This window comes from Pelophylax lessonae (assembly GCF_965119305.1).
Source record: "Pelophylax lessonae genome assembly, chromosome: 13".
In the NCBI taxonomy this organism is placed as follows: domain Eukaryota; kingdom Metazoa; phylum Chordata; class Amphibia; order Anura; family Ranidae; genus Pelophylax; species Pelophylax lessonae.
The window spans coordinates 160401323-160545501 of record NC_138780.1 but is presented as its reverse complement, the minus strand read 5'-3'; the positions used below and the strand labels follow the sequence as shown (position 1 = coordinate 160545501).

Here is a 144179-nt window from a genome sequence, read left to right as displayed (position 1 = left end):
CAATTTGTACATTTTTACACAAGTGCTGGAAGGACTTTTTATTTTGGACATTTCTCACCAATATAGGTTTACAGAATATTGAGACAATTCTGATTATTAACAGCAACAGAGGCCCATTGGCTGCTGGAGCTAACTCTACCTTTTGGTCCAAGTGCAGCAGTACAGAGAAGGACATAAGGCTGATATTGAGAGACATTCAGCTACTAACTCAAGTTCTATGTAAAAATAATTATTATATGTGTAGCAATATTTCCAGGCATTGGGCCTGAGGTGGGTCTGCCATTGTTACCAGTGACACTTCCAACACATTTAAGTTGTGAACCCAAGTGTGAGATTGGAGACAATGACCATTCCGGCATCCTTGTTTTGTGTTGTTTATTTTGTAATGGGCATGGGAGAAGGGAATGAGTGGGATACTCCTCTGGCTCAACTAGGTAACTGGGACACTGTACAGAAAAATGCCTGTTAGCGCTGTCTTGACGCCAGCTGAATGCCGGCCAACGCTCCCTGGCGCTTGAAAATACTGTTCTGCTGAACTGTGCTAGAACTTCGACTTTAACACACTGGTTAACTCAGAAGATCCAGGACTGTAGGACATTTGACTCTTGACACTCTGTTTAGCTCAAAAGTCCGGTGAACAGCTCCCTCCAGCCCTTCACTGACTGAGGTAGCTCCTTGTAACTGCTTGTGCTGCTGCAACTCTTAACACTGTACACTTTCCACTGTACACATAACTCTTCAGGGCCCAACCGCTGGCGCCCTCTTTCACTGCAGGGTCCTCTGACTAGTCACCCCCTCTGACACTTCAGGGTCCTCTGACTAGGCACCCCCTCTGACACTTCAGGGTCCTCTGACTAGGCACCCATTTTACCGCTAGCTAGCCCCCTGGATCCTTTGGACCTTCACCGGAGTGGTCCCCTCACAGCTAGGCAGACCCCCAGGGTTAGTTCACAGTACTCACAAACTGGGAATGCTTTCCTGGAACTACAAGGCCCCTCTTGCTCTGCTGGTCTTCAGCACACTGGATCCCTTCTGCGGCTCAGCTCAGCTCTCTCTCTGCACTTGCAGGCAAGCAGCCCGAGACACCCGAGCCTTCTAACAGGAGGAGAGACAGCCGTACTCTCCCTCCAGGGACTCTGCTTCCCGCCAAAGATGCTGCGTCATGTGTTCCCTTCAAACTTATACCCACTCCCAGAATCCTTTGCGGCAGAATCTGCCTTCTGGGGTAGATACAAGCCTGAATGTGTCTCTGATTGGGTTTCCTCCACTGCCCTATGAGAATCCGCTCCTGGAGCCAGTGGGGAGACTCCCCCCTCAGCAGACACACCTGGGAGACATGACAGCCTAGCTGAAATCATGGCCCTGCTGTTAAGCAGCCAAGGCCCACTATACTTTACCTAGCACCTACCTTGTAGGGGGGCTACATCTGTGAATTTATTCAGGCAGAAATTGCTCTTTGCTCGAGGAACCCCTAGCAACCTTTGGAGGAACTCTAGGGTTCCATGGATCCCTGGTTGAGTAACACTGATCTAAACTGTAAAGCTGGCCCATGCATGTAATAATCTGATTGTAAATTTTTTGAGCAGTTGCAGATAGAGGAACCATCAACTACGTAATCAAAGGACCTACCTTTATACCCTATTTGATTGAATGTACAGACATGTGGGTCATTGCCTTACATAGCTGTAGGTATTTATAAAAGAGATTTCACAAGCAGATAGTAATGTGTGGGGTCAGCTTAAAACAGACTTCAGATGCAAGCAATGTACACTCCCTCTGATGTGGACAAGCATAGCTCCCAACTGTTCCTGATTTTAACCACTTTGCCACTGAGTACCGTAGTACTACTGCGGCAAAGTGGCTCGTTATCGTCTGACAACGTAGACCTACGTCGTCAGACACTCCCCCTTGTGGGCGGCGCTCGTGCGCCGCCGGAGGCTCGCTCCCACTGTATTCAGTTACAGCGGGAGTTGGGCCAGGGGAGGAGCAGCGGCGATCGCCGCTGCTCTGCCCCGATCGTCGGGGATCTAGTGTGGAGATCCGCCCACCTGTGTAAACACAAGCGGGCGGATCTCCCAAGTGACAGGGAGTGACAGATCGGAGTGTTCAGCATAGCTGAACACTCCGATCTGTCCCTGGCTCACACAGTCACCTCCCCCCCCACACGTCAGTAAGCACCAGGCATACATTAACCCCTCACTCTCCAATAAAATTAACCCCTTCCCTGCCAGTGTCATTTTTACAGTAACAGTGCATATATATAGCACTGATTACTGCAGTAATGTCACTGGTACCCCAAAAGTGTCAAAAATGTCAGTCAAGGGTCCGATCTGTCCGCCACAATGTCGCAGTCCCGCAAAAAAAAATCACAGATCGCCGCCATTACGCATTAAAAAAAAAAATGACAGAAATCTTTCCCTTTGTTAGTAAACGCAATAACTTTTGCGCAAACCAATCAAAATACGCTTATTGTGAATTTTTTTACCAAACATAGGTAGCAGAAAACAAATTGGCCAAAAATTTTAAAACATTTTGATTTTTACATTTTTTGGGGGGTAATTTCATATAAAAAAATGTGAAAAATATTGTTGTTTTTTCAAAATTTACGCTCTTTTTTTGTTTATAGCGCAAAAAGTAGAAATCGCACAGGTGATCAAATACCACCAAAAGAAAGCTCTGTTTGTGGGAAAAAAAGGATGTAAATTTTGTTTGGGTACGGCGTCGCACGACCGCGCAATTGTCAGTTAAAGTCGCACAGTGCCGAATCGCAAAAAGTGGCCTGGATGTAAGACAGCAAAATCCTCCGGTGCTAAAGTGGTTAAGGTGGCAGTGGATTCTGTATCTCAGACAAATTATAGGGACAACTTTACCAGCCCTAAAGTAAATGTTTTGCAGTATACTGTATGTAACAGAGCACTTCTTCCTTATAAATTACATTCACTATGCTAGTGTGCTATCTTAGGAATTAGACCCAAATGCACACAAGAAGAGCAAAGCAACAAGATGGCATCTAAATACAAAATAGTCAGTGTTAATATTTTACTTACTGTTCATGTTCCTCTTTAGTCCATTTATATAATAATATGCGTTCTTCGTAACCAAGCTCCCTCTCTGCTATAGAAGTGAGGTCATTCAGCAGGCAGGCTTGCAGACATTTTATGTAAGTAGAAGCAAGATCCACAGGAAAAAACATTTTCACTTTATTTATGTTCTCAGAGATTTTGGACTTGAGTCTATTCAAGTGACTTTCTAAACCCTTTTTATCCATCATTTCTTGTAGACATTTTGGGATTGACTCCTTGATTTGTCTTTCAAAAAGGTCCTTCAGTTCTTTAGTCCATCCTCGTGGACCCCAGTCATTATCCTTTTTTATTTGGGTCTCTTTAGCCCAATTTATGCACTTAGAAATGGTCTGAAGCTTGGCACTCTGACTCTGATCACCAGCAAGGGCTTTGCCCACTGCCTCCCACATCTTCTGGGATATTGTAGAATACTGGTTGGTTCCACCAACCAGTCCTTTATCTTCTACTTCGGAGAATAACTCACAGACCTCATAGCACTGGAATTTCTCCAGTAAATCTGCAATGGTTTTGTCTACAAGAAAACAGACAGTTCATTATACCATAAACTAAAAAATGTAGCCATTTTTTGTAATAACTTTTGATGTCCATTTCTCAATAATATGTTAATCATACACAGTGCATCTCAAAATGTGGGGAAAGCAATAATGGAGTTTGTTGGTCAGGGTCATTTTAACCACTTTAAGACCGGAAGGATTTTCCCCCTTAATGACCAGGCCCTATTTTGCGATTCGCAATGTGTTATTTTAACGTACAATTGCACGGTCGTGCGACGCTGTACCCAAACAAAATTTAACTCCTTATCTTCCCACAAATAGAGCTTTCTTTTGGTGCTATTTGATCACCTGTGCAATTTTTATTTTTTGTGCTATAAACAAAAAAGAGCGACAATTTTGAAAAAAAATATATATATTTTTTCACATTCTGCTATATGACATTCTCAAAAATAAAAAAAAAATTAAAAAAATAAAAATTCTTTAACATTTTAGGCCAATTTGTTTTCAGCGTATTTTGATTGGTTTGCGCAAAAATTATCGCTTCTACTAACTAGGGGAAAGATTTATGTTATTCTTATTGTTTTTTTTTTTACTAATAATGCAATTTTTTGCGGGACTGCGACATTGCAGTGGACAGATCGGACCCCTAACTGACATTTTTGACACTTTTTGGGGTACCAGTGACATTACTACAGTAATCAGTGCTACAAATATGCACTGTTAGTGTAATAATTCCATTGGCAGGGAAGGGGTTAACCCTGTGGGTAATCAAGGGGTTAAGTGTGAGCCTAGGGAAATGATTCTAACTGTGGGGGGTCTGGCTTGTGAAATGATCACAGAGACATGCAATCCTATATAGCAGGATCACATGAGCTCTGTGATCATCCCAGGGAGAAGGACGGTCAGCTGTGTTTACAACAGCCAACCGTCCTCTCTCAGCGGGGAATGATCGCGGGTGTCAGGTGGCAATCGGAGCCGCCTGACACACGCATCAGCTTCCCCGCTGAAGATCGGGGCAGGAGCGCGCCGCCGGCAGCACGCACGCTCACCCCTAGCTACCCCCAGGCGAGCGATGTAGATCTACGTCTTTTTGCCTGTACGAGCCAGCCTGCCGCAGTAAATATAACGTAAGCGGTCCGGAAGTGGTTAAAGGAGGTCAGTTATGAAAGAAATATGTGGGCTTCCATTTTTGGCCTTTGCTTCTAGTTGTCTGACTAGAATGCTGATGCTTTGGTTAAATCAGAATTTCCACTGGCTTAGATAAAGAGCTAGTCATAGGCGTGCACAGGGGGTGTGCCAGATGTGCCTGGGCACACCCTAATCCCCCCTGGCGGCGCAGATTCCCCCTGCTTCTATTTTATCAAAGCCTCCCAACCAATCTCTGCCCTACTGACACTGTCCATGTTTTAATACATTTAAACATTTTGTTTTTTACATTTATTTATGCCAGTGTGTGTGTGTGTGGGTATATTTTACCACTTTCTGTTCGCGCTATAGCCAAAAGATGGCTACAATGTGGGCTTAGTTTACTGGGAGGGTGTCAGTGGATGTCAACCCATGATCGCACTGCTCGTACACCCCCTGCGACGTGCGGGCGGCACGCTTTTTGATCGCCGAGTCCATCGGACTCGGCTGATCACTGATCGGGGTAAAGGGCCAATTACAGCAACCCTTTACCACGTGATTAGCTGTGTCCAATGACAGCTGATCACAGGATGTAAACACAAGCTGGTTATGGGCTTTTCACCCCTTATTGACCAGGCAATTTTTAGCAATTTGGCACTGCATGACTTTAACTGTCATGCAATGCTGTACCCAAATGAAATTTATATCCTTTTTTTCCCCACAAATAGAGATGTCTTTTGGTGGTATTCGATCACCTCTGCGGTTTTTATATTTTGTGATATAAACTAAAAAAGACCGAAAAGTTTGAGAAAAAATTAAAATTTTCTACTTTTCTTATGAAAATTTTCCAATAAACTAAATTTTTGTCATACATTCAGGCCAACATGTATTTAGCTACATGCTTTGTTAAAAAAAATCTCAATAAGCGTATATATTTTTTTGGGTTTGTGCAAAAGTTGTAGCGTCTACAAACTATGGTGAAAATACTGGAATTTACACTGCTTTTACTTTTTGACTGCCTATCTCATTTTTTGAAGTGCTAAAATGGTAGAGTAGTACAACCCCCCCCCCCCAAATGACCCCTTTTTTTAAAGCAGACACCCCAAGGAATTTTCTGAGAGGCTTGTTAAGCCCATTGAATATTTCATTTTTTTGGTATTTGAAAAATGACAATAAAAATAGAAAAAATATTTTTTTTTGTTTTACACAAAGTTGTCTTTGAAATTATATATTGCTCACACATGCCATGGGTATATGTGGAATTACACCCCAAAATACATTCTGCTGCTTCTCCTGAGTATGGGAATACCCCATGTGTGAAACTTTTTGGCAGTCTAGCCGCGTAGAAGACCCCGAAAACCAATCACTGCCTTCAGGCTTTCTAAGGGCATAAATTGTTAATTTCATTCCTCACTACCTATCAAGGTTTTCGGAGGCCATGAAATGCCAAGACAGCCCAACCCCCCCCAAATGTCCCCTTTTCAGAAAGAAGACACCCTAAGCTGTTTTCTGAGAGGCATGTTGAGGATTTTGCAGATCTCACTTTTTGTCGCAAAGTTTTAATAAATTAAAAAAAGAAAAAAAAAACTTTTCCTTTTCTTTCTTAATTTTCCAAAACAAATGAATGCTGAAAAATACTCACCATGCCTCTTAGCAAATACCTTGGGTCTACTTTCCGAAAAGGGGTCATTTGGGGGGGGGGGGGGAGTTGTGCTACTGTATCTTTGAATTTCATGGCCTCTGAAACTGTGATAGGTAGTGAGGAGTGAAATCAACAATTTACGCCCTTAAAAAGCCTGAAGGCAGTGATTGGTTTTCGGGGTCCTGTACGCGGTTAGACTGCCAAAAAGTCTCACACATGTGGTATCCCCTAGAGAAGCATCACAATGTATCTTGGGGTCTAATTTCACATATAGCCATGGCATCTTTGAACAATATATCATTTAAGTGACAACTTTGTGTAAAAAAAAAAAAAAAAAAAAAACATTTTTGTAATTTTCCTGAAACTTGTCGCAAAATATGAAATATTCCATGAACTCAACATGCCTCTCGGCAAATAGAGTGCCAACTTTCCAAAATGGGGTCATTTGGGGGATTTTGTGCTATCTTGACATTTCAGGGTCTCCAAAACTGCGATAGGTAGTGAGGAAGTAAAATAAGCAATTTACACCCTTAGAAAACCGGAAGGCGGTGATTGGTTTCCGAGGTCCCATACGCAGCTAGGCTCCCAAAAAGTCTCACACATGTGGTATCCCTGTACTCAAGAGAAGTAGCAGAATGTATTTTGGGTTGTCATTCCACATATACCCAGCTCATGTGTGACTAATATATCATTTAGTGACATCTTTGTGTAAAAAATAAATAAAAAATTATTCATTTTCCCAAAACTTGTGGCAAAATATAAAATATTCCGAGGACTCAACATGCCTGTCAGCAAATGGCTTGAGTGTCTACTTTCCAAAAAGGGGTCATTTGTGGGGCGTTTGTCCTGGCATTTTATGCCCAATATTAGAAGCTTAGGCCATATATCACCCACTCTTCTAACCACTTGAAGACCAAACCTTTGACACTTTTTGTTTTTTCGTCACGGAAATTGCACAAAGATTTTCCAAATGCAATTTTTAGATTTAATGCACAAATACACTAAATATTGCCCAATTGTTTGGTAAAATATAAAAGATGATCAAATGCTGAGTACATAGATACCAAACATGACATGCTTTAAAATTGCACATGCCTGTGCAGCAGCAACAAACTACGTACATTTTTAAAAGCCTTTACAGGTTACAACTTTAGATTTACAGAGGAGGTCTACTGCAAGAAATACTGCCCTCGATCTGATGTTTGCGGCGATACCTCACATGCAAACTGCAATTGCTGTTTGCATATGACACCAGACTGATGCTTGCTTTCGCCTTTGTGCACAAACAGGGGGGGGGGGGGGGCAGGGGTGCTTGCATTTTTTATTATTATTTATTTTGCTTTTTTATTTTATTTTGACACCTTCCCTTTAATTTTTCTAATTTTTTAAGGCTGCATTCACATGTCAGCGTATGATCGCGGGCAGAACCGCCGCGGTTCCGCCCGCGATTTGGAGATTTATTGCAAATCGCGGGATGCCTAGCGTTGCCCGTTGATTTGCAATAGCCCCCCAAACGCCGAGCGATGTTGCCGCGATTTACGCCCGCCGAATCGCGGCAACATCGCGCAAACAAAATCGCGGGACGCAATACGCTCCAAAGAAGCTCTTGTACTTTTTTGGAGCGTATTGCGTCCCGCGATTTTGTTTGCGCGATGTTGCCGCGATTCGGCGGGCGTAAATCGTGGCAACATCGCTCGGCGTTTGGGGGGCTATTGCAAATCAACGGGCAACGCTAGGCGTCCCGCGATTTGCAATAAATCTCCGAATCGCGGCGGTTCTGCCCGCGATCATACGCTGACATGTGAATGCAGCCTAAAATAATTTGTATTGTTATCACAAGGAATTTAGATATCCGCTATGATAGCAATAAGTAGCAACAGGTACTCTTTAAAAAAAAAAATAGGGTCTATTAGATTACATATCTCTCCTCTGTCCTTAAAGCATCTGATCACACCAAGATTGGTGTGATCAGATGCTTTCCCAGTTTCCCAATGGCGCTGTTTAAATCTGGCAAAACCGAAGTCATGAAATGCCTGTAGCTTCCGGTATCTTAGGCCATAGAGATGATTGGAGCCCTTCTGGTCTCCAATCAGCTCTATGGTTAGCTGACAGAACCACCAGCTGCAGTCTCAGAATACCCGTGGGACAGGAGTTGTGAATTTGAGCCTCAGCACCTCCTGGATACAGAAGGGCAGTGATGATCTCTTCCTGGAATTTTAGGAAGGATCCACTTCTTCCTGACACTTTGTATAGCACATAAGCGTTCAGCAGAGCCAATTGAAAAAAGTATACCGACACTTTCTTGTACCAGCATCTGGCCTTATGAGCAATTAAGTACGGCGCCATCATCTGGTCGTTGAAGCCCTCCCCTCCCATGTTAAGGTTGTATTCGTGGACACAGAGGGGCTTCTCAACAACACCAGTCGCTGTTGCAATTTGGACTGTCATATCTGCATGAATAGAGGACAGAATGAAAACATTCCGTGTGTCCCTTCACTTTACTACAAGCAATTTATTACACTTCAAGCAGGCTCTCTCTCCCCGTCTAAGTCAGGAATCTACAAGCCATTGGGGGAAGCCTCGGCGATTAGGTCGCACGGTGCCACATGCGCCGATTCCAGAATCAAAAAGGTGACTAAAAAGTGGCACGCTTGTGTAATAATTGTCCACGTATAAATGGTACCCATTTCAGAATAAGGGTGACACCAAGTCCAAAAAAATCTTGCCACTGCTCCCCATGTAGTCTGGGCAGTAGGGGGGCTCCACATTGCTATCTTTTCCCTTGTAAATCTGGAAACAACATGTATAGCCTTTTGCCCTGTCACAGAACTTATACATCTTGACCCCATATCTGGCATGCTTGCTGGGGAGAAACTGTTTGAAAGCAAGGTGGCCAGAAAAGTTAATCAGGGACTCATCAATTAGATGATTACAGTCACACACACCTACACAGGTTGAACTGGATGGACTATTGTCTTTATTCAACCTCACCTACTATGTAACTATGTAACTAATCAACACAGACTGCTTGTTGGGGCGTATACAAGGCTGCAAACTTTTGGTTGAAGTGATTTACGTGGAGCCGGTCATATCCAGGGTCACCTTGAGGATGACAGAGTTCATTGTCACTGAAGTGCATGAACCGCAAAATTTGCTCGTATCTAGTCCTGGCCATGGCAGCAGAGAATACGGGCATATGATGAATTGGGTCAGTGGGCCAATATGACCGTAACTCACTCTTTTTAGTAATGCCCATGAGGAGGGATAGACCCAGAAAGGTTTTAAATTCTGAAACAGTGATATGTTTCAATGCAAATTCTCTGGCAAGGATCAAATTAGGATTTGGGGCAATAAGTTAATTGGCATATAAGTTGCTTTGGTCCACACTAGATCTGTACAGATCTTCTGTGAAAAACAGCTCATAAAAACCAAGGGGAGTAAAATAGGCTGTTTTCACCTGAATTCAGGCTTGGCCAGTGAATAGGGGAAGTACAGGCGCTGCAGAAGTGGTGAGCTCCCAATCAGGATTTGAAAGCGCATCAGGAAGAACACTATTGGCTCTACGGGCCTGTCTTTGAATTATTGGCGGCTGCGGGACACTACTTGTGCTAGCCACCACACCAGCTTGAACTGCACTTATGGGGCTCGCCACATCACCATGTGTTACTGCAGTGCTGGTATGACAATGACCAGGAGGTACTAGGCCGCAGGTGTTTGCCAGTTCACCAGAAGGTTGAGCGGCACTAGTACCAACACTCTGCTGTATACGAGAAGCCTGCAATTGATGCAAATCAGCAAGAACAGAAGAACGGGGTCGAGCATGCCTGACCTTAGCAGGGACCAGTACTCCGTCGTCAGAGCTATCTATCAGTGTGCCGCTGCTCTCTACAGGTTCGAATACTGAGTCTGATTCTGACAGTAAGGCTTCCCCATCGTTTTCATCTGTCATGCTCAGCATCGTGTAGGCCTCGTAACTAGTGTACCTCTGTTTGGATATTTTGGCCAAAAAATGTATAGGTACTGTGAGGGATTAGCTCGGTGGTAGGCGTGGATGACCCCTTGGGGGGTGCGTTTTCCCAGAGAGGTAGCCGACAAGTGCTTGCAAACAAACAGTGTGGTTTATTAAATGGTGTTTTCTTCACCAGGCTGTATGCAGCAAAACATCCAAAATAAAATAAAACAGAAAATAAATCCTTGCCTCTGTGGGCGGCTACCTTCTCACAACTGGAACCTGCCTAAGTGTCTGTCTCCAACCTACCGTCGGGCAGACTTCCTTGTCCTCCAGCGGACACTCAATAGTCCTTTTATAATAGCTTCACAGGGCAACACAGTCCTTTGTTTCTTTCACATCAACAGTTCGTCTTCTCACCTTTGAGACGTATTCACCCTTGGTTACCGTCCCGGGCACACATCACTCCGGGGGGTCTTCTCCCAGGCCCACACATCCTGTCGGGAGGCACACGCTGACTGTCCTCCTGCTCCCAGCCCACATGGCTTCAGGATGCAGCTTCTGGAGGCAGCAAACAATAGGAATTTCTCTGAACAAATTATAGAGCCTTAACTCCCTCATTCTGAACAGGTGAAGGCCTTTCAACTTCCTGCTGGCTAGCTCTGTAGCCAACACCCTAAATTAATTAATGGACTTTCTAAATCAGGTAGAAATGTATCTCCTTCCTGTGACTACATTCCCAGATTTAGCTGACTTCCTGTTACATACCCCCCCCTCTTGTTTCAACCCTAGGGTTGGGACACAGATTTCCAGGCACGCATGTGTCAAGCACTGCTGACTCACTGATAAGCCTCCTATTATCCTCAAGCTTCCGGATGAAACTGTTTTGTCATCTTCATTGACGGATTTCTCATAAATGCCACACAGTTTGTCTCTCATCTCATATACACATTCTTCAACTGCATTTTTGGCATCATTTCGCTCCTTCTCGTTTCTGTCATCTTCATTGACAGCTTTCTCATAAATGTCAGACAGCTTGTCCCTCATAACCGTCTGTCCAATCCACCATGGAGGACCGTGATCCATAGGCAACTCAATTGGGCTAGTCTTAATGTCTTCAACATTCTTAAGACGCCTCTCTCTGCAATCCATAAATGTTTTCCACAAAACTTTGAGAACCTTTGCTTCACTAAGCTTTGTTCCAAGTAGGGACTCTTGACATCCCTCTGTGACTTGAGTTGCCTCTCCATACAGCTGTACACAATCATTGACTTTTTGTTGTAAAAGGGAATGATCTTCCTTCTTGAGCTTTGCTTGCTCTAAGATGCTGTGCAGAGGATTTTCCAATTGAGACAACAGGCTGTCACACATTTCTTCAAAGTGACCCCTGTTCCTTTTCCCAGAGATATCAATATCATTCAAACATTTCATATTCATAGGCAGATCTGAAGCATTTGCACTCATCAACTTCTTAAACTTTTCGCCCTCCTGAGCGAGTCGCAGTAAAGGCCTACTACTTGATTTGATATTCAGTTTATATTTCTTGCCAAACTCTTCACAGAAGTAGCCAACCAGAACATCATCAACTTTCCTTCCACCAACATAGGGGTCAAAGGCAACAACACAGTTGAACCCAGCGATCTGGGTGGTATCCATTATAGACCTCCTCTCTGCATCAGTGAAGAAGCATGGAACTGCAACACATTCTTTTACAGGTTTCTTCAATGCACTTTCTGCTGAACTATTTGACCGCTCAAGGTCACCTAGTTCTTTTTCTCTATCTGAATTCCACATGGAATGCATCTCAAGATCACGATCAAACTTCTGCCACCCGTCTTTCACCAGTTCCATTTTGGAAACACTCCCTGAAAGGCACTTATTCATTTGCTTCACGTTTTCACCAACAGCCTTAGTTTTCTCCACTAGGTTTTCAGCCTGAACTGAGAAATCACCACATTTCTTACTCAGCTCCTTTGTTTGCTGAAGTTCTAATGATACATTTTCCAATGCTTGAAGTTTTTGAAGGAACGGTTTATTCCAAAGGGGTGATTCAAGCCACATGTCGTCACATTTCTGAGGCTCACTCAGGACAGACCCCAAAACACTGATCCTTTTAAAAACTGCATCAGGCACACTATCCCCTCTTTGGGACAGATCCTCTGTTGCCTGGAATTCCTCTTCCAGTTCCTGCAACGGAATCTTCATCTCTTCTAGTTGCTGTTCTAAGGCTCGCTTAGACTTTTCTAGCTCCTGAACGCTTTTCACAACATCATCCTTGGAGCTGACCAATTCTTCCATTTCTGTACGCAGCTGTTTAACACTTTCTAGTTCAGCCTTACACTCTAGAGCTTCCTCCAAAGAGCGAGCCAAGAACAGGGCTTTGCTCTCGTTATCACGCACCTCCGTTTCTGCACGTGCGCGTTCTTCTGCATATTTTGCAGACACATTCTTCTCTTCACCAAGCATCTGATCAAACTTCTTTTTCACATCTTCAACACACTGTAATGAACCAACGCTTTCTTCCATGCGTTTTTTCATAACCGCTATCTGAGCTTGCAATGTTGCGACTTGCTCTGATAGGTTTTTCTTTGCTTCCGCCTCCTCTTTTAATTGTTCCAGGAAGCCATTTTTCTCATCTTCCATTTGTTTGAGCTTTGTGCTAAAACTCAGCCTTTGACAACTCTCTTCCTGTAAGAGTTCCTGCGTGTCTTGCAGCTGCGATTCCAAGATAGAAAAATCTTCCGCAATTTCTCTAGATTTGCTGTCTGCTTGAGAAAGCTGATTTGTAACATTGTCCAACTCAACCTGCAGTCGGTTTGCCTTCTCTGACAGCTTAGCACACAATCGGTCACCTTCTGACACCTTGACTTGCGATTCCAGAAGCTGTGCCTCTACTTTTTCCCTCTTATGTTCACAATCTTCTTTTCCCTGCATAAGAGCCTTCACCTCATTGGCTAGCATCTGGGAATAAGAATGTAATTCTGCCACACAGGCTTCTTTCTCCTTTAACTGCTGCTGGACACGTTGGGCTTCCCCTTTCCAACTTTCACAGTCCGCACGCCATTCATCTACCACATTGCTTAAAGTAGTGAGCTCATACACAGTACTCAGTAATTTAGCCTCTCTTTCACTTTTCTCTTTGTCGCTGAGAGACAATGTCGCTTTCAGAGCAACATTCTGTTCCTGCGACTCCTGCAGGTCTATTTTTGTAGCTCCCAAAGACTGAAGACTTTTTTCCAGCTGATTACGCAACTCCAACATATCAGCCATACTTTGCTTCTGCAAAGTCTGAATTTCACTTTCTTTTTCCATGAGGATGGTATCTTTCTCCATTATAGTCTCTCTGCGTTTTTGCAACTCGACCAAAAGAAGAGCAGTGGATTCTTCCCACTGTGACACATGAGACTTGAGTAGTTCATTTGTTTCCTGCAAGTTTCTATGCTCCATTTTAAGCAATTCCAAGGCTTGTTCCTTTTCTTCCATTTTCCGTTGCAAGGCATCCAACTCAGCCCTGCACACATACTCGGTTTCCTCCAAACCGATGGCCTCCATTGGCTGCTGGCGTCTCTGTTTCCAGCCTGCCATGCTCTCTTGATGAGCCTTTTGTTGAGCTGCAAAGCTCCGTTGTTTCAGCATCTCCCCCATTTTGAGTTTACTTTTCATCTGAGCACACTGCGTCTCCATAGCAGTTTCATCAGTGTTGCTAGGGACAACAACCTTCCTCTTTAGTAGACTCTCTTTAGGCATGGATGGGGCTGGTTCAGACGGTAACATCCCCTCCATCCATAGAATCCGGTCTCTCATTTCATCTATCTTTGCATTCTTCAGGCGTTTGGATCGCCCCATCTTCAATAACTCCACAAATTTTTCACAGTCCAGCAAAAAATTTTCAGACCACTGTCTCTTTAACACATGTAGTTTTTCTCTCTCTTGCAAGATCTCTTTTCCTGCACACACAGTTTGTGCAGTCACTTGCACCAGACACAACAAAGTTCATCAAATAATTTTGAGACCGCTGTCTCTTTAAAACACTTTTTTTTTTTTTTTTTTTTTCTGTCAGGATCTTCTCTCCTGCACACATAGATTGTGCAATCTCATGCACCAGATAAAGTTCATCAAACATTTGCACTTCCTTGCAGGGATCTCTGCTTATGCCCACTGCATACCTCCACCATATGTGAGGGATTAGCTCGGTGGTAGGCGTGGATGACCCCTTGGGGGGTGCGTTTTCCCAGAGAGGTAGCCGACAAGTGCTTGCAAACAAACAGTGTGGTTTATTAAATGGTGTTTTCTTCACCAGGCTGTATGCAGCAAAACATCCAAAATAAAATAAAACAGAAAATAAATCCTTGCCTCTGTGGGCGGCTACCTTCTCACAACTGGAACCTGCCTAAGTGTCTGTCTCCAACCTACCGTCGGGCAGACTTCCTTGTCCTCCAGCGGACACTCAATAGTCCTTTTATAATAGCTTCACAGGGCAACACAGTCCTTTGTTTCTTTCACATCAACAGTTCGTCTTCTCACCTTTGAGACGTATTCACCCTTGGTTACCGTCCCGGGCACACATCACTCCGGGGGGTCTTCTCCCAGGCCCACACATCCTGTCGGGAGGCACACGCTGACTGTCCTCCTGCTCCCAGCCCACATGGCTTCAGGATGCAGCTTCTGGAGGCAGCAAACAATAGGAATTTCTCTGAACAAATTATAGAGCCTTAACTCCCTCATTCTGAACAGGTGAAGGCCTTTCAACTTCCTGCTGGCTAGCTCTGTAGCCAACACCCTAAATTAATTAATGGACTTTCTAAATCAGGTAGAAATGTATCTCCTTCCTGTGACTACATTCCCAGATTTAGCTGACTTCCTGTTACAGTACCTAGTGTGACTCAAAGGTAAAAAAGCACCTGGTTGTCAAGGACTGTTTTAACCGCGACCACAAAATGTAACTGCTGGTGCTAGCAGAGATCGAGCCTGACTCTGCTAACGCTGCGGTTTAGTGTGCTGTGTATTGGAAGTAACTGTAATCTGTTGATACTGCACTTCTTGGGGGATGGGTGGAGGGGCTAAACGCAGGTGCTGGTATGCTTCGGGGCTGATCCTGCTAACGCTGCATTTTGGGAATACTATACTAAACTATTGAGGGTGCTAGTATAGTTCTGACCTGATCAAAGATATTGATCCGTTCAGACACTATACTAGTAATGGAGGTATTTAGTGTGTGTGTGTCACTGGCAATCAAAGGGTTAAAATGTATTACTAAATATGTGGCGGGCAATCTGATGCTGTCCGAGATTGACAATAACTAACGTTAATGCTAACTGATGTCACCTGTGACACTAATACAGTGATCAGATAAAAGATCTGTACACTATAATAGTGACACTGTGACAGGGCAAAGAAGGGGTTAACTGGGTGTGATCAGGGGGTCAAATCTTTATTAGGGGATATGGCAGGTACCCTAAACCTATCTGGGACTGCCGCTAACTACCACTAACTGCCTCTCTGTCAGGGTGCCAGGAAACAGACCACACGAAGATGCAAGTAAAATAAAGCAGTTTATTAATGCAACAATAATAAACGCACAGCAAGAGAGAGGAGCGAAATCAAGAACAGCCGGGGTCAAGTTCAGAAGCGGGTAGTCATCCAAGCTGGGATCGAGTCCAGGAGCGATTAGTCTGCCGAAGCCGGGTCTTCAACCGATGCGTTGGAGATACACATCCCAGGAGGAAGATCAAGGGCATAGGCCACCGGGTTCACCTTACGGAGGATGCGAAAGGGACCAACAAAATGAGGTGCCAGTTTAGAAGTGGGCACCCTGAGACAACCACACCCTCTCCCTGACCTGGTACAAAGGAGCAGATAAACGTCTCCGGTCTGCCTGGAGCTTCTGATGCTGTGCAGAGACCCGTAAAGACTCTTGAATCTGCACCCAAGAGGAATGGAGGACACAAAGGTGATCCCCCACAGCCGGAATGTCCTGTGGCGAGAATGACTCGGGCAACACAGCCGGTTGGAACCCACAATTGGCCATGAATGGAGACATTCTGGAAGACGAGTTGATGGCAGACTTCCTGGCAAACTCTGCCCAGGGTAGCAGATCAACCCAATTGTCCTGATAGTCAAAGATATAGCAGCGGAGAATTTGCCCCAGAGCTTGTTTGGAACGCTCAGCAGCACCATTGGACTGGGGATGGTAGGCCGAGGAGAAGGATAGTCGAATACCCAACTGGGAGCAAAAGACGCGCCAGAACCTAGAGACAAAACTGACTCCCACGGTCTGAGACAATCTCTTTAGGCAACCCGTGTAAGCAGAAAACCTCCCTGGCAAACACAGAGGCAAGCTCCTGAGCGGTAGGCAGCCGCTTAAAAGAAACACAGTGGCACATATTGGAAAACCGGTCGACAACCATGAGGATAACCGTATAACCTCTAGACTGTCTGAAAGTAGAGTAGACTGTCTCAAAGTAGAGTAGAGTAGAGTAGACTGTCTCATCAAAGTAGAGTAGACTAGAGTAGACTGTTTCATCAAAGTAGAGTAGACTAGAGTAGACTGTCTCATCAAAGTAGAGTAGTCTAGAGTAGACTGTCTCATCAAAGTAGAGTAGTCTAGAGTAGACTGTTTCATCAAAGTAGAGTAGAATAGAGTAGACTGCCTCAAAGTAGAGTAGACTGTCTCATCAAAGTAGAGTAGACTAGAGTAGACTGTCTCATCAAAGTAGAGTAGACTGTCTCATCAAAGTAGAGTAAACTGTCTCATCAAAGTAGAGTAAACTAGAGTAGACTGTCTCATCAAAGTAGAGTAGACTAGAGTAGACTGTCTCATCAAAGTACAGTAGACTAGAGTAGATGCTCTTATTAAAGTAGAGTAGACTAGAGTAGACGCTCTTATTAAAGTAGAGTAGACTACAACAAAGTGCTTAATCAAAGTTGAGTAGATTAGTAGAATGTGTGTTTAATTATATGCCAAAAACACAGCAACACCCATATAGCACTTTCACTTCTGTACTTCTCTCGTGTTTTTCAAATTCTGATTTATTTTTCTACTTTTAGTCTGCTGTATTGGAATGCCTGCAAATATGGTGTTTTAAAGTACAGTGATGACTGTATGTACCTACACTTCAAAATTACTACAGACACCCAGATAAAATTGTAATGATATTTTTCCAGCTGAATGATACAATAATATACAAGTGTATGGTAAGTTATTGCACAGTGACTATCTATAAAATGGCCAAAAAACAATTAATGTATATGTAGCCCCCTGGTACTAAATTGGGGCTATATTATAAATTTAGTTTTTGACTGGGCTGTAAGCAACTCAGACTAATTGTACAGTTTATCTGGTCTTTCCCTAATCTTAATTAGGTTGTGCGTTTCTCACTGTCACCAGTAAGTGTCACTGGTACCACAGGCTCGTATAAGATAGTACAACTAGGTTGAGCTATGAATATTTATTCTTCTTCCAGCCAGCCAAGTAGTAGGAGGTTCTTGGCCACTGGTGCATTCTGGGAGATGATGTATATTTGGGTGGGGCCATGTGCTTGCTCTTTCTTGCCTCAGGCCCTCTTGGCCCGAGGATGTGCTGCTAAAGTGAGCTCTGCAAGTAGACCCAGAAGCCTGTCTGGGGAATATGAATCCTGAGGTGGTCCTTAGGCTGTCTTGCCCAGCGTGGAAGAAGCCAAGCCAAGCTGAGAAGTTCCAGGGCAAGACCCTTTTCTCTCGAGAACCAGAATGAAGGCTGGTCTGGAGTTTTATCAGTTGTGGATTTTTTACAAATGTTCCCATTACATGTGTAATAATCTCTCTCACCCACAGGTGGTTTTAAAATGGCTTCTGCATATTTAATGAGCCATGTGGTTGTGGGGGATGTGCAGCCATGTGTTGCTGCAAAGTGACCTAGAAGTGGTCAAAAGATATGACCACATTCTGTGGGTGGTCTTTTGTATACAGGGCTATAAAAGGAGTAATTTGCATGAGAAAATGCCCTTTTTGCCTCTCTCTCTCTCCCCTTGGATGACCAGCTGTGGGACAGCCATGATGCAGCAATGCCTTGCTTGTTTTTTCCAGAAATCCATTGGAAGCTGACCAGAGCTAAGTATTTATTTGATATTCTTGGGACAAGGGTTGTATGTTTAAGAAGTGTATTTCTGCTGTTTACAGACCGTAGGCTGTTCATGTGTTAGGCATTGTTATATCTGCCAGTCTTGTGATATGTTCCTAATATTGTAATAGTTTGTATGTACAGCATGCTTTTGTTTATTAAAGGTACATTTATACCCTTCAGAGGTCTGAGCTTCCTTGTTTATACCACAAAGTAACCTTGCTAGATATATGAAAGCAAAACAGTTGGGGGCTCGTGCCAGGATTGCGCTATGGATTCAACTGAAGCAGACCTGTTTTCTGTGGTGTATTGTGTAGCTTGTGCTAGGTAAGAATGCTGTGTAAGCTGTTTAGGAAAAGCAAGGCTGCAGAGAGGTCTGGTGTCCAGAAGGGAGTGTGCAGCTTACCTATCTGGGCCAGAAACAATGAGTGGGAGCCTCTTGCTAAAGTATTTGCAAAGTATGTTTCTCCCTTGAATAAGACTTGGGGTGATAAAGTCTCAGATCATTTTGTAGATTTTAGCCTTAAGGGGTTGGATTTAAGTAAAGCAGAGAAGAGGGCAGTGTCCACAGTGGGTTGGTACTTTCTACATGCTCTCTATACAGAATCCCAGAGAAGGGAGAAGGCAGAGGCAGAACTTGAGGCATTAAAAGGCCAACTATCAGTTGCTTCAGAGTGTGTGTGTTCAACTGCTAGTCGGGCTGATGATTTGCAAGAGCGGTGTGCAGCCCTCATGACCAAATCAATTAATGCCTTAAGGGAAAGGAAGGACCGAAAACCTGTTAGTAAAGCCAGGGTAAAGCCATTGTCACATCCCAAAACTGGGATTGTGAGGATGTCTCCTCCAATGAGGATAAGGAGATAGAGTTTGATGTTTCAGATGATGACTATGTGTCCTATTCTGATGATTGTGATGAACTGAATGAAGTGGAAAAGGGGCCTAGCCAAATTGAGCCCAAGGAGCAGCTTGCAGTGGTGACCGAAGACACTGCAAGCGAGGTGAAGTATTTAGGTAAAGTTAAACCTGCAGTGGCTTTGAAGTTTGTTCAAACTTCTGTAGGCAGAGCTGAAGATTTGAATGAGCGGTGTGTACCCCTCATAAGAATTTCTAATGATGCCGCAAAGGACAAAGGCCCTAAGCCTGCAAGGAAGACAAGGCCTATGGTCTCCAGAAGAAACATGTGAAATGATTTACTTAAAGCGGGGGTTCCTAGAGAGGAAATAAATGGGCTTCCTACACCAGCTTTGTTTAAGAAGTGGGAACAAGTGAATGGGAACGGTTTATTCAGACACATTAAGTGTTTCTGCTGTCATAGAATGGGGCATTTTGCTAGATACTGCCATGCTGTGACGATTTGACAACAGCAGGCTAGTATTCGCAGGACAGCACGGAGAGACATGCAAGTTTATTCCTTTCGTTGGAAGTCAAAGCCTTTCAGTGAAAATGTAACCAGGCAACAGTGGGCACCCTATAACAGTTTTGCAGTTAAATGTGAGCAGTGAGCCATGTTTTTTGGCACAGGTGGAAGGAACATATAATCCGCTTTGTCTCTAATTCTATTAACCACTTTACCACCGGAGGATTTTGCTGTCTTCCGTCCAGGTCACTTTTTGCGATTCGGCGCTGTGCGACTTTAACTGACAATTGCGCGGTCGTGCGACGCCTTACCCAAACAAAATTTACGTCCTTTTTTTCCCACAAACAGAGCTTTCTTTTGGTGGTATTTAATCACCTGTGCGATTTTTACTTTTTGCGCTATAAACAAAAAAAGAGCGTTTATTTTGAAAAAATAACAGTATTTTTCACATTTTTTTATATGAAATTCCCCCCCCAAAAAAATGTAAAAATCAAATTTTTTTTAAATTTTTGGCCAATTTGTTTTCTGCTACCTATGTTTGGTAAAAAAAAATCACGATAAGCGTATTTTGATTGGTTTGCGCAAAAGTTATTGCGTTTACTAACTACGGGAAAGATTTGTCATTTTTGGTGTTTTTTTTTAACGAGTAATGGCGGCGATCTGCGATTTTTTTTGCGGGACTGCGACATTGCGGCGGACAGATCGGACCCTTGACTGACATTTTTGACACTTTTGGGGGTACCAGTGACATTACTGCAGTAATCAGTGCTATAAATATGCACTGTTACTGTAAAAATGACACTGGCAGTGAAGGGGTTAATTTTATTGGAGAGGGAGGGGTTAATGTATGCCTGGTGCTTACTGACGTGTGGGGGGGGAGGTGACTTTGTGAGACAGGGACAGATCGGATGTCCAGCTATGCTGAACAATCCGATCTGTCACTCCCTGTCACTATAGAGATCCGCCCGCTCTGCTTACACAGGCGGGCGGATCTCCTCACTCGATTCCCCGACGATCGGGGCAGAGCAGCGGCGATCGCCGCTGCTCCTCCCCTGGCCCGACTCCCGCTGTGACTGAAAACAGCAGGAGCGCGCCTCCGGCGGCGCGCAAGCCCTGCCTACAGGGGGAGGAGTCCAGCGACGTAGGTCTACGTCGCTGGACGGGATCGTGGCAAAGTGCCGCAGTAGCCTCCATGTGAGCGGAGGTAAAGTGGTTAAGGTACCGAGCATCGAGAGGTGGACCAGGCAGGGCAGATGATCAAACCGGATGGGATGGGACAGACCAGAAGATGAGAGCCTAAGGAAGATTCAGATGATTTCCTGATGGTGGCTTAATTGGAGTGGACTTACATCTGAGCATTTACCAGGAGGAGGACAAAGAACTTTCATCATTTAGGATTTTCTTTCCACAGACTGCCAAGGACATTGCTAACCCTGTTTAAAGTAATGTTGTAGCTGCCAGGGACTTAGTCTGACCGCTCAGATGATACGGGGGTCGAAAGGGAATTTTTTCCTCCCATTGAACGGGGGGGGGGGGGTTATTTTTGCCCTTTCCTGGCAAAGGCTTTTATTGCATACACATTGTACATGCTTAAGATAATTCGCTTGTGCATATTGTGGGCATATTTTTTTTGTAAAGAAGTAGAAATGTTTGTAATGTTGGTAATCATTGCCAATGTATGGGATCAAGAGGTGGATTGTATCAGTTGTGGATTTTTTACAAATGTTCCCATTACATGTGTAATAATCTCTCTCACCCACAGGTGGTTTTAAAATGGCTGCTGCATATTTAATGAGCCATGTGGTTGTGGGGGATGTGCAGCCATGTGTTGCTACAAAGTGACCTAGGAGTGGTCAAAAGATATGACCACATCCTGTGGGTGGTCTTTTGTATACAGGGCTATAAAAGGAGTAATTTGCATGAGAAAAGGCCCTTTTTGCCTCTCTCTCTCTCTCTCCTTGGATGACCAGCTGTGGGACAGTCATGATGCAGCAATGCCTTGCTTGTTTGTTCCAAAAATCCATTGGAAGCTGACCAGAGCTAAGTATTTATTTGCTATTCTTGGGACACGGGTTGTGTGTTTAAGAAGCATATTTCTGCTGTTTACAGACCATAGGCTGTTCATGTGTTAGGCATTGTTATATCTGCCAGTCTTATGATATGTTCCTAATATTGTAATAGTTTGTATGTACAGCATGCTTTTGTTTAGTAAAGGTACATTTATACCCTTCAGAGGTCTGAGCTTCCTTGTTTATACCGCAAAGTAACCTTGCTAGATATATGCAAGCAAAACAGGAGTATGCACCTACATCTAAAACAAGCTTACAGTGTTGCCCGGTCGGCTTAAAGGTTCAGACACTGTGTAGCTGGATCTTGTTCTACAATCTAAAACGTGTTTGCAGTATCACCGGGTTGGATTAAAGGTTCTGGTACTGTGAAGCTGTACTTTTTCTGGATCCAAGAAGTCTGTAAGTGATCTGCTACTGGTATCTGGGACCCCTAACCCTCTCTTCTACTACTTTCTTTCAAGTTCTAGATTAAAGCTTTGAAAAGATCAAAAGTGACTGGTGCCCAATTTCTGTTCCAAACTCCCCATTATAGTCGTGGATTCAGCCCTGGGGTAAATGCTAGCTCACTCTCTGCCTCTGGAGGTTACACCCTGCCTTCAGTAGACCCAGGGGGGAGCTACATATATATTCATATACACTATATTACCAAAAGTATTGGGACATCTGTCTTTACACGCACATGAACTTTATTGGCATCCCAATCTTAGTCTGTAGGGTTCAATTTTGAGTTGGCCTGCCCTTTGCAGCTATAACCGCTTCAACTCTTCTAGGAAGGCTGTCCACAAGGTTTAGGAGTGTGTCTATGGGAACGTTTGACCATTCTTTCATAAGCAAATTTGTGGGGCCATGAAAGTTAATGTGCCTGTAAAGGCAGGCATCCCAAAACTTTTGGTAATATAGTGTATGTTCATGCCCAAACTACACAATAAAGTTAATCATTTTTTTTGCAATTTTGGGAATCAGAAAGGAATTTTCTTCTTTGTTACACCGAATTCATCTATATTTAAGAAAAAACTATCAGCATGCCTGAATGCACAAAAAAATGATCCTGCACTATATTTACAATGCAATTTAATCATTATTACAATAATATGGAAAATTGTTTTCAAATACTTACCATAATTTTATTTTCCTGGCCTATCCTCACATCAGCACACAATGGGTTAACACCTCCTCTGGAGCCCACAGGACCACCTCTTCCTAGCTAAATAACACTGAAGTGTTCGATAACCTATCCTGTGACAGGCCACTAGGGAGGGAGTCCTGTGCTGACGTGAGGATAGGCCAGGAAAAGAAAATTTCGGTTAGTATTTGATAACAGTTTTCCATATTCCTGGCCCTACCTCACGTCAGCACACAATGGGATTTAACTGGCTGTGTAGTTGACCCTTAAGTATAGGAACAAAGGGGGTGCCAGGAAGGACCCCGAAGATTGTTCTGCAGTACAGTTTACCTCAGACAGATAATTTCTTACTTCGTCACTGCTACTGATAAAGTGAAGCAGAGGCCTAGCAACGTTCAGCATTATTCAGTCCCAGCTACTTGTGCATAGTTATATAAGTTGGAGTATCCCATTCATTCCCTTCTCCCATCCAAGTTCCCGAAAAAAAACAAAGCTCCTAGACTGTTTCCTGACTGAGCCAAAAACCACTTGGAAAATGTTGAACTGTTGTGCTGTTGCTAATGGTAACCCAGGTGAACCCGTAACTAGCAGCTCCCAAGGGAGTAGTGCTACAGACACAAAAGGGATCTTTGCAGTAAAGTGTTGCAATCTGTCTGAAGCAACTGCTTTCAGAGGAACTAGTTTTACCACTAGGAACCGCAATGAAAATGAAGCTATTGAAGAAAAGGGTGCCTGTACTAGTGCTTTTAGAGCCAAGCCTAAGTCCCATGAAGGGAACAAGGATTTTCTTGATGGTCTTATATGGATTAAAGCCTGCATGAAGCATTTGTTCAATGGCTCTTCCACCCATCTGCAACTTGAAAAAAAAAGGCAAAAACACTTGCACACCAGATGCTGGCAGGCCCTATCCACTCCTGGAAATGCATTGCTTAACCACCTCCCACCCGGGCCATTGTAAATATACGGCCGGGTGGGAGTCTCCTCCTTCTGATCGGACGTTCCGGAACGTCCTTCAGAAGGAGAGAGATCGCGCCGCCGCGGGCACGCGCAGCGGCGCGATCTCGATGTGCCTGTGTCCCTAGGACACAGAGCAACAAGACTCGGCAGGAGGGCCCTGTGATTGGCCCTCCTGATCACATGACGGCTGTGTCCACTCACAGCCGTCATGCAATGTAAATACAGCCGTTGTAACGGCTTCGATCTCTTCTCCTCCTGACAGATCCTGTCAGTGAGGAGAAGAGGAGAGGATCTATTCTGCAGCCGGGGTGATCAGTGAGTATTTCTAATTACTCACTGATCACAGGGGGGGTCTGTGCTGGTAATCAGATGATTGATTACCAGTGCAGCCCTGGGGGGAGGGGGTGCCACTAGAGCCACCAGGGATGCCCACCCATGACCACCAGGGATGCCCACCATGGCCACCAGGGATGGCAAACAGGGCTCAGAGAGCCTGCCAGTGGTGCCCCCCTTTCAGTGCTGCCCACCAATGCCATCTATCAGTGCTGCCCACCAGTGCCCGTTATTGCCATCTATCAGTGCCGCCCACCAGTGCCCATTATTGCCCACCAGTGCTGCCTATCAGTGCCCATCAGTGCCCCCCATCAGTGCCGATCAGTGCCGCCCATCAGTGCCACCTATCAGTGCCCATCAGTGCCGCCGATCAGTCCCCATCAGTGCTGCCTATCAGTGCCCATCAGCGCTGCCTATCAGTGCCCACCAATGCTGCATATCAGTGCTATCTATCAGTGCCACATATCAGTGCCCATCAGTGCTACCTATCAGTGCCCATCAATGCTGCATATCAGTGCCATCCAATCAGTGCCACTCCATCAGTGCCACCCCATCAGTGTCTCCTCATCAATGCCTGTCAGTGCGGCATCATCAGTGCTCATCAGTGCAGGAAAAAACATATCTATTTACAAAATTTTATAACCTAAACAAAAAAACTTTTTTTTTTTTTCAAACTTTTCGGTCTTTTTTTATTTGTGCACCAAAAAAGAAAAAACCTGGCGGTGTTCAAATACCACCAAAAGAAAGCTCTATTTGTGGGGAAAAAATTACATAAATTTGGTTTAGGTACAGTGTTGCATGACTGCGCAATTATCATTCAAAATGCAACAGCGCTAAAAGCTGAAAATTGGTCTGGGAAGGAAGGGGGTTTAAGTGCCCAGTATTGAGGTGGTTAAACATAAATCCGCCAGCTTCATTGGATTAAGCTTGGAGACCTTTACTGTAGATTGGTCTTATCAGATCTCTCCCATCCTTCAATGAGCTTTTAACTCTGTCATTATGGGAAAAGAAGGCCCTTCGTTTTTCACATTTGGAAATATCTGTGTGCTTTTCGTGATGTTGGACCTTGAATTTGGCATGGATATTTGCTGCATACTTTCCATTACAGCCTCAAGGCTTTGGAATTTGTGCATCCAATTCCTTATCCATTGTCATTTGAGGCAATCCATGCAAATTAATTTCCCATCACTGCAGACTGCATGCAGGTCTAACATGCGTCCAGAGCTGGGCAAGGTATTTTCTATTGCGCTGATTCATGTGAGCCATTGCCATGTGAGCTGCTTGAGGAGCATGAAAGTCGCCCTGTGCGGGAATCTGAGGAATGCAGATTGTGCTGGTTGGGAGATGACCAATGGCGGGTCTTATGGAGTGTTTGCATTTAGGGCCTCTGCACCTAAAATAATGCAAAACACCATACTTTGCATTCCTTAAGCATTCCTTCAGCACTCTTTAAAAAAATTGTCCCACGCTACCCCCTCCTACCTTTGCTAGTCTTCTGTGCCACTGACAGGTGTGGTGAGCTCATACAAAAAAGAAATATGGAAAATAAAATCATAATTCTCTCACCAAGAAAAAACAGGTACTCTGTCCCTTTTTAGACCCATCTGCTTTCATCTACTTACTTCAGAAGCAGCAGCAGGTGAGGCCAAGCAGCCCTTCCAGAGGCAGACAGGAGACACAGAATCTGAGACAAAAAAACAGTCAGACTGTCTAACCCCCGGGAACACAGCACATCACAGCAGGGGAGCAAACAGCAGCAAGTCTTTACCAGGACTGCAGAGAGAGGAGAGAAACCAGTTCCTCTGCCGGCTCCAAGACTGTTTAAGCTGCTGCTTGGTGACTGGTGGTCACTACCCCGCGCCGCAGCGTCTCCCCGCCCCCTGCGACATCATCCACCGCCGCTCTCAGACCAAAGCCAGGAGAGCAGTGCTGCACGCTGCATATACAAGACAGGAAAAAATCCAATGGTGACATTGCAAAGCTTACTAATACCACAACTGTAGAATATTGGTGCTATTTAAGCAACATTGCCCACGGCCCGGCACAATGAACACCCAGTTTCAGGAGGGTTTTTCCATCCAACATTCAGGGTCTTCCAACTCCATGAGAGGCTGAACATGGAGGGGTAGGTTCGGTGGGGGGGGGGGGTATCTTTGGAGCAAACAAAGTACTTACCAAACTGAAATCCACAGGTGGCCTTGAGCATGACCAAAAAAAAAAAAGAACACTTCAGTGGGGGAAGGGCTGTCTTTTATTTAGGAAGAGGTGGTCCTGTGGGCTCCAGAGGAGGTGTTAACCCATTGTGTGCTGACGTGACGTTGGGCCGGAAATATGTTGCTGCTTTCTACTACATAGAATAGATATAAAGCCAGCCTACTGGTTTCTGAGGATGCAAAGTGTTTAACCACTTGCCGTCCGTCCACCGTCAAATGACGGCGGAGCAGTGCGGCTATTGTTCTGGGATGCCGTCATATGAATGCGGCAATCATGGCTGTGCCGTGTTACTAGGACACGGCGCAACCCCGATCTTGGTAAAGAGCCAATGACATGGCTGTTTACCCATGTGATCGGCTATCCTCGCCTCGCCTCTGACACTGTCAGAGTGTGAGGCGAGGAGAGCAGATCAGCGGCTCCTCCTTACAGGGGAGACCAGGACAGGTAATCAGGGCACTGATCATCAGTGCCCTGATTACAAAAAAGTGGAAAAGTGCCAATCAGTGCCCACAATCAGTGCCCATAGTGCTGCCAGTCAGTGCCCATCAGTGCCTGCTCAACTAGACACTGACTGGCAACACTATGGGCACTGATTGTGCTGCCCATCAGTGTCCATCAGTGCCGCCCGTCAGTGCTTGTCAGTGCCCATCAGTGCCGCCCGTCAGTGCCACCTCTCAGTGCCCATCAGTGCCACCTATCAGTGCTCATCAGTGTTGCCTATCAGTGCTCATCAGTGCCGCCTATGAGCTGATGGCTCCAGGTGTGATCAGAGCAGCAGCGCTCCTACGAAATAGAGTCGGCAAGTCATCCGGGTGGCGGGGGGGCACTTGAGCTTGTGAGTGAAATACTTTTTATGTGGGTTTGAGCAATTTAAAGCATACTGCACTGTATTATGTTTATTAAACCTAAGGGCCTGGAGTACTTGTGATTCAGGGTGTATTCATCAGTTCTGGAGGATCTCAATGAGGAACTTGCTTGCTTGCAGAACCATTACCACCAGGATTCAGTTCCTGCTTTCAGTTTCAAAGGAGGGCTTACATGGTTAGTAATATCGGTTGGTTTTGGAAAGCTTTACAATTGCAAATACAGCGCAACACCTCCAAAAATGGAATTGACTTGGTTTGGCATAGTATACTGTAAAATTGGTTGAACAGTTAATACGATTTACTAATATTCTATCAAACTATATAGCCCATTAGTTAATGGCAACATGCACTTTTTGTGACAATATACGATTTTTGATGAAATTGTTCAGTCTAAAGGTTTGCGCTCAGAAATTATTTTATTTGCTCAGCACAGTAAAAAATTGGAGGGAACATTGCTCATCAGTGCCCATCAGTGCAGCCTATCAGTGTCCATCAATGCCGCTTCATCAGCGCACATCAGCGAAGGAGAAAAATTATTTATTTTCAAAATTTACTCACAGAAAATAAGAAATTTTTTAATTTTCTCTCTTTTTTTCTTTTTGTAAGAAATAAAAAACCCAGCGGTGATTAAATACCACCAGAAGAAAGCTCTATTTGTGTGAAAAAAAATTATAAAAATGTCATATGAGTACATTGTAGCATGACCGCGCAATTGGCATTCAAATTGTGACAGCGCTGAAAGCTGAAAATTGGCCTGGGCAGGAAGGGGGTGAAAGTGCACTGTATTGAAGTAGTTACCTTTTTGTGTTAAAAAAAAAAAAGAAGTAGTTAAATTGTATTTTTTTTTTTGTCTTTTTTTAAAAACTAGATGGACATAAAACTATGTAAATACATGTGGTTTAACTGATATTTGTGTCCACATGAGTGGTAAAAACATCATATAGTGCTTGTTTTGAATATTTTGATTGATAGAGTAAAACATTCTAGAATTGTTACCGAGTGGTGCACACATTCCACACTATCTGCTCTGGTCACAAATATTTGTTTAATGCATATACTATAGCACAAAAATAAATAATAATAAAAAAATTATTAATATTACGGGTACTTTGTATAGCGTCATAAATATATATATATATATATATATATACTGTATATATGGGGGGAATACTTATTTGATCCCCTGCAGAATTTGTAAGGGTCTATAATTTTTATCATAGGTGTATTTTAAAGGATAGAGACAGAATATCAACCAAAAATCCAGAAAAAACAAAAATACAAATGTTATAAATTGAATTGCAGTTCAGTGACTAAAATAAGTATTTGATCCCCCAAACAAAACATGACTTAGTACATGGTGGAGAAACCCTTGTTGGCAAGCACAGAGGTAAGACGTTTCTTGTAGTTGGTTATCAGGTTTGTACACTTCTTAGGAGGGGTTTTGGTCTACTATTTAAAAGAAGAAAAACTACCACAAGAGGACACAGTTTTAAATTAGAGGGGCAAAGGTTTAAAAGTAATATGAGGAAGTATTACTTTACTGAGAGAGTAGTGGATGCATGGAATAACCTTCCTGCAGAAGTGGTAGCTGCAAATACAGTGAAGGAGTTTAAGCATGCATGGGATAGGCATAAGGCTATCCTTCATATAAGATAGGGCCAGGGACTATTCATAGGATTCAGATATATTGGGCAGACTAGATGGGCCAAATGGTTCTTATCTGCCGACACATTCTATGTTTCTATGTTTAATATTTTTTACAGATCTTCTCTAAATTCTTAAGGTTTCTTGGCTGTCTCTTGGCAACTTGAAATTCCAGCTCCCTCCAAAAATTTTCTATAGGATTAAGGTCTGCAGACTGGCTACGGCACTCCACAACCTTAATGTTCTTCTTCAGCCACTCCTTTCTTCCCTTGGTGGTATGTTTTGGGTCATTGTAATGCTGAAAGATCCATCCATGACCCATCTTTAGTGTTCTGACTGAGGGAAGAAAGTTCTCATCCAAGATTTTACAATACATGGCCCCATCCATTGGCCGCTCAATGCGGCAAAGTCAGGCTGGTACCTTTAGCAGAGAAATAGCCCCAAAGCATAATGTTTCCACCATGGTGCTTAACTGTAGGGATGGTGTTCTTAGGGTCATAGTCAGCATTTTAATTCCTCCAAACATGGCGAGTCCCCCTCCTCAAGAAGGCACATGTACAGTCATGCCAATGAACATCTAAATGATTCAGAGAAGGATTGGGAGAAAGTGCTGAGGTCAGATTAGACCAAAATTAAGTTCTTTGGTATTAACTCGACTCGCCATGTTTGGAGGAAGAAATATGACCCTAAGAACACCATCCCTATAGACAAGCACGGAGGTAGAAACATGATGCTTTGAGGCTGTTTTTCTGCTAAAGGTACAGGTTGACTTTGCCGCATTGCCTGGCTAATAGTTTATTGATGTATTGTAAAATCTTGGATGAAAACCTTTCTTCCCTCAGCCAGAACACTGAAGATGGGTCGTAGATGGGTCTTCCAGCATGACAATGACCCAAAACATACCACCAAGGCAACAAAGAAGTGGGTCAATAAGAAGCACATTAAGGTCATGTAGTGGAGTAGCCAGTCTCCAGACCTTAATCTTATACAAAAATGTATGGAGGTAATTGAAACTTCGAGTTGCCAAGAGCCAGCCAAGAAACCTTAAGGATTTAGAGAAGATCTGTATTCTTTTGTGTTTTGTGAATTTGTGTTTTTTTCTGGATTTTTGGTTGATATTCTGTCTCTATCATTTAAAATACACCTATCATACAAATTATAGACCCTTCATTATTTTGTAGGTGGGCAAACTTACAAAATCTGTAGGGGATCAAATAATTATTTTCTCCGCTGTGTATATATATATATATATATATATATATATATATATATATATATATATATATATATATATATATATATATATATATATATATATATATAAAATAAATCTATAAATATACAAATAAAAATGTAAATGATAATATATACTGTATATCTATCTATCTATCTATCTATCTATCTATCTATCTATCTATATATATATATATATATATATATATAAATATATAAAATAAACATATATATATATATATATATATATATATATATATATAAATAAAAAAAAAGAGGGAAATAATGTATGAAAATTCTCGTATGACAAAGGTGTTGTTTTGTTGTTCATGCACAGTCTTTTGTTTCTGATTTTTCTCATATGATTTTTCACATTAAATGAAAATCAAACATTATGTTCATGTACAAGAACAATTTTGGAGTCTGTCCCTTTGGAAAATTTAGTTTGCAAAGTCTGAATCGGATGTTGAAGTTGTGTATACACTATATGAAAATTAAAAGATCGTGCTTCATACAGAATTTTTCTTCTGATTTTCTCATAGTGTGTAGTCCCCTTAACTCACATTCATACATACACATACTAGGGCTGATTTAGACAGGAGCCAATGACCCCAACCAGCATGTCTTTGGAGTGTGGGAGGAAACTGGATTTCCCAGAGGAAACCCACACTGGCACAGGGAGAACATGCAAACTTCAGGCAATTAAAAAATACTGATAAAATATGTAGAATTAAAGGGTCAGTACATACAGAAGGATTATAAGTGGAGTTCAATAGGCTGAGTCAGTCCCTGACTTATATGTGTTCGATATGGCAACAGTCTGATCTCCCTGCTTTAACTTCAGACTTTGTTCCTGTCCACCTGAGAGTTTTGGGTGCTGCCCTCCCTTGTAAGTTTCAGCTTCCACTGTTTTATTCTCAACACTATAAAATTAATTTAATATTCAGCAGGAAGAATGGAAAAACCATCATATTGGCCATATTGCAAACTTGAAAACTCACCCAAGCGATCTTCCCAATGGAATCCCTGAGAGATATAAAGAAGTTGTGAAATGTTTGAAATCTTCAGCTGCTACAAAAAACTGATACAGTGGGTACGGAAAGTATTCAGACCCCCTTAAATTTTTCACTCTTTGTTATATTGCAGCCATTTGCTAAAATCATTTAAGTTCATTCTTCTTCCTCATGAATGTACACATAGCACCCCATACTGACAGAAAAACACAGAATTGTTGACATTGTTGCAGATTTATTAAAAAAGAAAAACTGAAATATCACATGGTCCTAAGTATTCAGACCCTTTGCTCAGTATTTAGTAGAAGCCCCCTTTTGATCTAATACAGCCAGGAGTCTTTTTGGGAAAGATGCAACAAGTCTTTCACACCTGGATTTGGGGATCCTCTGCCATTCCTCCTTGCAGATCCTCTCCAGTTCTGTCAGGTTGGATGGTAAACGTTGGTGGACAGCCATTTTTAGGTCTCTCCAGAGATGCTCAATTGGGTTTAAGTCAGGGCTCTGGCTGGGCCATTCAAGAACAGTCACGGAGTTGTTGTGAAGCCACTCCTTCGTTATTTTAGCTGTGTGCTTAGGGTCATTGTCTTGTTGGAAGGTAAACCTTCGGCCCAGTCTGAGGTCCAGAGCACTCTGGAGAAGGTTTTTGTCCAGGATATCCCTGTACTTGGCCGCATTCATCTTTCCCTCGATTGCAACCAGTCGTCCTGTCCCTGCAGCTGAAAAACACCCCCACAGCATGATGCTGCCACCACCATGCTTCACTGTTGGGACTGTATTGGACAGGTGATGAGCAGTGCCTGGTTTTCTCCACACATACCGCTTAGAATTAAGGCCAAAAAGTTCTATTTTAGTCTCATCAGACCAGAGAATCTTATTTCTCACCATCTTGGAGTCCTTCAGGTGTTTTTTAGCAAACTCCATGCGGGCTTTCATGTGTCTTACACTGAGGAGAGCCTTCCGTCGGGCCACTTTGCCATAAAGCCCCGACTGGTGGAGGGCTGCAGTGATGGTTGACTTTCTACAACTTTCTCCCATCTCCTGACTGCATCTCTGGAGCTCAGCCACAGTGATCTTTGGGTTCTTCTTTACCTCTCTCACCAAGGCTCTTCTCCCCCGATAGCTCAGTTTGGCTGGACGGCCAGCTCTAGGAAAGGTTCTGGTCGTCCCAAACGTCTTCCATTTGAGGATTATGGAGGCCACTGTGCTCTTAGGAACCTTAAGTGAAGCAGAAATCTTTTTGTAACCTTGGCCAGATCTGTGCCTTGCCACAATTCTGTCTCTGAGCTCTTCAGGCAGTTCCTTTGACCTCATGATTCTCATTTGCTCTGACATGCATTGTGATCTGGAAGGTCTTATATAGACAGGTGTGTGGCTTTCCTAATCAAGTCCAATCAGTATAATCAAACACAGCTGGACTCAAATGAAGGCGTAGAACCATCTCAAGGATGATCAGAAGAAATGGAAAGCACCTGAGTTAAATATATGAGTGTCACAGCAAAGGGTCTGAATACTTAGGACCATGTGATATTTCAGTTTTTCTTTTTTAATAAATCTGCAACAATGTCAACAATTCTGTGTTTTTCTGTCAGTATGGGGTGCTATGTGTACATTCATGAGGAAGAAGAATGAACTTAAATGATTTTAGCAAATGGCTGCAATATAACAAAGAGTGAAAAATTTAAGGGGGTCTGAATACTTTCCGTACCCACTGTATATCAGTTTTGGGTGGAATGACCCTTTAACTTCTAATTACTTTCATATTGGAGTATTGTATATTCCCACCACTCATGCCAGTGAGGTAGGAAGGTATATAAAAATGTAGTATGTGCTGAGTATCTGCAACAAAAAAGTTCAATATAATATAATATAAATTCATCCTGAGATCATTGCTTTCTTACCTGTGTCTTTCCATTTTTTAGGATCTGAATCACATAATTGTTTCAGTTTGAAGACTTTACCGACTGTTTTGACAATCTTCACTGGTGCGTTTTTGTTTCCTTGATCTTCTATGTCTTTATTTTTTAGTCTTTTGCTGTTTTTCTGCTCTTGCTTTTCTGGAGCATGTAGAAGGATAATTTCTTCAGTTTGAGAAACATGTTTATTTTTAGATTTCTTTGTGAATTTGATAATCAGCGCTTTAAATATGTTCTTCATACTTGCTGTCTGCCCAAGTGCCCAGCTGCCTGTTAAAACTGAGACTCCAGCAGAGGATGTGGAGGGGGAGTCTTTATAGACTGCGGAGGGAAACTCCAGCCTCTGCTCTCTGCACTCTCATTCGTGTTTTTGCATCGCAGCATCCCCACCAAAGCTCTGTGTTTTTTAAAATGTGACAGAGCACAGAAGAAGAGACACACCTTCCCACAAAACCACCAACTATAACAGAAACCTTTTTTTGCAGATAAACAAGTCTACTGAATGAGAATCATTAATAGCACTTTTTCATTCAAAAATCACTGTTATCCATCCGTTCACTGATAAAAAATGATCTACTTTGTGATTTATTTATTACAGGTATTTATATAGTGCTGTCAATGTATGCAGTGCTTTACAAATACACCATATTGCCAAAAGTATTGGGACGCCTGCCTTTACACACACATGAAATTTAATGGCATCCCAATCTTAGTCTGTAGGGTTCAATATTGAGTTACCCCACCCTTTGCAGCTATAACAGCTTCAACTCTTCCGGGAAGGCTGTCCAGAAGGATTAGGAGAGTGTCTATGGGAATGTTTGATCATTCTTCCAGTGAGGTCAGACACTGATATTGGACAAGAAGGCCTGGCTCACAGTCTCCACTCTAATTCATCCTAAAGATGTTCTATTGGGTTGAGGTCAGGTTCCTCCACCCCAAACTCACTCATCCATGTCTTCATTGACCTTATTTTGTGCACTGGGGCACAACTATGTTGGAACAGGAAAGAGCCATCCCCAAACTGTTCCCACAAAGTTGGGAGCATGAAATTGTCCAAAATGTCTTGGTATGCTGACGCCCTTCACTGGAACTAAGGGGCCAAGCCCAACCCCTGTAAAACAGCCCCACACCATAATCCCCCCTCCGCCAAATGATTTGGACCAGTGCACAATGCAAGATCCACAAAGACATGGATGATATGGGAATGTTTGACCATTATTCCAGAAGCGCATTTGTGAGGTCAGGCATTGATGTTGTATGAGAAGGCCTGGCTGGCAGTCTCCGCTCTAATTCGTCCCAAAGGTGTTCTATCGGGTTGAGGTCAGGACTTGAGGAAGTTCCTCCACCCCAAACTTGCTCACCCACACTATATTGCCAAAAGTATTGGGCCACCCTTCCAAATCATTGGGTGGAGGGGGGATTATGGTGTGGGGTTGTTTTTCAGGGGGACAATTTCATGCTCCCAACTTTGTGGGAACAGCTTGGGGAGGTTGACTGTGCACCAGTACTCAAAGCAAGTTCTATAAAGACATGGATGAGCGAGTTTGGGATGGAGGAACTTAACCGTCCTGACTTCAACCTGATAGAACACTGTTGGGATAATTTAGCGCGGAGACTGCAAGCCAGGCCCTCTCGTCCAACATCAGTGCCTGACCTCACAAATGCGCTTCTGGAAAAAGTCACATTCATACATATACTAGGGCCAATTAGGACAGAAGCCAATTAATCTACCAGCATGTCTTTGGAGTGTGGGAGGAAATCGGAGTACTTGGAGGAGAGCTACGCAGGCACAGGTAGAACATGCAAACTTTGTGCAGGTTTTTTTGTCGATTCACCCTATGACCCCAACCGATGACCCTAGTGCTACCAGGAGGAAGTGCTAACCACTTAGACACTGTGGTTGCATTTGGTATTTTGCTATCCCTTAGAAATGTATTTTAAAAAAATGTTATAGCAAAAGCTGTTGTATTCTGGTAACTGTATATTTGTAACAGTGTTGTCAACCTACCAGATTGAAATTTACTGACACGACACCCAAAATTTACTGGCACAGCCATGTTTTTTGATTTATAAATTTTTAACAAAAGATGTATTAAGATGTAATGAAAAAAAAACACTTCCTGACAATTATATGGAAGCAATATATCCACCCAAAATATAAGTTACAACATGCCATCTTGTCCTTCAGCATCTGCATAGTACCAAGTTATACATACAGTATGTATAATGAAAAAGTATTTACTGTCAATGTCACCTTTTCCAAGTATAAAAGATGAGACAAAGTAGAAAAAAAAGGCAAAATTGCATCCAACATGTATTTCTTTCGTGGAGGGAAGATTAGTATCTATTGTCAACTAATGTCTGACAATGAAGGTCATCTAGGCATGACTTACGCAAAGGGGAAGCCAGTATCCATTTATATCATAAAAGACAGTAGAGAAGGAGATTCAAGAAACTCCACTCACAGAATCCAGACTTCCCTAAACTTAAAGTTAAACCTTCAGTATGCAGCAGCCCCCCTAATACTTACCTCGATCCAGCAATGTTGCCCTCGGCTGTCCGGAACTATCCCTTCTGATTGGCTGAGACATAATCAATCTGCTGTTAATCAAAGTTAGTGAGCCAATAAGGAGAGAGAGCGAACGGGGCTGATCTGTGGCTCTGTGTCTCAATGGAAACCCAGAGCAGCGGCTTGGCTTGGGTGCCCCCAGAGCAAGCTGCTTGCTGTGGGGCACTCGGCAGGAGGGAGGGACCAGGAATGCTGGCAAGGCACCCGAGAAGAGAAAGGTCTGGGCTGCTCTGTGCAAAACCACTACACAGAGCAGGTAAGTATAACAAGTTTGTTGTTTTTAAACAAAAAAAGAGACTTATTTCACTAATAACACTTTAAAATCATTGTTGTTTGCTACAGATACCAACTCTTTCATCTGCATAGTGTGATTCACTTCCACCACCTATTCTCGTATTGTTGGTATTACTGGAGATTTCCAATATCTGGAGATTGGAGCTCTACCTGCCATCAGCAAAAATCTGAATATTCCCTTTTAATGGATTTAATTGAACCCGGGATCATGTAATGAAGGGCAATCTCTGGGGTCTCCAGCCAAATCTTGCCCATAATCAAGTGGCTGAGCTTGACTATAGGGGACCAAAATGGTTTTCATGGCTGTGAGGAATTCTGGGACAGTTGTACAGAAGAGAGGACTGACTCACAGTCCTCTCGGCATTAGTAGTGGCAGGGTCATCTTCAACGCAGGTCAAAAGGGGCAGCTGCCCCGGGCCCAGTCATTATTGTAGGGCCCAAAGCAGCTGCTCCTTGAGACTCTTGTCTTGGAGGATCCTGGTCTGGTGGTGGTGGGAGAAGGGGAAAGGTAGGCATTGAGGGTGGCTAGGATTGAGAGCCCAAGAGGGAGAAGACCTTCACTGCCTCCCTGATCCCAAGTGAGGCGAGCAGCAGCATCTCCAGCAGGGACGCCTCCCAAAGCATGGACTCCTCCAACTTCCCGCCTTGCAGTAGCCACCTGGAGGACAGGCTGACCAGGGGCCAGGAGGACAAGGACAGGCCGGAGCGCGGACAGCCAAGGACTGCAGAACATAGGAAGGAGCAGATCACCAATGAGCTCTGTCCCTGCCTGGGGCTGGCATGCTAGGTACCGGGCATCACACACACACCTACCCGCAGACAGGGACTGGAACAGGGAGGCACAGGAGAGACTGCAGACAGGGCTAGGAGTATCTCTCTCTATTCATCCTCTTCCTCTCACCCTGCCACCCCTCTCTCTCTCACCTCTCTTGGTCTCACCCCCCTCTAACCCCTTCTCTCTCACCCCCATCTTCCTCTCATCCCTTATCCTCTTCTTTCTCCCACTCCCTTCCCCCCTCTCACCCCTCTCTTACCGCATTCCTTCCCTCTCTCTCTCTACCCCTCTCACCCCCTCTCTCTCCCCCCTTCTCACCCCCCTCTCTCTCACCCCTCTCTCATCTACTTCTCTCTTACCTCCTCTTTCTCTCTCACCCCCTCTCTCTCTCCCATTTCCTTCTCTCTCTCACCCCCCTTCTCTCTCTCATTCGCCTCTCTCTCACCCTCCTCTCTTTCACCCCATCTCTTTCTCCCTCTCACCCCCTCTCTTTCGCCGTCTCTCTCTTTCACCCCCTCTGTCTCAGCCCCCCCCCCTTCTCTCCGTCCTTTCTCTCTATCCCCGCTCTCTCTTTCCCTCACCCTCTCTCTCTTCCACTCAATCTCTCTCTCTCACCCCCCTCTCATACAGGCAGGGAGAACTGTGTGGACACTGACTGACAGATGACAACAGTTTTGTGTCGCTGATCCTGTCATCACCCAACACTGCCACTGATCCCATCCACTCAAGCACTGCCACTAATCCCATCCCCTCACCAGCGCTGCCACTCATCCATTTAACCCCACCACCACCACCATTGCTACTGATCACACTCTACCCCCCCCCCAGCCCCAACAATCAAGCAGTAATGATGTGCAGTAACCTAGAACAACTAATCAGTAGGTGGTAATGATATGCTGTAACCTCTGGCAACCAACCGCAATCTCTGCCTGATCTGCTGCAGTAAAATGATTTTGAATCTAGCTGCTATTTATTGTATGTCTCAGAGCAGGTGGGGAGCAAAATTTCATGCAGGGGGGAGGGGGAGCGAGAAAATGTTTGCCCAGGGTCCAATCAATATAAAAGATGGCTCTGAGTAGTGTCTTGTTTGGGACCTGGAATTTTGGAGGTCCTGAGGGACATTCAACTGGGAAAAGGGCCTCTGCTCCTGACTACGGGGACTCCGGTCCCTACAGTGTTAAGCATAAGGCAGGAATTGCCCAGTGCTGGTGGGTGGAGTGGGAGTTCCGAGCATTCCTGGCTGTGTGCTTCACGTGTGCTGGCAACTGATAGACTGCTATCCCTGGGGTAAATCCTGTATATGAACTTTGTGCTGAAGATAAGCGGATTTTTGTGTTATGGTTTCTCGAAAATAAGTCTGCTCTGTGTTGCTGCAGAAAGCGCAATTTTGTTTATTGTCAAAGTAAAATTAAACACCTATGTATTAGACAAGTGCACCACCGAAAAAGTAGTTTTGTTTCATTGTCGTTTTATTAGTTTTTTTTTTTTTTTTCGTTTATTGGATCATTCGTTATGATTGGCATTCGGTACTTCGGATCATTCGTAACTTCGGATGCATTTGTATTTGTTCCGTTCCATTAGTTTAGATGTGCCATTTGTTACTTCGGATCATTCGTAACTTCAGATGCATTTGTATTTGTTACGTTCTATTCGTTTGGATGTGGCATTCGTTACTTCAGATCATTCGTAACTTCAGATGCATTTGTATTCGTTCCGTTCCATTAGTTTAGATGCGGCATTCGTTACTTCGTATCATACGTAACTTCAGATGCATATGTATTTGTTACGTTCTATTCATTTAGATGCGGCATTCATTACTTTGTTCCGTTCCATTAGTTTAGATGTACAGCTTCCGATGTATTCGTATTTGTTTCGTTCCATTCGTTTAGATGCGGAATTTGTTACTTCGAATACTTCATAACTTCGGATGCATTTGTATTAGTTTCTATTCATTAGTTTAGCTGCAGCATTCGTTACTTCGGATAATTCGTAACTTTGGATACATTCATATTCATTCCATTCCATTCGTTTAGACATGGCATTCATTACTTCGGATCATTCGTAACTTAGGATGCATTCGTATTCATTCCGTTCTTTTAGTTTAGATGCAGCATTTGTTGCTTCGGATACTTTGTAACTTCGGATGCATTTGTATTAGTTCCGTTCTATTCATTTAGATGTAGCATTCATTGCTTCGGATAATTTGTAACTTCGGCTACATTTGTATTTGTTCCATTCTATTCATTTAAATGCGGCATTCGTTACTTTGGATGCATTCATATTCATTCTGTTCTATTCATTTAGATGCTGCATTCGTTACTTGAATCTTTTTTCGTTCTTTCGGGTTTTTCTTCTTTTGGATTTTCATTCTTTTGGGTTTTTGTTCTTTCAGATTTTTATATTTCCAGATTTTCGTTTTTTTTTTCAGATGTTCATTTTTTCCGATCTTCGTTTTTTTGGATTTTCGTTCTTTCGGGTTTTCATTCTTTCGGATTTTTGTTCTTTCTGACAATTTGTTTTTGTACGCATTCGTCAAAAGAGTCTTTCGTTCATTCGGATTCTCCCGAATGAAAGAATATACTGAATTTCGCCCAAAAACAAATTTGTAACAAAACAAATTGCACATGTCTACTTTGTATCAAAGACAAATGGCTTTGCCCATGATCCAGTGGTGCTATACTCCCTGAACTTTACAATACACATGCTAGGTCCAGGTTAGGATCCATGTACACGGGACGTTGTAAATGGCCATTTAAGAGCAGTTGGGCGTTTTTTTCAGAAGCCCCTGAACCCACCTACATGTTATCTTATCTGTCCATGTACACAGGGTCGTTTACAGTCATTTACAGGCAGTTGAGTTCAGGGACGTTTTTTGGAACGCAATTGTTTGAGTTCGAACGTGTGTTTCCCGGCGTTAAAAACGTGGCCGAACGCGACCGAACACGTTTGGCGCTCGCGTTTTTTTTAAAGGGGAATTATTTTTTTGACCTCTAGAAATGGTTTTAAACGCCTGCAAACGCGACACAACGGACGTTTTAAACGTCCTAAAAAAAAAAAAAAAAAAAAAAATTCCAGCATTCAAGGGACTTTTAACAACGTCCCGTGTACATGGAGCCTTAGACGGGAGCCAATTAACTGCATGTCTTTGGAGTGCTTGAAGAAATCATAAAACTATCTAAGCCCAGAGAGAATATGCAAAGTCCGTCATGCAGAGAGTGTCCTGACCACCTTTTATCTATATGGTTTAACCCTTTTTCTGCCAGCAATGTATACCATACAACAGCAGCAGCTGGGGGGAGGGTTTACACATGTTGCCCCCTCTTTTAGACCCCTGATGTCTCCAGAGATGTATAGTATATAGTAACGAAGTAGAACTACTTAAGTACTGTACTTAAGTACCGAAATGCGGTATCTGTACTTTCCTAGAGTAGAATTTTTTTCTCCTACTTCTACTTTTACTTCACTACATTTTTTCGATGATTTCGATACTTCTACTCAAGTATTTTTTTTTTGTGCTGCATAGTTACTCGTTACTTTTAAAAAAATTACCACTGCCAGAACAGTAGATGGCAGGTTGCATAAAGCTCAAAAAAATGTGTATAATGTCATTTGTAAATCAGCGCATACGAAAATAAAGGCTGTGTATAATAAAAGCTGCTATACCAAATCTTTCCAATAAAAAGAAAATATGAAACAAACAAATAAATGGTGCTACAGCGCTTAAAGTGCATCAAGAAACTACTAACAAACACAGGTTAATCATTTGAATAAATCATTTGAAATAATAAAAACAATATGATGTTCAAACTTTTGACTTATTTCTTTAATAACTACATAACACAGTACTTGTACTTCTACTTTCAGTACTTGAGTAGAATTTTTTTTTCAAAACTACTGGTACTTTTTACTTTTAGTACTTAAGTAGCAATTTTTTTGAAAAAACTACTTGCAATACTTAAGTATAAAAAATGTTGAATACTTTAGTACTTCTACTTAAGTAACTTTTTCTGCGAGCACTTCCACTTCTACTCAAGTAATTTTTTGATCGAGCACTTGTACTTTTACTCAAGTAGAAATTTCGAGTACTTTATACAAGTCTGGATGTCTCAATAAAGAGAACACATCACAGCAAAATGTTATCACATAGGGGACTTTTGGTCATCTTTGTGATAAAACAAAAAAAAAAAATGAAGTGAAAAAAAAGTTACAACCAAGCACTTTAAACCCACACCCAAAAATAAATTTCAAGCCAGCCCCACCCCCACATACATTCACAAACAAGTGTAACCACACACGTCAGGGCGCCTACATACAAAAAAGTTTAATGTGCTACACATTGTACATTTTGCTGAGTATGCCAGAATGATTAATAATAATAATAATATTAATAATATTAATAATAGGGTCATTATTCATCGACTATGGAACATTTTGGATACTGAAATTTGTTGTGGTTTCATGCCCATGCACAATTTTATGGCTTGACATGTTTGGTATCTATCTACTTACACTCATCTTTTATATGTTGCTAACAAATTAGGCAGTATATTGCATTTGTGTGGGTTAATAAATTGTTGTGCTAATACCGTGTGAAATAAAAATTCAGAGCTACCTCCATTTTATTATCCAGGTCTCCTATTATAATGTTTAGGGGTTTTAACTAGTCTTCAAGCCTAAAATAATTTTATAAATGTGAAAAAAAAAAATGAAAGAACGGCTCTGGCAGCAAAAGGTTTGAAGTTTAGTTAACCTCCCTGGCGGTATGATTATTTCCGATTTTAGGTGCTGAAAGCGGTACCATTATTTTGCATTTAATTCTTAAGGACGAGCAGCCCAAACCAACTATTTACATATGATTTGTTTTTTACTGTGCGTTCTTCTTTATAACATTTCGGGTATGATAAAGTTTGAAACACAAAATCATAAATTATAATATAATAAATTACTATAAATAAGTTAATATATATATATATATATAAAGTACAGTAAAACTGCAGGCAAGGGCACTGGGGGGCAAACTGAGGTTAATTTATTTTATTTAGTAATGTAATCCAATAGGATTACAATATATCAGTGTGTTTGAAGCCGGGGCACAGAGCATCAGGCAAAAGATCCGGGCGCGGTACACTGCCGGAATACATTGCGGGACCCTGGGGACAAGGTAAGTAACCTCTTCCAGGATCCATTGATTTCTCCCTGAGTGTGGCTCGGGGTTACCGCTAATGGCACTGAAATTCCACCCCGAGCCACACTCGGGGATACCGCCAGGGAGGTTAAAGCGTAACTCCACTGTTGTTGAGAAAAAAAACATTCCCCCCTGGGTTATCTATGTACATTGCAAGGATTATAACAAACTTTGTTGCAGATCGCCAGGGGTGTATTGGCAGTGCAAATCATGATTGAATATTCCTTGATGGCTCCATCCTAAATGTGTGGGAGCACCATTGATTTGGTCGGTTTTACCAGGGATCTCCAGAGAGGCAACACAATCATATCTCAACACATGGTGGCAGTGTCGGGACAAGGTCATCTAGAGCCCAGGGTGAATATGCCAAATTGCACCTCCCCCGCCCCCACCCCAAGGTAGATGAGCATTATGTGTTAGTAAAAAATCCCCCCCCCCAAAAAAAAAAAAAAAGTGAGCGCTAATCTGCATGCCTAACTCAAATCCTCTAATTACACATATACTCCCAGCACGATTCCCCCCCCCCCCCCCAAAAGAAAAAAAAGGGAGCGCTAATCTGCATGCCTAACTCAAATCCTCTAATTACACATATACTCCCAGCACGATTCCCCCCCCCCAAAAGAAAAAAAAGGGAGCGCTAATCTGCATGCCTAACTCAAATCCTCTAATTACACATATACTCCCAGCACGATTCCCCCCCCCCCCAAAAAAAAACATTTCCCCTCCCTAGCACAAATGCTCTACCCACACACCAAATCCCACCTCCCAGCACAAATTCCCCTCCCCCAATCCCCCATCCTAATGCAAATTCCCCCCTCCCCCAAATGTTTCCACCTAACACAAATGCCCCCCAATCATCCCTACTAGCATGAATCCCCCTCCCCCCAAAAAATGTCCCTCCTAGCACAAATACCCTCTGACCCTCCCCCCCCCCCCCACCATTTTACTTTTTCTAGCATAAACCCCCAAATCTCCCATCCTAGCACAAATCCTCTTCCCCCATCTCTCCTCTAAATAGAAATCCCACCTCCCCCACACCTCCCCGGATCTTCCCTCCTAGAACAATTTCTAGAAATTCCTGCCACCCTCCTAATTACCCCTCCAATCAAAAATCCCCTCCCCCAATCTCCTTGGGGTGCCCCCAAACCTCACATGATATCACAGTGCCTAGGGCAGCCGTCCCTCCTGCTCACCCCTTGTCCCGGCCCTGCGTGGCTGCTGTCCTATAACTTAGTCAGCATCATAGGTGTGCGCAGCCTATTGCATTAGGGTGTGCACCCCAAATGTATTAACACATGGATGTTGTCAGTAGAGCAGTGGACGGAGTCAATAGGGCCGAGATTGGTGTCAGTAGGGTAGTGGACGGTGTCAGTAGTTTTTAACTTTTTTTTTTATTATTCTTTACAATATTTATAGGAGACCCTTTGGCAGGCTTTGGAAAAATTTCAGCTGGGGGAATCTGTGCCCCATGGGGTGATTAGGGTGTGCCCAGACACACCCAAAACATCCCCTGTGGACGCCTATGGACAGCATATATTTCTGGTGAGTTTGCATTTTAACTATTTGGTGAAGGAAAGACAACATGGGTGACACCTGAGATCACATCGCGCACTGGGAATTTGGCATTCGATAACTATTCCTTTTTCACTTGGACTTTTTGTCACTTTCATTTTATATATTGGACATTTCATTGTGATTTGAGGTATATCATTTTTTGCACTTATATTCATATTTTGGTTTATTTATCAGCACAGCAACCTTTTCATATGTTGAATAATTCACTGTTTGTTCCTCTGTGCTGAGTGAGTCTAATGGGAGTGGTTTCATAATTATCAATCAGCTCTGCAGCTGCAGAGCACTAATGAGATAATCTGCTGGGCCTGCATCCCTTTAGACGTGTTCCTATTTGGAGTATCTCACCAAAAATGACATTTTTGGTGCAGGGGATGCCGGAAATCCAACTTGTATCTTAGGCAGACTTCTAGGAAAATCAGTGAGCCAATCACACAAGCAGGAAATTATGTTTCTGGGGGTCTGGTCAGTAAACATTCTGTGTACAGAACAGCTCCAGGTAGCCATATTGCATTGCATTTTCAGAAAATTACAGCGGCTGCAGATTGAAAAGGAAAGGTAATTTTTTTAATATTATTCAATTATGATTTGCGTCGCAATTGTATACGCTATATTGTTTTTTCTTTATTTGCTATTTTTTTCCCCCCAAAGTGCTGATCTTCGGTGCTGCTGAGGTTAACATCTGTCTCTGCTAAAAACTTTGCACAATTCGCCAGCCCCTTCTGCCTCCCTCTACCATTAATAGGACTTGTGGTATTCAAAGTGTTCTGTTATTAGGACAAATAAATAGGTAAAAAAAAATATTTAGATGTAGCAGCCTCCTAGGTAGGTGCTAGGAAGAAGCATATGGGTGGCCCTGTTTGCATATCAGTAGGGCCTGATCATTTGGTTAGGCTGTCATGTGCTTCTAAGGGGGTCTGGGGAGTCTCCCCACTGTGTCTAATGAGGGCTCTTATTGGACAGTGGAGGAAACCTGACCAATAGCACACCAGGGCTTGTATCCATCTCAGGGGGCAGTATCTGCCGCAAAGCAACCTGGGATAGGGTATAAGTCTGAGGGGAGCACATGACGCAGTGTCTTTGGCGGGAAGCAGAGTCCCAGGAGGAGGGTGACTGCAAGTGAGAGTGTCCTGGGCGGTCGGCCTAGAGGACGGAGGTTGAGCTGAGCTGCAGAGTAGGGATCAAGAGTGCTGTGGACCGAGTGGAGCTGCTGGGCAGAAGTTTTGGGGAAAAACAGTGTTGTGAGTACTTGAGACTGCCCAGGTGTCTGCCTAGGAGAGGGGACCACTCCAGAAGGTCAAAGGGATCCAGGAGCCAGCTAACCTGTGGAGAAGGTTTAGAGAAAGGGGGTGCCAGTGTTTAAGCCCTGAAGAAAGTGAGGGGAAGAGGGTGCCAGTTTGGGCCCTGAAGTGTTTAGCAGCACAGCAGCAGCACAAGTAGCTACCTGAGCAAGGAGTGCTTGAAGGAGCTATAAAAGGACTTCTTTAGGTGAGAAAGCAGTCCAAGGTCAGTTTGGAGTTAACAGGCAGCAAGCCAGCGTTAACCAGCGTCAACCGGCGTTGACCGGCATCAAGCCAGCATCAAGTCAGCGCCAAGAAGCATTTTCAGTTGTCCCCAGCAAATTGTGCATAGTTGAGCCAAAGGAGTATCCCACTCATTCCCTTCTCCCATCCAAGTTCTCAATAAATACAAAAAACCCAAAGATGCAGGACTGGTCATTGTCTCAGCGCTCACCCTTGGAGGAACATGCACAGGCAGGGCCGGATTAAGAGCATCACGGGCTTGGTGCTGAGGATTTTGAAGAGCCTTAAGGGCTGTGCCTTGGCATGCACCAAGAGGAGGAAGGGTGCAGCCATGCATGCCTAATTCAACATGGGATGCTGTCTCTGAAGCCCATAAACACATCCATGCATCGGCAACTGTCCCTCCTTGTCCGGCCTTCGCGCTGTGTGGGGAGGTTCTGAGGGAGCTGCCTGGGGAAGCGAGCATAGAAGCCAGACTTCTGTGTTTACAAGTGACAGAAGAGCGGTAACAGTGAATATGGCCAACCCGGGGCCTATATTAAGGTAGGGGCCTGGAGCTGCAGCTCCAATAGCCCCTATGTTAATCTGGCCCTGAGCACAGGGGTACTTTTGTTGCACCCAGTGGCCCAGGAGGACCCATATCCAGAAAAACGGCTGGGAATCCTGCTACATATATATATATATATATATATATATATATATATATATATAAACACAAGCAAACACATGTAAATATCCTGCAATAGGCCTTATATCACAAAGCATTATGTAAGGAAAACATTAGAAAATGCACATGCACATATATCCATTCCTAAAATCAGAAGCATGATTTTAAAACAAAGCAAGTGTTTTGGCTTTAGAGCTACAAGTTTCAATAAAAGCAGGTGAATCTGTGAGATGCAATGCTAATCATCATCAAGGGATTACCATATACTCATCATCTAGATTGTCCAATCGACTGGGGTGCATATGGAGCAAGACTGTACTTTCAGGCAACAATCCTAATGATACCAATGACAGTAGGAGTCTGACAGGTTATCTTGGAACGCACGTCGGCCAGATCGTGAGAATATGGCCACATTGTGCGTTCCAGGCGCCGGCCTGATGACACGAGAACGTCACTTCCGGAGCTGCTACTGGAGGCATGGTGAAGCCAGGCTGAGTGCGCTGAGCAAGGAGGGGGATTGACTGACACTGAGAACAGGTGATTGCTGAAGGATATGAGGATTTCAAATACTTTAGGGCTCTTTCACACAGCCGCCGATCCCCCGCTGAGCAGCAGGAGGACAGCTGTGTCTCCGTGCTGTGTGCAGAGACACAGCTGACAGTTCCCCATGCATCTCTATGGGGGAAATCGGATGTCAACGGACCGTCAGTCCGTTCTCACCCGATCCCATCCGATCCGACCCGCTGGACGGATGGAAAATAGGGTTTCCATCCGTCCAGATTTGACGGATCGGATCGGGTCGGATGTCAGCGGACATGTCTCCGCTGACATCCGATGCCCCATAGGAATGCATGGGGGGACCGTTCAGATCCGCCAAAAAAACAGACAGGACGGTCCGCCTGTGTGAAAGGGGCCTTAGAGATGCACGTTTGATCCGTAAATGTTAAGTGTCTATCCCGTTAAGTGTCTATCCCAGGTGGAATAACTTTAACCATCTGGTGAGTTTGAGTGTCAAAGGGAGAGGTCTCATCAACCATCCACTATTCCCTCCATCTGGACCGTCCAGGGTTGCACGGCACTCATCAGTGAACAGGACTGTTTGAAAATTAGTCTTCATGTATTTTTCTGCCCAATGCAGCCATTTCTGCTTGTGAGCATTGGTTAGTGGTGGCCAAATAGAAGGTTTATGCACAGTTGCAAGACTCTGAAGGACTCCAGAGGATGTCCGTGGGACTCCAGAGGCACCAGCAGCTTCAAATATCTGTTTGCTGCTGTAATGGTATTTTAGCAGCTGCTCTCTTGATCCGATGCATGGATCTGGCCGAAATTTTCCTCAATGTGCCTTTATCTGCACAAACCCGTCTGTGCTCTGAATCAGCCACAAATCTCTTAATCGATCGTCAGCGGGGAAGCCGATGCAGTCGGCAGGCGGCTCCGATTTTTACATTTTTTTCATTTTTTGAGAATGTCATAAAGCAGAATGTGAAAAATAGTTTTTTTTTTTTTTCAAAATTGTTGCTCTTTTTTTGTTTATAGTGCAAAAAATAAAATTCGCACAGGTGATCGAATACCACCAAAAGAAAGCTCTATTTGTGGGGAAAAAGTTCTGTCAATTATATTTGGGTACAGCGTCGCACGACCGCGCAATTGTCCGTTAAAGTAACGCAGTGCCGAATCGCAAAATAGGGCCTGGTCATTAAGGGGCAAATCCTTCCGGTCTTAAAGTGGTTAAGGAGGGGTGGGCTCTCTCTAGGCTCACCTGCCCTCTGCCTATCCATTATAATGCATGTGCTTTCACTGTGGAGGCTCTCAAAATTTTGAGATAGGTTTACATAAGACTTGAAGTGGCTCTGCAGCTTACGCATGTATTTGCAAATCTGTGCAAACTAAACCCCTGTTTTTACCGCATACTGTTAGACAGGATAACTCGGTTGGTTGCAGGCTGGTTGGTAGGTTGAGCTGGGAATTTTCTTTGGCTTTGTTTAACTTATTATAGGCTGTAGGTAACGTGACGTTTAATTCCACTTTAATATAAGACAGTGATTTAGTAGATTTGAGAGTGCTGTTATTATCCCTTTTATATTTTCTTTTTGATTTTATATAGCATGCAAAAATTCCTTATCTGTTAAAATTCTTTCTGGATTGGCAACAATAGGAATTATGTTATAACTGACAAAATACTGAATGTGTGCTAATCAATGCTCCCTTTGGTAGACTTAAAGAGACCCTGTCACTAGCTTAAAGTGACACTAAACGATATCCACAAGCTGCCATACATAGTAGAGTTTTGAAAAAATGTTAATACAAACGTTTGTACAAAAAGTCTCAGTACATTCCATGACTTCACAAATGTCAGTTGAAAGTACTTCAAAATTTAATTTGCTTTAACTTTCTATTTTGGAATAAATTGACTTTCCTGAAAGAAAAACACATACACTTTTAGAAATTTGTTTTCATTCAAGAATTTTTTTTTCGTTCTGCTCCTTCAACTTTTCTTGAACTTCAATTAAAAAGGACCATTGATTTGACCCCCACTAATGATTAGAAAAACAAACAATCTTGAAACTAAAAGTTCAAAGCAGAAATGACACTTGAATGACAGCTGTGCGTCTGCTGGGGCTGCTGACATTACATACAAGATGGTGGCGCCCAGCAGCAGTTTCATGGCTTTTGGATATCTACAAGGGAGGCTTTAACTTCAAAGGTTTTATATTATTTAAATTCTGCTTAGTTACTCAGGTATCATAAAATTGTGACAGTGGGACACCTGCCTTTACATGCACATGGATCCTTTAATGGCATCCCAGCCTCAATCCATAGGGTTCAATATTGAGCTGGCCCACCCTTTGCAGCAATAATAGCTTCAACTCTTCTGGGAAGGCTGTCCACAAGGTTTAGGAGTGTGTCTATGGGAATATTTGACCATTCTTCTGGGAGTGCATTTGTGAGTTCAGGCACTGCCTCACAGTCTGCGTTCTAATTCATCCCAAAGGTGTTCTGTTGGGTTGAGATCAGAGCAGGCAAGTCAAGTTCCTCCAACCCAAACTTGCTCATCCATGTTCTTATGGACCTTGCTTTGTGCAGTGGTGCGCATTTATGTTGGACTAGGAAGGGACCATCCCCAAACTGTTCCCACAAAGTTGGGAGCATGAAATTGTCCAAAATGTCGAGCCTTTAACTGTATAGCTGGGCAAAATGTAAAACATTAAAAATAATTTCAGTACATCATTCCAATTCCCTGTCCCTGTGAGCTCAGGCCATCATAAACCCATACTTCATTCTGTTGGCCTGCTCTCGTAGTACTGCTGTCCAGGTGTAAGGACTACCTACCCCAGGGACATTGTGAACTGGTCAGAAGACTGCAGGAGAAAGGGTATTTGATATATTTGTGGCTGTTGGGGGGGGGGGGGGTTATGGGGATGAAGCAGGGTGAAGAGTGGAGCTGGGATTTATATGGAGTGCCCCCTAGTGGTTAATCAATAAATCTCTAAGTTTAATATAATAACAAAAACATGACCAATTTCAAGTGGTTTTCATTACACCAAAGAAAACCAATCAAGCCCTTCCATTGTTTTCTTTAATCAAACCATTGTTCATTTATTTGCAGCTGCTCCAAGGAACAGAAGAACAATTTGCACTAAAGAAAATATAAAAACTCTTTATACTCATCAGTGACCTGCTTTGAGGGCCCATTTTCATCTTTTAGTACATTAAAGGATAAATTCATCTTTGGGAACTTACATATTCTATCTATTTTTAGGGTGGAGCATGTAACATGTTCCCACTCCTGCAGCTGCTGCTCGCTTTGCTGCCTTTAGTGACAGCAAGCTGGGGATCTTCTTTCCCTGCTCGCTGTCACTATAAAAAGAAAACATGGTCGTGTGGGGCTCCGCCCATCCTGGGCACTTCATTGAGAACTACAAGCTGACAGCCACAATTGAACTACAATGACCTGGGAGTCTTAGTAGAAGATAGGCTAAGCGATAGCATGCAATGTCAAGCTGCAGCTGCCAAAGCCGACAGAATATTAGCATGCATAAGGGAGGGTATATATTCCAGAGATAAAACTATAATCCTACCACTTTATAAAACTCTGGTCTGACCACATCTGTAATATTCTGTCCAGTTCTGGTCTCCAAACCTCAGAAAGGATGTGCTGTAACTGGAAAGAATCTAAAGAAGGGCAACTAAGCTAATTAGGGGATTGGAGGACCTAAATTATGAGGAGCGTTTACAAGCACTGGATTTATTCTCCCTAGAGAAGAGACGCCTGATAGGGGACATGATAGCGATTTACAAATACCTCAACGGTGATCTCAGCATAGAAAAAAAACGATTCAGTCGCAAGGAGTGTAAGAGGACACAAGGCCATACAATGCGATTAGAGGAGAAGCGATTTAACCTTAGGCTACGTACGTGGTATTTTACAGTAAGGGCTATAAGAGTGTGGAACTCTCTTCCACAATTGGTGGTAAGTGCGGGGAGTATGGCCACTTTTAAAAGACTCTTGGACATACATCTCCAAGAACAAAACATTCAGGAGTATGGGAAATTATTAAATCGACACACACCGACACAGGTTGAACTGGATGGAATGTTGTCTTTTTTCAACCTCAACTACTATGTAACTATCTAACTATATAACTACCATGGGGCTGTTGAGCACTCTAGGTATAACTTTGAATCTTTCTGTCAGTGCGTATCTGCCAGCCTGTACAAGGTACGAGCAGACAGATACACTGACAGGTCTGCAGGAATCTTGCATGACACCTGTGAATCTGCTGACTGTGGGTACAATGCTTTATAGGCTCCAAGTACAAAAAATAATAAATGCACATTTTTTACCTGCAAAAAAGATGTGAATTTATTTATTTATTTATTTTTTTAAAAGGTGAACTTATCCTTTGAAATAAAGTGATATTAAAGTTTATTTTCTTAAATAACAAACATTTTATACTTACCTGCACTGTGCAATGGGGCTCGGCTCTGACTCCCTGACGATGATTAAGAACAGCAGGAGCCACTTTCGTGCACAACACTGGTTCGCGATCGGGCTTAGGTAGGTATTGCAGGGGAGCCTTCAGCCTCTGGCCTTCAGGACCACTTTAACACATGCTGCATTGAAGTAGACTCATTCATTTGAATGGGCTGCCAGTGCCCCCAAAACACACAAAAAAAGGACAAGCACCATTTCTCCATTGTAGTGCACCACAACGCACAACAGTGAATTGGGATGTGTTGCAATGCATGTGAATCTGAGATGTTATTAACTTAGCACTGCAACTCATTAGCACATGTACGGTGATTGCAGTAACTTGTGTGCTACTGCAATACTACACAATGGACAAGTGTGAATGGGCCCTAAAGGATTGGTCAGCACTATAAAATAAACTCCACAACAGTAACATCAAATTTTAAAATATTTTTTATAAAAAATATTTATTTATTTCAGAAACACTTTCAGTAGTAATCTCATCATGACCTAAAATGTCAAAGACATCCATTTAACTGACTTTAAAACATATGTACAAATAATATTGAATAGGACAGAATTTTGAAAGGTCCTATGCACAGCAGCATAGTAAATATTTCAAATGAAAACCTTCTGTGTTTACATCCTCAAAAAACTTCACCCTGTTTTCACCAAAATGAATCTTCCTGTTTTCAATATAATATAAAAGGTTCTTTTTTTCTTCCTGTTTGATACCACCTTTAATTTTCAAAATGGCCATCAAGTGTTCTTTCCTGTAACGATAAAACAAGGGACCATAGAATGGTTTTGTATTTATTTTCTTTATTATAATCAGTGCTAATAAATACATGTTCAATACCGTTGTTATGAAGTAATTGAGAAATATATTGCATATTAATATTATGCAGTCTCATTGTATTTCAGCAGGTGGAGCTCAAGACTCTTTTCTAACATGTTTGATGGAGACCCATTTATCAAAGCATCTAATTTGCACTAGATCCAGAGGGGGGTTTGGGAATTCTTGGCCTGACCTTTGACTACACACACCCAACTAACCTTTTAATAATGGGGATAGATTTCTGTGAAATGAAGAAAGTGTGCCTCCCTGATTAGTGGGCATGATCAAGTGATTTCTATAGGACATGATTTATTGTGACAAACCTTTTCCTTTTTGCCAGTATCAGGTCGCTCAGAACTACAAAGGAAGTCGGTACTGAAAAACTTCAATCCGTCAGATGTTGTAATGGCAGGTCTGAATGTGAAGAAGGTAGCTATATAGTGTGCAGCATGTTCTGCTTTGATGCCTAAATGGTGAAGTGTCTCAACCAAAGGAAACCAGCTCAGCACATACTAGTAGTAAGAGAAATGGCACTTGTCCACTGCAAGTACCGGCTAGTACCGGCTCGGCTCTACTTGGCCCTGCTTGGCCCGGTTTGCTTTTCCACTGCGGTACCGCATGGTATAGTGTCGGAACGGTTCGGTACGGTACGGTATAGGTTTGCTTTTCCACTAAAGTAGTACTAAAGTTAAGTGGGTGGGATAACAACGGGGTGGGTGTGATTCTCTGACCAATCAGTGGCTAGTAGTGACTGCATGCAAAGGATTGTGGGATATGGTACCAGTTTGGTACCTGTTGGAACCACAATCGAGTAGGTACTGTTTTTTCAGAGCCGTACCGTACCGTTCGGTTCCATGCAGTGGAAAAGCAAACCTATACCGTACCGTACCGAACCGTTCCGACCCTATACCATGCGGTACTGCAGTGGAAAAGCACAAAAGCGTGCCGAGCCGGTACGGTTCTATGCAGTGGAAAAGCGCCAAAAGTTACTACCTTTTGTAGGTTTTACCCACCTGTTGTCATAGAACTAAGTAAAAGCCTCAAATATAGTGTAGGAAGAGTTGAAGAGAGGGAGATATGGGGTTTTTAAGAGAGGAGAAGAAGATGAAGGTGTAGTGTGGACCATGGGCGTCTGCAGAACTTTTTTTCAGGGGGGGAGGGGCATCATTTTAAGGTCACCTATGCTCCGCCTCTTTCCGACAATGTCCTTAAGGCGACGTCATTTATTTTTAAAGCGTTTGTTAACCTAAACAAAGAAAAAATATTGATCCTGTTCCCTTAAAGCATGTTATACAGCACAGTGCTTTTGCTGTGTAATTTGGCCCCTTCTATCACCTAAAATACCTGGCTGATCCTGCCTGGCGATACCCTCCCCTCTGTAATCTGACCACGGTATACCATGGCTGCTGTGCCCTGACACCGTGGTCAGTCTCCGTGATCTGCATCCCTCCTGTTCTCCTCCGTCCTCTTTCCCCCCTCCCTGCCTGCCTGCTCCTTTGTAATTACCCGCCTCCTCCCCTCCTGCTGCTGTCCTTTCATTTAAAGTTTCATATCCGGTCTACAGTCAATTTAATAATCCTCTGTGCCCCTGTGTCTGTGTTTTTTAAAAATAAGACGTTCTTTACCAGTTTTCAGAGCGCCGATTGCGGCTCACGTGACCCGCCGCCTCTCCTCCTTTCGGCCCTCCTCCTCCTCCCCTCCTGACTGACGTCAGCGGGGAATCCTCAGCCCCGCCCCGCCCACTGCAGGCAGCTTTTAGATGGAGAGGAGAGGAAGCCAACTGTTTTTTTAACAGTTGGCTTCCTTTGACCTCAATGACTTTTGGATTCAGCACCCAAACTTTAGTAATGATCCCTGAACCTGCCTCGAACTGGACCCAGGTATGTTCTGCTCATCAACAACATCAATTGTCTCCTGTGCATAAGTGTGAAAGCCATGTTGGGTAGAAGTACTATTCCACTGCATACAGTAGATATGTATATATATATATACATATACACACACACACACATACATACACATACATATATATATATATACACACATACACACACATATATATACATACATACAGTATCTCACAAAAGTCAGTACACCCCTCACATTTTTAAAATATTTTATTATATCTTTTCATGTGAAAACACTGAAGAAATGACACTTTGCTACAATGTAATGTAGTGAGTGTACAGCTTGTATAACAGTGTAAATTTGCTGTCCCCTCAAAATAACTCAACACACAGCCAATAATGTCTAAACCACAGACAACAAAAGTGGAAATGTTTAAATTGGGTCCAAAGTGTCAATATTTTGTGTGGCCACCAATATTTTCCAGCACTGTCTTAACCCTATTGGGCATGGAGTTCACCAGAGCTTCACAGGTTGCCACTGGAGTCCTCTTCCATGATGACATCACAGGGCTGGTGGATGTTAGAGACCTTGCGCTCCTCCACCTTCAATTTGAGGATGCCCCACAGATGCTCAATAGGTCTGGAGACATGCTTGGCCATCCATCCACTTTACCCTCAGCTTCTTTAGCAAGGCAGTGGTCATTTTGGAGTTGTGTTTGGGGTCGTTATGTTGGATTACTGCCCTGCGGACCAGTCTCCGAAGGGAGGGTTCATGCTCTGCTTCAGTATGTCACAGTACATGTTGGTATTCATAGTTCCCTCAATAAACTGTAGCTCCCCAGTGCCGGACCATGACACTTCCCCCACCATGCTTGACTGTAGGCAAGAAACACTTGTGTTTGTACTCCTCACTTGGTTGCCACCACACACGCTTGACACCATCTGAACCAAATAAGTTTATCTTGGTCTCATCAGACCACAGGACATGGTTCCAGTAATCCATGTCCTTAGTCTGCTTGTCTTCAGCAAACTGTTTGCGGGATTTCTCGTGGATCATCTTTAGAAGAGGCTTCCTTCTGGGAAGACAGCCATGCAGACCAATTTGATGCAGTGTGCGGCGTATGGTCTCAGCACGGGCAGGCTGACACCCCCCACCCCTTCAACCTCTGGCAGCACTCATACGTCTATTTCCCAAAGACAATCTCTGGATATGATGCTGAGCACATGCACTAAACTTCTTTGGTCAATCATGGCGAGGCCTGTTCTGAGTGGAACCTGTCCTGTTTAACCGCTGTATGGTCTTGGCCACCGTGCTGCAGCTCAGTTTCAGGGTCTTGGCAACCTTCTTATAGTCTAGACCATCTTTATGTAGAGCAACAATTCTTTTTTTCAGATCCTCAGGGAGTTCTTTGTCAGGAGGTGCCAATTTGAACTACCTGTGACCAGTATGAGAGAAGGAAAGCGATAACACCAAATTTAACACACCTGCTCCCCATTCACACGTGAGACCTTGTAACATTAATGAGTCACATGAACCTGGGGAGGGAAAATGGCGAATTGGGCCCAATTCGGACATGTTCACTTAGGGATGTATTCACTTTTGTTACCAGCGGTTTAGACATTAATGGCTGTGTGTTGAGTTATTTTGAGGGGGAAAGCAAATTTACACTGTCATACAAGCTATACACTCACTACTTTACATTGTAGCAAAGTGTAATTTCTTCAGTATTGTCCCACGAAAAGATTTAATTTTTATATATATTTACAAAAATGTGAGGGGTGTACTCACTTTTGTGAGATACTGTATAATCCCCTGAAGCCTTGCTGCCCCCTAGGACCAGGGATGTCCTATGACCACTGAAACAACAAATAAACAAAAGAGGGCATGCAGGCCTAGAGCATTATTCTACAAATTTTAATACAAATATATGGTAAAAAAAAGAACTACTCAGAAACATATGAGTTAAAAATGCTTATCAAGTCCCATGTCCATTGTTTAGTATTCCATACTAAACAGTCACCACAACGGACTCTCTTTGGCTTTGAATAAGAGGACTTGACTCTCAAAACCAGTAAGCCTTTGGACACTTTTGAGAGCCTCCCACAGCACTGGGGATCCATGGGTTGTCTTGTCTGCATCCTTTTATATGCCCATGCTTGTCATGCATTTGTAAGTAGACTATGTTTTACATTTCAGATTAAAATGGTTACGTTGGTAATGCACTAGGTTGGTACCCCCATATTTTGTTGTTGTTTCTAGTGTCTATAAGGATGCCCATAGTACTGCGAGGGCAGCAAGACCTTTTGGCACCACACGCATTAGTCGGCAAACAGAAAAGCGACACACCCTAAGCACCACAACTGAGCCCCGGAGATTGTTTCTATTTAATAAGGGGGGCCCTCAATTGGGTCCCTGCAGGCTGACGAGTGCCAGTTTGGCTCTGAGGAAGAAGAAACTCCTTTAAAACGCATCAGCCTGCAGGGACCCCGGTAGACATGTTCAGAACGAAAAAATTTGTTTTGTTTCATTTCGATTTGACATTTACATATATTTGTTTATTTAAATATGTTTAATTTGTTTTCAGAATTAGTTTCCTTTATTCAAATTCGAATCGAATCAAATTCCATTCAAATCGAATTCTGTTCGAAATCAAATGTATTTTTTTCAAATTTGAATTTTAGAAGATGATTATATTCTTTATATTCCATTCTATTCTATTGTTTTTTTACTATTCTTTTCTTTTATTTTCTATTTAATTCTTTTATATTCTATTCTATTTTATTCTATTCTATTCAAATTCAAATTTATTGTAATTGAAATTTGAATTTCAGGAGAACTGTTACATTGTTATATTCTTTTTTTTCTGTTCTTTTCTATTGTTTTTTTTTTCTATTTTATTATGTTCTATTTATTTCCCTATTATTTAATTTTTTATTCTATTTGATATTGAATTTATTCTATTCGAATTTAAGAAGATGGTTATATTCTTTCTATTTTGTTCTATTCTATGTTTTATTATGTTTCTTTATATTCTATTCTATTTTATTCTGTTCTTTTTTTTCTATTCTGGTTTTTTTCTATTGTATTCAAAACCAAATTTATTCTATTTGAAATTAGAATTTCAGAAGATGATTATATTTTTTCTATTTCATTCCCTTTTATTCTTTTTTATTATATTCTATTCTTTTTTTCTATTCTATTGTATTCAACAATTACATTTATTCTATTTGAAATTTGAATTTCAAAAGATGGTTATATTCTTTCTATTTTATTGTATACTATTTTATTCTATTCTATTCTCTTCTATGTTTTTTTCTATTTCTTTATTTTCTATTCTATTTTATTCTGTTCTTTTATTTTCTATTCTATTTTGTTTTGTCTTTCTCTATTCTTGTATTTTCTATTCTATTTTTTCTATTCATTTTTTTCTTTTCTTTTAATTTGTATTCTGTTCTGTTTTACTCTATTATATATATATAGTCTATTCTATTCTTTTCTATTATATTCCTTGATTTTCTGTTCTATTTTATTCTCTTTGGAAATTCAAATTCGATTTGAAAATGATTCAAATTCGATTTACATCAGAAATTTTGTTTCAATATTTCGGATTTGTTTAAATTTGTTACTATTGTAACTGTAATACTATTGTATTGTAACAAAAAGCGAGTCAGAATTTAAATTCGGAACAAAATGAACCACACATGTCTAGACCCCGGTGAGGTTCCCCCTATGTTGTGGTGAATCAGTATTAGTATTCAGTTTGGAATACTAAGCCATGAATGTGTGGCTTAATGAGCGTTGAACATCCCACGAATGTCCCTAAACTGTCAGCCCGCTATATGTGCGGTAATACTGTATGCACTGTAGCTTTGGCTGCATATAGTATACTACGCTGAGCCAATCACAGCGAGCAATGTTTTCTATTAATAAATACAAAGCCTGCTCAGATTGGCTGAGTGAGAGAGGTGGGCTGATGATGTTACAACCTCTGACCCAGCCAATTCAAGAAGGCTTTGTATTCATTAATAGAATACATCGCTCGCTGTGATTGGCTCAGCGTGGTGTACTGTAAGTAGTCAAAGCTATGGTGCATACAGTATTACCGCACATCCGGTGGGCTGACAGATTAGTGGGTGTAAAGAAAACGGCTGCTAGACAAGACCCCATCATGGCTCCACCAACAAGAAGAAGTAAATAAGAAGCATTTTGAAGGTTTTTAGGCACCGGTAAATCATCACCATTTAAATTAAAATGATTTCAATCAAATTGGATATTTTTAAATGGTGTTTTCTCGGAAGGGGGGTAGTCTTATACTGCGAGTATAGCCCAAAATCTGTTTTAACTGGGAAATTAGGGGGTCGTCTTTTATGCCCAGTCGCCTCATACGCCGGCATATATGGTAGTTCTTTTTTAACAAAAATTTTTATTAAAATTTGTGGGATAATGCAATAGGCCTGTCCACCCTCTTATGTTCTGCTCATCACTAGGATAAACTGAGAAGTCTAAACATGATCTTGGTTCTATATATTTAAAGTTTCAATGATATTTGACCAGAATGGATAAACGAAAAATAGAAACCAGATTATATAACACAAAAAATTCTATCCAATAATTCACCTTAGGTCTTGGTGTTCATTGAGAAAGTATACAGTTGTTGTTCGCAGGGATTCAAAGCACTTGGCGGTCAGCATTTGCTCCATATATTTCAGTGGATCTTCTCCCAACTGGTCTTTATCGGAAACCTTTACATGAAAAGCAAATCAGTGTGAATTTATATTATTTTATATCTCAGACAGAGAAATATATGTGCTACCATTGCTGATCTAATTCAGAAAATGCTAGCCAACTGGCTGTTATTTACACAATCTGCTTTACATACCTTCTGAGTCACCTGTAAGTATGCAGTTTAGGAAGTCAAAGAAAATGTATTATAAAGTTATTATCTGCCAACATGTTCCAGTTCAAAGTATTCAAGCCAGAGGTTATGTATGACAGCCAGTTATCTAGCATTTTCAAAAGAAGTCAGTATTCGTACCCTCCATGTTTTTCTCTCCTGACAGAATTGCTTCACAAAATAGACAGGTTTTCTTGCTGTCTGTGTTTCTATTGCAGAGAATTGCCCTCACTTCCTGCTTGGATAGGAAGTACAGTAATAGAAATCTATTCAGTGGGAACATGGACTAAAATCAAAATGTATTTTTAGTAGAGGGAGGAAGGGTTAGAATTTCTAACATTGTTATTTTGCTGCCTGTGTCATAAAGCTGATTCCAAGGGAAATGTCAAAGTTGATATATTTAGGAAGCAAGGAAAATGGGATTTTAACAGTGCAAAAAGACTTCAAAATTAAAAGATATAACAAAATTTTATGAAAAACATCTCTGATCAAAAATGACATGTATTAAAAACATGACACAGTATTCATACAGTTGATATATGTATGCAATGACTCCAGCTCTACATGTTTCGCCAACCAATGGCTTCTTCAGGAGACTTTAATGAGTCCAGCATACAAACTAGCTGTGTAAAATCGTATCTTGCATGTTGAAATAATGAATTAGGAGGAGACATCAAAAAACTGCAGGGGGGAGTATGGAGTCCATACATAGGTCATAAATGACTGGTCTGCACCAAAAAGGGGGGAGAGAAGAAACCAAAAGGAGGACCAGCTAGGAGACTGCCAAAAGGTATATAAGTCAAATCACTCCCAGAATTTAATCTTTAGTGAATGACTTCAAGCCCATAGGTGACTTTAAGGCAGGTATCTTTTTACCTCAGGTACATCCCACATGGACGAAAATATATTTAAAAGAAATAAGAAATTTTTTAAAAAATTCATTTTTTTCCCCCAAATATATTGGAAATATATTTGAAATGCTACAATTTTGGCCATATTCAATATATTTCTAAAAAATTTTCCCTAAATGTATTGGAAATATATTTTTCTTCCATATGGGATGTTTCGGCGGTGAGCGGTCTCTCTTGAACAATTAGTTACAGAATTTAGTTATTTATTAGTAATTAGTAATTAGTTAGTTCTCCTTTTGTTTTTTTCTCTCCCTCTTTTTCGGTGCAGACCAGTCATTTATGACCTATGTATGGACTCCATACTCCCCCCTGCAGTTTGCTGATGTCTCCTCCTAAAATCATTCTTTCAACATGCAAGATATGATTTTACACAGTTAGCAAGTTTGTATGCTGGACTCATTAATGTCTCCTGAAAAAGCCATTGGTTGGCGAAACATGTAGAGCTAGAGTCATTGTATACAAACATCAACCGTATGAGTACTGTGTCATGTTTTTTATTCATGTAATTTTTATTCAGAGATGTTTTCAATAAAATTTTGTTATATCTTTTAATTTTGAAGTCTTTTTGCACCGTTAAAATCCCATTTTCCTTGCTTCCTAAATATATCAATTTCAAATCAAGGGATGTGGTGCATCTACTTACTAGACACCTGGCAGACATAATTTTTGAAATGTCAAAGTTACCCTTGCAGTGGAATTCCCTCCTGCTCTGCAAAGGTTGCATGCTCAGTTTTGCCTATGGGGTTCGGTTGCCGGGAGCTAGCACTCTCCTTTTCTCTCCAATGCTCCCAGTTGTGGGCGGCATCCTCATTTACAATACAAGACTGCTGGTCCTGCATTGTATGTATTTTCCGAGTGTGATCAAGGGAGCAGGAAAAGGAAGAAGCTTCGGAGGACTAGTCATATAGAGAGTAGGGAGCCTACAGGAGACAAGGATAAGATCAGTAAATGCTTTTTAATCGTACCCAAGACAAAAGACCGAAAAATGGTCCCCTGCAGGTTCGTGCCATAATGTGCTAGCATGCAGTGCATACTAGCACATTATGAGACTTGCCTTTCAAGCAGAGCCCTTCAGTGCTATGCTGTCACCACTCCCAATGCTTCCATCTTTGCCTAATTTGCCTTTTTAAATTCCTGCTCTCTGACTGTTTTAATGACTGGGCCATGATGATGTCACTCCCACACATGCAGATGGGAGTCACCATCGTGGCACAGCGATCTATGCAATCATGGCATACTGAATGTGCCCTAAATGCAGAGCGTACTGCGCATGTACCAGTGACATCATCTGGTGAAGCCGATGTGAATATTTACTAAACTCCACAAATGTAGGCAGCCTCCAAGTACCTACAGGTAACACCTTTTTTAAGCTTACCAGTAGGGCAAAGTTTAAAATTAGAGTTTAAAGAGGTGTTCCAGCTGGGGGAAAAATAATTAAAAGTCAGCAGATATAAATACTGTAGCTGCTGACTTTTAATGTATAGACACTTACCTGTCCAGAGACCCTGCGATCAGCACCCCAGCCAATTTTCGTATAGGCTGCGGGGTGCTGCCGCCGGCATTCATTCTAAGGGAAACCGGCAATGAAGCCTTTCGGCTTCACAGCGGTTCCCTACTGTCCCGGATTTCGAGGGACTGTCTCTGATTTGGAACAAGATCCCTCTGTCCCTCTTTCCTCCTCATTTGTCCTACTTTTGGTCTGATCTATATAGTTGTATATAAAATGCACTATTTATCTTTCAAAAGTGTGTCCCAGTGCTAAACCTTTCACCCAACTTCTAAATTGCTGAATTTGTACATTTCCGAAGCCAGTGTAAAGGAATAGTAGCGGGGAAAAAAAAGCACTTGTGGGTTTAACTATGTTTTTTTTTTTGTATAATTCTGCTTTCAGGGGGTCGTGGCAGGGAGTGTGTCCTATGACTACATAATTTTGTTAATAGGTGTCCCTCGTTCCCATCCTAAAAAGTTGGGAGCTATGCAAAAGTGAGTACACCCCTCACATTTTTGTAAATATTTTATTATATCTTTTTATGTGACAACACTGAAGAAATTACACTTTGCTACAATGTCATGTTGAACTTCCAGTGATCAGGATGAGAGGTTGAGAGCGATAACACCAAATTTAACACACCTGCTCCCCATTCACACCTGAGACATTGTAATTAGTTACAGGAAGGAAAATGGCTAATTGGGCCCAATTTGGACTTTTTTTCTTTACTTAGGGGTGTACTCACTTTTGTTGCCAGCGGTTTAGACATTATTGTTGGATTATTCTGAGGGGACAGCAAATTTACACTGTTATACAAGCTGTACACTCACTACTTTACATTGTAGCAAAGTGTCATTTCTTCAGTGTTGTCACATGAAAATGTATAATAAAATATTTACAAAAAAGTTGAGGGGTGTACTCACTTTTGTGAGATACTGTATATAATGTTTGGGGGTTCTAATTCGTTTTCTAGCAAACAAATTCTGTTTTTTACATGTAGGAGAGGAATGCCACAATTGGCCTAGACTGTAAGGGGACAAGCTGACGGTAGGAGAGAGCTTACCTGACCAGGCTGTTGCTGGTCTTTTATTGTCCAGTCATAAGCTGGGAGAATTGAGACGACCATGCTGTGTTGCTTAACAGCAGCAGAGAACGGTGAGGCTGACTATGCTATATGGTAGGGCTGTGTAAATCACAGGAGTGGATGGATACAAATTCAAATCCTTTGCAAGATAAGTCAGGTACTATACATGTACATGTAGTTTTCAATTACAGTGACTGAAGCAGGCTAAATATAACTCAAAGACATTGAGAAACTGGTAGTTGTTATTTTTTCTAATTTGGTTAAAAAAAAAAAAGAAAATGGGCTACTCAGTCAAAAATGCTCTGGCCTATTTTTTGTCCCAGGCAGGGCCTGCTGGGGGAAACAAACAGTTTTAGCTATTTTAGCAAAGGCCCATTACAGGCAAGGACTTGCACTCCCTTTGATACAGTAGGACAAATGGAGTGAACAGCAAACACACTTTCTTCTGCCTTCCTGTGGCCACTGATCCCAGTTTCACTTGCTTGCAGAATGCTAGCCCACCTGGCTGCCACCAGCTACACCTGGCCGCTTTCCTCCCCAGTCCTCCTGACTGGCTCTCTTCCCCAGTCTTGCCTGACTGACCCATACACATAGAGATTCCCCAGGGCAAGGTTGGATGAAGAATTGGCACACTGCTGTCCTCAAGAGAGATCTTCTGCAAATGACCAATAACAGTCTCTCCCCTTGTCTGTCCCTGCACCATACTGATCTACTCACTGTCTCTCCTTGCTCTCTTTCTCTTCCTCCCCAGCTTGAATCCCTCCAACTGCCTACTGTGATGGGATCCTTCCATGCCAGCCTCCTGAGCTCCAGCCCAAGGTAAAATCCATCCCTGGTGAGGCTTCCTCAGTACTGCTTCTCTATCTTCCACCTGCCACCCCTGCTGACATTGCCCAAATCTATTTATAAGCTATCTCAGTCCCCTGCCAGGGTCCTCATCCCTGGGGATTAGCTGAGGGTGCATACATATTAAAGGCAGCCCCTCCTAACCTTCACCCACTAGTTCTAGAACATTCTCTATTGTTCTAGAAATAGGGATTGGGGGGGGGGGGGGGGGGTGGGTGTCACCGGAGAACTGCCAGGATGAGTTATCCAGCCCTGAACTCTTGTAAACCTGGCCCAATTACAGCCTCACTAGTTAATATGAGTCAGAGTATCATTTCCCTACTCTCACTACTAGTAGCATACACTAGAGGGTGCTCCACAATGAATAGCTATTGCAGAATCTACCTATACACACTTACCAACTGAGTGAAGAACTCCTTCAGTTTCCCACTTCCTTGTACAAATGCTTCTACTTTATTTTTGCTTTTGTTTTTGAGAAATGACTCGATGTAAAGGACTGTGATTCTGTGCTGAATAACCGTGTTGAATTCCTGTTTGGGTAGAAGCAGAACAAAACACATATTTATGTATCATATTTATTTTATTTAAAAGAGATGTATGGGTATTTATTTATTTTTTTAATTCATACTTACCTAGGTGGATGCAGCATTGGTCCGATGCTTCATCTGTCCCCCAGCGCCTCTAACACTGAAAACTGAGCGATCAAACACCGCCGATCACTCGGTTCTCACAGCTCCCCGAGCAGAGAGTTGCTGACTTTCAGTCAGCAGCTCTCTGCTCTGCCCCCCTTCTCGCTCACTGGAGCGCTGAGCTGTGGAGGGGGCGGGAGCGGCCGGCTCTGGCTCTCAGCGACCTGCCTAGCATGTGGACGGATCCCGACTCTATGGTCGTGATGGCACCCGAACTTGGACTGGCTCTGTGACATCAGCAGATAGCGGACTTCAGCCAGAAAAACAGGTTACAGGAGTGCAAAACAAAATGCACAAGCTTTGGCTGTACTTCTCCTTTAAGTCCCGGTTCACACTGGTGCGATGCGGGAAACCCTGCTTCTCAGTGCTGGTTCCTACATTACACCTGAATCGCACACTGGTTCACACTGACATCTGTGAACCGCTGACTGTGTCGGTTCGCAGATCGCAGTGCGAACTGTCAAATGGTGCAGGAATTGGATCACATAGGCGTGAACAACCATGCAAACCGGTTCTAGTGCAGACCAAAAAAAGGGTCCTGCAGCATTTTGGTGCAAATGCAATGCGATTTCATCCATACAATTTGTATGGCTGAATTCGCATGGCACAGACATCGCATGTGATCTGCACAGCAATGTGGTGCAAATCACATGCGATGTCTGTGATTGCACAAGTGTGAACCCAGTCTGAATGTTGTCATAATTGTAGTACATTATTTATTTTATATTCTTCCTTGTTTATAAAATGCATGTAGCACTGCCCTCTTGAGGACTGCCAGATTTCACATTTTCGGGTCCCCCTGAGCTACCATTAGCAACCTTGATATGCACAGTCTCTCACTTCTTCTCCTCGGCTCGCTTAAATAACCAGTCCAGGGGTATGTGGTTGTTTTTGTGCTTTATTAAAAATTAGGGATGGGAGAAGGGAATAGTGGGATACTCCAAATTAACTATTCATAATGTTGGAGGACCTCTATGTTTAGATACAGCCAGTTTGTTAAATCACCCCGCCACTGAGGTGAATCCAGTTTTGAGTTTCTTTCTTAAGACGACTTGATGAACTATATGTTATCTTCAGGACACTCACCTTAGTATCCTCTCTCTGTTGACTGCCGACACCCGTCAACTGACTATCCTACTCCTGGGGTGGCCCCCCTCAGGTCAGGCCCCTTGACACAAGCCCCTATACTCACGATACTGTTTTTACAGGGTCTTCAGTGTCTCCCCTCCAGTAAGCTCTCCTGGACATCTTGGTTCAGCTCCGTTCCTCTGGCCCTCAGGACGACCTCCTGTGACCACATGCCTCTGCTACAGAGGAGGAGGCAGCCGCCCCCTTCCCTCCGGGACTTTGCTCTCCAGCCGATGTCCCCACAGCACATGTGCTCCTGGCTTTTATACAGTATCCCAGAATGCACTGAGGCAACCTGCCATTGCCAATCACCAAGACTGTATCAAAGCCTATGCATTCATTTGTCAGGTTTTCTCCCACTGTCCAACATGCCTCCCTATTGGACCAGTGTGAAATACTCTCTAGACACAATGAATTGCATACTGAGCACAATGAGCAGACCTCACTAACAGATCCTGCTCTCTGGTAAGCAAAGAGCAATATAGATTTGCCTCCAGCCCCTCTATTAAGTAGACAGAGCCAAAACCATACTCTCTCACTAGCACCTACCTAGGAGGGTGCTACATGTATATATACAGTATTAGGTTTTTCAAGAAGACATTGTGGGCAATAAGATAACCACACTAAGGATGGTGGTTTATGAACAAAATTAAATTCCTGGTATTCTCTTTAAAAAAAATTAAACTCAATCTTTCCATTTTTCACATATCAATGTCTTAGTAGTACATTGATAACCATATTAGATACGGGGCCAGGTTTCCTCTGGTGGTATACTCAAGAACCAGGCCCATTTATCCAGAATTTAATGGAGGATCTGAGCCCTTCTCTTCTCTTAAGAAATAAAACCACGATAATCCATGCTTCTCAGATGGCTTTTCCAATAAATGCATACAATCCAGATGGATCTTTCACAAAAATGAATTTCTTAGAACAAAATTAAAGAAACTCAAGCTGTGCATATTGTAAAAAAAATTAACTCTGAAATACCATACTTCTGCTTAAGTATGGGAAATGGTAACAGGAGACCATCAAGATTTAACACATCCTGCAGGTTAACTGTTCCCACTTCTCTACCAACATGAAAAACTCAGGTTTTACTTCCCAAAGTAAAAAACAATGACAAAGTCAATAACATAATTAGAGTAAAAAAATCTGGCAATTTTAATCATTTCCCCACCTCTCTCAATGCTTATGCATATTAAAAATAACTTGTCCAGAAAGGAGCATGCAAAAGGCCCACAGTTTTACTGTATGAGACTCAATATTTATATCAATATACAACGTATTAACCCAATCCATAAAGTAACGTAACAAACAGGCCAAATGATATACAGTAAGTGATTATTCAGAACATTAACACCTATTGAAAACTTAGGCCTTGTAATCCCTACAAAGCAATTCGAGGTGTAGTGTCCCATTGGGCTACTGTTGTTTAAATCTAGTTTTGGGCCTCCTTGTAATCAGGGAGAACAGCAATTGTTTAGGAAGGTCTGGTCTGGGCTCTGATGGTGTGGACATGGTTACTTCCCCCTGTATCCTGGGGGACCCTGAGACATAATGGGTGGAAGAACACAAATCCCAGCCTCCATATTAATGCCTCTTCAGGCAAGCCTTGGTCAGAGATGTGAATGACCAGCAGAGAGCTGAGGGGGTTATAAATAGGCTGAAACCAAGTGCAGAGGTCTCTTGTTCCTGGTGGAGTAAGACCCATTCTGAAGGCTGTTGCATCCCTGTTAAATCCACCTGCAGCTGCAAGAATCTTTTATGGGGTCCTGGCCCTGGCTGGAGGACCTCCTATGGGGTCCTGTTTGGCTGGAGGATCTCTATTCTCTTGAAGCTTTTGCAGAAAGTTTCCTAAGGACCCGGGATACAGGAAGTTGGTACAAAAACTGACCGATACTGCAAGTAGCTACACAGTATACATGACAATGAGTACGAGTTTTCTAGACTTAGGGACTTCTCTTTTGGGAGATATACTTTATTACCAGAACACTCAGGACTGTGTTCCTGTTGAGGAGTCCCAGTTTAGTACCACGTTGTCTACACTTCAAAGGGGGTGCCTTTACCCTGAAATAGTAGTTCAACGTTAGTGTCCTCTACTGCAAGTCTGAAGTTCATTGAAGTATGCCTAGCTCACCTTCACCCTATCCCAGTTCATAACCAAAAAAAAAAAACAAACACAAAAAGACATGCATAGCCTGTTCCCTGACTCAAATGATTGGGAGATTCCATGCACCTGGCTGCTATGTGCCGATCAGGGAATGGAACCTGGGATCAAACAGCATGACCAGTTACGGTTCTGTGTTACATAGACCTTACCTCGCCATATAAAAGAAGTAAAGGCTGAATTTAATCTATCAATATCTCTATGTCTTAACAATAAAAGAATCATCTGGAGAGGATATAGCAACTGTGACGGACTCCGGACACCCCGACTGGGTATCTCCGCTAAGAAGCTGCTTCCTAAGCTCTGGAACACGAGATCTGTCGAGATCCCTGAATCTGGCTATAGTTACCCCAAGAACTCGACAGTACAAGTTTTGGAGTCAACCAGAATGAACTGTTTATTAAAACACAGGCACAAAGAGATATACACTGTGGGACAATCCCCCCTCCCCCTTAGCAGCCAATCCACATGCACATATACATCCCATAAAGTGTTGATCTTAAGGCAGGCAGTTTATGACTCCCCAATATTAGTTTCTGGAACAAAGAACAAGATTCCAAAGAATGAACCAAAGGTTCTAAGGCTAGAATAAATAACAAGAGAGGCAGGGGGCAACCCTGACACAGAGCTTTATAAAGTTTGAACTAAGTAGGCAAAGATCCCCATAAATATATTTTGGCAGAAGGATTAGTGTACATAGTTTTAAAAAAAAAAAACCATAAAATTGGCCCTAAAATCCCATACTGTGCAGCACATGCCAAAGCCATTACCGATTTACGTCATCAATTCGCGTCCAATGCCAACAATGCCAAAGAACCTGAAGAAGGATTCCCTAGGTGTAGACTATTGAAAACGATCAATTTTCTATCATTTGTAGCAGCAGACCTACCCATTTCAAAGCCTGTCTGGCATTGTGAGATCAATTTTGGAAGCAATGTAGCCAACCTCTTTGCCATTAATCTTAATAGTATTTTCACATCCTGATTTAGAAAAGATATATGCCTAAACGAACTGGTTTCTATAGCACCTTTACCTTTCTTAGGTATTAAATGAAGTAGGCAAAGATCCCTATAAATACATTTTGATAGGATTAGTTAAATCCATAGTAATTAGGTAATTCCATATGGTACAACACACACCGTAGCCATTGCCAACTTACGTTATCAAAGACCTTCTCCACATTCAATGCCAACAATGCCATAGAACATGAAGAAGGACTCCTCCGGTGTAGACTATCCAAAACTATCAATAATTTTCTAACATTTGTAGCAGCAGACCCACCCATTACTGAACAAAGCCTGTCTGACATGGTGAGAACAATTCTTGAAGCAATGTTGCCAACCTCTTTGCCAGCATTTTTACACCCTGATTTAACAAAGAGATACGCCTGAAGCCCTGAGCGAACTGGTCTCTATAGCATCTTTACCTTATTTAGATATTAAAAGAATATACCTCTAGGATATGGCCTGTAGTAGGATAGGTTTTATTGACAAGAATTTAGTTAAACAAGTTACTCAAGGGGATAATTAAATTCTCCTTTAATATTTTTTAAAATTCTACATTGAAGCTGTCTGGACTAGGGATTTTTTTTTAAAAGGAGAATTTCCTATCATTTGGGATATTTCTTCTACTGTAATCCCCACATTTAAAAAATCCTGTCAGTTTCTGACAGTTGAGAGCTCAGTTTGGTCTAAAAAGGCCGGGCTCTTTGGATTGGGAAAAGCAACAGTATATGCATTTTATTATTTTGTATGGTTCAAAAATGTCAATGTATTGCTCTGTTTGATTGTATCTGACCATGTTCATCTTTAAGGAGGGTGGTATAGAACCCCTGTCTTTTTCCTCTCACTAGATTTGCCAACAAAAGACCAGATTTATTTCCAAGTCTAAAAAAATAAGCTAATTTTCAAGATCTAATATAAGCATACTGAGCAAGCCAATCATCATATATCTGCTTTGCATGAATGCAGTTTATTCTATGTGCTTCAGTTGGACATTGTTTAAACAGATCAATTCATACATGCCTCCATATATCTAGTAATAGTCTGAGAGGTAGCATACACTAACAATAACATTTTTTTACCAAAGGACCATCTTTTTGGCCTGCCAGTATAACATGGGTTGTTTTTGCTATTTAAAAAGCTCACCTTGTTATTTTCCATGTCCTGTTTTCCTAATGCATTCCGAAACTCCTTGAGAACATTTTCATATTCAAGTTTGTTTTTCTTAAAGTAATTTTTGAAGGCACTCTAAAAACAAAGACTGAACACAGTAAAGGCCAGCTTTAGGCAGCAATTATTAATAACATAGACATAACATGATCAGCCCCCAATATAGTCGGCTATTGCAAATTACACATGCATGCCCAGCACTGGCATTGGCGCCAAACAGCCTATATAAGCTGGATTGTGACATGAACAGATTGCTGAGTGGTCTTCAGCTAGTCCCTGGTTTACTTGTGCCCTTACTTGCTATAATTATCTTCCTGTGCATGACTTGACCTGCCTCTGACCTGTCTATGGATTCTTGCCTACCTGTTGTGATCTTGGCTTGTACCCTGACTCTTACATTCCTGTACCTCGCTGCCTGGCTGTGAACTGACCCCGGTTTGTATCTTGCCTCTACCTGATGTTCGTGTACCTTGCTGCCTGGTTGATGACCTTTTAGTGTGTCCTAGCTTCACTCCTGTTCCCTGCTTAAGTGTCACCCTGTACTGGTCTTTGGTCCATGTCTGGTGATCCATGATCATCAGGATCCTGCAACCAACAGCTGGTGGTCCTCTCACCTCCTGCCACTACTACCAGGGGTGTTGGACAAGAGGTGCAAAAGAAGGCCCCTCTTCAGCTTAATCTCCACCAGGTATGTGACACCATCACCAGTATGGAGGCTTAGGAGTTGGAAGAAGATGGGGCCAATTCAACAATTGCTCATTATTTCAACTGCTTCTGTCTCTACTGATCTTTTTTGACATGTGGTTTCACAGAAAGTAATTTCCTTAAGCCAGTTTTTCATCATATGGTCAGTTTGAATTAGGCAGGCTTGTGGCTGATTCATTAAAAAATGTTAGTTGTCACAGGTCCTGGCAGCTGGCACTTTGATCTTCGGATCATGAAGGTTAGTGTAACTAATGTCATTCCACCCTTCAAACCCAAAACTAGATACACTACTGTATATCAGCCTTTTTTAACCAGGGTGCCCAGGCACCCCGGGGTGCATTGAGGTTTCTTCAGAGGTGCCTTGGCAAAATGCCTAAAAATTGCCAAATAATGTATACAAGCCAGTAGGTGGATGAAGCCTGCCTTTTATTTACACAAAGCCAGAGGTTTTTAATGTGCACCATTTCAACCTTTCAGCCACTGGCGTCCTAACTACCAGTGATATCAGTGTTGATAGAATGGTGTTGTACGCCTGCACAGCATCTTTGTTTGACCCTCCCTTGCCCCCTTCTATGAACACTGGGGTCACATTAGCTGAGTGATGGAGTGAAACTGAGGTATAGGAGAAACATTGGAATACTAGTCGGTACGAGTATGCAAAAGTGCATTTGCTTTGGAAGAGTAAATCACCTCTAATGTTGGGTGTCCTACGTGTGTCGATGCTGCCACATTATGTAAGACTATTAGAATAGTTTTTTACATTTTAGAATGGGGTGCCTTGAGACTGTCCATAAATCTTAAGGGTGCCTTGAGATTGTCTATAATTTTAAAGAGTGCCTTGACTAAAAAAAGGGTGAGAAACACTGCACTATATTGCCAAAAGTATTGGGATGCTTGCCTTTACACGCATATGAACTTTAATGGCATCCCAGTCTTAGTCCGTAGGGTTCAGTATTGAGTTGGCCCACCCTTTGCAGCAATATCAGCTTCAACTCTTTTGGGAAGGCTGTCCATGAGGTTTATAAGTGTTTCTATAGGAATGTTTGACCATTCTTCCAGAAGCACATTTGTGAGGTCAGGCACTAATATTGGAAGAGAAGGCCTGGCTCTCAGTCTCCGCTCTAATTCATCTGAAAGGCTTCAAATGGGTTGAGGTCAGGACTCTGTGCAGGCCAGTCAAGTTCCTCCACCCCAAACTCATCCATGTCTTTGTGGAATTTGCTTTGTGCATTGAAGCGCAGTCATGTTGGAACAGGAGGGGCCATCCCCAAACTGTTCCCATAAAGTTGGGAGCATGAAATTGTCCAAAATGTCTTGGTATGCTGATGCCTTAGGAGTTCCCTTCACTGAAACAAAGGGGCCAAGCCCAGATCGTGAAAAACATCTCCACATTATAATCCTTCCTCCACCAAATGATTTTGGCCAGTGCACAAAGCAAGGTCCATAAAGACATGGATGAGTGAGTTTGGGGTGTTGGAGCTTGACTGGCCTACAGTTGAAGCCGTTATATTTTTGTACGACCCTACAGGCTAAGACTGGGATGCTATTAATGTTCATGTGCTTGTAAAGGCAGGCGTCCCAATACATTTGGCAATATAGCGTATGTGTGCTTTCTGGGTGTGTTCTTTAAAGCTGCACAGTAATACAGGTTGGAATGGAACTGGTCGCCAGTCACAGTCACTGCCTATCCTCCACTTTTATAAAATAGCCCCTAACATACTAAACTAGTTGTTAATACCTTCATTTTTGGACTCAGAATTCTCAGGACTATTTCAGTGCCTTTGGTTTCACACTGATCAAGTAGTTTCATTATCTCAGATTCTTGCTGCATGTTGCCTAGTTCCAGAAGGGTATCCCTGTGAGGGGAAAAAGACAAAACAGGTAGAAGTTATAGCAGGAAAGTTATAATTCTTTATTTACACTGCAAAAAAAATTAAAGTGCGTTTTTTGCAGAAATGCAAGAAATTTTTTAACATGGGTTCCTATGGAACACGTTCACATCAATGCATTTTTGTGCCTCTTCATTTTTGTCAGGGACTTTTTTTAAACGGAAAACGGGGCTTTGCTTTTTCGATTCAATAGACTTCAATGGAGAAGCTGCAGAAATTTGTGTTCTGCGTTTTTAAATTTGCCCAACAACAACTCCCCCCCAACAACCCCCCCCCCCCCCAAACAAAAAAAAGCATAAAAACGCAAATCGTGATAAAATCACAATAAAGAGCCACCTTGCAAACCGTGTCTGCTACCCCTCTGCCAATCCCTCCTTTGGCTGCCACTCAATCAACAAATTAAATTCACGTTACTAACCATAACTTACAAAGCCATCCATAACTTGGTGCCCAGATACATCACTAATCTGGTCTCAAAATACTGACCAAGTCGTTCTCTTCGTTCCTCCCTGGACCTCCTGCTCTCTAGCTCCCTTGTAACCACTTCCCATGCTCGCCTCCAGGACTTCTCCCGAGCTTCTCCCATCCTCTGGAATGCTCTACCCCAACCTGTCCGACTATCTCCTACTTCGTCTACTTTCAGACAATCCCTGAAAACACATCTCTTCAGAGAAACCTATCTGGCATCCACCTAACATATGTACTTTTACTTTCTCCATCAGCCCATCCCCCACAGTTATTACCTCTTGTATCACTTGACCCTCCCTCTTAGATTGTAAGCTCTAACGAGCAGAGCCCTCTGATTCCTACTGTATTAAAGTGTATTGTATTTGTACTGTCTACCCTCAAGTTGTAATTGTAAAGCGCTGCGTAAACTGTTGGCGCTATATAAATCCTATATAATAATAATAATAAAAACGTGGAATACACAGCAAAAAGCACTACAGAAATGCTCAAAAGCAACATGCCTTGGTGTGAATCGGCCTAAACCCAAGAACTGAGTGATCACATGACCACTGATTGCTCAGTCCTTGGTCCACTCTGAGGAGTGTAGTATGGCTCCAACAGACTAGGAATAAAAACCCTAGGACCCCTTTCACACCGAGGCGCTTTTCAAGCGCTTTGGCCCTAAAAAAGTGCCTGCAAAGTTCACGAAAACCTATTCTTATTAAATCAATAAATACTTTCACACTGGGACGGTGCGCCGGTGGGGCTGTGGGCCGATAGGGTGGTGATAAATCTGGCATGCATTCCTCAAAAACACCCCCCTCCATTGAAATGAATGGAAAGTGTCTAAAAAAAAACGCCCGAAAAGCACCTGCAAAGCGCCTCAAAATGGTTTTTGGAGAAGTTTTTCAGTCACGTGTCCTTTAAAAAAAAAAAGTGCGCCACTAACGCCTGAAAAGCGCTGCAAAATTGCTGCAAAATTGCTTAGCCTTTTATGGGCAGTTTTCAAGCATCTCAGTGTGAAAGGGCTTTTAGACCCCTTTCACACTAAGGAGCTTTTTAGGCGCTTTAGCGCTAAAAAAAAAAAAAGCGCCTGAAAAGCTCCCGAAAACCTATTCCCATTAAAATCTTAATGCTTTCACACTCTCCATTGAAATGGAAGGGAAGCGCTTGAAAAGCTCTTCAAAAGCGCTCAATGTTTTACTAGCAGTTTAAGACCCTTTCACACTGTTTTTCAAGCGCTTTGGCGTTAAAAAAGCACCTGAAAGCTCACGAAAAATGCTTCCCATTAAAAATGAATGAACGCTTTCCCACTGGAGTGCGCTGGCAGTGCGGTAGAAAAAAAAAAAATCCGGCATGTAGCATCTTTGGAGAGCTACAACAAACTCCTCAAAAACGCCCTTCTCTATTGGAATGAATGGGAAGTGCCTGAAAAGTGCATGAAAAGCACCTAAAAAATGCCTCAAAATGTTTTTTGGAGAATTTTTTGAGTCACGTGTCCTTTAACCACTTCTTGACCGGAAGGATTTGCCCCCTTAATGACCAGGCCATATTTTGCGTTTCGGCACTGCGTTACTTTAACGGACAATTGCACGGTCGTGCGACACTGTACCTAAATAAAATGGATGTTTTTTTTTCCCCCCACAAATAGAGCTTTCTTTTGGTGGTATTTGATCACCTGTGCGATTTTTTTTTTTTTTTTTTGTGCTATAAACAAAAAAGAGTGGCAATTCTGAAAAAAATATATATATTTTTCACATTCTGCTAAATGACATTCCCAAAAAAAAAATAAAAAATCTAAATTTTTTACCATTTTAGGCCAACTTGTTTTTTGCTACATATTTTTGGTTAAAAAAAAAAAAAAAATCGCAATAAACATATTTTGTTTGGTTTATGCAAAAGTTATCGCGTCTACTAACTACGGGAAAGATTTATGTCATTTTTATTGTTTTTTTTTACTAGTAATGGTGGCGATCTGCGCTTTTTTTTTGCGGGACTGCGACATTGCGGCGGACAGATCCGACCCCTAACTGACATTTTTGACACTTTTGGGGGTACCAGTGACATTACTACAGTAATCAGTGCTAAAAATATGCACTGTTACTGTAATAATGACACTGGCAGGGAAGGGGTTAACACTGTGGGTGCTCAAGGGGTAAAATGTGAGCCTAGGGGAGTGATTCTAACTGTGTGGGGGTTGGGCTTGTGAAATGACCATAGAGACCTGCGATCCTACATAGATATGATAATTCCAGGGAGAAGAATGGTCAGCTGTGTTTACCTTCAGTAAAGATGGGTCCTTCAGTAATTTGAAACGTAATATCTCTAAAACAGAAGCGCTTAACATGTCTTTGCCAGTACCTACGATGTCCTTACTTCGTACCAATTTTTTCTTCTAATGCCAAACTAAGGGCATTTCCTATCTCTGGCAATCCCTGCCAATCTATCGGACCTGTATACATTGAACTATGTCCATCTTCTATCTCATATTGAGGATATTGAAGGATCTAGAGTCATGGGGGGGGCTCATCTGTGTCTTGGTTGGGACGCATCAACACATTAAAGATGGACACACTACCCAAACTGCTTTACCTGTACTAAACAATCCCTATCCTGGTCCCTAAATCGTCCTTCACTTCTTTTAGGTCCCTCTCCATTCGCTTCATCTGGAACCGTGGCCTCTTGAGGGTTAAATGGGGGGGGCAGGTATGCCAGATTTTGTGCTTTATTATAAAGCTACTGTCATGGTGCGCATATTTGAATGGTTCCCACACCCATTTATGAAGGCCTCTGATATGGTTGAGACAGACTTGTCCCCAGTTGACCTTCGAGCCCTTTTATGGGGATATAGTTGAGAACTTCCTCGTGTGCACATGTGTTCGTACACCCACGACAGGGCACCCCGATTTGTCCCTACAGGATCAAGAGATTAGCTGACTATCCTCCACTTATCTTTTTCCAAACACCTATTTCTCTCCTCTCAGACACTTAACGACTATATACAGAATTTGAATGACTGTGCTCCTTCCATCTGTTGCCATCTACTTTCTTTTGTATACTGCCTAATTCAAGAACTCATACATGATGACCTCCCTACATACACTGTGACATGGTCCACAGAACTGGGAAAGGACTTTTCCAGACCGGAATGGCATATTTAATTCCATTTCACACCATAAGTCTTCCATCTCATGCTACCCTCAAGAAAAGAACTTGAAGATCCTATCACAATGGTATAGGGATCCATCGACGCTACACAAAATTTTTCCATACACTCCTGACACGTGCTGGTGTTGCGGCAGGGCGGTTGGTTGGTACATACCTGCACATCTGGTGAGAATGCAAGAGTATACGACCCTTCTGGACTGGAGGTATTTAATGTTTATAATAAACTTTATGATGAAACTCTAAAACCCACTCCAGCGATTGTTCTCCTCTCTATGCTGCCTGGCTCTGTGACTTCCCAGAAACGGAGTCTACTGTTCTTCTTTTTGTCCGTAGCCCGACAGCTCATTCCATTATATTGGAAAACAGAAACTACCCCACCTTTATCTACATGGGTCTCTCCTATGAATGACATTATGCGCATGGAGGAGATGCTAGCATTAGATAATGATACTTTTGATAAATATATGGTCTTCTTTGTTTGGATTGGCTTCTCATCCTCAGACACCTCACATTCCTACTTTCTTCACAGGCAAAAGCATTCTCAGTCCTTCCCTTAATCTAGACCCCATGGGGCTTTAGGTGAGATATCGTGGCCCCCCCTCTCCTTTTTATCTCTTGCAATAGTTACAGTGGTACCTCTCTTGGTCCGACAGATTCCAAATGATCTCTCATCCTTAGGACACCACCAGTGGTGTATTTTGGTTTTGTGCTGCCCTAGGCAAGACTAAAATTGGGCACCCCCCCCCCCCTCCTATGTAAATTTGCCCACTCATTTCTTAACGAATGTGGCTCTCTCCAAAATTGAAGGACTACAAGTCCCAGCATGAACCCCTGAGATCTCACGGGGGGGGGGGGTGGGTGGGTGAGGGAGAGAGAGAGAGGGGGAGGGTGAGGGGGGATAAGAGAGAGAGAGAAGGGGGGATGAGAGAGAGAGCGAGAGGGGGGAGGGGAGAGATCGAGGGTGGATGAGAGAAGGGGGTGAGAGAGAGGGGGGATGAGAGAGAGGGGGGATGAGAGAGAGAGAGGAGGGGTGAGAGAGAGAGAGGGGGGTGAGAGAGAGGGGGGGAGAGCGAGAGAGAGGGGGGTGAGAGAGAGGGGGGAATGAGAGAGGCCGCTCTAGCAACCAGTGGCCAATAGAGTTTCAGGTGGGGGGGCGGCTTTTTTGCTGCCCCCCTGCAAAGTGCCGCCCTAGGCCTGGGTCTTGTTGGCCTAGGCCAAAATACAGCCCTGGACACCACCCTTGCCTCCATCTCCACTCTATTACTACCCTCTCCTTTTCCTTCTTCCTTTTTCTCTCCTTTCTTCCTGCTGGCACTATCTCTCTCTCTCTCTCTCTCTTCCCTGCTTTATATTTTCTTGTACAAAACTGTTGATTTTATCTCCTCATAACTTAATGGGCTGCTCTCAGGATGATTATTTTATTGTTTTTAACTTTGGTCCATGTTTTATCCCCAGTTTTACTGATGAACCATTGTACCTATTGTTATTATGCCTGTTTAACCTAATGTGACACAACTTAAAATTTATACTGTATGTCTATGTTTTATACAAGTCAAGCTAAAGGGCGATTTATTGCTGATTGCTGACTTACTATTCTCTTTTCTCCCTTTGATATTCTAGAACTTTCAAGTATTGAAATAATGACAATAAAAACATTTTCACCTCTAAAATAAAACTTGGTGCACAATGAAGGCCCTTGTGGAGTACCCATGGAAAGAACACAGTCCCCGTCTTGCAATTTTGCTCCTGAGATGTCCCCCTGTTACACAAGCTTTTGATGGGGGACTACAAGTGGTTGTTTTACAACACATCATGCAGGCATACTGCTTATATATATTGTGAACTGTGTTCAATATTAAACCTAGTAAAAAAATAATATTTGTGTCCAACCACTTGACCTCCAGAATTTTTACCCCCTTTCATGACCAGGCCATTTTTTTTGCGACACAACATTGCGTTATTGTAACTGACAATTACGCGGTCATGTGACACTGTATCCAAATAACATTTTTGTTCTTGGTGCGCAGTCATGTTGGAACAGGAAGGGGCCATGCCCAAACTGTTCCCACAAAGTTGGGAACATGAAATTTTCCAAAATGTCTGGAACTAACGGGCCAAGCCCAACCCCTGAAAAACAACCCCACACCATAATCCCCCTCCACCACATGATTTGGTCCAGTGCACAAAGCAAGGTCCATAAAGACATGGATGAGCGAGTTTGAGGTGGAGGAACTTGACTGTCCTGACCTCAACCCGATAGAACATCTTTGGGATGAATTAAAGTGGAGACTGCGAGCCAATTCTTCTCGTCCAACATCAGTGTCTGACTTCACAAATGTGCTTTTGGAAGAACGGTTAAACATTGCCATAGACACACTCCTAAACCTTTGTGGACAGCCTTCACAGAAAAGCTGAAAGCTGCAAAGGGTGGGCCAACTCAATATTGAACCCTACGGACTAAGACTTGGATGCCATTAAAGTTCAAAAACTTTTGAATGGAGAAGAAGTAGCGCCATCTAATTGTAGCAATGAAGGGTTTTTTCAGAATTATGAAATTTTGCACTCACAAGAGTAGATTAAAAACCAGCATGGTATCTGGTAAGGTTCACCTGCTCTGCCCCCAGGAGTTGCTTGTGCATCCAGATGGTGGTGGCTGCCATGGGTCTGTTGCGTGGTGGATTCCAGCATTTTCCCCAGGCTTGGCAGCACTCGGCAATGCTTGAGAGGACTCGAGCGTCACTTCCGGGTGCAGGGTCAGCACGCGTTCAGAGCATGCGTCCCAATACTTTTGGTAATGTAGTGTACAGGAATTACTTTTTAGTAATAAAAAAAAAAAAAAAAACATTTCAACATCAACTATTGATGTATGTGGTTCATTATTTTCACAGAAATATTACAGAAGTGAGTTACATCATTGTTATTAAGTGGTTGCAAAAGTATAAAGTAATGCCCTCCAACTATGCAAGCTTTTCCCAGCCTAATCAATGCATCAATGTAAAGAAAGGTTGGTGCGCTAAACTTAAATTCCACAAATATATAAACAATGCATACAAATGTAAATATGGTGAAAAAATCAAAAGTCCATTCTCTTGTGACAACGTGCAAATGAATAAACTTTGAAGTGACTTGAAACGAATTGTGATTCCTGTAACTCGATAAATTGTGTATGACCACCACGTGAAACGATCCCCACCACCGACAAGCTGTTCTTCTTACCAGATAGACAGATATATACGTGAGTTGATTAATATTACAGCTACTCACTCCCCATGCAGCTTCACCCAAGGTGTGTGTGTAAGCCGCTTACCAGATATCAATATGGTTGAGCATGGGAATACAATCTCATCTCTTCAGAATCGAGGCTGTCTGTTGGTGTGGCGATCCCAATACAAAGTATAGTGTCTCCTTGTGACTCCGCAACGGATATGTAAAGAATGCAAGAGGACCAAATAGTGCATTACCCCCGATTTATTTAAGAAATAAAAGCAATTGCACTTACATGTCTCTGAGTATTCACAGGCATAAACGTTGGAACGTTGAATGGATACAGGAACGCTCCCGTGTCCGGCTGCAGCAACGGACGATCGGGATGACGTGAGTGACGGCGCGACACGCCTCCAAAACATGGGGATGTCATGGTGGGCGGAGCGATGTGAACTCAATGAGATTTGCGGAACCTATGCTGACGTCTTCAGGGGGTAAGTGGTGGCAATGTTATATTATATTCATAGAATATATATTCCAGCTTAATTTATCCCAACTCAATGCCAAACTACAGCTTGATCACTGTCACTGCGCTGCACATTCTCAGTACAGAAACCTTGGCCATACATGGATGCATATGTGCAGCGTATGGGCGCTAAAGCCCACCTTCTTTACCGCTCTCCTCATCGTTTGCTCTACAATTCTGGATTTCTTCTTATTTTCTTTCTAGATGCCATTGGTCAACATGAGAAATAGAGGAATTCATTATCTGATAGGGGCACAGAGAGAAGTTAACTGTTCCTCACTTTACCCTCACTTTACCCTCACTTTAGCCTCATTTTATCCTCACTTTACCCTCACTTTACCCTCACTTTATCCTCACTTTATCCTCACTTTATCCTCACTTTACCCAAAACTAAAAAACAGGTTTTGCCTAAAGATAAAGTTTACATGTTCAGCTACAACAGATACGCAGCTGACAACCCCAGATAAGTTATGGATTGGACTGAGTCCAGCTCAGCCATTTACTGGAAATCCTCTGACTACTTGTAAAGCTCCAAGTTGTGGTCTCAACAAATAAAGTCCAGTGTTAGTCATGATATATTAAAGAAACAATAAAAATGTGCAAACTGTTAGCGCAGATGCATCACTCTGCGCTGGGTAACCAGGCACACCCTGTGACACCATTAACAATTTACTGATTTTTCTGATATTGGACTCTTCAGAACAGTCCAGTTCTCAGTCCCTGCTGTTCTAGTACAATACAAAGTATTTGTTGTATTTTTAATATGAGTATAAATAATTATTAAACTTAGTAGTAGTAGTAGTAGTGGTAGTAGCAACAGTAGTAGTAGTGTGTAGGTTTAGATCTCTAGAATGTAGCACAGCCATTCTCAGCCAGGGTTTCTCCAGAGGTTGCTGGAGTTACTTGAACTGTGGTTGATTTACTTCCTATTTGATTATATAAAAATATCAAAATCGGCGCTAATTCGTGTATAATTCTGCTTCCAAAAATGTTATATGCGATCTAAATGAAGTGATGATTAAAAACTATATATAAAATGGTGCAGATGGATAAATCCGTGTGGCTGGATGATCTTCAAATGATGAGTGAGATAAATCTTCTAATCAAATAAATCTATTATCAAGAAGGTTATTAAGATATAACTCTAATATAATGATGTGAATAAGTGGTACAGATGGATGAATATGCACAAAACTGTGCAAAGTGACTCAATAGTGAATGTTGTGTATCAGAAACGTGTAAAACATATTATGTGAGTCAAAAAAATGTATAAATAGTGCAGACGGATAAGATGGTACAGATGGATAAAAAATGGTGCAAATGGGTAAAAGGTGCAAATGGATGAATATATCATAGCATACTTCTCATAAACACATCCAGAATAATAAATAAAAGCTATATAAACGTGTATGTGGTATATCAAACACCATGATAAAGTGCAAACAGTAGCAATATCAAAAATTATTTATAAAATATATATAAAAAAATATATATGAAAATTGCACTAAAAATAGTCCAAAAAGTGAACAGGTGGTGACTGCCAATAGTAAAGTGACTTAAGTAAAATATCAAGTGACTTCCTTGTGCAAACAATCAAATAAGTGCAGAACGTGTTGCCTGATGCCCGTGAACTAGATAATCCAAAACGTATGCAGTGGCCGCTCACCTCGCTGCACACTCAAAAGAGCGTGTCTGTAATTAATCTTTGGGATGGATGGATTGATGATTTCCACAGCCCCCCCAGCTTCTTAATGCACTCTCTCCTTCTCCTTATCTTTATGGATCACTCCAAGATAAAGCCCCGCTGATGGTGGTCCAATATCTCTCATCCCGTGTGGCTCTCACAAATAGGGGGATTAAATGAATGGCATCATGGTGTAGTATGTTTTTAAAATGCCAGTTTAATAGATAAAAATGCACTTACATATAAGTAGATCATAGATAGCAGTAGATAACAAACCGCAAGATGCGGTATCAAACAGCGACCTCTGGCTACGGCCGTAAACCAGAAGTATGACGTCACCCGGCTCCTCCCGACGCGTTGCGTCACAACACACGTGACTTTTTCAAGGGATTTGATGGTGCCTGTATAAATCTGGGGCCAATGCCACTTGCAAGAGCCAGCAGCATGATACCAATAATCTTTTTAGCTATTTGTAAGGGGACGATTCTTCCCACTGACCACCAATGTAAGATGCATTTTCTCACATTCCTACTAGATGAATTACAGTATCTAACAAAAGTGAGTACACCCCTCACATTTTTGTAAATATTTTATTATATCTTTTCATGTGACAACTTTGCTACAATGTAAAGTAGTGAGTGTACAGCTTGTATAACAGTGTAAATTTGCTGTCCCTTCAAAATAACTCAACACACAGCCATTAATGTCTAAACCACTGGCAACAAAAGTGAGTACACCCCAAGTTAAAATGTCCAAATTAGGTCCAAAGTGTCAATATATAATGTGGCCACCAATAATTTCCCGCACTGCCCTAACCCTCTTGGGCATGGAGTTTACCAGAGCTTCACAGGTTGCCACTGGAGTCCTCTTCCACTCCTTCATGACGACATTACGGAGCTGGTGGATGTTAGAGACCTTGCGCTCCTCCACCTTCTGTTTGAAGATGCCCCACAGATGCTCAATAGGGTTTAGGTCTGGAGACATGCTTGGCCAGTCCATCACCTTTACCCTCAGCTTCTTAAGCAAGGCAGTGGTCATTTTGGAGGTGTGTTTGGGGTTGTTATCATGTTGGAATACTGCCCTGCAGCCCAGTCTCCGAAGGAAGGGGATCATGCTCTGCATCAGTATATCACAGTACATGTTGGCATTCATGGTTCCCTCAATGAACTGTAGATCCCCAGTGCCAGCAGCACTTACGCAGCCCCAGATCATGACACTCCCAAAACCATGCTTGACTGTAGGCAAGACACACTTGTCTTTGCACACTTCACCTGGTTGCCACCACACAAGCTTGACACCATCTGAACCAAATAAGTTTATCTTGGTCTCATCAGACCACAGGACATGGTTCCAGTAATCCATTTCCCTAGTTTGCTTGTCTTTGTGGGCTTTCTTGTGCATCATATTTAGAAGATGCTTCCTTCTGGGATGACAGCCATGCAGACCAATTTGATGCAATGTGCGGCGTATGGTATGAGCACTGACAGGCTATCCCCCCACCCTTCAACCTTTGCAGCAATGCTGGCAGCACTCATATGTCTATTTTCCAAAGACAACCTCTGGATATGACACTGAGCATGTGCACTCAACCTCTTTGGTTGACCGTGGTGAGGCCTGTTCTGAGTGGAACCTGTCCTGTTAAACTGCTGTAAGTTCTTGGCCACCATGCTGTAGCTCAGTTTTAGGGTCTTGGCAATCTTCTTATAGCTTAGGCCATTCTTATGTAGAGCAACAAATACTTTTTTTCAGATCCTCAGAGTTCTTTTCCATGAGGTGCCATGTTGAACTTCCAGTGACCAGCATGAGAGAGTGAGAGCGATAACACCAAATTTAACACACTTGCTCCCCATTCACACCTGAGACCTTGTAACACTAATGAGTCACATGACTCCGGGGAGGGAAACATGACTAATTTGGCCCAATTTGGACATTTTCACTTAGGGGATGCACTCACTTTTGTTGCCAGCGGTTTAGACATTAATGGCTGTGTTTTGAGTTATTTTGAGGGGACAGCAAATTTACACAGTTATACAAGCCGTACACTCACTATTTTACATTGTAGCAAAGTGTCATTTTTTCAGTGTTGTAACATGAAAAGATATAATAAAATATTTGAGGGGTGTACTCACTTTTGTGAGATACTGTATATTATTTAGCAGGGGTTCCCTTATGCAGACCATACATGGGTGAAATTTCGAACTAATTTTATTTCAAAAATCAGAAATTTCTTGTGCTTTGTGATCCAATGGTGCCACCATTGATTTTGAAATTCGACCAACCAAACATTCAATTTCACCTCATGTTGCTACAGACAGGGGCTGACTGGCAAATTTCAACCCAGGGGGCAAGTACAAACCAGAGGCCCATGGTGCAGGGACTCAGCCCCGTCCCACTCTCCCTTTTCTGGCCTTCTCCTGACCCCCATTCCAGGCTGAAGCTCTGCTCCAGGTACTCTCTACTCACCTGCCAAATCTGAGTTCCCGACGTGGCCAGCAAGGGGCAGTTGGGGGACGCTGGGGCAGCTTAGTCGGGGCTGGACGGGGCAGGAGAGTCTCCAGTGGGGCATGGAACCGGCTTCTGCTCAGATACAGTTTACACCATCCATGCAGGGGGGGAAGACCTGTGCTCTGTCTTTGGTTTCAACCCACACTCAGCGGTGGGGACTAGGTCAGTGGTGGGGATTAGGTCAGCGGTGGAGACTTTTTACTTCTCTTCTCCAAAAATTCTTTAGGCATGTCTGTGACAGAAGGGGTGCAGCCTTTTTACGGGGCATCAGAGAAGCCCCGGGGGGGTGGGTGGCAATTGTCCCCCTGTTCCCTGGCCCAGTCCTCCCCTCCCCTGGCTAGAGAAAATACATTTCCTGGCACAGGAATCTTCTTTTCTTTCCGGGAATGTACTTTTCTTTCCAGGAATTCTCTTTTCTTGTGCTCATGGGCATTTCTTTTTTATTATATATTATTCACACGATTCTCCCATTATTGGTTATAAAATCGTTTGTTTTTCAGTGTTAAATTCTTAGTGGTAATTCTATTTTGTAATAGTAGTCAGCATAGACAAAGCTGAAAACAATGATTTAAATAAGAAAGCAAAGGAAAATATGAATGGCCCCTGGAAAAGTAGATCTGCCTCAATGGTTAGAGGCAAAGCTTTTAATTATCAAAAGTCTATAATATTATAAAAGGTCCATAAAGTATACAGTATATGTAGAATGTATATAAGCAACATTAGTGGTAGCTCTCCATAGAGTAAAGCAATTCTCTTTAATTAAGAAGAAGGGGGAGCCAGACATAAGCCCCGTACACACGCACCAATTGTTGGCCGTAAATTTTCGGCCAACGTCCGATCGGCCGATTGTCGGCTTGTTAGTATGATGCTTCCGACAACCGACTGCGACTTTTCGGCGGAACAAAATCTGATGTGCATGCTATAAAATTTTTGTTGGCCGTCAACAGAACGGCCGATTGTTCGTCAGTCAGTACAGATTTCGGCCGACAAAAATCAGATGAGCAAGACTGGGCATGCTCAGAGAAGAAAAAACACACGGAAAGTAAACCATCACATGACATCACTTCTGAAGTTGGTTTTTGTTGGCCGAAAAAATTTGTGTGCAGTCTAGAGCACATTTCAACCAACACAACAACACTGGACAAAAGTCGGCCGATCGGTCGGCCAACAATCGGTGCGTGTGTACGAGGCTTAAGTGTAATACCTATCTCCTATTTATGTAAGTTGCCATTTGGCTTTTTAATAAAACCCAGGTGTTATTAACCTGCTACACTTAGTCTGGCGCCCCCTCCTGTCCATGAAATAAGAAAGCAACAGCTGGCCCAAATAGCCGAAAGATAAATCTCATTAAAGGAGCAAAATCACATGCTGCCGCTTGGATGATCAGGTCATTCTAAAACAATATTTTTAGTTAAAGGTGATCATTTTAGAATGACCTGATCATCCAGGCGGTAGCATGTGGTTTTGAGATTTATCTTTCCATTGATGTGGAAATACGTGTCTGTGACCGCAGCCACTCTTGTGTTTTGAAAGCTGTGTATGTTTATACCAACAGTCTTGCAATTAAAATTGTGCAACTGCCTGAACTGATGTTTATATACCTTTCCTCTAATTATTGTTTAAAGGAAGGCATCGAAAAAGCTTTAAATTAGAATGGTAGACATAAAAAAGACCCGAATGATCCTTTGCTTTCACCTTGAAAGACATAGGAAAGGTGTCACTTAAAGTGGACCCTTCAGCACTAAATTAACTTCCTATCATCCTCCTTCTCCCCCCTCCCTCTTTCAGAATTGCAAACATTTCACCAATTTTCCACCATGTTTATCCTTTTTTCCTTTACAGCATTGCGCTGTCCCACTTCTCAAGTGGCTGTGTCCGTGCAGCCGCTGCAACCCATTAAACATGAATGGGACCGCCTGCATGCAGATGACTGGAACAGTTCTTCGCATAGGTGTACAGATAGGTGAATGAGCCCTTAAAAGAGACCCTGTCATGTTTTTAAACAAATTAAAACTCCAGTTTTCTGTAATAGAAGAAGTACATTCTCACCTCTCCAGTGATCTTTGCTTTCTAACCCCCCCCCCCCCCCCCCCTGAAATGCTGTATAGAGAGCTGTGTCAACCGGCAGGGAGTTGGAGGGAGGAAGGGAGGTTAGTTCTGCATCTATAAATTGGCTTGGGCTACTAAAAATCGGTAAAAAAAAGTTTTTTTTCAACAAAGTAGATAACAATAGTCTGTGAAAGGTATTCTAAAGTGCCACCTAGTGCCTAAAAATGGGAATGCGCAATAATCATTTGCAAAACAATGAAAACATTTTGTTTTATTACATTTTTAATGCCAATCATGAAAAAAAAAAAAAAAAGAAAAAAAGAGAATACTGTATATGCAAAACTACTATACATTTTCTTTAATAAGGCCTTAGGTAATGTAGAAGGCAAAATATACCAGAAATCTCTGTTTTGACATCTAAAACATCCTTCTGTAAATCTGTGTATAGTAATAGGCATCTGTATATTATGTTCACAGTACATTATATATATATATATATATATATATATATATATATATATATAATTTCTTCTGTATACTATTGTTTATAGTACATATATATATTCATATTTATCTCTAATTGTTTTCATAGTACATATATATTAATCTGTATGTTATGTTCTTAGCACATTTATATTCACCTGTATACTACATATACATCTTTAAATTACAGTTTATAGTCTATATTATCATTCTATTTAACTATTTAACTATGTAAATCATGTAAAAACTGTATATCCTGCACTTGCTGTTATTGCACTCTGGTTAGACCCAAATTGCATTTCGTTGCCTTGTACTTGTACATGTGTAATGACAATAAAGTTGAATCTAATCTAATCTAAAAATTTGTGAAAGCTGCAATCTTTGATTATTTGGGTTACTGCAACCAGGGTATAAAATGCCCTTTATCGGTAGATGATATGTGACTACATGTTAAAAGAAAGTTGTTTATGTAAAGTCATAGGAGCTATTCTGTAATTTTCTTCTAACTGCTGCAGATTATCAGTTAATAGTAAGAAATTGAGTTTAATACAAATATGTATTGTAATTCTGTAATACACACCTCAATATCTGGATCACAGCCAGCGTTGTGCCTCCATCTTGGCTTCTGGGTACCTGGACATGCCATGTGCTGGCTGGACATTATAGATCAGAAAGCCTAGCAGTGTCCACGTCTGATTTTTTTTTGCTTACACAGATTATATCCAGTTTTAAAAGTGAAAAAAAAAAAAACATGAATTACCTTAAAATGCAACTGTTTTTTAAAATCCTTATCCCCATCTCAACTGCATTTCCTGAAGTCATTCCTTCGGCTTTGTCAACTTTGTGCTTCAAAAAGTCTTCATATCTAGAGTAGAAATTATAACACAAAGCAAGTTTAGGTTATTGAAAACAAATAAGTTAATAGCAATGTCTACTGTACTGTAAATCCTGGTGCCTGTGTAGTTTTTGGCTGTTCACACCTATACCGATCAGCCACGACATTATGACCACCCACCATAACCCAAGGCATGGACTCCACTAGACCTCTGAAGATATGATGTGGCATCTGGCTTCAGTAGCAGATCCTTTACTGTAAGTTTTGTAAATTTTCAAGGTGGAGGCTCCATGGATTAGACCGTCTTATCAGCATTTCCCACAGATCAGCCTTCCTCAACCTTTTCAACACAGAGGAACCCTTAAAATAAGGGTCTCAGGTCTTGTGGTGAGGACGTAGAAGAGGTTTTCTTCTGATGACTCTTCCATGAAGACCATCATTGTACAAGTATCTCTTTATAGTGGAATAGTGTACCACAACTCTAGTGTCTGCCAGATCTTTCTGGAGGGATCATGCAGTCAAACGTGGGTTTTGAATTGTTTTTCTCACAATCCTGCGAGCTGTTCTGTCTGATATTTTTCTTGGTCTTCCAGATCTTGCTTTAACTTCCACTGTTCCTGATGACTGCCATTTCTTAATTACATTCCGAACAGAGGATATTGACATCTGAAAACGCTTTGCTATCTTCTTATAGCCTTCTCCAGCTTTGTGAGCATCAACTATTTTCAGTTTCAGTTTTCTAGACAACTGCTTAGAAGATCCCATGGTGCTGATTGTTGGGGCAAGGTCAGATGAGTCTGGGCATTTAAAACCTTTGAGATTGACATCACCTGGTCTTCCCAGACGATGATTGAGAACAATCCATGACACTGGCAGGTCTCAGCCTTGCAAAGGGGGCAGTGCATGCTATAAATTGTGCAGGGTGCCCAAACTTTTGCAGACGCCATTTTTTTGTTTTCTGTAATTTTGAAAGTGTCAATGATGGAAATAAAATCTAACTTTTGTTGACATATTATAAGAATGTCTAATCTGTAATTTGATGCCTTTTGGAGATTTTTCCATCTTTCCTTGGCTTCTTTATGCACATTAATAAACATTTTTACCTGGGGTGCCCAAACTTTCGATCCCACTGTAGCTAAAAAAAGATCAATAGTGTCAGGGGGGGAATTATCTGAGAGGCAGAAACTGCCCATTGCTCAAGGAACCCCTAGCAACCTCTGGAGAAACCCTAGGGTTCCACTGCCACAGATGCTCGATTGGATTGAGCCCTGAAGAATTTAGAGGCCAAGTCAATACCCCTTATTCTCGTTGCTGTATTCCTCAAACATTCTTGAATTCATCAGACAAGGCCACTTTTTCCATTGCTATGTGTTCACATACCCACTTGTAGGCACTTTTGGCTGTGGACACAGGTTAGCATAGGCACCCACCCTGACCAGTCTTCGGCTACACATCCCCATACACAACAAATTGCGATGCACTGTGTGTTCTGACACCTTTCTATTGGAACTAGCTTTAACTTTTTCAGCAATTTGAGCTACAGTAGCTCTTTCATTGGATTGGTCTACACAAACCAGCCTTTGCTCCTTACGTACATCAATGAGCCTTGGCCGTTCATGACCCTGTCACCAGTTTGCGGGTTTTCCTTCCTTGGACTACTTTTGTAGGTCCTGACCACAGCAGACTTAGAACATCCCACAAGAGCTGCAGTTTTGGAGTTATTCTGGCTCAGTTGTCTAACCATTGCAATTTGGCTCTTGTCAAAGTCGCTCAAATCCTTACACTTGCCAATTTTTTTCTGCTTTCAATACATCAACTTCAGATACAAAATGTTCAATGTATTCTGTGTTTTTCACTTTACCTGACAGTGGTAATAATGGTATGGCTGATTGGTGTATGTCGGACACAGAGCAGCCCCTGCTGCAGTCTCTCACCTTGTGACCTATTACAAAGTAGCAGTTCTGCAATCTAATATGTAGACCAAATAATCTGATGGCTGCACTCTCAAATCTTGCAAAAAACGGTTTTATTACTGTGTACAAAAAGTCCATAAAAACAACCAATACTGATAGGCAGGGAAGGGACAGGGAAGTCTACGCGTTTCACATGAGATTCATGCTTTATCAAAACCACAGCTGCAATCTGATCTCTGGGGGAGAGGAGACTGAGGAAATGCTTTCTCCTGCCTGAATACAGGTGGGGTGTAGTGTGGTGTGGTAACAATAACACACACAGTCCCAGTGCAGTGAAATAACTTGTAATGAAGCAACAGCTTACAAATAAGTTGTGGCAGTCAGCCCAACACGGAACACTCACGGGTCCAAAAGGTTTTAGCTGAACTGACTTAGTCTGAGGGGGCAGAATGTGGCCCAACCATCTTGCGCCCAAGCAGGCAGATGTCCAGAGAAGCAGCAAACCCTATGCTATCCTTCCTCATTAGGAACCTTTCCCTGCAGCTAGTTCCATCCACACTAGACAGGGTACCCGTCCCTACTTCCCCAATTTTAAAATGAATGCCAAACCTGTGAGCAAGGGACTTAACCACTTAAGCCCCAGAAGATTTTACCCCCATCCTGACCAGGGCCTATTTTGCGATTCGGCACTGCGTGACTTTAACAGACAATTGCGCGGACGTGCGACGCTGTACCTAAACGAATTTGACGTCCTTTTTTTCCCACAAACAGAGCTTTCTTTTGGTGATATTTGATCACCTGTGCGATTTTTTGATCATGAGCTATAAACAAAAAAAGAGCATCAATTTTGCAAAAATAACAATATTTTTCAAATTTTTTTATATGAAATTCCCCAAAAAAATGTAAAAATCAAAATTTTTTAACATTTTAGGCCAATTTGTTTTATGCTACATATGTTTGGTAAAAAAAAAATCGCAAAAAGTGTATTATGATTGGTTTGCGCAAATGTTATTGAGTTTACTAACTAAGGGAAAGATTTTTGTCATTTTTATTGTTTTTTTTAAAATGCGTAATGGTGGCGATCTGCGATTTTTTTTGCGGTACTGCGACATTGCGGCAGACAGATCGGACCCTTGACTGACATTTTTGACACTTTTGGGTTTACCAGTGACATTACTACAGTAATCAGTGCTATACATATGCACTGTTACTGTAAAATGACACTGGCATTGAAGGGGTTAACTTTTTTTGAGAGTGTGTCCCTAGGGGCGTGATTCTAACTGTGATTGGCTGTGGCTTGAGGTGTAGGAACAGTGATCAACGGTCCTACATAGTAGAACCGTATGATCACTATTCTTACACAGGGGAGAATGACAGGCGGCTTTTTTACATTAGCCGCCTGCCTTTCTCCTGCTCTAACGGACGATCGCGAGTGACCGGCGGACATCGGGTCTGCCAGGCACACGGGCGGGGGGGGTCCGTGACCGCGCGGGAGCGCGCCTCCGGCAGCGCGTGATTGCTCCCTAGACCCTCACAGGCTAGTGACGTAGCCCTACGTCGCTTTGCCTGTGAGGGGCTGACCGCCACCGTAAATAGTCGTGCGGCGGTCGGCAAGCGGTTAAAAAGGCACTGCATGACCCAAGATGGCTGCTGGAGTCCAGGGGGAGGCAGTGTCCAATGGGTCAGGTTACCCAGTGACCCAGGAAACCCTAGAGGAGCCATGTTCCTCCTGACTTCCTCTCCAACTGCAGTGCAGAAAGTAGGCTTTACCTGACTACATGCAGACTAAGGACATCATGTCAGCCAAGGTAAAATCACTTGGCTAGTGCGCAAATGATAAAAGGTAGAGCTTTTTTTGAAAGAAAATGACACTGCTGCTGTTAATTGTGATATATCACTAATTCATACAATACATGCATATTTACTGGAAGGTTGACTTCTACAAAGAGCGTTGGAAATTCTGAGTTATAAATTACTAATGAAAGGAGAATTAAATGGGGACTCGAGGTGAAACCTTCCACTTTACAGTGAAAGCAACTGAAGTTCTAAGAAAAACCGACTCCTACATCACCGTCACACTGACCAGGTGTCTGTACTGATTTTCACTTCATAATTTCACTCTGTCTCAACTGTAATATTGTCATACCTTAAAGTGAAACTCAATGCAAACAGATAAATACATACATGAAATACATGGAGCTGAGCTGTTTTTCAAGCCAAAGTTTTGTATTTTGTTGAACTTATCTTTAGATTTAAAAATAATAACTGCACTAAGCCTAAAACTAGAAAGCTGTAGTGGGAGTCACTAAATAAAAATTGTATAGGGAGAGCTGTACTAACTGATAGTATGCACAAGTATTTATTCATAAAAACGGTTAAAAACACTTACATTGGTAAGATTCAAAAGCGCTTGTCAATACATGTATCTCACTGCCGCTCGAATTTCGGGTTGCGTCGCGGTGACGTCAGCACGCCTTCCCTACGCGTTTCGTGACAGTTCACGTCTTCCTTGTAACCAATTTGTAGATCCTCACATGGCCCGGTGTAAGTGTTTTTAACCGTTTTTATGAATAAATACTTGTGCATACTACACTATTGTGCTCCCCTTTCCTTTGTACTGGGTCCCTGGATCGGTGAGAGGTCGGCAGGATCCTTTTTGGGGTGCTTGTATTATATCTCCAGAGGCATCGGTACAGAGTGGGTCTTTCTGCTACGCTGAGGAGGCTTTCATGAGATCAGCTTAGAAGAGGCGCTAGTCTGCAGAGTGGATTTATTGTCATGATATGCCTACTATTCAGTGAGCTCTGGTAAGCCTGGTGTGAGCCCTTTGCATGCGGCACGGAATGCGGTAATAGGCACACAGAAGTGGTGAAAGATTTCCTTTTCTACACTGGACACTCTTTGCTTACCCATCCCTGCTTAGCTTGGACTCCTGTTTTTGATGGACTATATAGTTGACTAATACATCAGGCTCATTATTTATCTGAATATTACAAATGATTTCTTTACTGTCATCTAGATGACACTGGTTTATGGTTTTGTATTTATCTTTAGATTTACACTGAAACAAACCTGACTGGCTCCTTGTGCTGTTTTTCCTTCCCTCTCTCTAAGCTGTGCTGTGACAGATCATCAAGAGACTGATATCAGGTCATATTCAGGAATTTACAATGGTTGCTTTTAGACAAGGCATTTAATGATTTATTAATGAATATAGAGCTACAATACAGTGCATCCAGAAAGTATTCACAGCGCCTCACTTTTTCCACATTTTGTTATGTTACAGTCTTATTCCAAAATGGATTAAATTCATTATTTTCCTCAAAATTCTACAAACAATCCCCCATAATGACAATGTGAAAGAAGTGTGTTTGAAATCTTTGCAAATGTATTAAAAATAAAAAACAAAAAAAAAATGTACATACAGTATCTCACAGAAGTGAGTACACCCCTCACATTTATGTAAACATTTTATTATATCTTTTCATGTGACAACACTGAAGAAATTACACTTTGCTACAATGTAAAGTAGTGAGTATACAGCTTGTATAACAGTGTAAATTTGCTTTCCCCTCAAAATAACTCAACACACAGCCGTTAATGTCTAACTTTTGTAAAATACTGTAAGTATTACATCCTTTGCCATGACACCCAAAATTGAGCTCAGGTACATCTTGTTTCCACTGGTCATCCTTGAGATGTTTATACGACTTGATTGGAGTCCAACTGTGGTAAATTCAGTTGATTGGACATGATTTGGAAAGGCACACACCTGTCTATATAAGGTCCAACAGTTAGCGGTGCATGTCAGAGCACAAACCAAGCCATGAAGTCCAAGGAATTGTCTGTAGACATCCGAGACAGGTTTGTATCGAGGCACAGATCTGGAGAAGTTTGGCCGCCTGGCCAAATTGAGTGATCGGGGGAGAATGGCCTTAGTCAGGGAAGTGACCAAGAACCCGATGGTCACTCTGACAGAGCTCCAGTGTTACTCTGTGGAGAGAGGAGAACCTTCCAGAAGAACAACTGTCTCTGCAGCACTCCACCAATCAGGCCTGTATGGTAGAGTAGCCAAACAGAAGCCACTCTTCCCTAAAAGGCACATGACAGCCCGCCTGGAGTTTTCCAAAAGGCACCTGAAGGACTCTCAGACCATGAGAAACAAAATTCTCTGGTCTGATGAAACAAAGATTGAACTCTTTGGCCTGAATGGCAAGTGTCATATCTAGAGGAAACCAGGCACCGCTCATTATCTGGACAACACCATCCCTATATTGAAGCATGGTATTGGCAGCATCATGCTGTGGGGATGTTTTTCAGCGGCTGTACAGAGACATCCTTGATGAAAACCTGCTCCAGAGTGCTCTCTACCTCAAACTGGGGCCAAGGTTCATGTTCCAACAGGACAGCGACTCTAAGCACACAGTCAAAATAACAAAGGAGTGGGTATGGGACAATTCTGTGAATGTCCTTGAGTGGCCCAGCCAGAGCCCAGACTTGAACCAGATTGAACATCCCTGGAGGGATCTGAAAATGGCTGTGCACTGACACTCCCCATCCAACCTGATGGAGTTTGAGAGGTCCTGCAAAGTAGAATGGGAGAAATTGCCCAAAAATAGGTGTGCCAAGCTTGTAGCGTCATACTCAAAGACTTGAGGTTGTAATTGGTGCCAAAGGGGCAATGGCTGTGAATATGTATTATACATGGGATTTTTTTTTTGTTTTTTATTTTTAATAAATTTGCAAAGATTTCAACCAAACTTCATTCACGTTGCCATTATGGGGTATTGTTTGCAGAATTTTGAGGAAAATAATGAATTTAATCCATTTTAGAATAAGGCTGTAACATAACAAAATGTGGAAAAAGTGAAGCGCTTTGAATACTTTCCGGATGCACTGTAAGTTGTGCCTTTTACATCCACTTTAAGTATTTAAACAACAAAAAAGCAGATTTACAATTGGACTTTTTTTTTTTTTTATATATAACATATGCTTACAATGTTCCCAATGGCTATGAGATGTCAGTGAAATGTGTCAACCTTCTGTAAGTATATTCCTTACCTCTGGTAATTTAAATAGTATTTTCTTTCTTTATACTACTGTATACATACACAGTATTACCAAAAGTATTAGGAAGAATGTGGATTGCTTTTTTTCAAAAAGTAGTGTAATCTAAAAATCTAAGTGTCGGTTCACACTATGGCGATCCAACTTCGGGGGTGACCCGTGAAGTCGCGTGCACCGCGGCTTCGGCACGACTTGCACGGACTTCACATAATGGAAGTCAATGCAAGTCGCTCCGATGTCGCCCCGAAGTAGTACAGGAACTATTTTCTAAGTCGGAGCGACTTGAGTCGCTCCTATTAGAATGGTTCCCGTAGCACAGAATGGACCGCGACTTGTCAGGCTGAGCAGTCGCCTGACAAGTCGCGGTAGTGTGAACCGGGACTAAGACATACACAATTTTACATGTGAAGGTTTTACTTTTTTTCACAACAGAAATATCTCAATCAGCATAGAAGTAAAAAATATGTTAATAAAAAATTAACGAAAAAGCCTTCCTCACATTCCTTATGAGATATGGAGGTAAGCAAGCACTAACAATTACCTGGTCAGAAACTTGAGGAATTCCTCCCAGAATATATAATTCAGTCTAGATACCAATGTAGCACTTACATCTTTTACCTCTTCGCAGATGTTAGCCATCACCTAGATTTAAAAAACAATATACAAGTTAAAGCAGAATGTCACCCACTCGATGCACTGGGTATAATTGCTCTCCCCCCCTTTTTTTTTTTTTTACTTCTTCGCCCAGCTAGAACCTGTTGGATGCCACTCTCACCTAAGCGAGAGTGACGACTCCTCTGTGCTGAAGCCTACTGAGATATGTACATCACGGTATCAGGACAATATCCCCCCGGACAATATCCCCCGGACAACATCCCCCTGGACATAATCCCCCGGGAGATAGGGTTAGAGGGTTAGGGTTAGAGGGTTAGGGTTAGGGTTAGAGGGGGGGATATTGTCCAGGGAGGACATTGTCCAGGGAGGACGTTGTCCGGGGGGATATTGTCCGGGGGGATATTGTCCTACAATCGTACATCACACATCCCAGAATGCTTTATATTCCATTCACAGCAGGTGAAGGAGGGCAGCCTTGGCACAAGTCTTCAGGGGGCCAGGCTGCCTGACCTAGGAAAAGGCACCCAGCACCTGATGATGCCAGGAACAAAGATGGCGGCACAGGACATCACAGCAGTGCAGCAAATCATAGCTGGTCAACACTCAATCTGATGAGCAGGTGAGTATATGAATTAATGACAACCCTGGATACCGTATAACTGGGAGGAAACCAAAAAATGGGGAAGTGAATTTCTTCAATGTGAAATACAGTGGGTATAGAAAAGTATCCCCCCCCCCCCCTTTTTGTTGTTTTGCAGCCTGAAATGAATACAGACACAGTTGTTGTTTCATCCAGCTGTATTCAATGCAACGTATAACATCCAAGTGAAGGATAGAACAGCAACATGTCAGAAAAAAAAGAAAAATGTAAAAACAGAATCAATGAGGTGGAAGAGGATCACCCCCTTATATCAGTATTTTGTTGGACCACCTTTTGCTTTAATTACAGCCTTTAGTCTGTTGGGATATTTCTCTACTAAATTTGCACATCTAGACTTAGCAATACCTGTCCACTCTTCTTTGCAGAACTGCTCAAGTTTGGGTAAATTTGATGGTGACCGTTTGAGGATTGCCGTCTTCAAGTCATTCCACAGATTTTCAATGGGGTTTAAGTCTGGGCTCTGACTTGGCCTATGAGACTAAAATTGAATTATTTGGCCTCAACACCAAATTATATGCCTAGCGGAGATCCAATACAGCTCACCATCCCAATATCACCATTCCTACAATACAGCATTAAGGTGGTACTATCCTGTTATAGGGGGATGTTTCTCTGCAGCAGGGACTGGAGCACTTGTCAGGATTTAAGAAAAAGGGATGGGGCAAAAAAACATCAAATTCTTGAGGAAAATCTGCTGCCCTCTGCCAGAAAGTTGTCAATGGGAAGAAGAAGGTTTACCTTCTTTTGGCCAAGGGAACTGCGATCTTAAGTCCCCCCGGGAACCACAGTGACACCAGCAGCTAATCTAGGTTCTGGCACATATCTTCATATAGCGTGTACTTGCCTCAATCTATAGACCTTAGTGTGGTTCCTGTCAGCTCTTTCCTTCTTCTGCTATCTGACAGTTTTTCCTGACACCAGGCAATCCTTGGAGGTGGCCTACCCCCTCCACCCCACTCCAGCACACAGCTGAGAAATACCATCTAAACTGTGTACTTTGGAATGCTGTGGAGGAGAGAATAATGCAGATAAACAGCTACAACTTATGTAGGAAGATTTAATTAATTACTGTGTATCATCTGAGTATAGTCATTTCAGCAGGCTTATCTATGGGGTTTACTATCTAATTAAGTAAAATACCAACAATATGTTTTTTATATAGCTTTATATACAATTTGGAAGAGTTACAATTTCTACCATGTTTTTAATTCAGTATCCTCACCTGGGAAATTTTTCCTAGACTTCCTGTTCTGATACCTCGGGCATTGTTTTGAGCTACGTATCCTGTTTTCTGTACTCTGGGGTACACTATATATTTATATAGAGAAGCCACTAGTGAGGCCATGGCACTGTCACCAGAAGAACAAAAAAAAAGAACATTGTTTTACAGCTTTTGCGTAGTATATCGCGGTATACCATATGTGATATGTCTCTCTTTCTCGCTTTCTCTGTGCATAAAACTATAGAGCAAATTATAGTAACTCTTAAAAAATATATACCTATATACAGTATACTTTGTAACTTTACTATATACTTTGTGTAACTTTAATGGCATCCCAGTCTTAGTCCATAGGGTTCAATATTGAGTTGGCTCACCCTTTGCAGCTATAACAGCTTCAACTCTTCTGGGAAGGCTGTCCAAACTTGCTCATCCATGTCTTTAGGGACCTTTGAGCACTGGTCCAAATCATTTGTTGGAGGGGGGATTATGGTGTGGTCCTGTTCCAACATGACTGTGCACAAATCAAGGTCCAGAAAGACATATATGAGCGAGTTTGGGGTGGAGGAACTTGACTGGCCTGCACGGAGTCCTGACCTCAACCCGATAGAACTCCTTTGGGATGAACTAGAGCAGATACTGCGAGCCAGGCCTTCTCATCCAACACCAGTGCCTGACCTCACAAATGCGCTTCTGGAAGAATGATCAAACATTCCCATAGACACACTCCTAAACCTTGTGGACAGCCTTCCCAGAAGAGTTGAAGCTGTTATAGCTGCAAAGGGTGGGCCAACTCAATATTGAACACTATGGACTACTGGGTTGCCATTAAAGTTCGTGTGAGTGTAAAGGCAGGGGTCCCAATACTTTTGGTAATATAGTGTGTGTGTGTGTGTGTGTGTGTGTGTGTGTGTGTATGTATGTATATATATATATATATATATATATATATATATATATAAAATAAACTCTTAAAAATATATACAGTAGCTTAAATATATCAATATACCTTTTGGATGTTATTAAAATAGCACTGAACATCAACGCTTGGATAGGAGTTCCATATCATTTCATTCTGCAGGATTTCCTTTAATTCCTTCCGGATTGTTTCCTGTCATGAAAAGGAGATTGTGTAAATGCAGCATACATACACCAGTTAGATACTAAAAGCAATTATTGTTTGCAGTGTGGTGTATGTCATTGGGCTGCAAGGCAAACCGCTCATTACCAGTAATTATTCTGACTTCATTTGCTTACAGAGGTTATTTCCAAAGTGTTGACAATACTCTTTGGTATCACCGTGGGTGTCTAAGTTTCAGTTACCTAACTTTATTATTTTTCACTGATAATAGATTTTATTTTAAGAATCATAATAATATGCAAAGATGACCAATAATGTATCAACCAAACAAATATAATTTTTTTTAGCAAGTTAATGCCCCCAGGCTAAGCTGATTAGTTGCTGTGGGGCCCAATATTACTGGTAACCCACTGTTTGGGTAGGATGCAGCGCAACTTTTTTAGGGTAATGATGATATAAAACAATTGAAAAGGTATATACTTTAAAGATTCTACTAATATCAAATTGACCTCAACCATTAATCTTACTTTAATGGTAAAACTTTTTTTTTTTATTCTGTAAAATGTAACTTTCATGAGATATAAAAGTCCTGTAAATTGATGTTTTTTATTGACCTAATAAATGGCTTTTCAGGTGACATAAGTAAGAGGTGTGCCTACAAATACAAAATATGAGGAACATGATGTGATCTGTAAAATAATACCACTAATTACTACAATTTCAACGTACTTGTCCAGTAGACTCTATCTTCTTCCCATTGTCGAAAAACCACTTCTCAAATAGCATGTGATCAAAGTCCGCTGTCCCCTGTAGGTGCTTACACAACCTAGAAATGTATTTAAATATAACCCTTTAGTGCGCTGATTGATGAAAATATGCAGTACATCTGTGCAAAACAGTTCCCAAAATGTTTTCCCTTTAAGGCCGGCCATACATGAGTCAAATTTCGAAAGAATTTTCTTTTGAAAATATTATGTAAGAATTTTTGTTTGAATTTTGCACCATTAGTGGGCCGCAGCTATGGCCGATTTTCGTGCGGCCATCGAAATTGAGTGATCAGGCATGTTGGAATGTGGGAGAAAAAGAGTCGAAATGTACATGAGCGCAAGAAAAGAAAATGCCTGGAAATAAAATTATATTCCTGGAAAGAAAATAAGATTCCCAGCCACAAAAATTATTTTCTGTAGCAACATGAGGTGAAATTGAAGGCTTGGTTGGTCTAATTTCAAAATAAATGGTGGCACCATCGGATCACAAAACGCACTAAATTTCTGATTTTGTTAAGAATATTCATTCAGAATTCGACCCATGTATGGTCGGCATTAGTTATGTGGCAACTACGTGGTATGTCTGTGATACTTTTTTTTTATTTGCACTAACATACAATTTTTCAGGACAAGCATTTGGGGTGTGTCTGCACTGCTTGGACCTTCATAAAAGGGGATGCGCCTTGTCCTATAAATTGTATGTTAGTGCAAGAAAAAAATTCTCGGGCAGTACTCAGTTGTTTCTGTCGCAAGTACACTAATAGAGCTACAATCATCTCAAGCAACATGGATGATTCCAGCAGAAATGCACCCAACTCCTAACTTACTGTGGTGAGCAGACAACACAGAGCCTTTTCAACAAAATTCAAGGACTGTTGTCCACCCTGTCCAGCACTGTTTTCAAAAGAAGCAAACCTACCTTTAAAAAGGTCAAAGGAAGTGACGAAACGCGTCAGTTTGGAACGCACGACGTGACGTCAGCACACAGCTGGAGCGCAAGACGGAACACTGCTCTCGCCACTCTGCATGTTAGCTGAGGACTGTCACAAATCCTGTATTCTCTTGCTTTTTGTTTTACCCATGGATGGGAAATAAATTTATGTGAATTTATACTACACTATTGGAGCAATCTTTTCTTTCCATACCCTGGCCCTATACTGATGTGAGGAAAAGGTGAGGAGGAATCCACCATTACCCCATTACAGCAGCGGCACGAGGGAACCTACCCTGGCCCTGAGGGCCTACAAGCGTGATTGTTCTTAGTGCTCTATGGTACATAGGACCCATTACATCTGGTAAGTCACCCATCTTTACAATATCATTGTGGAAAAAAGGAACCTATGCCACCTATAAGTCACAAAGCCGTATTGGATAAAGTTTATCACTGAGCACCTGCACTTTGATTAAAGACTGGAAGATTTCTTTGCACTAAGGAAAATTATTTGGACTCTGCTAACTACAGTCACCTTATCTATTTCACTCATTGATGGACTTAAAATAAAACCGCACTTTAGTTATTTATTTATTTATTTAATATTTCACGCAATTTTGCACTACTTATTTATTTATGATATTGGTATATCCACTTGATTATTGCACATTTATTTGTTTATACTATTGGAATACCCACCTGGTTATTGCACATATTTATGAATTTATTTATTTGCTGTGATATATATTTACTTATTATTTATTTTAGCTTTCACATGAATTATTTGGTTGCACACTAATTGAATTAATTTATCAACACAGTTGTATTTATAAATTCATTGCACACAGTACAATACGATTAGCAAGTGCTATAGGTAGTCTTGACCCCTAAGGCTATTCCTTGACATATCAACCATATTTCTATAGCTGCTGCCTATATCTTTACCCATATCCTACTAGTTTATACCGTTAGGCACGGGGGATACACCATAGGTGTTGTGTTTTTTCCATATATACAGTATATATATATATATATATATATATATATATATATGGCTTTTTTTTTCCTGAGAGAATAGGTGCAGACACTCCCCTTATCCAAGTCACCCCTTGTCCCCCCCCCCCGTACTCACCTCTGAGCACCGTCCACTAATTCAGCCCCCTACCCATCTCCCAGTACCGCCTCAATTAGAAAACAAAGCCAAGAATCATTTTGTGGCACTCAGTAATTAGTATGGAATTTGTTGATGACAACAAGAAAAGCAGTAAAATAAATCCCCTTCAGGCAGCAACAATAGTCATCTCAGAAAAAATAGATCCCGCAAGCAACAATAGATCCTTGCAAGAACAATATACCCCTTGCAACAAAATACTCCCCAGCAACAATAGATCCACCTGGGAAAAAATGACTTCCGTCAGCAACAATAGATCTTCCTCTAGCCAGAAACAATAGCCCCCCAAGCAACATTAGATCCTCCTTAACAAAAATAGCCCCTCCCCAGCAACAATTGTTCCTTCAGTAACATTAGATCCCCCTCAGCGACAATAGACCACCTGCAACAAAATACTCCCAGCAACAATAGATTCCCACAACAACAGTAGATCCCCCAGCAACAGTAGACCCAACTGCAATAAAATACCCCACAGAAACAAAAAATCTATCCCAGGAACAATAGACTCCCATTTGGAACAAAAGATCTTCCAGCCGCCAGCATTAACAGACCCTTCAGCAGCCAGCAACAACTGTAGGTCCCTCTCAGCAACAATTTACCCCAAAGAAAAATAAGACCCCCCCCTTCTCCCAGAAATAATAGACCCTTCCTTCAACAACAGATCCCCCCCCCCCCGAGATAATAGATCTCCCAGCAGCTAGCATCAATGGACCCTCCAGCACATCCCAGCACCTCTTGCCATAAACATATTTAAATATATATATATACAGTGCCTTGAAAAAGTATTCATACCCCTTGAAACTTTCCACATTTTGTCATGTTACAACCAAAAACTTAACTGTATTTTATTTGGATTTTATGTGATAGACCAACACAAAGTGGCACATAATTGTGAATTGGAAGGAAAACGATAAATGGTTTTCAACATTTTTTCACAAATAAATATCTGAAAAGTGTGGCGTGCATTTATATTCAGCCCCCTTTACTCTGATACCCCTAACTAAAATCTAGTGTAACCAATTGCCTTCAGAATCACCTAATTAGTAAATATAGTCCACCTGTGTGTAATTTATTCTCAGTGTATATACAGCTGTCCTGTGAAGCCCTCAGAGGTGTGTTAGAGAACCTTAATGAACAAACAGCATCTTGAAGGCCAAGGAACAACCCAGACAGGTCAGGCATAAAGTTGTGGAGAAGTTTAACCACTTTACGACTGCTCACAGTAATATTACTGCGGCAGAGTGGCTCGTTATCGTCTGACGACGTAGTACTACGTCGTCAGACACTCCCCCTTCTGGGCGGCGCTTGCGCGCCGCCGGAGGCTCGCTCCCGCTGTTTTCATTCACAGCGGGAGTTGGGCCAGGGGAGGAGCGGCGGCGATCGCCGCTGCTCTTACCCGATCGTCGGGGATCGAGTCTGGAGATCCGCCCGCTGTGTGTAAGCACAGCGGGCGGATCTCCATAGTGACAGGGAGTGACAGATCAGACTGTTCAGCATAGCTGGACATCCGATCTGTCCCTGACTCACTCAGTCACCTCCCCCCCTACACGTCAGTAAGCACCAGGCATACATTAACCCCTCCCTCTCCAATAAAATTAGCCCCTTCCCTGCCAGTGTCATTTTTACAGTAACAGTGCATATATATAGCACTGATTACTGCAGTAATGTCACTGGTACCCCCAAAAGTGTCAAAAATGTCAGTCAAGGGTCCGATCTGTCCGCCGCAATGTCGCAGTCCCGCAAAATAAATCGCAGATCGCCGCCATTACGCGTTAAAAAAAAAAAACACCAAAAATTACAGAAATCTTTCCCTTTGTTAGTAAACGCAATAACTTTTGCGCAAACCAATCAAAATACGCTTATTGTGATTTTTTTTACCAAACATAGGTAGCAGAAAACAAATTGGCCAAACATTTTTTAAAAAAATTGTTTTTTTGGGGGGAATTTCATATAAAAAAAATGTTAAAAATATTGTTATTTTTTCAAAATAAACGCTCTTTTTTTGTTTATAGCGCAAAAAGTAAAAATCGCACAGGTGATCAAATACCACCAAAAGAAAGCTCTGTTTGTGGGAAAAAAAGGACGTAAATTTCGTTTGGGTACGGAGTAGCATGACCGCGCAATTGTCAGTTGAAGTCGCACAGCGCCGAATCGCAAAAAGTGGCCTGGACGGAAGACAGCAAAATCCTCCGGTGGTAAAGTGGTTAAAGCAGGGTTAGGCTATAAAAAAACCCCAAGCTTTGAACATCTCACGGGGCACTGTCCATCATCCGAAAGAGTATGGCACAACTGCAAACCTACCAAGATATGGCCGTCCACCTAAACTGAAGGTGCCAGCAAGAGGAAGCAGCCAAGAGGCCCATAATAACTGGAGGAGCTGAAGAGATCCACAGCTCAGGTGGGAGAACTACTAGTCATGCACTCCACAAATTTGGCCTTTAAGGAAGAGTGGCAAGAAGAAAGCCATTGTTTAAAGAAAGCCATAAGAAGTCCCGTTTGCAGTTTGCAAGAAGCCATGTGGGGGACACAGCAAACATGTGGAAGAAGGTGGTCTGGTCAGATAGGACCAAAATTGAACTTTTTGGCCTAAAAGTAAAACGCTATGTGTGGCGGAAAACTAACACTGCACATCACCCTGAACACACCATCCCCACTGTGAAACATCATGTTGCATGTTGCTAGATCAAAGCATATTCATGTGTTAGAATGGCCCAGTCAAAGTCCAGACCTAAATCTAATTTAGAATCTGAAAGACTTGAAAATTTAGCTTTTTTGCAAAGAAGAATGGGCAAAAAAATCACTCTAGATGTACAAAGCTGGTAGAGACATACCCAAGAAGACTTGCAGCTGTAATTGCAGCGAAAGGTGGTTCTACAAAGTATTGACTCAGGGGAGCTGAATACAAATGTATACCACACTTTTCAGACATTTATTTGTAAAAAATGTTGAAAACCATTTATCATTTTTCTTCCACTTCACAATTAGGTGGCATTTTGTGTTGGTCTATCACATAAACTTCCAAAAAATACATTTACGATTTTGGTTGTAACATGACAAAATGTGGAAAATTTGAAGGGTATGAATACTTTTTGAAGTGACTATACAGTATATATATATATATATATATACAGTGTGGAAAATAATTATTTGATCCCAGGCAGATTTTGTCAGTTTGCCCACTTACAAATTAATGAAGGGTCTATCATTTTATTGTAGGTATATTTTAAATGATAGAGACAGAATATCAACCAAAATCCAGAAAAAAACACATACTGAACATCTCATTCAAAGAAGTCTGTAATTACATTGAACCAAGAAAATCCCCCATTATTACCGTGCTTGGGCCATTTTTTTTTATTTCGGATAGGGTAGAGATGGATTAGAACACCTGTCAGGTTTTTATTGCTTTCTGTTTCCCAGGTAGGTAGATTCACCCTCTCTATTTATTCTGTTACCAGTTATCACTGATAATGAACGTGAAATAATATCCCATATTTTTAGGTTCTTACCAGAACAGGGATATAGGGAAAATCTTCCAATGACACTTCCAATGATGGCTTAGGTGACCCAGAACCCAGGGACAACCAGGGATGTCCTCACTTTGGAGGGATTTATTCTCATATCCTGCTTTGGCTATAGGACAGGAAGTGAAGGGAATTCTCCCCAATGACACAGATGCCAAGAAACTGACAGGGGTTGTAACCCTCCCTTACTCTATCCAAAATGGAAATAAAAACTTTTGCTTGCCTTTAGTTTTACTTTAAGCAATACATTTTGGGAGGCTGGGGAGCTGATCACATCTGTTTGGTTTATTCTTGCGATCCAGCATGGGATCACAGAGGAGGAGGATGCTTTACAGGTAAAAGAAGGTGCCCTATGGTGTTTTCTGTACAGTAGTTATATTAGGCCCCTTTCACGCTGCTCCGTTCCATCGATGGAGCCGTGCTGCTCAGCGGGGGATCGATCTGCCTATCCCCCGCTGAGCAGGTGGATGACAGCTCCATCTGCGCTCTGTGTGCGGAGACTGAGGTGTCAGATCCCCGCTCTCCTCTATGGGAGAATCGGATGAGAACGGTCCACCTGTCCGTTCTCATCCAATCCGCCAGACGGATGGAAAATAGGGTTTCCATCCGTCTGGATTTGACCGACAGGATCGGATCGGATGTCAGCGGACATGTCTCCGCTGACATCCGATGCCCTGTAAAAATGCATGGGGCATCCGTTCAGATCCACCTGAAAAACTGACAGGCGGATCTGAACGGTCCACTAGTGTGAAAGGGGCCTTAATGTTACAAAACAAGATCTTTCAACATCTGAATCTTGGCAGGCAGTGCAGAATCTGCCCTATGGAAAGAACTCTAATTGGCAGCGATGATATAAACTATAAAAATATGTGGATGGAAAATCCCGGATTGCTAAAACTGTCCTGGAGAACATCCTGAAGAATAGTTTCAGTTTTGGTTAGATTAGCATGCCAAAGTTTCCAAACATATTACATGATGTTTGAAATCTTGACCTTATATTACAACGTCTTCAGCCATTAAATAGGCTTGTAAATGTTCTCTGCATAGAGGGTTTTAAAGTGTATATTTACTACTGTATCTCAAAAAAATCCTTAAAAGTTAAAATATTTTTCTAGCAAGTTCCACTGTACTTTGACATTCCAAAATCTAGCAGCATACAAAATGGAAATGACAGCCATCTGTGATGTGGCAGTAAGCAATATGCAAAGTACAATAACCTACTCCAAAAATAATTCCTATTCCATTATTAAAAGCTTTCATCTGAACGGTTGTCTTTGGCTTTGACTTCTGCACCAACCAATTAAATAGACTCAATGTTATTTGGTAATTCAAACAGAAGCTCCAGTTTCATCATGAACAGTGTGCACACAAATATGAGATGATATACAGACACACGTGAGGCTTGTTTACATGTTCCGCTGTTATTGCAGCCACTCCAAAAAGCTGTGTCATCTGTTAAAAGACTGCCGAATCATGCCTCAACCTCATGCATTACACAAGCTTGCAGAGAAGTTGGCATGGCTCCATTAACAAATTATTTTTTTCAGCAGGGGGAGGAATTAGTGGGCAAAGAGGAAGAGGCAGGAGGAGCCTAGGGTCCGAGTTACTGTAACTTCAGAAGACCTTTGTGATTTTTCTTGCTGAAATGGTCCATACTTCAGGTTGCCACCGAGTCTTCATTTGCTAAGGTTCCACCACTGGGGTCATGGCATCACAGACCAAAGAATCCCCAGTCATTTCCCATTAAACCCTCATTTCAAGGAGGTTGTGTATGTGGATTGTGCTCACCATAACAAGGTGTTTGCTCCACTAAAGAGATTTGCTCAGCTCTACCTCATGGATGAGGTTTTCACTAAGACGTGGAGTATGCCCTTGGTGGGTGCAGCAGTCTCTTAACTCGACAGGAGTCTTACGTATCCAGTAGACAATGTTGCAGTAAAAACAATAGAAAAAATATGTCAAATTGGTGACTCCTAAACAATCATGTAACTGGCAATGGCCAATTAGTACTCAGGTCTTTAGATGACATGCACTTGGCTACCTTACACTTCCCTCACCCTTAGTAGCTACTGGCAGGGAGGAAGATGCCAAGATAAAGTACAGACGAAAGGGCAGTCACAGTATTGTGCTGTGGTGACACAAGCATTACGTTTAGTTGAGATGGAGTGCTATACATCCTCAATGTTACTCCAACACACCATGCAGACGGACGTGTGTTGCAGTGCGCTGCCAAAAGTGCTAAATAAACATTTTTTTGGCATGATATTGTGGGTTAGGCAGCAAATTCAAGTGAATTAAAAAAATGAAATAAAATATTGTTGTCTCTGTGCTTCCCAAAAACAGTGCAAATTAATAGCAAAGATCTGATTGCAGCCAGCATTGACATCCCACATCAACATTTAGGAATAAATTCAAACAAATAAGCTGCCCTAGTACCCTCAGACCCCATTCACACTGGGGCGACTTGTCAGGCGACCTGGTCGCCTGACAAGTCGCCGTGGGTCGCCTGCCATAGAGTAGCACAGGACCCGTTCTAATAGGAGCGACACAAGTCGCTCCGACTTAGAAAAAGGGTCCTGAGCTTCTTTGGGGCGACCTGGAGCGACCTGCATTGACTTCAATGATATGAAGTCTGTGCCGGCCGCTCCGAGGTCATGGTGCGAGCTGCGCACCGCAAGTTCACAGGTCGCCCCGGAAAGTCGGGTCGCCCCAGTGTGAACGGAGTCTCAAAGTCTACTGACTTGGCTATAATGAGGATCAAGCTGTTAGACTTTTGTTTAAACATTTGTATGGAATTTCTGAAAATTACAGAGTCAACAAATTTTATTCAAAAACACTTAAAATTTCATCCAGACCTTTTTGAATGAGATCCTTGACATAGTAACAGGTTTCCTTACTATATGTATGTTTTTTTCCCAAAATAATACAATATACATAGTTGTGATATCATTTGCAGTTGAAAATGAACATGGTATTGACCCCACTAACCATTAGAAAATTAAATAGACATTCCAAAAAATTGAATTTCCTACCAAAATTCTACTGGTGTACATTCTCTATGTGCACAATGGAATACCCTCCCCCTGATATAATGGTAATGGTTCTAACTCACAATATGAGTGACTAAAGGTATTAAAAAAAAAAAAAAAACAACTACTAAAGTTCTGCTTTTCGAGTCACCCATCAAGACCTTTCTTGTGATTGGACAATAAAAGAACCACAGCAGACCAATAAAGCAATCTCTTTGCCTTCCCTACTATCAGAATGTTTACTGTCTTCACATTTGTATGCAGCAGAGCCTAATTGGCTACTACAGCCACCTCTCCCTTTTGGTGTAAGTGCTACTGGACAGGGGAGGATAGAGGATTGATATTGAGGCAAATCCAAGTTATGCATAAAACTTATGTAGGTTCTATGTAAAAAGAACTATTCTACGTGAATTCTATATCTATATTTTTAAGAATATTTAACAAGTGCGCTTTTTATATATCTATTTGTATTTCCAATGTCAGTTCTGAAATATCCCTGAGAAATACAAATACACATCAGCATATTTTAGCTTTTATGTATTATCCACAATTTATGGTATAAAATCACTTTGTAAGGCAAATGCATAAATCAGTAATTCTTTTATTTAAAGGGTAACTATACTTGCAGTATGACCTGGCTATTTGATGGCTAAACTGTAAAGCTGGCCATAAATGGATAGAACTTCAAACGAAAATTCTCAGAAATAGTCTTAGAAAAATCCAAACAAAAATTCTCAGAAAATTGTAATATTGTTCGAAAGATTTAGTTTGCTTTTAACCTTAATGACCAGGCCCTAATTTGCGATTCGGCACTGTGTTACTTTAACGGACAATTGTGCGGTTGTGCGACGCTGTACCCAAATAAAATTTATGTCCTTTTTTTCCCACAAATAGAGCTTTGTTTTAGTGGTATTTGATCACCTGTGCGATTTTAATTTTTTGCGCTATAATAAAAAAAGAGCGACAATTTTGAAAAAAAAAAACAATATTTTTCACATTCTGCTATATGACATTCTCAAAAAAAAAAAACGTAAAAATCATTTGACGAGGGGGACTGGGACCGCTGGTCGACTATGGTGCACAGGGGTATACTCAACGCCACTCTGGTGGAAGCAAACTATAAGGTGCTATCTCGGTGGTACTTGGTGCCAACGAGGCTTGCCAAATTGTTTCCGGGCACCTCCCCCTTGTGTTTCCGACAATGTGGGCAGCACGGGGATATGTACCATGTGTGGTGGAGTTGTCCGAAGGTTCGGCGATATTGGATTCGGGTAATTAACCTGATCCACTCGGCAACAGGCCAGAGGATTGATAGAGACACTAAGACGGTGTTGTTCTCGGACTTGCCAGTTGAGATTCCCAAAAATACCCGTTCCCTTATATTTTTTATTCTCCTGGCAGCAAAAATTACTATAGCGCGTGCTTGGAAAACGCCTGGACTTAATATACTGCAGGTGAAAACTAAAATGTCGTGGATTATGCTTAATGAGAAGTTGGCCAGTATTCGTTTGGATAGGCAACATAGATTTGACCGCGTGTGGAGCCCCTGGATAGAGTATTTGCAGGCTCCGTAGTTGCGGCCGGATGGCTTGGGGTCCGGCGCGGGGGCATGCGATTACTTTACTTTGTTTTCCACTGCTTTTGTTCTGGCCTCTTTTTCCTTATTATTCTTTTCTTTTTTTTTCTGTTCCTCCCTTTTATTTTTTTTGTTCTTTCTCTTTCTCTGCCCATAGTTGTGTGGGCTATTCTCCTTTTCTTTTCTCTGGTCCTTTTTTTTTTGGTTTATTTGCTCTTATGGGAGTCTGGCTGCAGGAGAGGCGTTGTTAGCTCTGACTTCGGGGCTCTGATTTGGGTTTCCTGATATGGGTCTGGGTCGTTATATATTATGTGGTCATTGGTGGGAGCCCATTGGTTTCCTCTTCTGGGGGAGGAGGGTTGGGGGGGGCTTCGCCCTTTCGTGGACACAGTTTGTGCCCATTTGGGGTGTCTGGGGCGGGGTGGGGCCCCTGCTGGCCGGTCTGTTAGTGGGCTTGGTGGGTCCTTTGGACTCTAGCTGTACCTCCTTTTGAGGAGCCTCAGTTTTGGGACTTGAAGTATCTTGCTGTTTAACTTTTTATTATTGACTGCCTAGTTGCCATGTTCTGACAAGCACTGTTGTGGTGCGTTGTACTTTTCTGTATGCTACCCCTTTTTTTTCTATATTCTATATTTTATGTTTTACTATTGTACTGTTTTGTTTAAACTCCATAAAACACTATTGAATATTAAAAATGTAAAAATCAACATTTTTTTAACATTTTAGGCCAATTTATTTTCTGCTACATGTTTTTGGTAAAAAAAAATCGCAATAAGCGTATTTTGATTTGTTTGCGCAAAAGTTAGCGCGACTACTAACTACAGGAAAGATTTATGTATTTTTTATCTTTTTTTTTTTTTTTACTAGTAATGGCGGAGATCTGCGATTTTTGGCGGGACTGCGACATTGCGGCGGACAGATCAGACCCCTGACTGACATTTGTGACACTTTTGGTGGTACCAGTGACATTACTAGAGTAATTAGTCTAAAAATATAAAAATATGCACTGTTACTGTAATAATGACACTGACAGGGAAGGGGTTAACCCTATGGGTGATCAATGGATTAAATGTGATTCTAACTGGGGGGGGGGGGGCATGGCTTGTGAAATGACAGAGACATGTGATCCTATATAAAAGGATCACATGAGCTCTTTGATCATTTCAGGGAGAAGAACGGTTGGCTGTGTTTACAACAGCTGCCCGTCCTTCTCTGACACCCGCAATCGCTCCCCGATCTCCCAATTGCTTGCATCTGACATCTGTTGTAAGCTGACCCTACACATTACTGTGTTTACTGTGGTAACGTCTCCATTGTTGTTATCAGAAAGGTAGCAGCCCTAGACCCCAACGGATTATATCACTTACCCCCTACAATTGGGGTACAACCCACTGGAAGCAATTCCCTCCATACTCTCCACACAGGAACTTGCTGCTAGGCAGCCTCAAGCAGCACCAGTCCAGCGCTGTCTTCTACCCAAACTAGATGCAATAAATCTTTGCTTTTACTGATGTGGATAAGAATGAGCAGGATAAATCAGTCAGAGTCTGGTTTAAGGCCCTGCTGGGTATCAACATTAGTAGGTGCTGAGACTCCTTTTGGGTTCCCACTGGTGACAACATGGGGAGCCTCTTTGGTGACAACAGATTTTGTATCTCAGGCAAATTACTGAAACCCTTTTAACAAATCCTCTAGTAAATTTATTATATTTATTTTGCTAGTGTGCCATCTTCTGAGTTAGACCAAATGGAAGGCAAAAAAAAGCAACAAGATAGCACCTAGTCAGCAGTATACTTATTTATTTTACTTACTTTCCATGTTCCTCCATGGTCCATTTATATAATAATACTTGTTCTTCATAACCAAGCTTCCCCTCTGCTATAGAAGTAAGGTCATTCAGAAGGTAGACATGCAAACTTTTCAAGTAAGTAGAAGCAAGGTGCCCAGGCAAAATTTGCACTTTACAGGTAATCGTGGAGATTTTGTACTTGAGCTCTTTCAAATGATCCTCTAGGTTTCCGTGTGCAAATTTTGGAATTGTCTCCTTGATGTCTCTATGAAAAAGATCCTCCAATTCTTGTATCCATCCTTGTGGGCCCCAATCAGCATCCTTTTTGCTTTGGGTCTCTTTTGACCATTTTATACACTGAGGAACGGTCTTAAGCCTGGCGCTCTGACTCTGATCACCGGTAAGGACGTTGCCCACTGCCTCCCACATCTTCTGGGATATTGTATAATACATTTCTGTTACATCAACCGCTTCTTCATCTTCTAATTTGCTGGTTAATACACAGGCCTCATGGTACTCGAAATTCCCCAGTAAACCTCTAAAGGTTTTGTCTACAAGAAAGCAGGCAGTTAATATACTAGAAATGTCAAATTGTAACCATTTTTTAAATAACATTTGATGTCAATTTCTCAATAATGTTCTTTATTATTCTCATTTCATGCTGCAGACCCCTTCCAGACATAGGTTTCCAGTTGTTGTGGACAACCTGTACCCACAGAGGCCCCAATGTTGGTCAATGATGACTTTTAGAGTCGGTTCACACTATGGCGACCTGACTCTGTACTACTTCGGGGGCGACTTGTGAAGTCCCGTGCACCGCGACTTCGGCGCGACTTGCATGGACTTCATATAATGAATGTCTATGCAAGTCGCTCCGAGGTTGCCCCGAAGTAGTACAGGATCCTTTTTCTAACTTGTGTCGCTCCTATTAGAACGGGTCCTGTAGCAGTCAATGCAGGGCCGCTGATAGGGGGGACCACCAGCCCTCTTGTAGGGGGCCCGAGCACACAGGGGGGCCCACACAGGGAGGGGGATTAGTGATGGACAACAAATACAGAAATGTTCCTCCAGCACCTGAATCTGATCTCTGTTCCTCTCCCTGCTATCAGCTTTTATCTGCTGAGAAAGAAACAGTCGTCCCTCACTAATCCCCCTTCCTGTGTGCCCCCTCCCAGCACTGGCTATAATGTTATCTCTACTCAGGAGTTTATTTGTAACTTTGTTTCTCTCCCTCTGTCTCTCTGATCCAGGAGCTCCAACTGCCCAGCCTGTATATTTTTTTCATCTCATCTTCATTTTTATTTATTAACATAGTTTTTTTTTTTAGATTTAGCAGGAATTATGTGAGTTATGTTACATTTGTGTCTGCTAATAGTGATTTTGTTGTAATTTTAGCTAAATATATCTTTAATATTTTCTTCGGGGGGCCCTGCCAGGTAGTCTGTACGGGGCCCGCAATTTCTAACAGCAGCCCTGAGTCAATGGACCGCGAGGGACCGCGACTTGTCAGGCTGACAAGTCGCCTGACAAGTCGCGGTAGTGTGGACCAAGTCTAAAAGAGAATATTGACACATGTATCACTGCAGATCATACACAGTGTCATTTATGATATGGGGAAAGGAATGAACGAGCCTGTGGTCAGGGTCATTTTAAGGGAGACCAGTTATGAGAGCCATATGTGAGCTTCCATTGCTGACCTTTGTTTCTAGCTGCCTGGCTAGGATGCTGATACTTTGGTTGAGCCTGAATTTTCACTGGCTTAAATAGAGTGCTAATCATACACTAACACCAGCAACTACAGGGATTTTGTTAGTGGGGTAGCCAGGTGTAGAAATTAAAGTGGTGATAAAGTCAAAAAAGTTTTTTACCTTATTGCATTTTCTGCATTAAGGTGAAAAAACTCCCCGCTGCTTATTCTCCCCCCAGCCCTAAACACTTACCTGCCTCCTTTGATGTCCCAGCAGGCCAACGCTGTCCCAACTGCAGCCTTTCTCTCCCCTCTTCCTATTCTCACTGAGAGGCACAGACAGCAGCGGGAGCCATAGGCTATAAGTCAAACTCCTATGAGGAGTGAGAAGGGGTGGGGCTTACTTGTGCTGTGTGTGTCTGTGGGCGCACATAGCCCAAATCAGGAGTGTGCATACACAGGTGCCCACTCAGTAGATGGCTTGCTATGGGGGCACCTGCAGGAAGAAGGCGTGGACAGCACCAGTGGGGGATTGCAAAAGAGGAAGTAAGGGACCGCTCTGTGCAATAGGTATACCATGTTTTTTTTATATAAGGTAACTATACCATGTTTTTTATTTTAATAAAAAAAAATCAGCCTTTACAATCATTTTAAATGTAGGTTAGCAGTGAATATCATGCTGTAGTTTGGTCGTGTCTCTTATATTACACTCTTCTGTTCATTTATATATGGCTAGTTCACATCTGTGTGCGACATATCTGTAAATCCACCAATATACGTATATTATACCACATGGAAAATCTCTAATAATGCATTTACAGAAGTGCAAAAGGGCCCACGGACAATTTATTGTGCACCTTTGTGCACTGGTCCAAATCATTTTGTGGAGGCGGATTAAGCTGTGGGGTTGTTTTTCAGGGGTTGGGCTTGGCCTCTTAGTTCCAGTGAAGGAAACTCTTAAGGTGTCAGCAAATCAAGACATTTTGGACAACTTCATGCTCCCAACTTTGTAGGAACAGTTTGGGAATGGCCCCTTTCTGTTCCAATATGACTGCGCACCAGTGCACAAAGCAAGGTACATAAAGATATGGATGAGTGAGTTTGGGGTTTAGGAACTTGACTGGCCTGCACAGAGTCCTGACCTCAACCTGACAGAACACCTTTGGGATGAATTAGAGTAGAGACTACTAGTCAACACCACTGCCTGACCTCACAAATGCACTTCTGGAAGAATGGTCAAACATTCCCATAGACACACTCCTAAACCTTGTGGACAGCCTTCCCAGAAAAGTTGAATCTCTTATAGCTGCAAAGGGTGGGCCAACTCAATATTGATTCCTACAGACTAAGACTGGGATGCCATTAAAGTTCATGTGTGTGTAAAGGGAGGCGTCCCAATACTTTTGACAATATAGTGTATAAGTGACCCCACAGGACTGGGCTTTTTTCCATGGGGCAGCATATATGTGTATCTGTCTTTGTGCTGGGAGAGTGCTGCATTGCACACCCAGCGAAGAGAGTGGGGTCTTACAGAGAGCTCCAGGTCTCGTACAAACGATTACCTGATCGATGTGATAGCCTCTGACTTTCTATGACAGTGATCAGTCACTGTGAAGCGCATCCCCGTGTTTCTCTCTCAGTGAATGGAGAGGAAAGATAGATTGCATAATGAAAAAAAAATGCCTATATCAAGATTTGATCTAGGTCAGTGCCAGGGTTAGTGTTTGGGTCAAATAAAGGTTAAAGGTCAAGGTCGGCCCAATTTGTCCTGAAAAAAAAACACATCATAATCCACCTGGATGCACAAAGTAGTGATGATATGTACGGTTTTACTAACACATGCTAAAGTTGCAAGATTGTGCTTAGGCATTGACATGTGTTTTACCCTTAGGCACGAAAGGGGTTAAAGATCACAACTGAAGCTCCAAAGTAGGGTTTTAATCCAGATCCAACAGTTTAGAAACACCTGCTGTTTGTTTACATTAAAGGACTGGCAGGCTGCCAAATTTTATTCTTCGCAAAAAAAGGGGAAAAGATCTGTGATTTAAGTGCCTCTGTTGTGAATTTTGAAGGTGAATTTTGGCACAGTGCCTTCAGCTAGGGAGGTGAATGAAACTTTGTTTTAGTTCTTTTGCTGCTGGAACTATTTGCACATTTAAGTAATCTTTATGCTATATAAACATAGTCTTCGCTACACTAGATTTGACCCTGTAAACGCCCCACCACTAGGATTGCCTCCTCATCCCTTTAAACCAGGACACACATTAATTACACAGGTTCTGTGGCCAATTAAGGTGGTTATTAAACTCACTTAGTGCCTGATGTGCATTATATTAGCCTCAGAACCTGTGTAATTATTATGTGTAATGATCGACCGATATCGCTTTTCATCATCGATACCGATATTTTGGTCATCGCATATCGGTATTGGTCGATATTTTCGTACATTAAAATTTTTATTTTTTTTTTTTATTTTTACAGGTACTTTTGTGGAGGGATCTGGGGCTCTAAAAGACCCCAAACCCCTCCTCTACACTTAAAAGCATTCAAAACGCCAAGTTTAGCTGTTTTGAATGCTGTAATCTTTTTGAATTTGGCGCAGAGTACCCGGAAGTGATGTCATGACATCACTTCCGGCTTTTTACATGGAGACCCAATCACAAATGAGGCTTTGATCGGGTCTTCTCTTCGGCAGCCGTGCAGAATGGTTGCCTGGGTCTCCCGGTGGGACGGGAGACTCGGGCGACCTGCGGAAGGCGGCGGGAGGGGGGAGCGGCGTCTCCTCACCCCCCCTTGTAATTAAAGCAGAGCGGCTTCTCAGCCGCATCAGTTGTCATTACAAGACAGCCGACCATCGGCTATGGACACCGGTACCGGGGGGATGCCTCTAGCTGCAGAAATCACTCCGGTACAAGCACTTTCCTGAAATGGCCGATTCCGATATATCAGGGAAAGTGCAGATCAGCCTTCGATATATCGGCTTTGCCAATAATCGGTCGATCTCTAATTATGTGTCCTGGTTTAAAGGGATGAGATTGCAACTCTACCCACCACTGCACTGCAATCCTGGGCATTGGTGTGGTTCCATAGACTTGCATGGGTCATGTTTATCGGCAGTTATATCTGCCAAATGCAACATGCTGTTTAATGTTCAATGAAGCACAATATTGTGGCTACAGCATGTGTACAGCCCTACATGTCTGAATGTCTGTGTTTAGATTAGTGGTAAAACAGAGGCTCAACCGCCTGGCTGCACATTTTTGTGAACCCTAACAGAGTTTCTAAGCCTTCCCTACTAGATTCAAAAAACAAAACTAAAGACAGAAATTTGGCTTGAGTTAGATTTTGAATGTCTATGGAAGCTGCAAGACAAGTGATGTGGTTCATACGATATAAAATAATACAACACACAGAACTAGTGATAGCAATTTGACCTTATTGCAGTCATATCACTGGTTAATATAAATGTGTAAAATAGAAAATGGAGAAAACAGATTATCACACCTATAAGAGGAAGTACTGTGATAGCGATAAAGCATGAGATAATATAAATAAACATATAACACAGAAACCAGTCCAAGACCATATTTAACCCCCTCGGGTTAAATCAAATTTGAAGCTGTCCATATTTAACCCCTTTGGTTAAAAGAAATTTAAAGCGGAAATCCAGGCAAATATTAAAACACATCAGTGAATGCACTTATCTATTTATTACCCACTTGAACTCCAGAATGTTTTAGCCCCTTCATGACCAGAGCATTTTTTGCTCTTCAGCACTGCGCTTCTTTACCTGGTATTTCTGCTGTCACCAATGTGATTGTGTGCTTAAAACAGGACATACAATAATTACCCAGGTTTTGTTACTGATTACGGTGGTAATTAAGCTCACTTAGTGCCTTATTTGCTTTATATCAGCCTCAGAACCTGTGTAATTATAATGTGTCCTGGTTTAAAGGGATGAGGTGGCAACCCTAGACCTGCGCCACCCTGCCGCAGTAAATAAACTGTGGCTGGGAAGCAAGCTGCTAATTTAAGCTCCTACTACATTGAGGGCCAATCCAGTTTAGGGGGCATGTAGCCAAACTTATTACCCTGCAGTTGATGTGAGAAGCTAAGAGTCTGAGAAGACTCATTACCCTGCAGTTGATGGGAGAAGCTAGAAGTCTGAGGAGACTCATTAACCCTCAGATAATGGGAGAAGCTAGGAGTCTGAGAAGACTCATTACCCTGCAGCTGATGGGAGAAGCTAGGAGTCTGAGAAGACTCATTAACCCTCAGATGATGGGAGAAGCTAGGAGTCTGAGAAGACACATTAACCTTCAGATGATGGGAGAAGCTAGGAGTCTGAGAAGACTCCTTATCCTGCAGCTGATGGGAGAAGCTAGGAGTCTGAGAAGACTCATTAACCCTCAGCTGATGGGAGAAGCTAGGAGTCTGAGAAGACACATTAACCCTCAGCTGATAGGTGAAGCTAGGAGTCTGAGAAGACTCATTAACCCTCAAGCTGATGGGAGAAGCTAGGAGTCTGAGAAGACTCATTACCCTGCAGCTGATGGGAGAAGCTAGGAGTCTGAGAAGACTCCTTATCCTGCAGCTGATGGGAGAAGCTAGGAGTCTGAGAAGACTCATTACCCTGCAGCTGATGGGAGAAGCTAGGAGTCTGAGAAGACTCATTAACCCTCAGCTGATAGAAGAAGCTAGGAGTCTGAGAAGACACATTAACCTTCAGATGATGGGAGAAGCTAGGAGTCTGAGAAGACTCATTAACCCTCAAGCTGATGGGAGAAGCTAGGAGTCTGAGAAGACTCATTAACCCTCAAGCTGATGGGAGAAGCTAGGAGTCTGAGAAGACTCATTAACTCTCAGCTGATGGTAAAAGCTAGGAGTCGGAGAAGACTCTTTAACCCCCAGCTGATGGGAGAAACTGGTGAGTCCAGTTTTTGCTGTCTTGCAGAACTACCGTGTTTCCTCGAAAATAAGACCAGGTCTTAAAATAATTTTGGCAATAAAAGACACAGTAGGGCTTATTTTCAGGGTCTATTCATGTAACGTGTATTTGTCAGTTCCTGTGCCCCCTGTCTTCTCTCCCTCTCTCCCTCCATGCCTGTCAGCTCAGGAGTCATTAGCATTTAGCATTATGAATTAAAGTGGGTTTAAAATCCTATAATCCACTCTTTTACAGTATTATATAATGTGCAATGTGTGTGTTTCTGTAATATAATTGCACCGAATACCTTTGTTACAGTGCCACTGGGCGCTTACGTGATGTTTCCTGCTGTGCACAGTGGTTACCCACCATGTAGAGGTAAGTACTGCTCCTTTTCCTTTGCAGGTTACCTGTGTAGTGATCTGCTGCCCTCTACTGTAAGCTGCTAATATCACAGTGTTATATATAATTATGTATTAGCACTTCCTGCTCTGGGAGGCTGGCTTTAAGAAAACCCAAGAAGGAAGAAGTGGAGAGAGAGAGAGTCTCAGCCACATGTCCTGTCCATGGTTCTAAATCCAGACCAGAAGAGACTATTATGCAACTGTTCCTTGGTTCCAATAGCTTAGCTGCGATTGCCCAAAGCTTCTTGGGTGTGTTTCTGAATCCTTGTGACAGACAGAGTATCTTTGTCCTATTGTTATCTCACATGTACAGTGCCAGATATCTAGGTCTAGGTAGGTATGTATGTAGTGGTCACCTTCCCGTATGTGATTCGGTGAACCTGTTTATTGTCATAGAGTTTATATTTAGGTCCTGTTATTTTAGTTAGCCCTGTCAACTCTAGACTTGGATTATATTGCTAGTTTTTTTTGCCTAGGACCCAATAACCAGCATAGGCTAGAGGCATTTGATAGCCCATTCTGGTAGGCAGAGGTCTGGTTGCATGTAATATTAGAAACTACTAGAACTACTAGGGAGGGACAAAAGCACAGAGTAGATAGGCTGATTCTGAGTTCTAGTGTCACACCACAGTTTCTGCTTGTAAAATGCTGTTTTCCAGGCTGGTTGAAAAACATCCCTCCACTGATGATCTTGCCTTCAGGTCTCTGACACAAAGACGAATATTGCTTCATGATCATCCTCATGGACCCCTGCAGCTGGGTTTTGCTGCAACATTAATCTGGAGGCAAACAAAAGAGTCAGAATATGTGTGACCAGAAACAGGTCTCATAAAGTGGCTCACCCCGCGCACAAAAGAACAAAGTAGATAGCAACAAGGAGTTATGAAGACGCAAAGTCTCAAAGCAGCTACTATACAAAAAGAACTGTTAACAAAGGTGTTGTAGAGTATTTGATCAAGTAAAATAAACTATAACACTAGCAGCGCTAAAAAAAGGTCCATTGAATAAACCAGTGTCCTTAAAGACTCATAAACCATATAAAGTGCAGTCCATACAGTAATACATCAGGCACAATTCATCCACCAGGGTAGGGGAGTGAAGGGTCTTGACTGTTCCTCCAAAGATAACACCACACTCTAGTGCTCCCCCCCTTTGGATGAAACACTCACCAGAACCTGGTGAATATAGAGCCTTCAATCAAAATCCACCAATCAACGGGTGTACTGATCACTGTTGGGCTGTACCACACTCCTCCTTCCTCCAGAATTCCTCCGCTCAAAGTTCATGCAATTGAACAAAGTGGGGGCAACAATAGTGTAATTCTGCAAACTTTTATTAAAACAACACACAGTAAAGCCCCTCTCCCCTCAAGATGTCTACTTACAGGAGGGTAATGGAGTGAAGGCATAAAGGATTAAAATATGCACACTGGATGACCAATTCCAAACATTCCTGCAGTCCAATAGGAATCCTGAATGGTGTCCTATGTGAAATATTCTGCGACCGCGCACATCAGCTCTGACGTTTCGTCCTCACGACTTCCTCTGAGAGCCCCAAATCTAATCTGGAGGCATCTCAATTAATACCTATATATACCCAGGGATATGTGCACAATTTCGCCAGGATTCTAATCGGGCCCCTTTGCAGATATTACCAGTTTGTATATTGGATATATATACTAATATTAATTTATATATATACATAGAGCTTGTATTATTTCCATACTGGTGTGCATCTATATACTTTTGGTTATTGTTATATGCAGATTCTTCTACCAATTGCTTTGATTAGATAATTAGTTAATTTCCTACGAAGGTAATATCCTCTGTTTACAGAGACCCTGTCCCAGGTGGAGGCGCTACCTACTTTATTACTAAACCCACTCTTCCACTTAGCGAAGGTTCTGGTTCTCTTATTCACCTATAGGTTAAGTGCACTATCCTTTTTGGGGATGGCCATTTCTCAAAACCCCCCTATATTAGGGCTGCACCTGTTTTATATTTTAGAAAGTAAATTGCTTTATTGTAACTTATAATCAAGTTATTTCAAGTAGACTAAGGCTAACCTGCCCAATCCACCTTCAACCCCCCACCCTATGTTGAAAGTTGATGCCTTCATAGGACTAAGCACATCCTCCTCACCCCTCCCCATAACTATGCTCAGACCTGGCAACAAGCCACGTGGGCACCAATCATTGCATTGTGTGAGGTGGAGAAAACGTGTCCTTACGCCCCATAACTGGTAGTTCCAGTTTTTCTCATGGGGCTCCAACATTTGTCAGGCAGGGTAGAAGCAGAAACCTTTTGGTGTCTGTTGATTGCTTGCTGTAACAGGATTATGAGTTTCCTTTAAATCAAGAGACCGTTTAATGCTATTTCCTTGCAAAACTAAACTACCGCTACATATTTCTATTTCAGTTTTTTCCATTTCAATAGTCGCCAAACGTAGAAATCTGAGTAAACTAGTGACACTGCAACTGTGAGTCATACAGAAAAGCAGAAAGTTCATGTTTCCAAAGCCATAAAACATCTGGGGAATAATGCTCTTATTGTTCATCCAGATCTGATAAAAAAACTGCAGTTGGTTCTCGCTTCCCGTCCACCTGTCACCACAAAATAATGAGGTGTGGTTGTCAGGGGCTGGAAAGCATAGACTTTTTGAAAACATTTTCCTAAATCCTTTCCTTACTCTAATATATTTTTCCCAACTCACAGACCTGGAACAAGCGTACAGCAAAGAAAGTCAAAGGGAAGGCAGAACTCCTAATCTCTATATGCGATTCTCGATCCAAGTCAGAGACTCAGGAAGTATTGAAGTCGAAGCATTGACATAAAAACCAGGCAGTTAGCATCTTTACAAAGAGATAGAAAAGAGTAAGCTGGCATTGTGAAGAACCATTTTTAAAGTAGAACTATAGGCAAAACTTTTTTATTTCATTTTGGATAGAGTAAGGGAGGGTTATAACCACTGTCAGATTTTTTTTCGCTATCTGTGTCCCATTGAAGAGATTTTCCTTCTCTTCCTGTCCCATAGCCAAACAGGAAGTGGGAGGAAATCCCTGCAAATTAACCACTTGCCGACCAGTCACATTGACTGTACTGTGGCAAAGTGGCTCGTTCCCGTCCAGCGACGTAGACCTACGTCGCTGGACTCCTCCCCTTGTGGGCGGCGCGCGCGCGCCGCCGGAGGCTCGCTCCCGCTGTATTCAGTTACAGCGGGAGCCGGGCCAGGGGAGGAGCGGCGGTGATTACCGCTGCTCTTCCCCGATCATCGGGGAATCAAGTCTGGAGATCCGCCCGCTTGTGTAAACAAAGCGGGCGGATCTCCTAAGTGACAGGCAGGGTCAGATTGCAGGATTCAGCATAGCTGAACCTGCGATCTGTCCCTGTGTCACTCAGTCACCTCCCCCCACACACGTTAGTAAGCACCAGGCATACATTAACCCCTTGATCACCAATAAAAATTAACCCCTTCCCTGCCAGTGTCATTTTTACAGTAACAGTGCATATGTATAGCACTGATTACTGTAGTAATGTCACTGGTACCCCAAAAAGTGTCAAAAATGTTAGTCAAGGGTCCGATCTGTCCGCCGCAGTCCCGCAAAAAAAAATCGCAGATCGCCGCCATTACTCGTTAAAAAAAAAAACACCAAAAATGACAGAAATCTTTCCCTTAGTTAGTAAACGCAATAACTTTTGCGCAAACCAATCAAAATACGCTTATTGCGGTTTTTTTACCAAAAATATGTGGCAGAAAACAAATTAACCTAAAATGATAAAAAATTTAGATTTTTACATTTTTTGGGGGGGGGGGGGGAATTTCCTATAAAAAAATGTGACAAATATTGTTATTTTTTCAAAATTGTCGCTCTTTTTTTGTTTATAGCGCAAAAAGTAAAAATCGCACAGGTGATCAAATACCACCAAAAGAAAGCTCTATTTGTGGGGAAAAAAAGGACGTAAATTTCGTTTGGGTACAGCATTGCATGACCGCGCAATTGTCAGGTAAAGTCGCACAGTGCCGAATCGCAAAAAGTGGCCTGGACGTAAGACAGCAAAATCCTCCGGTGGTAAAGTGGTTAAGGGAATTCCTTGAGGACCCCCAGGTTACCTGAATTAGTGTCCCCATTGGAAGATTTCCCCTCTATTGATTTTCTGGGGACAACCCAAAATTTGGGATTTTCTTTTACTTTCAATGATAATGTTAAACAGGAATAGAGAGGGTGAATCTCCCTAACGAGCCAAAGCCAGCAATAAAACTGACAGGAGTTCTAGTCCCTCTCTACTCTATCCAAAACTAAAAAAAAAGGTTTTGCCTTTAGTTATCTTTTAAAAACGTAGGGACCGCCCCACGTACATTTACTGCAGCAGGGCAGGCCTTAAGCGCAAAATTACATACATTTTTTTAATAAAACATGATGTTACAGGTGCAAGAGATGTATTCCATGTAGGACTGCTTGAAAATGCACCCACTTCTCCTCCAACAGTACTTCTAGATGTTTTTGAAATAAAACAATTTAAATCATGTGACACCAACCGTGTGACCCATGTGGGACAAATATGTTGGTTAGGACCACAAGAAAACAGGATACCAGAATAGGTGAACACATAATTAATATCAACAAGGATATTAAAATACACTGTGTGGAAGATTTACAAAGACTGGAAGCCCTCAGAATCTGGAGCAACTTTGCATCATAGCCAATCAGCTTCAAACTTCGGCTTGTTCAATTAAGCTTTGACGAAAAAAAACTGGAAGCTGACTGGTTTCTATGCAGGGCTGCACTCGATTTTGCACTCTCCAGTTTTAGTAAATATCCCCCCCCCCTCCCCCCAGTGTGTCAAGACACTTTAGAAATTATCATAACTGTGACCCTAGAGTAAGGGTGTCAAACTCAATTTCATTGAGGACCGCATCGGCATCATGGTTGCCCTCAAAGGGCCGGTTGTATCTGTAAGACTATAAATGCAGAGTTCGGGACTATGCTATGTACAGAGTGTTGAGTTTAGGTGTGAGCTGTGTACAGAGTGCAGGGTTGAGGAGTGCGCTACATACAGAGTCCGGGGTTTAGAGGTGAGTGTTCAGCTGTCTTTCACAGGCTATCCACATCTCACTTCTACCCCTCCTCCTTGGTTCTGACGTCTGCACCACTCTCCCCCATCCCCCACATGTGCACACATCTTTGCCCCCAAAAGCTTCTCACCCACCCAGCCCGATTCTAATATCTCCTGGCAGTGTAGGCGGCTCCGCCTTTATCTCACTTGCAGGGTTTCTGTGTTTACAAGTGACATTGGTGAGCGGGAAGCAGAGGGCGAGAACTGGAGGTGGTGGAATGGAGTTCTGCCATGTTCCAGGTGAAAAAAAGCCCTGGCTGCGAGGGCCACATGAAATGGCCTGGAGGGCCGGAATTGGCCTGTGGGCCTTGAGTTTTACACATGTTCCCTAGGGCCTAGAGGATTGATTTAATGCAATATAGATAGGGTTAACAGACATTGGGGGGGGACAAGATCTGAGGAAAGCAGTATCTATGAATAAGACCCAATGGATATACAACTGACTCAGGCACCCTGAACCCAGTGGGGCTTAATGTTGACATTGGCCTGAATTGTTTAATCACTAATTATTAAGGTGGATAACATTTGCAATTTTTTTTTTTAATTCCCAAATTATGTGTTTTTTTTATTCCCTGAAATGGTTTTTATTCTTGTTACTGCTGTTTTATAAAGCTACCCGCATTAGTTACATATTGGTTATTAGAGTTTACCTTACTCAGCAAGGGTGCATATGCAAAGGTTAACGGTTACAGGTACAGTATATAAAACCACCTTTTATTAATAAATTTATTACATTTTTTATTTATAGTATTGTATAAATATCTACCGTATGTTATGCATTTCCTGCAAAGTTTTAGAATTATTTTTATAGTTGCCCCAATTTCCAAATTGCCAAATTTTTAAACTATCCAAATTAGTTGAAAATTGGTTATTATAATTTACCATACTCAATAAGGGTGATAATGGGAGATATTTTAGGCAGGATCCAGGCTAGAAAGAGTTAATGGTCATGTATATAAAGCTGCTGTGAATAAGATGGGATTAGAAAGAGTAGTGTCCAACATTTTGTGTGGATTGAGTTGTTGAACGTTGGCAATGCATGTCAGCACTTTATTGTAAAGGATGTTTTTGACTATTTAGTGTCACGAAATACAAATAGTCATAAGTTGTATTTAGATCATTGTATTTATTACCATTGATTATCACAGCATTTTGTAAACACCATAGATTTTATTTATTTTTTTATATTATTATAATTTTTTTCCACTATTTCGGAATATAAGTGGTTTTTACTTTTTTTTTTTTTTTTTAGTGTAGGAGCTTTGCACTTCATTTTTAGCACTCTGTTCTTTTCATATCAAAGTAGACTTTATTAAATACAAACAAAAGTAAAGCATTCCAGTGCAATCAAAATCGCAAAACTAAAATATGGCTCTAAAAGAATCAATATCAAGTATACCGTTACAGAAATGCAAACAGGTAAGCATACGGATAATGCAGGAACAGATAATTCACAAGTAGTATCAGCCCACAGGGCATTGCAAAAGTCACATTCGAACCAGCTCCAAAGGTCTAAGTCCTTAGATAGCAAGCTATTGAGCTGCAGGTTTTTGCTAAGCTTTTGCAAGTCTTGCCAGGCTTCACATGTTTGTTGCACAATTGCAGCAAGTCCGCATTCCATGATTTCAGATCAACTTTCTGCAGGTCTGCTGCAAGTTCTGGTTCAGATATGTTGTGCAATAGTCTTGCTGTAGACCCACCACTGCAACATTGCTCTTGCTAGAGACTTGGCATGCAAATTTGTTACAAATTGGAAAAATGTCAACTAGAACTCGTCCTTTAAATGCTCTGCAAGTGTACAACTTGCCAGTGAAAAAATTGCAGCAAGTTAATAAGACTTACAATTCAACACTGCCACAAATTTGTGGCAAGTTATCCTTGCTATCTGGGTCCAAGGGTATCCAGCTAAGGAACCTATAATTCCTTGAATTTACCAGGGCACCCCCTATGCTGGTAGATATATTTTCCCAAATGAAGGGGGTTGCCCACAGGTGTTGCTTTTAGGAAAACATCATCTGTACATTGTAGAAATATAAAGTTAGGTTACCATAAAAATAGGTAAACTGAACTTTGGGTCATTTGAAGATTGTCACGATGTAGCACCCTCCAAGTCAGGTGCTAGGTAGAGAGTATAGTTTTTGGCTCTGTCTGCCTATCAGAGGAGCAGCAGGTAAATTCTATATTGCACTCTGCTTCTCAGGGAGCAGGATCTGTGAGTTAGCGGTCTGCTCAGTGTGTCCAGTGTTAAATCATCTGGTCTAAGGGAGTGTCCCCAGCTGATCCAATGGGGAGGCACATTGGATGCTGGAGGAAACCTGGCCAATGACACACAGGCTTTTGGTACTGCCACAGGGATTGGCACAGACAGTTGGTCTCAGTGCATTATGGGGCAGGGTATAAAAAGCCACGGGCACATGAGGTAGAGGTCTTTGGGCGGGAAGCTGAATCCCAGAAGGAGGGTGGCAGCTGCCTCCTCTTCTGCAGCAGTTGGTGATGGTCACAGGCGGTTGGCCTGGTGAGCCAGTGGAGTGAGGCTGAACCCAGAGGTCCAGGAGAGCTGACTGGAGGAGTTGGGGCACTGCGAGACTCTGGAAAACAGTATCGTGAGTACAGAGGTCCTTGCCCAGGGGTCTGCCTAGGAATGGGTATAGTCAGTGGATGTGTGTCAGCAAGTGCATAGAAAGGGGGTACTGGGGGAGTACCCTGAAGAGAAATACAAATAGGAACATTTACCTCAGCTTCATTCAAGTGGCAGGATGATGTAGCGGCCTTGCCACATTCTTAAGCTAGAGGTCCTCCGAATTGTGAATAGTTCAACAGTTGGAGTATCCCACTCATCCCTTCTCCTATCCCAATAACCCCTAGACTGATCATTGACTAAGCCAGGAGCATTTGCAAGATTTCTGCAAGCAGTTGCAACGGGTAACCCAGGGGAATCCAAAGATATAATTTACCAGCAGTCCTCTAGGGGGCAGTGCTACAACTATAATAATAAATGTAAACCACCAATTGTAAGAGACCAGTACAATTAAAATGCTTAGCGTTTTGTCCTATTTGAAGTGCCCATACCTGACTGTAGAGCCTGGGATGAGGGTGGCCTCTTGCAAGCCTCTGTCCAAGCACCGCTGGTAGTGAGAACATGGGCTGCTAAGGCAGGAGAAGGGTGCAGGTGCCAGGAAGTTGGAGCAGTGAAATTGAGCTTGGGACCCCAGTAATTCACTGGGTAGAAGTATGGAGTCAGGTCACTAGCTGGGCTTAGCAGCAGTCAGCCAGATAGGTAAGGGATCATGATCAGGTTCCAGGACAAAGACAGGCAAGAGTTGGCAACTTGCTGGAAAGGAGGTACAAAGTCAGGATGCAGAGTTGTGGTAAAAAGTCTAAGCCAGGGTCAGTAACATAGATGAGCAGGAGGCATTACAGGCAAGAGAAATCCGAAGAGAACTGGCAGACATATCCAGCTATGAGGCCAAGTAGACCTCAGGTTTAAAAAGGCCGCTGGGTGCAAGGATCTGTGGGTGCGCCCCTGCATGCACATGTGCACTGAGGCCTGTACATGCTCATGTGCACACGCATTCTTGTCCTTGCACATCTTGTTAAGCTTTTATGCACTTGCTGCATTGGGTATTGGCACTTGCTGCATCAGATCCCGGGAAGATCTCCATGGTTACCATATGTCCCCGTTTCCCAAGGACAGTCCCTGTTTTAACATGTTCATGCCAGCCGAATGCATATATGCGGCCTCTCTGCGTGTGGGCCTTCATGCCAAGCGGCCGCATATATGCAGCCCTGTGTAAACCAGCACAGTAGGCAGCAGTTACCAGAAAGCTCCCGATGCATACTAGCGATCAGGAGCTTTCTGATAATGTGACCACTGTGACAGCCAATCACAGCGGTCACATGACCCAAATGCCCACCTCTGCCTCCCAGCTTTTAGAACCCTTAAAGGGCCAGGAGGGGAAGGGTTTAAGGAAACAAGTCCTGACAGCATCCCCAGCCAATTAACAGTGCAACAGACATTGCCAGGTGGTGTACTGTACAGGTGCCAACCCACCAGTCACACTATGCGGGCACCAACCCAAAATAGCGCCACTGGAGCCATTTGCATTTTATCTCCTTAATATTTTCAAGATACCTCTCCTAACTATGCATGAATATCTTAGTGCCTCCTATTTGAAATGTTTGTCTTTATAACTTTAACCACTTGCCGACCACCCCATGCAGATTTACTGCGGCAGGGCGGTTCCCAGATATATGGGATTATGTGCACACAGCGTGCACCGCCGGAGCCACGCTGATTAGACACAGCAGGAACTAGACCGCGGGAGGAACGGGCTTGATCCCCACCGGCATCCCGTGATCTTCAGGGAAACTGACAGGAGAGCCGCCTGCCTATGTAAACAAGGCAGACGGCTCGCCTGTCAGACAGGCACAATGAGATCGTGTGTTTGAGCTAAGCTGAAACACGGATCTCTGTGTGCCTTTCACAGAGCCCCCCACAGTTAGTAAGCACAATTAGGCTCACACTTAACCCCTTGATTACCCCCAGTATTAACCCCTTCCCTGTCAGTGTCATTTATACAGTAACAGTGCATATTATTTAGCACTGTTTACTGTATTATTGTCACTGGTCCCCAAAAAGTGTCACGGGGTGTCAGATTTGTCTGCCGCAATGTCGCAGTCCCGCTAAATATCACTGATCGCCACCATTACTAATAAAAACAAAGAATAAATAAAAAGTCCAAAAATCTATCCCATAGTTAGTAAACGCTATAACTTTTGCGCAAACCAATTAATATACGCTTTTTGGGATTTTTTTTTTACCAAAAAATATGTAGCAGAATAGAAATTGGCCTAAACTGATAAAAAAAAAAATAGATTTAAAAAAAAAAAAATATTGGGAATGTTTTATAGCAGAAAGTAAAAAATATAATGTTTTTTTTTTCAAAATTGTCGTTCTTTTTTTTGTTTATAGCGCAAAATCTAAAAACCGCAGAGGTGATCACCACCAAAAGAAAGCTCTATTTGTGGGAAAAAATTACATTAATTGCAGGACCGCGCAATTCTTAATTAAAGTAACGCAGTGCCGAATTGCAAAAAGTGGCCTGGTCATTAAGGGGGTAAAACCATCCGGAGATGAAGTGGTTAATGTCTGCCTCTTGTTCCCACGGTCAGTTGTTTTAGTGCAATAAAAATGTGGACCCGATTTTGTGGATGTGGCTACAAATAGGGTTGTCATTTTGGGAAGTGTTGTTATAGGTAGGGGTGGTCTGTAGGGTGTCCCTGCATTTAATTTAAAAAATCTGATAACCTTATCCTAATTACATGATGTGTGCAGCGGCCGATGGACATTTGTGAAGGACATCCTGTAGAAGGAGATGGATTACACAGGGGAAGGCGGTGCCCTTCAAATGCCCAGTTCCATCCCTGCCTATATCAGCTGCTGGCAGGGCTTTTTTTCAGTTGGAACGTGGTGGAACTCAGTTCCACCACCTCTGGCTCAGGCCCTCTGCTCTCTGCTCACCACTATCACTTTTAAACACAGAAGTCCAGCTTCTGGGTTTACAAGTGACAGCTTGTCTCCACATGGCTCCCACATGGCTCCCACAGATACAATCTCCTGAGCTGCTCTTACTGAGTGCAGGATGAGGACATAGGGGATGCAGGTGCCGTGTAGATGCCGATACCCCTACGGGATAATCTCCCTGCAAGTGAGAAAATCAGAGCCACCTACCTACAGTGTGGTCGTGGTTGAGTTCCTGTACCTATTTTCTGAGAAAAAAAGCCCTGGCTGCTGGAGACCACGAGAGTCAGCACTGAATGCCGAATGTCAACTAAACCCGCTTTTGTTGTAAGTGCAATACTTTTGCTCTTTCTCTTTGTGTCTTTTAGTGAATTGAGAGCTCCACTGTTTCAAAGCTGAGCTGCAATGCTGGGACTGTTTGAACTTTTGATGGGGACAACCTTGAATTATTTACATCACTTGATGGATTTTAGGTTTTCCTGCTATTCTCTAGTTTATGTCTAGATTGTGTTTATAATTGTTTTAGAGATTCAGTACACACTGTTTACATTACTGTCAGCGCAACGTGCAGTTTAGATCCATCTAAAGACTTTTGTTTCAGCAAATTTTTAGGAGAGTTAAACAAGCACAGCCAATATATCTAGTAACAATCTTTGAGGTTACCAGTGCTATCTTGCAGATCCTAATCACAAAACAGCTATGAAATACACTATATTACCAAAAGTATTGGGACACCTGCCTTTACACACACATGAACTTTAATCAAATCCCAGTCTTAGTCTGTAGGGGTCAATATTGAGTTGGCCCACCCTTTGCAACTATAACACTTCAACTCTTCTGGGAAGGCTGTCCACAAGGTTTAGGAGTGTCTCTATGGGAATGTTTGACCATTCTTCAAGAAGTGCATTTGTGAGGTCAAGCACACAGAGAAGGCCTGGCTCACAGTCTCCACTCAAATTCCTCCCAAAGGTCTTCTATCGAGTTGAGGTCAGGACTCTGTGCAGGCCAGTCAAGTTCCTACACCCCAGACTCGCTTATCCATGCATCAATTTTTCTAAGGCTCTTTCCTTTGAGGAACTAAAGTCTTTACTGTGTCACTAATTTAGAGTAGACCAGAGTAGATTGTCTCACAAAAGTAGAATAGACTAGGATACAGTGTCTCATCTGTGAAGAGTAGAATAGAGTAGATTGTCTCATCAATGTAGAGTGGACTAGACTAGACTCTAAACAAAGTGGACTAGACTAGAGTAGCCTGTCTCATCAAAATAAAGTAGACCAGCCTTTTTTCAACCAGGGTGCCCAGGCACCCTGGGCTGCCTTGAGGTTTCTTCAGGTATGCCTTGGCAAAATGCCCAAAAATTGTATACAAGGCGGCGGTGGATGAAGTCTGCCTTTTAGTTACACAAAGCCACAGGTTTTCATTGTGCACCATTACTACCTTCTAGCTTCCAATCTCCTAATGACCAATGACATCATCAGTTGATAAGGAGGATGTCAGTCGCCTGTATAGCATTCTTGTTTGACCTTCGCCTGCCTCTCTCCATCAGCTTTTGGGGTTAGCTGAGTGATGAAGAAGAAGAGAAACATTGGAATACTAGTCAGTACCAGTTTGCACCTCTAACGTTGGGTCTCCTACGTATGTGGATGTTGCTGCATTATGTAAAACTATTAGAATAGTGTTTATATTTTAGGATGGGGTGCCTTAAGACTGCCCATAATTTTGGAGGGTGCCTCGAGACTGTCTATACTTTTAAAGGGTGCCTTGACTAAAAAAATGTTGAGAAACACTAGAGTAGACTATCTCATCAAAGTATAATAAGCTTAGGTAGGCTATGTCATCAATAGGGATTAGGCTTGAGTGGACTTTCTCATCAAAGTAGAGTAGACTAGAGTAGACTGTCTCATCAAAGTAGAGTAGACTAGAGTAGACGGTCCCATCAAAGTAGAGTAGACTAGAGTAGACGGTCCCATCAAAGTAGAGTAGACTAGAGTAGACAGTCCCATCAAAGTAGTGTAGACTAGAGTAGACTGTCTCATCAAAGCAGAGTAGACTACAGTGAAGTGTCTCATCAAAGTTGATGAAATAAGAGTAGACTATATTAATAAAAAAATTAAAAAAATTGCTGCTTGTGGCGCAGTAATGTGTTAAGCGGGCCAGAGATTGATAAATTAAAAGTCTTAAGAAAATTTGTACAACAATTCTCAGATGAAATGTAATTTGAAAGATTTTGTTTGCTTTTAACATTTGATTTTGGAATGAACTTTACCGAACTAAAACCACATATAGTACATTATTAAAAATGTGTTCATTTGAGAAAAATTTTCTATCCTGCTTCTTAAAATTTTCTCATCACTGTGGTTAAAAACGAACTTCGATTTGACCCACATATTATTAGAAAAATGCATGAGCATTCTTTTACTAAAGATTTTTTGTGTGAAATTTTACCCATCTATGGCCAGCTTTAAAGAGTAACTCCACTTTTGTTGAGAAAAAATACTCCCTATCAGGGTGATCTCTGTACATTGCAAGGACTCTAACAAACTTTGTTGCAAATTCCTACCTTTTGTTATTCTGAAGAAATAGCTGTTTGTTTGTCTATGCCCATGTGCAAAGTAAATCTGTATGGAAGTGGTTTTGTAATTATCAATCAGCTGCTGCACCTGCAGGGCTCTAATGAGGAAAGTGGCAAGGTCTGCATTCCTTTAGACGTGATTTCCCTTTGGCAGTATCTCACCAAAAATTACAATTTTGTTGCAGAGGATGCCGGAAATCTGACTTGTATCTTAGTGCAGACTTCTGAGAAAATCAGTAAGCCAATCATACAAGCAAGAAATGACATATATGGGGGCGTTCTTTACACCATCTGTGTATAAAATGCCTCCAGGTTGCCATAGTGGATTGTATTTTACAGAAAATTACAGAGCTGCAGATTGAAAAGGAAAAATTATTTTTAATAATATCAAATTGCAATATGACTTGAGTTGCAATAATAATGCTATATTATTTTTTATTTGCAATTCCCCCCCCCCCCCCCCCAAAAGTGGCGTTGCCTTTAAATTCTATGCAGTGCTGCAAGACTTCTAGCATGAGCTCTGACTCACACACATGGCAACCCTCACAAAGTACTTTCAGTTTTGTATCACTCCTATATTTTCCAAATTCAGATTTTATTTTTATACTTAATTCTTACAAGTCTGTGCGCTGTATTGGACTGTATGGAAATGCCTGCAAATTTGGGGGTTCAAAGTATAGAAGTGGCTGCATGTATCTACACCTCAAAATTACTACAGACATAACAGCTAAAGTATAGTAATGATCTTTTTCCAGCTGAACGATACAATAATATACAAGTGTACGGTAAGTTATTGCACAGTGTCTCCATCTATATAATGTCCTAAAAGCATCTAATGTATATATTCATGTTGTTCCAAGCTCCAAAATAAAGGTTTATAAAAAAGGTTATAAAAAAGTTTTTAAAAGTTTTTTGGCTTATACTCGATTAACTGCAGGTAAAGGTTCCTTTAACACATGTGCATCCGTAAGGCTCGTGTTTTAACAGTCCCCTTTTTTTGCTCTGAAGGCAACCAATACATTTTAAATAGGCTGTCAATGCATCTGAATGTTCCTGCACTGCTTTCACAACGCAGTGCACCGCAATGTATGGTATGTGTGTTGAGTACTGTAGAAAGGTACATTAAAGAGGAAGTAAACTCTTCCTTTTTTTTTTCCTGCAAAGTAAATGCATAATGTGATAGTACTTACTTGCAACGAAGCCCACATTGTCCCTGCTGCCGGCCGCATCCATCTTCACCCTTCTTCCTTCCGGGTCTGCGGACTCTGGCTGTATTACTGGCCGCAGCCGCATGACGTCACCAGCCACAGCACAGGGCTTTGAAGAAACGGCACGGACGGCCGTTTCTTCAGAGCGCATGCGCTGATGATGTCATCGGCTGCATGAAAGGTAAATATCTCCTAAACGGTGCATGTTTAGGAGATATTTACAGTACCTATAGGTAAACCTTATTATAGGCTTACCTATAGGTAAAAGTCATCAAAGTGGGTTTACAACCACTTTAACATCTAGTGGACATGTAGGTTCATATTGACTGGTTTGCGCAAAAGGTATAGCGTCTACAAACTATAGGATTTTTTTTTTGAAAAGCAATATGGGGGGGGCAAATTAGACACTAACTGACACTTTTTGGGGACCAGTGGCACTAATACAGTGATCAGTGCTAAAAATATCTACTGTCACTGTACTAAGGACACTGGCTAGGAAGGAGTTTACATCAGGGGTGATCAAACTGTGTGCCTAGCTGGTGTTTTCATACTGTGGGGGAGGTGCTTGTACTAGGGGAAGGCAGAGATCCATGTCCCTGCTTTGCAAGAACACAGGATTCATGCCTTCTGTACAGACAGAATGGCAACCTGCCTTGTTTTGCAGACGCCCTTCTCCCTCTCTACCAGCAGGTGCCTGCAGACATCGAGTCCACGGTAATCGGCGATCAGCTCCTGCTATGTATAACTACAGCAAGAGCAGGCTGGCGGCAACACCCATGCATGCCCTAGACCCAGAAGTGTCGGATCATGTACTAGATACGTAATCCGGCACAGCCGTGCCACTTTGCCACCATATATCTAAGCTATACAGTCGTCAAATTTAAGCTAGATGGACATATAGCCATGTAACTATGTGTTTTGGATTTAATCGTCAAGTGGCTGGACAGTATAGCATACTTACCTTGCATGGGCTTGGGGACCACCGCCGATTGCAGTCTTCCCTGTTCCTTTGAGGGCATGTGAGTGTACCAACACCTATGACTTATGAATTGTATAAAGGTTTGGTATGTAATATCTAAAATATGTCTCTTTAACCAGGTTTCCCTTCTATAAAGCATATAAAGGGTCCTGAAGAAGCAATTGTGCAAAACGCGTTGACCAATCTATGCACTTGTTATGAAGATAGATGCATACAACTTTATGAATTCTTTGTTATTTGGAAGAAACAATTGTATTATGGCACAAAATATGATCCCACAATTTCTTGACAATTCCTCAACATATGATTCCTCCCATGTAACATTTTGTAAGGAAAGAATTGTACTTTAATTTCATGTGTCCTCCTGTGGTAACAGTAAAGTCCCCTTCATAGTTCCCTTATTGGGCAATTTTCTACAACTTAGCTATATGTGGTAAAACTGATATTTGTGACCACGTGAGTGGTCCCTGTTTCAAAGTGGTCAACGCACTGCAGAGCAACTGCTTTGGTCACAAATATGTGTTTAACACATACTGTATACTATAGAAGAGAAAGTAATAATTACAAAAAAATCTATTATACGAAGTAGTATTCTTTAATTAAAGAATTAGTCAATTGCCAAAAATGTTATTTAAAAGTGGAACCCAATGGGCTGAGTTGATCCTTGGCTTATTATGTGTCTTGGATGCACCAACATCCAGATCTCCCTGCTATAGTTTCTGACTTTATCCCTGTCCACCTTGGAATTTTTCAGAGCTCCTGTTTGCCCTTGTATGTCTCAGCTCCTTCACTTTTATTTTCCACGATATAAACTTATTTTAACATCTAGGAGGTAGAATGGAAAACCCTCATAACGGCCAAAATGTAAACCCAAGAATGCAGCCCAGGGATTTTCCCAACAGAAGAAGCTGATGTTTTAATTTTTCAGCCTCTAACAACCATTGAAATATCAGTTTTGGGTGGATTGACCCTTAACTTCTAATTACTTTCATGTTAGAGTATTATATATTACTGCCACTCAGGAAAGTAGCATGTGCTAAGTGTTTGCAACAAAAAAAAATAGTCAATGACTAACTTCATCTTGGGAACATTGCTTTCTTACCTGTGTCCTTCCACTGTTCAGGCTCTGCGTCTGAAATAAAATTCCTTATTTTTTTCGGTATACATGCTTTTTGGAGTGTGCTGGCAACTTTTCTCAGTCTTGTATTGTCTATGGCTCCATATTTTAGTCTTTCGGTGTTTTCTCGCTCTTGCTTATCTGACCCAGGCAGAAGGTGAACTTTTTCAGTCGGAGAAACATGTTTGTTTTTAGATTTCTTTGTGATTTTGAATTTTGTCAGCCTTTTGACCACGCTCTTCATACTTGCCCAGCTGCCTGTGAATACTGAGACTCCAGCAGAGGATGTGGAGGGGGGGGGGGGGGGGGGGCGCCTTTGTAGACAGCGGAGGGAAACTCCAGCCTCTGCTGTCTGCACTCTCATTGGAGTTTTATTATTGCAGCATCCCCAATTAAACTGTGTGCTTATTAAAACAGTGACAAACCACACCACTATAGCCAGAGGGAGTGACACACCTTCGCTTATAATGATCCACAATAAATAAATCTTATTTTATAAATAATGAAGTCTGCTATATAAGATGTACTTTTTTTTTTTTTTCATTCCAAAGTTCACCTTTACCCATCCACTATTAAAAATCATCTACTTTGTGACACGCTTTTTTTTTTGTTGCTATTTCTTACAAAATCCAATTTAAAGGAACATTATATTTATAGCAATGATCGACCGATATCGTTTTTTTGTTGCCGATACCCATATTTTGGCCAATGCATATCGGTATCGGCCGATATTTTTATACATTTAAAAAAACATTTTTTTTTGACAGGTACTTTTGTGGAGGGATCTGGAGGTCTAAAAGACCCCAAATCCCTCCTCTGCACTTCAAAGCATTCAAAACGCTAAGTTTGGCTGTTTTGAACGCTGTCATTTTTTTTAATCTGGCGCCAGACAGTACCTGGAAGTGATCTCATGACATCACTTTCGGGTTTTTATATGGAGACCCAATCAGAGCCGAATGCCGCATTGATCGGGTCTTCGGCGACCGTGCAGGCTGGTTGCCTGGGTCTCCTGGTGGGACGGGAGACCCGGGCGAGCCTCGGAATGTGGCGGGGGGGGGGGACTTCCCCACTTGCTCCTTGTAATGACAGCCGAGTGGCTTCTCAGCCGCATCAGTTGTCATTACAAGACAGCCGACTGTCGGCTATGGACGCCGGTATCGGAGTGATGCCTCTAGCTGCAGGCATCACATCCTGAAATATCGGCAACATATCGGTAATCTTGGTGGCCGATTCTGATATATCGGGGAAAGTGCAGATCGGCCCTCGATATATCGGCTTTGTTGATAATTGGTCGATCCCTAATTTATAGCTATTGTATTTGGGTAACTGTATACTTGTAGTAATAGTATTTAGTATTTGACTTCCTTTTTTTATTCTACATGTATTTATTTTTATTTTTTTTCTACATTTACATGTGGGCCAAGCTGTCCAGTAAAAATTGCAGTTACAGGGGTTGGGACAAGCCATAGAACAGTAAGGTATTTAATATTTAACACAAGTATTTATATATGGCCAATTTATGCAGTGCTTTAGATATTGTACATTCACATCAGTCTCTTCTCAAGGAGCTTACAATCTAAGGTCCCTACTTCACATGCATACATAAACATACTGGGGCCAATTTACACAGGAGCCAATCAGCCTTCCAGCATGAAGAAAGAGTATTGGGTTGAGGCTATCATGGACTTTCATGGTACCGTACAAAGGCTTAACACACACAGCGTAAAAATAAAAATAAATAGTTTAGAACAAAAAAATGATTCACTTAAACAAGACATACAGTATATATAAAGAAGAAAAACAAAATCATAAGGCACTTTACAAATTTATAAGACACTTACAGACTCTATAAAGTCACCGATGCAGTGACATCAAATGACTAGCACTTTCAAGTTGTCATATAACATCAGTGTATCTGGCGCTTGGCATGTTTCGTGGATTAATTTCAGCTTCTTCAGGAGCTTAGCATGGACATGGTTGTGCACAGGCTATTGCATTAGGGAAGTGATGGCGAACCTTGGCAACCCAGATGTTTTGGAACTACATTTCCCATAATGCTCATGCACTCGGCACTGTTGTTGAGCATCATAGGAAATGTAGTTCCAAAACATCTGGGGTGCCAAGGTTCGCCATCACTACATTAGTGTGTGCACCCCAGAGCACAAACACATATGCCTGTATAACAGCAGAGCAGTGGACGGTGTCAGTAGAGCAGAGATTGGTGGCCGTAGCGTAGTGGATGGTGTCAGTAGCGTAGTGGATGGTGTCATTAGTTTTTATTTTTCATTTTTTTTATTATTATTTTTTTAGGAGCCCCATTGGGGGGCGTTATTGAAATATCAAGGGTCTAAACAGAGAGAAAGGGACTGAGGGCAGAGCTTCCTCAGTCCCTTTCTCTGCAGTATCAGCTGTACTGCACAATGAATGAATGGGAATTGCTCTGTGCTGAGCGGCTTCCTGTTCATACACAAACTGAAGCATAGTAAATAGTTTACTATGCTTTGGTTAAGAACGAACACAGGAGCGATCGGTACAGATCACTGACTGTGTTCATGCATTCATCCATCCTAAACATCACACATCACCCTCAGCAGTGAGCAAGAGAGAAGAGGAGGGAAGCTGGCAGCACTGCAGAGGGGAGACAAGGGGCACCAGGAAGCAGGGGGAATCTGGCACACCCTGTGCGCACGTCTATGATTATGGAGCAAGTATCAACTTTATCTCTATAAACAGGAAAAGAAAAATATAGTTATAATATTCACAGATGTAGAAAAATATGGTATACTGGTATGGTTACAAAAACTGCATGTGATCTTACCTGGGATGTGACCAGGTATGTGGACCCGTGTATGTAAGTCTATCCTGGGGAATGTGGGAACATTACACCAGGGGGGGCATAGGTTCACAGTCTAATAAAAAAGTAATTGATGTCACAGGATAAGGGAATATATATAAAGACAAAGGGAATGACATTTTTTTATTTTTATTTATTCACACACCATGGCAAAAAGATGCAGAACGTACAGGCTGCCTCCTCTCTTATGTTGGGCTGGGTGAGAATAGTATCAGAAACCTATAGATATAGTTGGACATTAATTATCCTAATAGAGGAACACAGGTGTAGCAAAAATTCTATGGAAGTTTCAAGGCAAACTCATTTTGCCCAAAAAGAAAGTATCCAAAGGGGTTTAAAAAGAAAAATACTGGAATGAGTACAGAAAGAGGGGAAGGGGGGAGGAGAGGGAAGATATAGTCAAGGGGAAATCCCCAGTTTAAAAAGCTGATAATTGCTCCATACAAAGATCTCAAATTACCCTCTAATATGGGTATGGCAAGAGAGGCTGTGTGCAAAATAGATCTTCAGGCAAGCAAACATTTACAGCAAGAGTTACAGTAAATCTGAGTAAAAGTATAAACTCTGTGGAAAGAATAGAAAGGACATTAATATATTGCAGGGGATGTATCCCTCGTCAGGGTGAAGAAGAAATATATACTGAGCGCTCACCTCAAAAGTCATAAAGATAAAGGGGAGTAGTAATTTAAAGCGGAGTTCCACCCAAAAGTGGAACTTCCGCTCATTTGCTTCCTCCCTCCCTCCGGTGCCACATTTGGCACCTTTCAGGGGGGAGGGGGGAATGGGTAGCTGTTTTTGACAGGTACCCTTCCCCACTTGCGGGAGACGGTGCATCGGTGCCGTCCCTCTGAAGTTTGGCCCCTTCCTCCTTCCCCCTGCCCCCGTGCCAAACCAAATGCATAGCGCGCTTCGCGCATGCGCATTAGGGACCCGCCCATGAAGCCTCAAGGCTTCACTGCCGGGTTCCCTCACTGGCAATGGCGGTGGCAGCACCCGACAGCCGATGGAAACATCGGCTGCTGTGTCGACATCGCAGGACAGGTAAGTGTCCTAATATTTAAAGTCAGCAGCTACAGTATGTGTAGCTGCTGACTTTTCATTTTTGGAGGGGGACGGGGTGAGGCTGAAACACCGCTTTAAGGAATGCCATAACCCCAGGATGGTCAATGTTAGTTCCAAAGTTGCCAATAATAAAGAAAACAGATGATGAGTCCATTTGCCTGTTTGTATACAGGCCAGTGATTGTAGAAGAGAGAAGCCAAAACTCACCAGCCAGTAGGAGAGGAGTATCCTAGAGCCTGCATCTGCAGGGGGACTGTGCAACGGCACCCCTTAAATAGAGCTCCTGCCTGCCGCCACCTGCACAGACTAACACGGATTGTGGCGTCACCGGGCCCAGCGCCACAGTGTGCATGCACAAGCTTGAAAAATCAGGTACCCGACACCACAAGGGGCGACTCTTACTTAAGATATATTAGGACGTAGGGACTATTTAACAGCATTTTTCATTTTTGACACGTTTCTTCATACCCTTCCAGCATGTTTTTGGAATGTGGGAGGAAATGGAAGTACCCAATGGAAACCTAGGAAATAGAGATGGGCTCTGGCATGTTCGGGATCCTAGTCCCAAGCCACCTGCCTGATCCCGCCAGGAAGCTGATACTGCACACAGCTAATCACAGGCAGTGAGGCACTGGACACTTTCACCCCCTTGCTGGCCAGGCCGATTTTCGGCTTTCAGCGCTGTCGCACTTTGAATGACAATTGGGTGGTCATGCAACACTGTACTCATATGACATTTTTTAACATTTTTTTTCACACAAATAGAGCTTTCTTTTAGTGCCATTTAATCACCACTGGCGGCACTAATGGGGAGGCACTGATAGGCGGCACTGATGGGCACTGATTCGGAGCATTGATGGGCACTGTTTGAGCTGCACTAATTATCAGGATACTGATGATCAGTGCCCTGATTATCAGTGTAGATGTCCCCTTTTACGCTGGCTGGTTACCAGCTCCCCTCTCCTGACTACCTGATAGCCGGCAAGTATGTTTACATTGTAATCAGCTGTGATTGTACCTTTACACTGATCTGTGATCAGCTATCAACACCTAATGCGTGGCAGAGCGGGCACGTGGGGAGCATGGTTCTGGGAGGATGTCAGTAGATGCCCTTCCAGAATTGGACAAACACGTTGTAGCCGTCACTCAGCTATAGCGCAGTCAGCAAGTGGTTAATCATTTTGCTGCCACCGACGTATGTCATACATCGGGCAGAAGCAGGGGGGTGCAGGAGGTTATGTGCCACCCTCCACTTCTAATTGACACCTGACGTCTTATTATAGAGAAAACGCCACAACAAAATGCTATCACACATAGGACTTCTAAAGTGAACCCCCCCAGCCTGCCCCTGTATTTCATTACCTTCCCTTCTCAGTCAGAAAAGAGAATTGCAAATGTTAATGTTAAAATGTTCTCCTTAGAGCTTTATATGCAGTGATGTATTACTGAATACAGAGCTGCAATAGTTTGTGTCTTTTATAATTGCCTGGATTTCACCTTTACTTACCCATCTTAGAATAGCGGACTTTTCCATGAACAAAATATGAACATTCGGAAATCAAGTCATACGCTATCATCATATGTTTTCCTAGTCCACTCATTCCATACCAACCCATTCTGTCATCGGTTATTTCCACTCTTGTCTGTTGCCAAAATACTGGAAAAGACAGATTGGTTTAGGCTGTTAGGCAACTCATCCAGGATATTAATAACAGTGTTCAAAGCATAAGACATGAAATAAAAAGATTTACAGCATTTTGGCCTCTCAAATGTAGCACTTCTGTACCATCTATACTCTCATAAACAGCAACCCCCCCCCCTTCCCCCAGGGTAGTCCAAACACAGGTCAACAGTTGGAGATCCAAAGACAAAGTGCTACACCACACTGGACCTGCAGTACTCTGGAAGCAATTGGTGGCAGAGGTACTTCCCACAGTAGCTGGGTCTTTTGAAGAAGCTGTGTTCTATTAGACATTTGTCCTGCTGGCCGAATGTTGGTTCTGACAGTGGAGAGCCTCTCACTTGGCTGCAGATCACTTGCTCAGCTACCTCTGCCTAATCAGGAGTGGCCTTTCTCAGTTGCTGATAGAGGGAAGCAAAGAAACCTATGTACCCTGGGTTCCTCCAAGAAACCAGGGAGTTGTGGGAAAATGGGTTAAATGGGCCCGAGCTTACATTTACGCATGGTGAGTAAATGGACACTTTGCTACATCCCCAATGAACAATTTCCCTTCTGTTCCCTTCTGTATTTTTCAGCTGAGGAAACACATGGTAGCCTGGAGAAGACTGTATTAGACATAGGGGTCAATACACTAATGTTTACAGCATGTGATAACACTGTCACGTGACTCATTGCCATAATTTATTGCGTGCGTTAAAAAAAAAGTCCAATTCACAAAAAAAAAAGAACGATTATGCGGTATTTACTGCAAAATGTGCCAGTAAATATCATAAGAAAAAAACCTCTCTTAATCCAATTCACAAACGGAGTAAAACAAATATGTGGTATTTATCACCAGGGTTTTGCTGGCGATTTCACATATTTGTCAGAAACAGTGTGGGGGTCACCCCTAAATAGCTGGTTGCTAAGAAGCAGGCCTTAACAACAGATTACTCATCAGCTGTCAGTAAAGAAAACATGCCCAAAAATAAAAAGCGGAGTGAGCCCCTCCAAAATCCATACCAGGCCCTTATCGGAGTATGCAGCCCGGCAGGTATGGAAGAGGGGGGGATGAGCAAGCGCCCCCCCTTTCTGAACCATATCAGGCCCCATTCCCTCAACAGGGGGGCAGATGCTTTGGGGCAGCGGGACAAGGGCCTCTACCCCACAACCCTGGGCTGTGGTTGTGGGGGTCTGAGGGCAGGGGGCTTATTTGAATCTGGCAGCCCCCTTTAACAAGGAGACCCCCACATCCCGCCCCCCCCCACGTGAATGAGTATGGGGTACATTGTACAAAAGCAACCCTCATATTGAGGGCAAATGGCCTGGTATGGTTCAGGAGGGGGGGAGGTGGGGCACTCGCCCATCCTTCCCTTTCCTGACCTGCATGCTCAGATAAGGGTCTGGTATGGATTTTTGGGGGACCCCACGCTGTTTTATTTTCATAATTTTTAGTTGCCAGCATATTTTCTTTACATTCAGCTGATTCAGGGTTCTCTGCTGACAGGTGATGAGTCATCTGTTGTTAAGGACGCAGCGGTTGGCTTTCTGGCCCGTTCTTTAGGAAACCCTCTCAATGCGATAAATTACATGAAAATATGCAGTAATTACTGCATTATCTAAACTTTACCGCAGTAGTTATTTACCACACATTTCTAAGTGAATTGAACAATTGCACAATTGTTTTCGCTATAACTTTCACGCAAACCAAATAATATATGGTTTTTGAGATTTTTTTTTTTTACCAAAGACATGTAGCAGAATACATTTTGGTCTAAATAAATGAATACATTAGGCTTAAATACATGAATAAATTAGATTTTTATCATTTCTATTGGCTATATTTTATAGCAAAGATTAAACAATAATTTTTTTTTTCACAATTTTCAGTCTTTTTAATTTATATCGCAAAGAATAAAAACCCAGTGGTTCATAAACCATCAAAAGAAAGTTCTATTTTTTTTTTCTTAAATTTATAAAAATGTGTTGTGTTGCATGACCACGCAGCTGCCAGTTGCACATGTAAAAAGAAAAGTAGCTACAAGTTAGTCATTTTAAACCTTACATAAAAAAATAAATAAATAAACCTAAAACCATTATATTTCTGTTTAAAGGTTTAAAAGTCAGATCCTCAAATGTACAGTTTGGGCAAATTTATGGAACTTGTCCATAAGATTAGGCAACATAGAAGTGGAGATAATGATAAGAACAGAGGCGTACCTAGGGTCTCCAGCGCCCCCCCCCCCACTCTCTCTCTCTCTGTCTGTCCCCCCCCCCCCCAGAGAGGGTTTTACAGAGAGAGAGGGGGGGACAGAAAGAGAGGGGGGGTGACAGAAACAGAGTGGTGGGGGACAGACAGAGAGAGAGAGAGAGAGAGAGGAGGGGATGACAGAGAGAGAGAGGGGGGATGACAGAGAGAGAGAGAGACTGGGGTGACAGACAGAGAGAGAGAGTGGGGGTGACAGAGAGAGAGGGGGGTGAAAGACAGAGAGAGAGAGAGGGGGGTGACAGAGAGAGAGAGGGGAGGGTGACAGACAGAGAGAGAGGGGGTGACAGACATAGAGAGGGAGGAGGGTGACAGAGAGAGGTGGGGGTGACAGAGAGAGAGAGGGGGGTGACAGACAGAGAGAGAGTGGGGGTGACAGAGAGAGAGGGGGGGTGAAAGACAGAGAGAGAGAGAGGGGGGTGACAGAGAGAGAGAGAGAGGGGAGGGTGACAGACATAGAGAGGGAGGAGGGTGACAGAGAGAGAGAGAGAGGTGGAGGTGAGAGAGAGAGAGAGGGGGGTGACAGAGAGAGAGAGGGAGGGTGACAGAGAGACAGAGAGGGGGGCGACAGAGACAGAGAGGGGGGTGACAAAGAGGGGGGCTGACAGAGAGGCAGAGAGGGGGGGGTGACAGAGAGACAGAGAGGGGGGTGACAGAGAGGGGGTGACAGAGAGACAGAGGGGGTGACAGAGACACAGAGGGGGTGACAGAGACACAGAGGGGGTGACAGAGAGACAGAGATGGGGGTGACAGAGAGAGGGGGTGACAGAGACAGAGAGGGGGGTGACAGAGAGGGGGTAACAGAGAGGGGGGGTGACAGAGAGGGGGTGTTAGAGAGAGAGGGGGGTGACAGGGAGAGAGAAAGAGGGGGGGTGACAGGGAGAGAAAGAGAGAGAGGGGGGTTACAGGGAGAGAGAGAGAGGGTAGACAGGGTGAGAGGGGGTGACAGAGAGAGAGAGAGAGGGGGGTGACAGAGAGACAGAGAGGGGGGCGACAGAGAGGGGGGTGACAAAGAGGGGGGCTGACAGAGAGGCAGAGAGGGGGGGTGACAGAGAGACAGAGAGGGGGGTGACAGAGAGGGGGTGACAGAGAGACAGAGGGGGTGAAAGAGAGACAGAGGGGGTGACAGAGAGACAGAGAGGGGGGTGACAGAGAGGAGGGGTGACAGAGACAGAGAGGGGGTAACAGAGAGGGGGGTGACAGAGAGGGGGTGTTAGAGACAGAGAGAGAGAGGGGGGTGACAGAGAGAGAGAGAGAGGGGTGACAGGGAGAGCGAGAGAGAGAGAGGGGGGGTCACAGGGAGAGAGAGAGAGGTGTCCCCTGGTCAGCTTGTCTTGGGAGTGGAAAGGAGGTTGAAGGTGCTGGTCGGCAGTATGGGCTCCTCTGACAGCCTAAGTGTAATCCCCATCCCCAGCCTGCTGCCGCTGGAGCCGACTGATGATATCACGGTCATGTGACCGCTGACCGGCCTCATGTGTGGGCGGAGACAGACCTCCGGAGAGCCCGCACTGACGCCACCTGGAATGGACACAGGGCTCTGGGATTGGAGCCGCATGCTGCCTGGGGGCGCCGGGGGCGCAGGCTGTGGGGAGGACGCAACAATCACTGCTAACACTTCCAGTTTTTTTGCGCCCCCCTAGGCCTGCGCCTATCTGGCCAACCCCTTGGTACGCCCCTGAATAAGAAGAGCAATTTGAAATATAATTCTACTACTTGTAGAAAAGTCCCTTTGGGTATGCCTGCAGTTCAGTGACAGGTAAGGAGAGGGTGTGCGTGTGTCGAGGTGTATTGTATACTAAAAAAAGTATTTATGAAATGCAATATCAATCTTCTGTTTAAAATACAGTGATGTCATTCATGTATTGTGGACCTAAATATTTTGCCTCCAAAGACATTCACTTAACATTTTGCCTTAGCTAATATTTCACCCCATTGTGTATGCCATGCAAACAATAACATTGTAGATCTGTGGCAGTTATTCTTTAACCTGGTATTTTTCCAAAGGGGAATTCTGCAATACATAAAAAGTACTATTTAAGAGCATAGTTGCTTGGACCTGGAATAACCCAAACCCGGAAATAAAACTGAAATTGTATCCTAACTTTTATGTAAAAGATTTAAACAATAAAGGATCACTTAAAGGAGAGCTCCAGGCTCCTTCAGAAAAAAATAAAAGTCAGCAGCTACAAATACAGTAGCTGCTGCCTTTTAATATTAGGACACTTACCTGTCTACGGATACAGCCCTGTCTTCACCCCAGCCGATTTTTCAATCACCACCATAACTAGAATACAAAAATATATATATTTATTTAAAAAGTTAAGTATCTATACCAGATGCTAAAACTTTCACGCAAACCAAATAATATATACTTATTACATTTTTTTTTTTTTTACCAAAGACATGAAGCAGAATACATTTTGGCCTAAATATTTTATTTTTTAATGTTTTTTATTGGATATATTCTATAGCAGAAAGAAAAGAATATTGTTTTTTGTTCTAGACATTTTCAGTCTTTAATATCTTTTTGCATTAATATCGCAAAAAAATAAAAACCCAGTGGTAATTAAATACCACCAAAAGAAAGCTCCATTTTTTTTTTAAAAAACTGATAAAAATTTAATTTGCGTATAGTGTTGCATGACTGCGCAGCTGCCAGTTGCACATGTAGAAAGAAAAGTATCTACAGGTTAGTCATTTTAAACCTTACATAAAAAATAAAAAAATAAACCAAAAACCATTATATTTCTATTTAAAGGTTTAAAAGCCAAAGTTGCTGCTTGGGCCTGGAATAACCAAAACCGGGAAATAAAAGTGAAATTGTATCCTAATTTTTATGTAAAAGATTTAAACAATAAAGGGATCACTTAAAGCAAAGCTCCAGGCCTCATCAGAAAAAAATAAAAGTCAGCAGTTACAAATACTGTAGCTGCTGACTTTTAATATTAGGACACTTATCTGTCTACGGATCCAGCCCTGTCTTCACCCCAGCCAATTTTTCAATCACCACCATTACTAGAATACAAAAAAAATAAATAAATAAAAAGTACAGTATCTACACTAGGCGCTAAAACTTTCATGCAAACCAAATAACATACACTTATTGAGATTTTCTTTTTTTACCGAAGACATGAAGCAGAATACATTTTGGCGTAAATACATGAATAAATAAAATTTTTTTTTTTTTGGGATATATTTTATAGCAGAATGTAAACAATGTTGTTGTTTTTTTCT

At 42.3% G+C, this 144179-nt stretch overlaps 1 protein-coding gene across 1 annotated transcript; it reads right to left on the bottom strand.

Annotated features, from left to right (window-relative positions):
* Nucleotides 1-51262: 51262 nt before the first annotated feature.
* On the bottom strand, nucleotides 51263-133394 carry LOC309543136 (uncharacterized protein; the record flags this gene model as incomplete). The annotated part of the gene is made up of 11 exons (XM_082242517.1): nucleotides 133089-133394; nucleotides 109596-110124; nucleotides 97516-97612; nucleotides 96715-96816; nucleotides 93752-93852; nucleotides 86156-86260; nucleotides 71179-71296; nucleotides 68712-68813; nucleotides 62979-63110; nucleotides 57974-58098; nucleotides 51263-51443 (listed from the first exon to the last, which is right to left on the bottom strand). Exons 1-11 carry the CDS (start codon nucleotides 133345-133347, stop codon nucleotides 51263-51265), a joined length of 1851 nt encoding a protein of 616 aa, XP_082098643.1. The 5' UTR covers nucleotides 133348-133394.
* Between the last annotated feature and the right edge of the window lie 10785 nt (nucleotides 133395-144179).